At 41.1% G+C, this 144,179-nt stretch overlaps 4 protein-coding genes and 1 long non-coding RNA gene across 12 annotated transcripts in view; 1 reads left to right on the forward strand and 4 right to left on the reverse strand.

Moving 5' to 3' along the window:
• Positions 1-13,522: 13,522 nt before the first annotated feature.
• On the reverse strand, positions 13,523-54,682 carry LOC113139733 (leucine-rich repeat-containing protein 24). 2 transcript variants are annotated; one of them, XM_026323195.1, is made up of 8 exons: positions 54,553-54,682; positions 40,987-41,166; positions 40,701-40,787; positions 21,644-21,835; positions 21,347-21,515; positions 19,302-19,564; positions 16,330-16,905; positions 13,523-14,281 (listed from the first exon to the last, which is right to left on the reverse strand). In XM_026323195.1, the coding sequence occupies exons 1-8, from the start codon at positions 54,574-54,576 to the stop codon at positions 13,889-13,891; spliced, it is 1,884 nt and encodes a 627-aa protein (XP_026178980.1). In that variant the 5' UTR covers positions 54,577-54,682; the 3' UTR covers positions 13,523-13,888. The 2 variants fall into 2 exon arrangements, with proteins under 2 accessions (XP_026178980.1, XP_026178981.1); XM_026323196.1 differs by lacking the exon at positions 54,553-54,682 and adding an exon at positions 53,288-53,445.
• lonp1 (lon peptidase 1, mitochondrial) lies at positions 54,368-79,919 on the reverse strand. Of its 5 annotated transcripts, none has more exons than XM_026323191.1 (21): positions 79,895-79,919; positions 78,266-78,354; positions 77,805-77,924; positions 77,502-77,667; positions 72,526-72,639; positions 72,310-72,371; positions 70,739-70,868; positions 64,275-64,358; positions 64,117-64,185; positions 61,666-61,817; positions 60,903-61,041; positions 60,641-60,819; positions 60,253-60,340; positions 58,356-58,478; positions 58,150-58,266; positions 57,854-57,994; positions 57,430-57,595; positions 57,252-57,338; positions 56,992-57,119; positions 56,607-56,771; positions 54,368-55,077 (listed from the first exon to the last, which is right to left on the reverse strand). In XM_026323191.1, exons 1-21 carry the CDS (start codon positions 79,895-79,897, stop codon positions 54,922-54,924), a joined length of 2,478 nt encoding a protein of 825 aa, XP_026178976.1. In that variant the 5' UTR covers positions 79,898-79,919; the 3' UTR covers positions 54,368-54,921. The 5 variants fall into 5 exon arrangements, with proteins under 5 accessions (XP_026178976.1, XP_026178973.1, XP_026178979.1 ...); XM_026323188.1 differs by lacking the exon at positions 79,895-79,919 and adding an exon at positions 78,840-79,660; XM_026323194.1 differs by lacking the exon at positions 79,895-79,919 and adding an exon at positions 78,680-78,831.
• Positions 79,920-87,778: 7,859 nt separating this feature from the next.
• On the forward strand, positions 87,779-88,941 carry LOC113140012 (uncharacterized). The gene is made up of 3 exons (XR_003296610.1): positions 87,779-88,063; positions 88,344-88,439; positions 88,853-88,941. It is a non-coding gene; the product is annotated as an uncharacterized LOC113140012 (long non-coding RNA).
• Positions 88,942-91,505: 2,564 nt separating this feature from the next.
• Positions 91,506-123,931, reverse strand: rsph4a (radial spoke head component 4A). Of its 2 annotated transcripts, none has more exons than XM_026323758.1 (7): positions 123,629-123,931; positions 114,115-114,337; positions 109,742-110,023; positions 103,287-103,736; positions 103,080-103,200; positions 92,081-92,198; positions 91,506-91,995 (listed from the first exon to the last, which is right to left on the reverse strand). In XM_026323758.1, exons 1-7 carry the CDS (start codon positions 123,733-123,735, stop codon positions 91,767-91,769), a joined length of 1,530 nt encoding a protein of 509 aa, XP_026179543.1. In that variant the 5' UTR covers positions 123,736-123,931; the 3' UTR covers positions 91,506-91,766. The 2 variants fall into 2 exon arrangements, with proteins under 2 accessions (XP_026179543.1, XP_026179544.1); XM_026323759.1 differs by having other exon boundaries at positions 91,817-91,991.
• A 746-nt stretch (positions 123,932-124,677) lies between these two features.
• The window catches only part of dohh (deoxyhypusine hydroxylase/monooxygenase), a 33,220-nt gene continuing 13,718 nt past the window's right edge, over positions 124,678-144,179 (reverse strand). For both annotated transcript variants that reach the window (XM_026323618.1, XM_026323617.1), the window contains exons 4-6: positions 140,463-140,539; positions 127,013-127,268; positions 124,678-126,815 (exon numbers count right to left, since the gene is read on the reverse strand). In XM_026323618.1, coding sequence (XP_026179403.1) covers positions 126,505-126,815; positions 127,013-127,268; positions 140,463-140,539 — 644 coding nt within the window. In that variant the 3' untranslated portion in view covers positions 124,678-126,504. The remainder of the gene's footprint in view (positions 126,816-127,012; positions 127,269-140,462; positions 140,540-144,179) is intronic.

A 144,179-nucleotide genomic window follows, 5' to 3' on the forward strand; every position in this document is an offset into this window, starting at 1 on the left:
AATATTCATTCTTTCTTACATTTGTTTGCTTTATTTAACTGTCCTAACTTGACATCCTGTGTAATGTATCATTTTTACAACTTATAAGCAAGCCTAGTGCTGGCCTTTATTTGCCCCTGAAACACTTATGAAAAAAGACCTATGCACACATTTTTAAAGTAAGAAATAGTTTTTGGACAACAGTGGAGGTCTACAATACAGATCAGTAAAGGTTCTGGGTTCACAGACGTTAGTAATAGACATAGCTTAGAAAATATGTCCAAAGGGGTCACATACTTTTTCTTGCCACAAGCATGTGGCTCCACTGTCTTCAACAAGTGCCCCAAAGCTGACCCATCTCTCAGCTGCTTCAGGCCCAGTTTACACAGATAAAAATGCACCATCCCAGTTTTATTAGCTAACTATCCAGAGTGTGCTGAAAACACAACTCAAACAAACTAAAACACTATTATGTCAAGAGGATCAGAGGTGTAGTTGAGTTTCTGTGTGTGAATGATATAGGGCTCTGGAACAACAAAAAGCTTAATGGGTGATCACAAGTATGTTGATACTGATGACATTGCTGCAGGTCTTGAAACTGTTTGAATACACCTTAGAGCAGTGGTTCCCAACACTGGTCCTCAAGGACCCCTGCCCTGCTTGTTTTCCAGTTATCCCTGCAGTACCCACAGCTGATTACCTACATCAGGTGTGCTCAGCCAACACTTTGACACAAGAATATCTACAATGAAATAATTGAAACACTAGCAAACATCATTCTTGACTCTGGAGAGTTTTGGCTGAAGAGTGACGGTAGTAGGGACAGGTGAACTGTTGAGAATTTGTCTATTATGATTAGGTTCGCATGTAATTCCATGTCAGAGGAGCATCTGATTAGGCTGCTTGACTACATGTACATGTCCTCGGAAATACTGAGACATCTTTCTGATGCTAGCTATGGGGTTGACAACATAGTTACCCAGTGTTGTGATGGTGTGTCAGTAAGGAATGGAGTAAGAAATGGAATGCAAGCATTACTTTAAACAAAGCTTGCAAGATATACACCATATATCCACAGTAATAACTATCAGTTGCACTTGTCTGTTCATGCCATGCAGGGTTAGCCATTTGCCAAAAATGTTTTGACCTCTCTACTTCCCTGCATAATTTCTTCCATCACCACTGTGTTGGAGAAGTTTAGTGTTGGGGAAGTTACTTGTAATACATTACATATTACTAGTTATTGTTATTTTTAAATAATTACATACAATATTACTGTGAATTGTAATGCATTATGATATTTTAGCATTACTTTTCAAGTTACTTTCACCAAAATCACCAAAGAAATATGACTATGTCACGTTTGTGTAATAATACACTGGACCAGAGTGAGTAGATTCAGAGGTTCTTGATTTTATTCAGATAGATATATAGATAGCACTTCACTATTATGTTCTTAAGAGACATAATTTCTTTAAGATCAGCAAATTTCTAGTATGGGAGCTTGGTATCTTGAAATCAGCAAATGTGATTTTACAGTCAATAACCCAACCGGCAGATGTCCGCCCAAACTGAACTTGGTTTTGCTGGTTTCTTCCGTTCAAGGGAGTTTTTCCTCTCCACTGTCACTAAGTGCTGCTCATAAGGGATTTGTTGGGTTTTGTTTTTTGAAAAGTGCCTTGAGATTGCCTTGAGTGACTGTATTGTGATTTGGCACTATATAAATAAAATAAATTGAACTGAATTGAAATTGATATGTCCACTGCATGTGAGGTTGGTGGTGGAGCATCACTTGAAAGAAAGAAAACTGCAAAGACGGGCTTTGTACCAAAATTTGGTGCATTCCTGTTGCACACTCTGCATATACTTGCTGGCTCTGCAGCAGATGAAGTGAATCTGAACAATTATTAGGCCCGAGCCCCCACTGAAGGTGAGGGCAAGGGACTTTTATAATTCCTCAATGGGCCAGGAGTGAAGAAGCAGGGTGGTGGCTTCAGACAGCGCAGGGCATTGACCCACACCCCACCATGGCGTGGGGATGCACGAAACCTTTCGGAAAATGTATATGATGTGGTTGCAATGGTGTGGTGGGCCTGGAAATTGTTAAGAAAGATTTTTTTTTTCCTTCTTCTGCCACAACCTCAAATTTGACCCCCTGAGCATATGTGAGAATTCACCAAAATTTATCCCAAATTCAGAATCACGTGAAAATTTTGTTTTTCAAAGATTTCAAAAACAACCTCCAAAGAATGGCTCAGTGGCACACCCGAAAAAAGTGAAAATACATTGCGCCAATGGGAGCCCAACTGACATTTTTGTCATTGCACAGTCACCAAGCTCTGCATGCTTATTCTTCATGTCGGGCCAAGAAAAAAGGCTTATCGAGGTCGTATGACCACCTGTTCCTTACTCAGAGTTTTTAACTGAATTCCCTGACTTCCTGTCTGATTTAGTGCTTAGATCAGATAAAGTCATTATAGTGGGAGATTTTAACATTCATGTAGATGTTGAAAATAACAGCCTCAGCATTGCATTTAATTCTATATTAGATTCAATTGGTTTCATTCAAAACGTTAATAAACCCACCCACTGTTTTAATCACACCCTTGATCTTGTTCTGACCTATGGCATCGAAATTGAACATCTAATAATTTTTCCCCCCAAATCCTGTTTTGTCAGATCATTCTTTAATAACTTTCGAATTTAAAATGATGGATCATGCAGCGTCTGGAAGAAAATTCCACTACAGCAGATGTTTATCCGACAACGCTGTTAATAAACTTAAGAAAATGATTCCATCTTTATTTGCATCTATGCCAAGTATAAACATAGTGGAGGGCAGCTGCCTTAATCCTACTCCCTACCAAATTGATCATGTTGACAGCGCTGTAACCTCACTGCGTGAAACGCTTGATTCTGTAGCCCCTCTGAAAAAGAAGTTAGTGATTCAGAGAAGACTAGCCCCATGGTATAATTTACATGTTCGTACCTTAAAGCAGGCATCACGAAGGCTGGAAAGGAAGTGGCGTTCCACAAACTTAGAGGAAATTTTTCTAGCCTGGAAAAACAGTCTACTAACATATAAAAAAGCTCTCCGTAAAGCCAGAACTGCATACTATTCATCACTAATAGAGGAAAATAAGAACAATCCCAGGTTTCTTTTCAGCACTGTAGCCAGGCTGACAAAAAGTCACAGCTCCGTTGAGCCCAGTGTTCCCTTAGCTCTCAGCAGTGATGAATTTATGAGTTTCTTTACAAATAAAATCACAACTATTAGAGATAAAATTCAGCAGATGCTTCCTATACCTGCAATAAATGAATCTTTTACTAGCCTTAAAAGTACAGAGAGTGTCTGCCTCCTGAACCCAGGCTGAGAGCTGGTTCCACAGGAGAGGAGCTTGATAGCTAAAGGCTCTGCCTCCCATTCTGCTTTTGAGAACTCTGGGAACCACAAGTAGGCCAGCACTCTGAGAGCGAAGTGGTCTATTGGGATAATATGGTACTATGAGGTCTTTAAGGTATGAAGGAGCTTGATTATGAAGGGATTTGTATGTGAGAAGAAGGATTTTAAATTCTATTCTATATTTTACAGGGAGCCAATGAAGAGAAGCCAATATAGGAGAAATATGATCTCTCTTGCTAGTTCCTGTCAGGACTCTGGCTGCGGCATTCTGGATTAATTGGAGGCTTTTTATTAAGATATTAGGACATCCAGATAGTAATGAGTTACAGTAATCTAGCCTTGAGGAAACAAACGCATGGACTAGTTTTTCTGCATCATTTTGAGACAGGATGTTCCTAATTTTGGAAATGTTGCGCAGGTGAAAGAATGCAGTTCTAGAAATTTGTTTTATGTGTGAGTTAAAGGACACGTCCTGGTCAAAAATAACTCCAAGGTTTTTTACAGTAGTGCTGGAGGCCAGGGCTATGCCATCTAGAGTACCTATAATTTTAGAAAAGTTATTTCTGAGATTTTTAGGCCCAAATATAATGACTTCTGTTTTCTCCGAGTTTAAAAGTAAAAAGTTACTGGTCATCCAAGCCTTTATGTCAGTTAGACAGGCTTGAAGTCTGGTTAACTGGTTTGTGTTAACAGGTTTAATAGATAGATATAACTGAGTGTCATCCGCATAGCAGTGGTAATTAATAGAGTGCTTCCTAATGATATATCCTAAAGGAAGCATGTACAGGGTGAACAGAATCGGTCCTAGCACAGAACCTTGTGGAACTCCATAACTAACTTTTGTTCGTGTGGAAGGTTCATCATGGACATGAACAAACTGGAATCTGTCCGATAAATAGGATTGGAACCACTTTAACGCTGTTCCTCTGATACCAATCACATGCTCCAGTCTCTGTAATAAGATGTTGTGGTCAATGGTGTCGAATGCTGCACTAAGGTCTAGGAGGACAAGTATCGAAACAAGTCCATTATCTGAGGCTAAGAGAAGATCGTTGGTAACTTTCAACAGTGCTGTTTCTGTACTATGATGTGCTCTAAATCCTGATTGGAAATCTTCAAATAGTTCATTCCTGTGTAAGTGGTCTGATAGCTGCTTAGCAACAGCTTTTTCTAGGATTTTAGAAATAAATGGCAGGTTGGATATTGGTCTATAATTAGCCAACACACCTGGATCAAGACTAGGCTTTTTGAGTAAAGGTTTGATTACTGCAGTCTTAAAGGCCTGTGGTACGTAGCCTGATACTAGAGATAAATTTACCAAGTCCAATAAAGATGAGTTCATTAATGGCAGGGTGCCTTTAAGCAGTCTAGTCGGGATGGGGTCCAAGAGACACGTTGATGATTTCGATGAAGCAACTACTGATGTAAATTCAGAGAGATCTATAGGAGAGAAGCAGTCTAAACATAACTGAGGTCCTACAGATGATTCAAGAGCTACTGTAGTAAAAGATTCATTTATTGCAGGTATAGGAAGCATCTGCTGAATTTTATCTCTAATAGTTGTGATTTTATTTGTAAAGAAACTCATAAATTCATCACTGCTGAGAGCTAAGGGAACACTGGGCTCAACGGAGCTGTGACTTTTTGTCAGCCTGGCTACAGTGCTGAAAAGAAACCTGGGATTGTTCTTATTTTCCTCTATTAGTGATGAATAGTATGCAGTTCTGGCTTTACGGAGAGCTTTTTTATATGTTAGTAGACTGTTTTTCCAGGCTAGAAAAATTTCCTCTAAGTTTGTGGAACGCCACTTCCTTTCCAGCCTTCGTGATGCCTGCTTTAAGGTATGAACATGTAAATTATACCATGGGGCTAGTCTTCTCTGAATCACTAACTTCTTTTTCAGAGGGGCTACAGAATCAAGCGTTTCACGCAGTGAGGTTACAGCGCTGTCAACAACATGATCAATTTGGTAGGGAGTAGGATTAAGGCAGCTGCCCTCCATTATGTTTATACTTGGCATAGATGCAAATAAAGATGGAATCATTTTCTTAAATTTATTAACAGCGTTGTCGGATAAACATCTGCTGTAGTGGAATTTTCTTCCAGACGCTGCATGATCCATCATTTTAAATTCGAAAGTTATTAAAGAATGATCTGACAAAACAGGATTTGGGGGGAAAAGTATTAGATGTTCAATTTCGATGCCATAGGTCAGAACAAGATCAAGGGTGTGATTGAAACAGTGGGTGGGTTTATTAACGTTTTGAATGAAACCAATTGAATCTAATATAGAATTAAATGCAATGCTGAGGCTGTTATTTTCAACATCTACATGAATGTTAAAATCTCCCACTATAATGACTTTATCTGATCTAAGCACTAAATCAGACAGGAAGTCAGGGAATTCAGTTAAAAACTCTGAGTAAGGAACAGGTGGACGGTACAAAATGACAAGTAGAACTGGTTTTTGTGTTTTCCAGTTTGTATGTGAGAGACTAAGAGTGAGGCTCTCAAATGAGTTATAACTGTTCTGAGGATGAAAGTTTAATAATAAGTTTGACTTGAAGATTGCAGCTACTCCTCCACCTCGACCTGTGCTTCGAGGAACATGATAATTTTTATGACTGAGGGGGGTTGATTCATTCAGACTGACATATTCATCCTGCTGTAACCAGGTTTCAGTAAAATAAAGTAGGTCAATTTGGTGATCAGTTATCAAATCATTTACTAACAGAGATTTAGAAGAAAGGGACCTAATATTTAATAATCCACATTTGACAGTTCTGTTTTTCTGTTCAATAAAAGGAGTGGTCTTAATTTTTATTAAGTTTTTATGAATAACTCCTCTTCTGTTAACTTCTGATTTGTTTGATTTATGCTGCTATAGGCCTAGACTGCCCGAGGACCATCGGTGCACTGAGCTCCCCTACCCTACCCCCCCCCCTTCTCTCCCACCTCATGTATATTCCACCATTGAATGTTACTAACCTTGTGCTCTCTCTCTCCCCTAGTTTGTGCTCTCTCCCTCCCTCTCTCTCTCTCTCTCTCTGTACCTTCTGCAGGTGTCCCTGGTCCTGGAGCTGTTTATCGCTGATGTGCAGTTACTGGCCCCACCAACTTGCAGTGTCTATTTGTTGTTTATTTTTGCTGTTCTTTTCTCTCTGCTCTATCCACTCACCCCAACCGGTCGAGGCAGATGGCCGCCCAAACTGAGCCCGGTTCTGCTGGAGGTTTTTTTCTTCCGTTAAAGGGAGTTTTTTTCCTCTCCACTGTCGCCAAGTGCTTGCTCATAAGGGAATTGTTGGGTTTTTAGTTTTAGTTTTTGTAAAGTGCCTTGAGATGATTTGTATTGTGATTTGGCGCTATACAAATAAAATTGAATTGAATTGAATTGAATAGAGTAGCTCTTGAATCATCTGTAGGACCTCAGTTATGTTTAGACTGCTTCTCTCCTATAGATCTCTCTGAATTTACATCAGTAGTTGCTTCATCGAAATCATCAACGTGTCTCTTGGACCCCATCCCGACTAGACTGCTTAAAGGCACCCTGCCATTAATGAACTCATCTTTATTGGACTTGGTAAATTTATCTCTAGTATCAGGCTACGTACCACAGGCCTTTAAGACTGCAGTAATCAAACCTTTACTCAAAAAGCCTAGTCTTGATCCAGGAGTCTTGGCTAATTATAGACCAATATCCAACCTGCCATTTATTTCTAAAATCCTAGAAAAAGCTGTTGCTAAGCAGCTATCAGACCACTTACACAGGAATGAACTATTTGAAGATTTCCAATCAGGATTTAGAGCACATCATAGTACAGAAACAGCACTGTTGAAAGTTACCAACGATCTTCTCTTAGCCTCAGATAATGGACTTGTTTTGATACTTGTCCTCCTAGACCTTAGTGCAGCATTCGACACCATTGACCAAAACATCTTATTACAGAGACTGGAGCATGTGATTGGTATCAGAGGAACAGCGTTAAAGTGGTTCCAATCCTATTTATCGGACAGATTCCAGTTTGTTCATGTCCATGATGAACCTTCCACACGAACAAAAGTTAGTTATGGAGTTCCACAAGGTTCTGTGCTAGGACCGATTCTGTTCACCCTGTACATGCTTCCTTTAGGATATATCATTAGGAAGCACTCTATTAATTACCACTGCTATGCGGATGACACTCAGTTATATCTATCTATTAAACCTGTTAACACAAACCAGTTAACCAGACTTCAAGCCTGTCTAACTGACATAAAGGCCTGGATGACCAGTAACTTTTTACTTTTAAACTCGGAGAAAACAGAAGTCATTATATTTGGGCCTAAAAATCTCAGAAATAACTTTTCTAAAATTATAGCTACTCTAGGTGGCATAGCCCTGGCCTCCAGCACTACTGTAAAAAACCTTGGAGTTATTTTTGACCAGGACATGTCCTTTAACTCACACATAAAACAAATTTCTAGAACTGTATTCTTTTACCTGCGCAACATTTCCAAAATTAGGAACATCCTGTCTCAAAATGATGCAGAAAAACTAGTCCATGCATTTGTTACCTCAAGGCTAGATTACTGTAACTCATTACTATCTGGATGTCCCAATATCTCCATAAAAAGCCTCCAATTAATCCAGAATGCCGCAGCCAGAGTCCTGACAGGAACTAGCAAGAGAGATCATATTTCTCCTATATTGGCTTCTCTTCATTGGATCCCTGTAAAATATAGAATAGAATTTAAAATCCTTCTTCTCACATACAAATCCCTTCATAATCAAGCTCCTTCATACCTTAAAGACCTCATAGTACCATATTATCCCAATAGACCACTTCGCTCTCAGAGTGCAGGCCTACTTGTGGTTCCCAGAGTTCTCAAAAGCAGAATGGGAGGCAGAGCCTTTAGCTATCAAGCTCCTCTCCTGTGGAACCAGCTCTCAGCCTGGGTTCAGGAGGCAGACACTCTCTGTACTTTTAAGGCTAGACTTAAAACCTTCCTCTTTGACAAAGCATATAGTTAGGGCTGGCTTCAGGCAACCCTGAACCATCCCTTAGTTAGTTATGCTGCTATAGGCCTAGACTGCCCGAGGACCATCGGTGCACTGAGCCCCCCCCCCCCCCCCCCCCTTCTCTCCCACCTCATGTATATTCCACCATTGAATGTTACTAACCTTGTGCTCTCTCTCTCTCCGAGTTTGTGCTCTCTCCCTCCCTCTCTCTCTCTCTCTCTCTCTCTCTGTACCTTCTGCAGGTGTCCCTGGTCCTGGAGCTGTTTATCGCTGATGTGCAGTTACTGGCCCCACCAACTTGCAGTGTCTATTTGTTGTTTATTGTTGCTGTTCTTTTCTCTCTGCTCTATCCACTCACCCCAACCGGTCGAGGCAGATGGCCGCCCAAACTGAGCCCGGTTCTGCTGGAGGTTTTTTTCTTCCGTTAAAGGGAGTTTTTTCCTCTCCACTGTCGCCAAGTGCTTGCTCATAAGGGAATTGTTGGGTTTTTAGTTTTAGTTTTTGTAAAGTGCCTTGAGATGATTTGTATTGTGATTTGGCGCTATACAAATAAAATTGAATTGAATTGAATTGAATTGAACAGGAAGTGCGCCAGTTTGAAGTTTTACCTGAGGTCACTGAGTTTGCCATTTTTGCTCACCTCGCACTTTAATGAACTCATTCTAGGTCATTTGACCAAATGATCTCATTCTTGGTCAGCATCATTTACACGAGTGGGGCTGCAAAAGTTATCCAAATTTTGTAATTAATTTTTATGGTTTTCCCTTGGCGGACCCAATAGCTGATGTATGTTTTTGGCACCTTCAAGTTCTAATAAATCGCACACGCATTGTCGGATTTGAATCTGACCAACTGATGAATTCTAGTCCCCAGGGGCCTGAACCCATGGGATTGAACAAAATCACAATAGGCGCAATAGCGCCCCCTGTATAACAATTTGAAAATTTGCATGGAGAGCCAAACATTTACTTTGTCACAACTGTACCAAAGTTGGCATAAAAATCCTTTAGGGCATCCCGATCAAAAAAGCCAATTTGACCCATGCCCTATTTTCCACGCTGTTGCCATGGCGATGACCTAAACCCACCATTGTTTTTCAATGGGAGTTCTACAATTCAATTCAATTCAATTCAATTTTATTTATATAGCGCCAAATCACAATACAAATCATCTCAAGACACTTTACAAAAACTAAAGACTAAAAACCCAACAAATCCCTTATGAGCAAGCACTTGATGCGACATCCATCCATCCATCTTCTTCCGCTTATCCGGGACTGGGTCGTGGGGGCAGTAGCCTAATCAGGGATACCCAGACTTCCTTCTCCCTGGACACTTCCTCCAGCTCTTCCGGGGGGACACCGAGGCGTTCCCAGGCCAGCTGGGAGACATAGTCCCTCCAGCGTGTCCTGGGTCTTACCCGGGGCCTCCTCCCGGTGGGACATGCCCAGAACACCTCCCCAGGGAGGCGCCCAGGAGGCATCTGAAACAGATGCCCGAACCACCTCAACTGAGTCCTCTTGATGTGGAGGAGCAGCGGCTCTACTCCGAGCTCCTCCCGGGTGATCGAGCTCCTCACCCTATCTCTAAGGGAGCGCCTGGCCACCTTGCAGAGGAAGCTCATTTCAGCCGCTTGTATCCGCAATCTTGTCCTTTCAGTCATGACACAGAGCTTATGACCATAGGTGAGAGTAGGAACGTAGATTGACCGGTAAATCGAGAGCTTCGCCTTCCGGCTTAGCTCCTTCTTCACCACAATGGACTGGTACACTGACCGCATTACTGCTGCCGATGCCCCGATCCGTCTGTCAATCTCACGTTCCATCCTTCCCTCACTCGTGAACAAAGCCCCGAGATACTTAAACTCCTCCACCTAAGGCAGGATCTCTCCCCTGGCCTGGAGATGGCAAGCCTGTTTTTCCTGTTGAGTACCATGGCCTCGGACTTGGAGGTGCTGATTCTCATCCCAGCCGCTTCACACTCAAACCGCCCCAGCACATGCTGGAGATCCTGGCTCGATGGAGCCAACAAGACAACATCATCTGCAAAAAGCAGAGATGAGATCCTGTGGTCCCCGAGCTGGACTCCCATGTTTATGTATTTGTGGTAGTGTAATGTTGTGAGTCAATATGGATGAGAAGGTATAGCCTATATCTAATGTTAAGTTGTGGAAACATGTTTAAGTCTATTTTATCCGATTACTCGATTATACTCGACTAAAAATAATCGATAGCTGCAGCCCAAGATGATTGTATTGTGATTTGGTGCTATCCAAATAAAATTGAATTGAATTGAATTAAAGTTGAAACATATAATATGGCACTTAAATTAACTTTATGGATCTTGACGTTAACTTAACTTGTACCACACATTTTTTTTCTATTTGAAAGATGTTTGTTTTGTTTAGCTAACAGTTTCCCATAACAAACCTTCTTTCTTTTAACAGTTCAGTCTCTTTTAGTCTCTTTGACCTTCTCAGCCTTGCAATAGAGTTCACAATTTCATGAGCAAGCTGGTCCCCTGTGGCCAGGTTTGGGGCAAGGGCAGAGGCAGGTTAAGCAGTTTGCTCCACTGGTGGCACGGACAGACCATCACTGAGGTTCAGGGCTGCTGGCACCTCCACCAAGTCCCCAGGGCCGGTCACACAATTTTTGTTGAAACACTGTGAGGCCCCTTCCTGTCTCCATCAGTACAGGCTTGCACATGATCCTGACACCTGCAAACCCATCCCCCAAGTCCACAAGAAAAGACACTGAACCAGTACAGCGATGAACAATGTTAATGTTCAGTGCTGCACAGAGGCTGATGGACACGCTTTCCAACAAAGACTACCGCTAAACCCTCCTTCTCTAACTGTGAATAGCCCTTTTCTGCTGCTGTGAGGGTGCGTGACACATACCCTACAGGCTTCTCTGTTCCATCCTCCATGCGGTGTGAAAGAACAGCTCCTATGTCATATGGGGAGACATTGCCGGACAGGATGATATCCTTCTCTGGATATCACTCAACTCACATTATGTGCCAAAGTTCCATCATCCAGGTAGACATTGGGAGGCCAAGCTGTGAGGAAGACGTTCAGTTAAATGCCCCCACTGTTCTGAAACATTCCCCCAACCAAAGTGTTCATATAAATATGACAAGGTGCAAAGCATTATGGTACAGTTTTGACCTAGTTGGAATAATCAGCTCCATAACAAATATTTTCTTCCATGTTGTACAATATGCTTTCTCACGTCTTTCACATACAGAATTTTCTTTCCAAAAGAGCACATTATACACTTTTAATACAAAATGTAATCTTGTGCAGAATTCAAACACAGCTTTCTTGTATTGAAGCTCTGGCTGTCTCAGCACTCACTGTGAGCAGTAATATCCCTCTATTGTCCATGCTATACAGAGACAGTGTGAAAAAACCATGCTCCATCCAGTTTGTACTGATACATAAGGTGATTTCCTAATGTAACCCAAGTGAAAATGCAGCACAAAGGAAAGAGCTATACTGCAGACTAGCTGCAAGTAAGACAGATGAATTAATTCTGCAATGTTCTCCTGCTTGATGTTATGTTCTCCTGCTTGATGTTATGTTATTCAGCCTAGTACAAGACTGAAGTGAATTGTATATGTTTTTCTGTTCAACAAGACTGTTTTTTGCTAAAAGCAACTAATATTCTGGTTTGACTAGTAGCCCAGAAAACACGTCATTTCCTCTGTCACAGTTTGGCCAGGCTAAATTTCAAACTGAGGAAAATGAGGAAGCATTTATTAGCATCAAACAAATAAATGTGTCTTGATAAGTGGTAAATTTAGTAAATGTGAATTTGTATTACATTACATAAAATGGTATAGTAATCCTAAAGCAACATTTAAATTCAGATTTAGTTTTCTCAAACATGTAGTTTTCTCTCATTACATTTATAGTATGAACTGATAGAAAACGCAGAAAGTACAGGTTGAATCAGTAAACTCCTTTTAATCCATCCTAGACAGCTGTCTGAAAGTAAAGGGATATTACATGGAGCTGATGCCTGGTTTCCCATTCTTTCTGAATCCTTTCAATGTTCCTATATTGTATGCTTTGGAACATAGCACAACTGGTACATTTCAGTTGTTTAACTTTCTGACAGAGTGGACTTACTTCGAGGGTCTGTAATAATCAAATGTTTGAGAATGTGTTTATCAGCTATCTTTTGTTAACATAGGTGTTCTGATAACATGAAGTTGGCTCAACTGGGGTAGATCCCGATGATAACTGGGTTATTTTCTGTTTACTGTGGCGAGAAAAAGTATGTGACCCCTTTGGACATATTTTCTAAGCTATGTCTATTACTAATGTCTGTGAACCCAGAACCTTTACTGGTCTGTAGTGTAGGCCTCCACTGTTGTCCAAAAACTATTTCTTCCTTTAAAAATGTGTGGTGTAGGTCTTTTTTCAAAAGTGTTTCAGGGGCTAATAAAGGCCATCAATTTTATAGTCTGCTGTCATAAAGAGTCAACTGAACATGCATCTTATGTCAGTGAGCTTCTTGCACTGTTGTGTGTAGCACTGTTATGCACCCCACTACCTTGTGCAGTTGACTCTAGCTTACTTGGCAGACTGCAGTAGAACATTACCTATGCCTTAAGATACTTTGTGTTAAATAATGTTCTTCTGCATCCATCCATCAACTATACCACTTATGAGTTGCAGGTGGCTAGAGCCAATCCTAGCTGATGCGAGAGAGAGGTGGGGTAGACCTGGAAAGAGTATCACAGGGTTGACACATACAGGCAGATAAATTGCGTGAGAAAGCTGGAGGAAGCTGGGGAAAACCCAAGCAGTGGTGAACATGCAACCTCCAAACAGAATAAGGTTTAAACCAAGACACTTCTTGCGAAGTGACAGTTTCACTGCTCCACTGTGCCACCCCACATTCCCACTTGAAAATAAGTAGTTCAAAAGAATTGTAGAACCATTACCGTGTTGCCTTCAACTGCCTGCGCAGGGACTAAATTAAAACTTGTCCAGATATTAACAAAATTATCTCATAAACTGTAAGATTCCATGACTTTTCCCCTTTATTATACACACTGCAAATAACGAATGAACTTTGTTTAAGTTCTTGACAGTACAGATATGTCTTTTACAGTAAAGGTAGTGAAAGGTTCTTGGTATGAAAGTAGTCCTGATCAACTCTGACCTAAGATGCTCACATAATGGGCAGTTTAGTTGTATGTGTCTCAGTAGCTCAATACACTTAACATTGTCTTTGTGTTGTCTAGGGCCTCTGAATTGTCCATTACCATTACCAATTGGCCTGACCAGGCTGTGAGCTCTGCCAGGTATGTAAACTTCCTTAACAAGAGTTCATCCCTGATGAGTCTTTAAAAAGTAAAGCCTTCCACAGAGCGAAGTATTTCTGTCAGGAAAATTTCAGCAGTGGTACCTTGACTTTTTTCAGATAATGTGACAAGCTTTGCTGGAAATCACACACACAAACTCTCTGTGCTATAATGGATTTTCTGCCCCATTCAACAGTGGATCTCGTAGGCAATCTGAGAGTCAATGAACAGGCCAGTGTGGTTAAGAAACATTGCTTCAGCCTCTGATGTGATCACAGGCTCAGCTTCCCCTCCCTCCCCTGCCATTCTCCTCATGGTCCGTATGTCGCCCTCCTGCTGCTGCTGTTGTTTGGTGGGGGCCAGCTTGGGACTCATGGTCTGGCCAAGCCCTGAGGAGAGGGTGTGGCTGGAGGTGTCAGATTGAGCAGGGCAACCCAAGTTAGTGGGTGGAGCAGGGGGCAGCACTGGTTTTGCCCTGTTGAGGACATACATCTCATGGCCACGCTCGTCCCGGTACTCCTCCAGCTGGGCGAAGGTGGTGGGACCATCAGAGTAGTCATTAACATACAGGATGTTCTCTTCCTGCAGGTGAAATTCACCATCACTTTCACAATACAATATACAGTATAATGCAATTTTTTTTTTTTTTTGGTTTTAAAATTTTACATCTGTATTCCATTACAAGCAGCATGATGTTGGAAAAATATTTTCCCACCAGGGAAGAATGTAAACAGGCCTGCTGTATGTCTCATGCCTGGGAAAAGGTAATCTCCAAGGCCCCTCCCCCAACCACTGTGTGACTGACCATAATGCACACATTTGCACAAAGCAAAGAGCTTTTGTCTTCCACACACTAATTAAAACTTAGCCCCACCAGCAAAATTTAATCATAAAGATATTGGAAATTTCTAACAAACCTATTTAAAGAATGTTTTACCTCAATTGACATGGAAACAATTTACTGGGAAGCCCCCACACACACAACTATCACATATATTATTAAGCTGTATATTCATTGCTGTTATTAACTGTTTTTTTCCATCAATCCTTCAAATTTAATTGTGTAAAACAGGTAGGCTATTGTATATGTCCATACACACGCCCTTTTATGGTTGAGCAAAGTAGGCATGAGATTAATGAATTAATGAAACTAACTGAGCTAACTTGGACCAAAGAAAAAAAAAAGTCCAATTAATTTCTTTAATTCCACAGTTTGTGCAGTGTTGAAGTCCAAATGTCAAGCACCAAATTTTCCTTGTAGCAAACCATGCACAGACTCAGCTGCTTCTGTCAGACGACACAATAATACCTATGTTAGCCAGATATTTAAGCTAATTTTAGCTACATGGATACTTACCATGCTCTTGTTAATAATATGGGGTTTAGTATTTGAAACTTCATCTTTCACTTGAGTATATTTTTTGATAGTTCCTTAGACCTTTGCTGACCTTTTCACCTTTTCATATTTCTATTCTTTTGTAAACACTGGACTTTGGACAGGCTATTTTTACTGGAGGTGTAGATATGAGCTGGGTAGATGTCAAATTCTGACCTTACAGTCCAAACCTTTTTTTGCATTAAAAGGCAGGCATAGTAAAATAGCTTTCAACAAAGAAAAATTACAAAGATAAAAATAACAAGCTTTTTTGTGACTCTCAAGTAGTAGGCTATTATATAAAGTTTTCATTTTTAAAAAGCAGATTATTTAAAAGTTAGAGGGCCATTTTGGGGCCTTCCAGTGGCCCTACAGGCAATACATGTATATATTACGTACATAAAATAAGTTAAACTACAGTACATGAAGCAGCAAAATCACAAGATATTAGTTTTTGCATTGGCTGGTCCTTATTGCTGATTTTCTTTCATTTTTGCAGATTATCGTCAGATAACTATTACTAGACATTAGTAATGTCTGTGAAGATTCTCAGTCGTCCAGGGGAAGTTATCTAAAGGATGGCAACTGGACTTTCAGTTTTAAGGCCATAATGTTTCACCACCCCCATCCAGGTGGTTTCATCAGTCTAGACTGAAAAAAAGCTGGACTGGAACCTCCAATTTATCTCACAGGTTGGTTTCACTCCACCCCTAGACCCATAGGCTCACTAGGGGAGGGAGCAGGGGAGTGCTCCTAACAACCCTCACCTGCTCACTCCTTTGTTCATCTAACAAACCTATTCAGACCAGGTGTGAAGTGAGTGTAACGACTCTCACCTGATTTACATAGCTCACCTAGTGAGCCTATGTGTCTAGGGGTGGAGTGAAACCAACCTGTGACATAAATTGGAGGTTCCAGTCCAGCTTTTTCTTAGACTGATGAAGCCACCTGGATGGGTGGAGAAATGTTTCGGCCTTAAAAATGAAAGTTCAGTTGCCATGACTCAACCTTTAGAAGACTTTAATAATGGAAACAGAGATGAATGTTAATGAGGCGATGCAAACTGTGACACAAGTGCTTAATGTGTCAACTGGCAATGCTTAATGTGTCAATGTGTCAATTAAACAATTGGCTGTCAATTTTATTTGCTACAAAATTCTGTATTCCTAACCCAAGCCAATTCTGCTCATTTCTTGTTTTTTTTTTAATTTTAAAAATTTTCCATTTAATCATGTACAGATTAACAGACACACACCTTGTCAGCTCCATTAGCCTCCTTATCTTGTTGCTGATGTCGGCTGTAGATCATAGCGACTAATAGCAGAGCTGTCAGAGCCAGAAGGGAGATGCCCACAGCAATGGCGGTCTGAGTGGCAGCTCCCAGAGCACCGAAGGCCATGCTGCCTAGAGCGTATAGGGGCTCCCGACTCACATCTGACCCCAATGCAGGGCCACTGTTCTTTAGTCGAGGCCAGGCAGGAGAGTATGGTGAAGACACCTGAGACCATGATGTCCAGATGGAGGAGGAAGATGAAGAGGAAGAAGTTGATGAGTTAATGGCAAGCTGAAAGGTCACCCTGGCCACACCCCCTGCATTCCAGGCTTCACATTCATAGAAGCCTGCATGAGCCACAGTCACATTACTGAGAAACAGCATGCCACTGCCGGTGTCAGGGTCAAAGCGCTCGCCATCAGTCTTCTGCAGACTGACTCTGTCTTCCTCTGAGGGCTCCTCTGCTCCACGCACTCCACCTCCTCCAGTGCCAAGCTCTTGAACAAGACCTCTGGGTGACAGTACCACTTTACCCTGGGATGCCTTCCTCCAGGTCACCTGCAAAGGTATTCAGTGTTTCTTGAACATGGGTCTGGCTAAGGTTAAAGAAATTGATCATCACATGGCCAGACACCATCAGATGTCCTTGAGACTATACTACAGAGGCAGATGCTAAAAAGATAAATGGCCTGTTGCACAGAGAAGCATTTGGCATTCCACAAATTTAGAAGAATTTTATCAAACCTGGAAAAATAGTCTATTAACATATTAAAAAAATATCTCTGTAAAGCCAGAACTGCATACTATTCATCACTAATAGAGGAAAATAAGAACAATCCCAGGTTCTTTTCAGCACTGTAGCCAGGCTGACAAAGTGTCACAGCTCTGTTGAGCCCAATGTTCCCTTAACTCTCAGCAATGATGACTTTATGAGTTTCTTTACAAATAAAATCACAACTATTAGAGATAAAATTCATCAGATGTTTCCTCTAGCTGCCATAAATGAATCTTCTACTACAGTAGCTCTTGAATCATCTGTAAGACTTCAATTATGTTTAGACTGCTTATTTCCCATAGATCTCTCTGAATTCACATCAGTAGTTGCTTCATCTAGATCAGGGGTCTCAAACTCAATTTACCTGGGGGCCGCTAGAGGCAGAGTCTGGGTGAGGCTGGGCCGCATCAGGTTTTTGTTAAAAAAATTCCAATCTTCTTAAATCTCTTTATTTTTATTTTTTAACACAAAATAAGATAAAAAATAAACAAATTAAGAATTAATAAGAAAATAAATAAATCAATCAGTAAGAAATAAATAAAATAATAATAATAATAAGCTGATAATCTAGCTGAGTTTTGAACGTTAATCAGTTAAAAGAATTGGTGGTATGATCTGTTAAGTCTGTTATTGTTTTGTTGCATCTGTTGTCTAGGCAACTACATTGTAAAAGCTAACGTTAGCTAGCCAGCCTAAATGAAAACGTAACCAAACACCTTGTAAAGTTTTTTTTGTATTTTAATTAAACAGATGTACTATTCTATTTTAGTTTCGGTTTCAGTTTATAATATCTATTTTTTATATTTAACATTTTTATGGTAATGAAGAATATGCACAATGCATAATGCGCAGTGTATATGCAAAATAATGATCTGATCTGATGAAAATAAAGAAAATAATCCTGAATTTTAGATAATAAGATTAAAAGGACTATGTTTATTATACATTTAATTATGAGTTTACATTTTTGAAAACCAATGCAAGTAGCTAGTATTTTGCAGCAGTGGTGTCTTTGTATAATGTATTAACGACGATTTGAGAGAAATATGATGTTATTTAATATAAAACCATGCAGAAGGCGCTCTGTGGCGCGGCAGGAATTTGAACAGCGTCCTGAGTCGTAGCTAGGCGCCACGGACAGACGCCGAACGGCACCGCCGGTGTGCGTACACTAATAATTTTAAAGACGTGGCGCGACGCGACGCTGCGTTTCTCGTTCGGTGTGCGACCCCCTTAAAGTGCCATACATATCAAACTTGCAGGCTGCACTAACATTAAACTTTCATATTAAGGCGGGGGCCACAAACTATCGTCCTGCGGGCCGCAAATGGCCCGCGGGCCGCAAGTTTGAGACCCCTGATCTAGATCTAACAAATCTCTTCCCCTTGCCCAATATTGTAAAAATTTGGAACATCCTGTCTCAAAATGATGCAGAAAGGTTTATGCATTTGTTATGTCAAGGCTAGATTACTGTAACTCATTACTATCTGGATGTCCCAGTAACTCCATAAAAAGCCTCCAGTTAATCCACAATGCTGCAGCCAGAGTTGTGGGCTCAACAGTAACTGACTTTACTTGGCCATTTAGCTGATGTTTTAAAGTTCAGAAAGAATGGTACGCATGTCTGTAAAATATTCAAGAGGTTAGTCTTGCGAAGACCGAGAAAAGTGGGACAAAAATGACTGACGATAGTGACAGTTACTGGAATGTGCCAAAGAATGTGGAAGCCCCATATCTAGATTGTTATCATGTGGCCCCAAAGAGGGGTATGAGGCTAGAACTTCATTAATCTTCAGCGCCCCATGACAGGACCACTTTCCAACCCTAGTAATGTCTGTGAAGATTCTCAGTCGTCGTTTCCAACCCTAGCCTAGCCAGTCGTCGTTTCCAACCCTAGCCTATGATAAAGTGCAGATCCAACAGTTTCATAGGCACCACTACAGAATGTGAGCAAAATGCAGCATTTTGTTTTTCGCTTAAATCTTTCTCCTTTGATGTTTTTTTTCTTGTGCTATGTGAAGCACTCTAAAATTCCTTGCCTTGTTTTGCCTAGATAGTACTCTCAATCACCATCATCAAAACATTTAAAGGTGAAATATGTTTTGGAAGAATACTGTTTGTCCCTACAGCAGAGTTGACATGTCTGGAGGGTGTACCTATTCACTTTAAGTATTCCTACCTGTGGTCGAGGGTAACCAGAGGCATGGCAGGACACCCTGAGGCTATCACCCAGGTGCACAGCTAGCCTCTTGGACTCTAACTGCACCAGTGGGGGTATGCACACCAAACTGTTGAGGGGAACCTCCACCAGGCTGAGGTGGGAGAGGCGTGGGGGCTCTGTGCAGACCATCCGACGTTCTGCAGAACTGAGCAGCCGCTGGCCTGCCTCATCAATCCAGCTCCTTAGCCAGTGGAGAGCACAGTCACAGCGCCACGGGTTGTCTACAGCAAAGCAGGCAATGGGAGATTAGTCTGAAAGCTCATGTTAATTAAACAGTTGAGGTCATGTTGGTTGTGCCAAGAGGATTAAGACATTTCAGATATATTAAAGTTTATAAGTTTATATTATGTTTTGTGAAGAGTACAAATGATCTATATGTGTTTATCAGATGGGTTATGAGTGGTTTTGTGATGGATGCATGATTGAATATTTTTACTGCTACATTCCCTAGAAGTGGGTGCCTACCTAATATGACTGTAAAAACATAAAACAAAAAATCTGATGTTAGAAAGTGAAGCCAAAAATAGATTTACAATATGGACAATCAGGATAACCCATTAGGGACTCCAAACATATGAAGAACATGATGCTGAAAGTCACTGTGAAATTTTCAGTTGCTGCCAACCACAGTTACATGACATCGTGTGTGCACGAATACCAGGAAAGAGGACAAAACTACACAAACAGACAAGTCAAAAGGACTGATGGTCCACAGAGCCTGTGTGAAGAGAGAGAAGAGAGAGCGAGAAAGACAGGCACACATTTTGGATGCTTGGATGTTTAAAGGAACAAACAGAAGGGTTAGAGAGATGCAGTGGCCTTCAAAAGGATACAGTAAACATGTTGACAGGACTACATGGACTATAATGAATGTCCCAGGTTTAATACATTCACTCTTACTGAGACAGTAGAGAAGGGTAACTAAAGTACAGTAATAAAAGAGTAATCAACCAAATGTTTGGCATGAAGATACGTTCTAAATTTGGATTTCAGTGCCTCAACAAGTGAGATGAGATGTCAGGCAGTAGCATATTTCAGAGGAAGGGAGCACCATAGGAAAAGACCCTGCAGCCTGTAGCCTTTTTTAACTCTGGGTACAGACAGGAGCCCTGCATTCTGAAAGCAGAAAGCATTGAATGGAATGTAGAATTTAATGAGTTAAGACAGCTATGAAGGATTTTGTGTGTTTTTAAAAATATTATGACCTGATGTGGTAGACAGCGCCTGAACAAGAGCAGGAGAACAGGTGTAATGTGGTGAAAATTTTTGGACTTGCAACTGCAGCGTTGTCAACCATTTAAAGACTTTGCAGTTAGTTAACAATTGTGTTCATGAATGAAACATAATCAAATCATGCTGCAAAATTACATGTTGTACAGAGTCTTTGGAAAGATGACAATAAACTTTAAAGTAAATGCACTACAGAATGGTATCAAACTTGTAGTTGCTTGAAGCCAAGACCGCAACCCGATAGAGATGCTGTGGAAAGAGCTTCAGAAAGCCATAAACACCTGACATTCCAACAACATGGCTGAGCTGAAGCAGTTCTAGAAGGAGGAATGGTCTAAAGTTGAAAACTGTGCAAGTTTGATCCACTTGTTAGAGGTTACTGCCAAATGAGGTTGAAACAGTTAAAACCAAGAGCTCACTTACTTTTTTGGTACTTTCAGTCAAACATAAATTTTAATTTCAAAAAGAAATTTGTTTTATTTCATAAATAAGTCAAGAGAGATCCATCAGGATAGTTCAGTCAATATGGACCATATGGCATTAATTTAACCCTTAAGTAGAGTAGGGTAGAACGCAGTGGTTAACATGATAATTAGCTTCTTCACAAATAGCTGTCTTATAACTGAGTTCATATGATTTTAGTTTTCCATCCATTATCTATACCCGCTTATTCCTTAACCAGGGTCACGGGAGATTGTAGTTTTTAAGAAAAGTAAAAAGACCAATGTAAGTGTCAGATGTTTTAATGTTCACATATACAGTAGTGGTCTCACCTGTAATGCGCAGCACCTGTAGGCTGACCAGAGGTTGCAGGGATGCAGGGCCAATGGTGTGAAGATTATTCCTGCTCAGGTCCAACAGGGCCAGAGATGTCAAGCCAACTAAAGCTTGATCTCCTAAAATCTCTATACTGTTGTGCTGCAAATGGAGCTCCTGCAGACGCTGTGTCATTGGAGAATGGTTAAATGGTTTTACACTATTCACTTATTCATGCACTGAGAATGCATTGAGCACAGCTATACAATGAGTTTATTGTTGTTTGTAAAAATGTATGCTCTAATAAGCCCTACCTGTAAACCACGAAAGGTGTAGTCCAGCAGGCGTGTGATGTCATTCCCTGCCAGGTAAAGAATGCGGAGATGTTCAAGTCCTTGAAACATGTCAGCTGTCACCAGGTGGATCCTGTTCCCATTCAAGGCCAGCTCCAACAACTGACCCTGGTTCTGGAAAGAGTGAGGCTCCACTGCTGAGATGGTATTGTTCTGGAGAAAGAGGACCATCAGAAGGTGACCCAATAAAAATTTGTGATGCTGCAGGCATTCATCTCTCCGTTTCACATTATATAGCCTACTGTGGATATATGATATATGATCTTTCTGAATTAACATCAACAGCTGCTTCATCTAAATCCTAGGTCACTAATAGGCGGACCGCGGTCCGGGTGCGGACCCAAAAGCTGTCCCATACAGACCCGTACCTACAGCCAAAATAGAAGGTTATGATTTAAAACCTAACGGGGCGCTTTTATTTTCACCGGCTTTTGTAGACTTTACGGTAGTGGAAACGCATAGACCTGCATGCGAGTTGAGCCATCCCACGTGATACCACTCAGCCAATCAAGTCTGTGCATTCCAGGCGGTAAACATTACGACTCTACAGTGTAAACAGAGCTAGAGGCAAGTTACACATGAAAAGACGGTTACAAAGAAAAAGAAAAAAGGCGATACATTTAGAAAACAAAGGAAGAGAAACAGGCGAGTGAGACGGAGAAAGGGAGAGAAAAATAAGGAACAAATGGCGCCCTTCAAAAAAAGAAAAGTGGACAGCGAAAATAGAGCATTTAATCCGGAATGGACAGACTCATTTCCGTTCATACTTTCCACTGGGAACACTAAACCAGTGTGTCTCATATGTTCACTTACTAAAAGTGCCAATGTGAAACACCATTATGAGACAACATAAAGATTATGAATTCATTTGATTTGACAGTCAGGTATTGATTACATGCAGATGTTGATAAAACTACTAGGCTACTTAAATATATATCACACTAACTAGTTAGACATTATGATCTTCTGGACCTTTGGTTCAAGAAATTTTCTCTAACTGGACCTCTTTAAATTTTAGTTGAATACCCCTGATCTAAATCATCAATAGGTCTCTTAGACTCCATCCTGACTAGACTACTCAAAAACGTCCAATACTGGGCTCATCGTTATTAGACTTGGTAAATTTATCTCTAGTAACAGGCTACATACCTCAGGCTTTTAAGATTGCAGTAATCAAACTGTTACTCAAAAAGCCTAATCTTGGTCCTGGAGTCAACATTATCCAACCTACCCTTTATTTCTAAAATCCTTGAAAAAGCTGTTGCAACAGTCACCAAAGAGCTTCACTTACCCTCAGACATTGGACTCATTACTCTACTTGTCCTGCTTGACACCAGTGACCACAGCATCTTATTACAGAGACTGGAATGTGTGACTGAGATTACAGGAGCAGTGTTAAATTGATTTAAATCTTCTTTATCAGACAGATTCTAATTTGTTCATGTTCATGATGAACCTTCCACACACAGAAAAGTTAGCTGTGGAATTCCACAAGGTTCCATACCAGTACCAATTCTCTTCACTTCATACATGCTTCCCTTAGGCAATGTTAGTAGGAAGCATTGCTATGCAGATGACATGCTGCTGTATCCATGAAACCTGATGAAACAAACCAGTTAGCTACGGCATGTCTTAAGGACATAAAGGCCTGGATGACCAGTAACCTTCTACTTTTAAATTCAGAGAAAACAGAAGTTATTGTATTGTGGCCTAAAAACCTCAGAAATAGCTTATCTAAAATATAGCTACTTTAGATGGCATAGCTTTGGCCTTCAGCACTACTGTGAAAAACTGTGGAGTTATTCAACTCCTCGCTACAGCCGGCCCCAAATTAGTCCACTAAATTTGCTAATCTAAGGACAGGTAGTGTCCATGTCTGGTATGGCAGGCAACATGACAACGCAGGGGGCAGGCCTGGTATAAGTCCTAAACCAGACAGGATATCTAAGTGTACGGCGTGAGTCGTCAGACATTTAAACAAAATGACCCATGTCTTTTCATGGCAGTAACACTGAAAAGGCCAAAACAGGCAAGCATCCTGTATAGAGGGCAGACATTGTTGGCAGTTATCCACATAGAATGATCTTTCTATGGATACTCTCTTCATCTTCTTCTGGCTAACTGTGGTCAAATATATGTTTCTGTAATTCAATTCAATTCAATTCAATTTTATTTGTATAGCGCCAAATCACAATACAAATCATCTCAAGGCACTTTACAAAAACTAAAACTAAAAACCCAACAATTCCCTTATGAGCAAGCACTTGGCGACATTGGAGAGGAAAAACTCCCTTTAACGGAAGAAAAAAACCTCCAGCAGAACCGGGCTCAGTTTGGGCGGCCATCTGCCTCGACCGGTTGGGGTGAGTGGATAGAGCAGAGAGAAAAGAACAGCAACAATAAACAACAAATAGACACTGCAAGTTGGTGGGGCCAGTAACTGCACATCAGCGATAAACAGCTCCAGGACCAGGGACACCTGCAGAAGGTACAGAGAGAGAGAGAGAGAGAGAGAGAGGGAGGGAGAGAGCACAAACTAGGGGAGAGAGAGAGCACAAGGTTAGTAACATTCAATGGTGGAATATACATGAGGTGGGAGAGAGGGGGGGGGGGGGGGGGGGGGCTCAGTGCACCGATGGTCCTCGGGCAGTCTAGGCCTATAGCAGCATAACTAACTAAGGGATGGTTCAGGGTTGCCTGAAGCCAGCCCTAACTATATGCTTTGTCAAAGAGGAAGGTTTTAAGTCTAGCCTTAAAAGTACAGAGAGTGTCTGCCTCCTGAACCCAGGCTGAGAGCTGGTTCCACAGGAGAGGAGCTTGATAGCTAAAGGCTCTGCCTCCCATTCTGCTTTTGAGAACTCTGGGAACCACAAGTAGGCCTGCACTCTGAGAGCGAAGTGGTCTACTGGGATAATATGGTACTATGAGGTCTTTAAGGTATGAAGGAGCTTGATTATGAAGGGATTTGTATGTGAGAAGAAGGATTTTAAATTCTATTCTATATTTTACAGGGAGCCAATGAAGAGAAGCCAATATAGGAGAAATATGATCTCTCTTGCTAGTTCCTGTCAGGACTCTGGCTGCGGCATTCTGGATTAATTGGAGGCTTTTTATTAAGATATTAGGACATCCAATGCAAAGTAATGCAAAGTTAGCATTACTACATATAATGCCAAAGGGAAGGACCTGCCATGTGTAGACACTAGGTGGAAGAAAAGCAAGGGCCTATCCTTAAGGAGCAACCTCACCTGATGGAACATGCCTTTAATATCACTACTAATAGCAACTGAGTGCTCTCTAAAACACAAGAGAACACAGATCAAATTGGCAACAAGAGTTGGTCCTGGCAACAACAACTCATTGAGATTATCACCTCTGTATGTAACAGTTAAAGACTATCCTGGGTTTCCCATTATGACTCACCATGTGGTTTGAGATGAACCAGGACTCATTGGCATTACTCAGTTTCTCTTCTGACACCTTCAAGATCAAGATAGCGCCACGGGATCAAGATGGCCTTGGTCTGGAGCTCTCCAGTGGTTTTGTTATTTTTGTTAGTTTGTCCTGCACTTTGTTTCTGTAACGTATTAAGTTTCACTCGGGCTGAACTGCTAAGCATTCGGCAGCACTCCCAGGATATTTTTCCTCCAATTTTTGCACACTCGGACATTTTGTTGAGCGTTTTAGTTGGCGGAGCGGGAAGCGCGCTGGTGCACTGGTGAAACTTCGTCAGCGCGGCCTCAGGACAGCGCTGCCCAGCATACACCTGGCGAACCTCCGATCTCTACCCAACAAGATGGACGAAATACACCTGCTTACCCGGATAAACAAGGACTTTTCGAACTCTGCTGCTCTGTGTTTCACGGAGACCATGGAGCCATACCGGACAGCGCGCTCCATCTACCCGGATTCCAGCTGATCAGAGCGGACCGCAACTCAGACGCAAAGGGGAAATCGCGCGGTGGTAGGACATGATTTTACATCAATGAGAGGTGGTGTACAGATGTAACAGTGTTGAGGAAGATCTGCTGTTCTGACCTGGAAGCGCTTTTCATTAACTGTAAACCCTTCTACTCGCCGCGGGAGTTTTCCTCATGCGTTCTGGTCAGTGTTTACATTCCCCCGAAAGCGCGCGTGTGCGACGCGCTGCATCTGCTGGCTGAGGAGATCGCGAACACGGAGCAGCAACACCCGGACTCTGTTTTTATCATCCTCTGAGACTTTAATAAGGCACACTTGAGCCACGAACTGCCCAAATTCAAGCAGCACATCAAGTGCCCCACCAGGGAGGGCAATATTCTGGACCACTGCTACACCACAATAAAGGATGCATATCACGCCGTCCCCAGAGCAGCTTTAGGACTCTCTGACCACTATCTGGTCCACCTCATACCAACATACAGGCAAAAGCTCAAATCTGCTAAGCCTGTAGTGAGAACTGTCAAGAGATGGACCAGGGAAACAGAGCAGGAGCTACAGGCCTGCTTTGAATGCACTGACTGGAGTGTTTTTGAAGCTGCTGCCACAAACCTGGACGAACTCACGGACTCTGTTACATCTTACATCAGTTTCTGTGAGTACATATGCATTCCCACCCGGACCTTCTTAACATACAACAACGACAAACCGTGGTTCTCTGGAAAACTCAGACAGCTTCGTAAAGCCAAAGGAGATGCCTACAGAAGTGGTGATCGGGTCTTGTATAATCAGGCCAGGAACACACTGAACAAGGAGATCAGAGCAGTTAAGAGGAGCTACTCCAAAAAGCTGGAAAACTAGTTTACAGCTAACGACTCTGCTTCAGTGTGGAGAGGCCTGAGGACAATAACCAACTATAGGACTCCATCCCCCTCCTCAATAGGCAATCAAACCCTGGTGAACGATCTGAACGAGTTCTATTGCAGATTTGCTCTGATTGTCCTCCAGAGCAACCATTAACACCTCCAACCATCAACCCCCTCTCCCCCGCTCCGACACTTCTTCAGACCAGTGTGGACGATGTGTGTCGGCTCTTCAGGAAGCAGAAGAGAAGGAAAGCACCAGGACCAGATGGGGTTTCACCATCATGCCTCAGAACCTGTGCTGACCAGCTGGCTCCCATCTTCTCTCTGATCTTCAACAGATCACTGGAGCTGTGTGAAGTCCCTGCATGCTTCAAACGCTCCACCATCATTCCCATCCCCAAGAAGCCAAAAATCACGGGACTCAATGACTACAGACCAGTGGCTCTGACATCTGTGGTCATGAAGTCCTTTGAAAGACTGGTGTTGGCCCACCTGAAGAACGTCACTGGACCCTTCCTGGACCCCCTGCAGTTTGCCTACCGATCCAATCGGTCCGTGGATGATGCAGTCAATATGGGGCTGCACTACATCCTGCAACATCTGGACAAACCAGGGACTTATGTAAGGATTCTGTTTGTGGACTTCAGCTCAGCATTCAACACCATCATCCCATCACTCCTCCAGAATAAACTCTCCCAGCTCTCCGTTCCTGACTCTACCTGTCAGTGGATTACAAGCTTCCTGATGGATAGGCAACAGCTAGTGAGGATGGGGAAATTTACTTCTGGCTCCCGCATCACCAGCACCGGCGCCCCCCAGGGGTGTGTTCTGTCCCCACTGCTCTTCTCCCTCTACACAAACGACTGCACCTCCCGTGACTCCTCTGTGAAACTCCTGAAGTTTGCAGATGACACCACTGTCATTGGTCTCATCCAGGACGGTGAAGAGTCTGCATACAGACAGAAGGTGGAGCAGCTGGCTTGCTGGTGCAGTCACAACAACTTGGAGCTAAACACGCTCAAGACAGTGGAGATGGCTGTGGACTTCAGGAGAAATGCCCCCACCCACCCCCCTCTCACCATTATGAACAGCACTGTGGCACTAGTGGAGTCATTCAGGTTCCTGGGCACCACCATCTCTCAGGACCTGAAGTGGAACTTCCACATCGACTCCATCATGAAGAAGGCCCAGCAGAGGTTGTACTTCCTGCGCCAGCTGAAGAAGTTCAACCTTCCACAGACGCTGCTGACCCAGTTCTACTCAGCAGTCATCGAGTCTGTCCTGTGCTCCTCCATCACTGTCTGGTTTAGTTCCGCCTCTAAATCAGACATCCGAAGACTTCAGAGAACAGTTCGGACTGCTGAGAAGATCATCGGTGTTCCCCTACCCACCCTCCAAGACCTGTTCACCTCCAGAGTGAGAAAAAGAGCTCAGAAAATCACTCTGGATGCCACCCACCCGAGCCACCACCTCTTCCAGCTCTTACCCTCTGGACGGCGCTTCAGAGCTCCAAACATCAAGACAGCCCGGCACAAAGGAAGCTTCTTCCCTCAGGCCATCCAACTCTTAAACTCATAGCTCTTGACCATCCCCTCCTACCACCTGCACTATGCACTATGTCACTGGCACCTTTTGCTCTTTGCACACCACCTAGTTCCCCTTACATTCTGTCTTCAGGTTATCTGTGCATTTTTCTTTAGTTTTTTATAGCATTTGTTTCTGTAGCATTTATGTTTACTGTTTTTACCCCTTGTAGAAGGGGTAGAAGAAAAAAATATAAGAAATTATTTAAAAAAGATAGAGGAATGTAGAAATTATATACAAAAAACAATATACACTAAGTGAGCAGAATATACAATAAGTGGGCAGACTATAAAATACAATAATATACAATAAGACAGTTTTAAGACAGTCAATCCAGGGTGTTATCTGACACAGTGAAGAGTTATGGCATGAGGCAGGAAGGATTTCCTGTAGCGATCCTTAAGACAACGAAGTTGTCTGAGCCTTTTGGAGAAGGCGCTCCGTTGTCTGTCCAGTACAGGATGGAGAGAGGGTGGTCAGGGTTGTCCATGATTGATAAAAGTTTGTGTAGTGTCCTCCTCTCCATCACAATTCAAAGGTCTCCAGTCTGCAGCCAATGACAGAGCCAGCCTTCCTTATCAGCTTATTCAGTTTGTTAGAGTCACTGGCTGCAATGCTGCCCCCCCCCCAGCAGACAACAGAGGAGAAAAAAGTACTGGCCACAACAGACTGGTAAAAGATTTCCAGCATTTTGCTGCACACGTTGAAGGACCTCAGCTTCCTCAGGAAGTATAGTCTACTGCAGGCCTTCTTGTACACAGCTGTGCTATTGGCCTTCCAGTTAAGACTGCTGTCCATGGTCACTCCCAGGTATTTGTACTCCTCCAACACCTCCACATCCCTCTCTAGGATGCAGAGGGGCTTCGAAGCACTTCCCTTCCTCCTGAAGTCAATCACCATTTCTTTGGTCTTGTCCAGGTTAAGCAGCAGGTGATTCCCTCCAGCCCACTCCACAAATCTGTCCACCAGCCCCTTCAATAGGACTCCATGGAAAAAAATGGCGGCGATATTTCTGGCCAGATTCCGGGTTATGGAGACTCTCGATAGTTCCAAACATTACCCAACGCAGCACTAAATCATGTTCATTTCTATTGCTGCTTATGGTGCAATTACAACGGTGAGTTGATTACATGACTGAGTTTTTCGAATTATCAAATATATATTCTATATAAGATGCCCCTTTATACAATAGATACTGTTATTTTTTTGCATGTGCTCAGCGTAGTGATTAATCCTTATTTTAATTTTTATAACTGCAGGGCAGAGCAAGAGCCTGAAAACTTCGATGTCTTTGCCAACTGCGAAGGTCAACTTAGCGTGAAATATTTGTTAGCTACTTCAATAATGAATTCTGGCATTTGGTTATTTAGAGTAGGCTCGGTTATTTAATCAGGGTAATGTGGCAGGTCGTTTAACAATGGGGTTTGATTTATATATTTGTTGAGCCCGAATGCGTTAGCAAGGTCAGCTCACACATTTGCTAAGGAAGAGAGTACATGTCATCAAATATTAAATATATTAAATACATCCCGTCAAATATTAAATACATCTCATATATTTTAAATATAAATACAGCTCATATATTTAAGTCAGTAATCTAACCTAACTTCTATTATTATGTGATGGGTATCAGTGGGTTTGTGATCTGTTTGCAGCACATTTTGCCTGAAGGAAATGTATTTTTATGCATTCATGAAGTGCGGCTGAGCTCGTCAGTTATGTCTGTGAGATTTCAGTGAATTTTGGCAGATCTTAGAAAGCCAATAATAACTAATGACTAGTAAGCCCAAAAGCAACGGAATATTACAATTTCCAAATTATATTGCTGGATAAGTACATGCAGAGTAAGGTATAGGATGCCAACATATATTTAGCCTGCATATGCCACCATGACCTAGACTTCCCTTACAAAAATAAAAACTAATAGAACTGTACTGTTGTCATTCCGCCACTCCAGATCCAATATATGAATGTAGAATCATAGTTAAAGTGCAAAAATGATTTGGTTTATTTTAATATTTACCTTCCAATAACGCAGACGCTGTTGTGGTCTAAAAAATACAAGATCAGTTTGAACCAGGAAAACATTTATCTTAGAAAGATGAACACTGAATGATGAACACAGAGAGAGAGACAGAGAAGAGAGAGCATATGTATCTTATCTGGGTGTGAGTCCAAATCAGGTGGAGCAGAGGCTGCAAATGAACAGACTGTGGCCCTTGCATGTGAACTTCCCACATTTGCAGCAACTCTTCTTTCTGTCCGTGCAAAAGTTGCACTGCCTCCTGCCTACCCTTTACTGATAAGAGAGGGCCCTGCAGCAGCAGCACCCTGCATATTTGCAAGTATTCCTGCAGTAGCTGAATCTTTAGATAAGTCAACCAGCTAGTCAAGTCAGCTGGTCTGTTCTGTTTCTGTGTCAGCCTCAGAGTCGTCGGAGGAGGATGAGTAGCCATCCACACACTCAGAGTGCATGATCATGCAACTCCAACCACACTCGACTCATTGCTGTGGAGAAACTTGTACACTGTCTCTTGAATCTTCAACTCATAATCAAGCCAATCAGCAAAGTGCCAAAGACTCAGGATGGTGACACGCACGGGGTACAAAAATCTGTTAAACTCTGCTAGCAAATCCTGAGGTAACTTGAACAGCATTCATGTAGCATGTGACCCACAGTGGAGCTCAGTCTGACCACTGTCACTGAGCTGGTGTTGCATGCCCACTAACACCCTTACTCTTAAGGCAAATGTCTTGAAACCATGGTTTTTATTGTGCTCAATGTTTGGTGCTTCCATTAAGTCAGCAATTTTCCTGAGGGCCAACTGGTGTGGCTGACTATAGTGCTCAGTGAGACTGGCCATAGTGTCACTGTAGGGCTGTAGTGAATTAGTGTAGTAGACACTCCTCATATTTCAAATGGTCCACCAAAATCTGGTACTTGAAGCGCTCTGTAGCATCCTCAGGTAACAAGTTATCCAGAACAATCTTCAATCTGGCAAACTCTCTTAGGTCACCCCTAGTGAAAATAGGGATGGTGGGCTTTGGTCCACGATATACTATTTCCTGCTGGTGGAAGTGAGGTGGCTTAACAAACTTGCAAACCTGCAAACTTGTGTTTGCAGGTTTGACTGTGTTAACTGGGTATGATACTCCTGGTCATCTTGCTTTATATTAGGCTGACGCTGGAGTGTCTCAGGCATCTGTTGTAGAAAAAAGACACGCTGCAGAGGTGGCGGGTTAGGGAATGCCGCCCTGGAATTGAGCTTCCACTGCATGTCCATGATCTGCATCCTCTGATTATCTTCTACCAGCCTATGAAGCAATCCAAATACCTTAAGCGATGTATCTGATACAGCTGGCCGTGGGAAGATGGTAGCTGTACTCTGAGCACCAGCGTATGATGACTCACTCAAAGTTGGGAGTACAGTTCCTCTCATTGTATTTCCACTCATACAGCTGAGGGGGAGTGAGAGGCGTCATCATGGCAGATCTCTCAATTGTTCTGCCTTTGCTGTGGAAAGAACCGTAGTTCTGACTGTTGTCTTGCATCACAGGGATCATGAGAAGACTGACACTGAGCTGGTCAAGCAAAATCGAAGTCCCCCATCTAGGCTGTTGGCTGTGCTAGGATACAGCTTAAATGATCAACAAACATTCTATGGGTTTCTATGTAAAGTGCTTTGAGATTGTTACTGTGATTTTGCACTAAACTGCACAAATAAAATTGAATTAAACTGAATTGAACTGAACTGAATTAAAATGAACTGAACTGGGGCAGCATGGTGGATGAATGGTTATTACTGTTGCCTCATAGCAGAAAGGTTTCTGTATCGAAACCCAGCAGGGGCCTTTCTGTGTGGAGTTTGCATGTTCTCCCTGTGCTCACATGGGTTTACTCCAGTTTCCTCCCACAGTCCAGTTCTGCTGGAGGTTTTTTCTTCCGTTAAAGGGAGTTTTTCCTCTCCACTGTCGCCAAGTGCTTGCTCATAAGGGAATTGTTGGGTTTTTAGTTTTAGTTTTTGTAAAGTGCCTTGAGATGATTTGTATTGTGATTTGGCGCTATACAAATAAAATTGAATTGAATTGAATTGAATTAAGCAGAAAATGCTTTATACTTTTGTTGGTGATATCAGGGAATATCCAACCCAATCTTGGCCTAGACTACTGCTCACTCACAAATAACTTTAAAAACATTAAACGTCATGATGAACATTTGTTAACTTTATGTAACAGCAAAAGCCATGGTTTATGCAGCCTTCTCCCAAAAGCTGATGAACTGACTGCGTATGTTCGCACTGCAAATCCTGACATTTTAGTGACATCTGAGTCTTGGCTTGACTCTGCTGTTTCCATCCCTGGGTATAATATTTTCCAGCAGGACAGAAGTTCCAAGGGTGGTGGTGTGACCTCTAAATCTTCTGCCAAACAGTTTAAGTTGAACTCCTCAAAATCAGTTTATCCAAGAACTTTTCCCTCACTGTTGCTGGTTGTTATAGACCACCCTCTGCTCCTGCCTGTGCCTTGCCTGCTCTAAGTGTACTAATTGCCTCTCATACCTCCTCTGTGTTTATTCTGCTAGGGACTTGAATTGGGAATTGTATATGTTTCACTCTCCATCTTCTGTACAAATGCAACTGGATGCATTAAACCTGTCTCAGATTGTGTGGGCCCCTACCATAAATACTGAGACCACGGAATCTGACGTTATTCTTACCAACAGGCCAGATAGGTACAGTGGGGCAAAAAAGTATTTAGTCAGCCACCAATTGTGCAAGTTCTCCCACTTAAAAACATGAGAGAGGCATGTAATTATAATCATAGGTATACCTCAACTATGAGAGAAAAAATGAGAAAAGAAATCCAGAAAATCACATTGTTTGATTTTTAAAGAATCTCCTGCTTCCCTGGCTCCTGTTTTCCTTAATAACTGAGTTGAGCTTTGTCTTTTGCTTCTAAATAAAATCCTTTTGTCTGCAACCTTGGGTCCAGCACTAACTTTAATCAAAACCATGACATTCTTCCTTTAAAAGGAGTTTTTCCTCTCCACTGTTGCCAAGTGCTTGCTCATAAGGGGTTTGTTGGGTTTTAATTTCTGTAAAGTGCCTTGAGATGATTGTATTATGATTTGGTGCTATACAAATAAAATTAACTGATTGAACAACCACTCACCTCATTACTCAATCTAAAACAACTGTGTGCTAAACTTCATTCCCACTCACCTTCTCAAAGAACTCTCTGGTGTTTCTTACACCCGAGAGATGCCAGTCTTCAATCTTTCTCTTCACACTGGCTCTGTCTTTTCATCTGTATCAGCAACAAACTGCCGAAGGATTAGAATAACAACGCACGATTTTTGCACACACCCAATGTCCAGTCTTCAAGTTGATTCCAGTTTGGAGTTACTTTATTGAACATAATGAAAATACATACTTGCAATGATGAATGGTGGACACCTTAGCTTCCCGAAGTGTGGTAAAAACTATGCATTCCCTTCACCAAGCCTGCTCACTCTACGTGAATAAAACAGACTTAAAAACCCTATGTGCACATACTGCCCCCAAGTGGTGACAGCCCAAAATACATTAACATCAACACATTGGCTCCTACACACCGGTCCGTACAGAAGGACAAATCCATTTTTGTCTGGATATGTCTGAGTGATTTTGCCTAATGACCAGGAACCACGTAGAGCAGTTGGATCCATGATGACCACTATATCACCAACATTGAAGTTTCTATGTGGCTTCCTCCATTTTTGTCATTCCTGTAACAGTGGAAGTTATTCCCTTATCCAGCGTTTCCAAAACAGATCAGACAAATATTGGACTTATCACCATCTACGTCTAATATACAAATTGCTTTTTTAAAAAAGTCCTGGAGGAAGTGGAATAGAACTATGAATCTACAAGACTATAAGTATGTACAATATGTGCCTATGGGTATGTACTGTCATGAGTCCCTCTGGGGACTTCCTGCCAGAGGAGTCGTATTTTGTATTGACTTCCTGTTTTCTCCCCGTTCTAGTCTCTGGCAGTCTCTGGCAGCTTCATGTGTAATTAGGTTCATGAGTTGCACCTGTCCCCGTTATGTTCACCTGTGTTTTGATTACCTTTTGTGTTCCCCCTATTTATACCTCCCTTGTTCCTTTGTTCCCTGCTGGATCATTGCATTGAATGCACCTAATGAGTTGAGTGAGTTACTTGTTGTGTTTAGTAGTAAGTGTGTTTTCGTAGTGACCGTTTCACCCGGTCTTTGAGTTTACCGTTTCATCCGGTTTCCTAGTTTTATGTTTTGTGTTTGCCCTGGAAATCCCAGGAAAGAATAAACGCCTCTGTTGTCCTGCATTTGGGTCCTCACCTCTCCTCCTTCACACCACACCCTCGTTCCGTGACAATGTACAGTATATGGACATCACTGGATATATAAATAAATACCAGGTAAAGTGACTACAGTATATTGCACTGATGTGATTTACATTATACTACACCATTGTACATGATTACAGCAGATGGATGACAAATGTACAGTTAGCAGTGATCATTGTAGAGTCTGACAGCAGCAGGAAAGAAAGACCTGCGGAATCTCTCCTTCACACAGCGAGGGTGAATCAGTCTATCACTGAAGCTGCTCTCCAGGGAAGACAGGACATCCTGCAGTGGGTGAGACTCATGGTCCAGCATAGATGTCAGCTTAGCCAGGACCCGTCTGTCCCCCACCTCCCTCACTGAGTCCAGAGGACAGCCTAGGACAGAGCTGGACTTCTTGATGACCCTGTCCAGCTTCTTCCTTTCTCTCTCCGTGATGCTGCTGCTCCAGCAGACCACACCGTACAGGATGTTTTTTTTGTCTCCTCGATCAAGCTTGCAGATGTTACTACACATTTTAACTCCAGATGTTCCACTTTGCAAGTAAGGCATTTCTTGTTTGAATGCTTCATATTGAGAAAATCCAATAATTGCTGATTCTGCTTGAGGAAGATCATCTGGTGTAAGACTTTGACCACAGAATCTAGTTCGAAACCTTCTCATTTCCTCATTAACTCTGTCCTGCTCTACTGTAGAATTGCTTGTTCCAGAAGTAAATAAGGACTGAATGTGTTTTCTGTGTTGCTTGAGCTTCAAAAGAACATCTTTGAACTTTAGAATCCTGCCACTGCAGTTTTCAGTTTTGTCCAATCAGAAAAATAGTTCAAGAGTTGATGAGTAGCACTGTCAGAACATTTTGAAGTGGCAGCACTTATCACTGTATCCTTTTTTACCTCGGGATCATCCATCAAGGCTCGGTCAAAAGAGTATTGTGCTCATTCCTCTGAAGATTCTTCAGCCAAATCTGAAAATCTGTATCCATCTGCTGGATTTCAAGACGTTTTCAATAGACATGCCTCTAAAGGCCTCATCAGCAGGATTCAATTTTGTACCAATATGTCTCCACTGCACATCTGTTGCATCCCTGATGAACAACACTCTATTCGCTACAAATGTATGAAACCTTTTGGCATCATTGCCAATATACTTCAGTACAGTTTGGCTGTCTGTCCAAAACACTAATTTATCTAGATCCAGTTCCTTCTTAAGCATCTTGTCAATTCTTACTGCTAAAACAGCAGCAGCAAGTTCAAGTCTTGGTATAGTTATTTGTTTCAAAGGAGCAACTCTAGATTTTCCAAACATGAAGGAAAGTCCTACCATTTTATTTTCATCTTCCAGACGCAAGAAACAGTTCCATAACCACATTGACTTGCATCTGAAAAGTGATGCAATTGAGCTGTCCTGATCATTCCAAAATCCTTTGGCCTGATACATCTGTCAACTTTCACCATAGCTACCTTGTTGAGATCTTGCAGCCACTCAGGCCATTGGTGTAAAAGGGTTTGTGGCATTTCATTATCCCATCCGATGTTTCTTTTGCACAATTCCTGTAACAGCAACTTGGAAGGAAGTATTAGTGGGGAAAGAAATGCATAAATAGAACCAACAACTGACAAAACGCCTTGTCTTGTGTGTGGTCTTTCACTTACAACAATCTTGAACAGCAATGCATCAGATTCCACGTGCCAGTGCAACCCAAGCGCTCTTTCTACAGGCAAGTTGTCTTTATCCAGGTTGATGCCTTCTCTTTTGTCAGAACAGATATTAAACAATCATCTACATAAAGGTTATGCAGGATAGAATTCAAGACTTTGTGCAATCCTTGTGATCTTCGGCAAGTTTTCTCAAAGCAAAATTGCTGCAAGTTAGTGATGTCTGTCCTAACAGATGGACTTTCATTCTGTATTCTTTGAAGCTTTGTGTGGTATCACCATTGGGCCACCATAGAAAATGAAGAAAATCCACATTCTTTTTTGATACTTTTACTTGGTGGAACATGGCCTGAATGTCTGCCATCAAAGTCACATGTTCTTGCCTAAACCTGGTCAGGTGACTGGTAACATGCCTGGTGAGATTTAGGCCTTGTAGCAATTGTGAATTCAAGGACACTCCTTTGAAAACTGCACTGCAATCAAACACAATTCTAATGGTCTTCTTTTCAGGATGGTATACCCCATGATGTTGGGATATACCACACCTTACCATCATCTCGAAGCAACTGATCTTGTGGTACTGCTTCAGCATACCCCTTGTCGATAACATCGGCAAGAAAAGCGCTGTACTCTTCTTGAAACTTCTGGTTGCAACTGAACTTCCTTTTCAAGCTCTTTAAATGTTGTTCTGCAAGGCACTTATTATTAGGCATGATGACATCATTCTTTCTGAAGGGTAGGTCAATACAATAGTGACCATTTTCAATGCTAACTGACTGTTCCATTATCTCCATAAACCTCTAGACACCTCCATAAATCTTCTCTAGACATTTTGAAATCATCCTCTGAAGATTTCTCATCGAAATCATGATTGTACATTTTCGTGCCCCATTGTTCGAAACAATATGCACTTCTTTCTCAGTCATCTTCAGCTTCCGCATAAGCCCTTCAGTACAAAAAGTGGCATTGCTCCCTGGATCCAAAAAAGCATATGTTGTTACTGTAAAATCTCCAAGCTTAGATTTTACCTGAACTGGCATGATGGACAAAGAACAATCCTGTTCTCCGGCCCCAATATGAGCATTGGTCTGCAAAGTAGCAAGAGCATTACTCACGTGTTTCTCCTCAATGGATTTACCCTTAGCTGAAATATGCAGTATAGTAGGATGCTTCTGACTACACATACTACAAGTCTGATGATTCGTACAGTCTTTGCTAAGGTGTCCAAATTTCAAACAAGCAAAGCAAATTCCATGATTCTTCAATCAATCTTTTGTCTGTGAGCCATTTTCTGAATCTCAGGGCACTTTTCCAAAATATGAATTTCTTTGTATGCTGTGATGGGTGGACTCTAGACTGAAACCCTTCAACAGTGTTGACTACAGCCACTGTAGCTGAATTTCGCCCCCTACCACCACAAGGTACAGATTTGACTATGGCTTTGTGGGATATAGGTGCTTGTGTGTCTTTAATATCTCCAAAGAGAGGATCAGTGAGAATCTTAACCTGATGTTCAATGAAATCCACCATATCTGTAAACCTGAGCCTACAACCATTCCGTTCTTGTAATTCACAAGCTGTGGTTCTCCATTTCTCCCTGAGTCGGTAAGGCAATTTCATCATGACATTCTTAAGGTTCGATGAAACAATCTCTTCCATACACTGCAAGTTTACCATTACGTTGCAGTACCCTCTCAGAAACAGAGCATATGCTTGCAAACTACTGATGTCATCAGGTTTTATTGCAGGTCAGTTCAAAGCCTTTTCCATGTAGGCTACAGTGATTTTCAACTCGTGACTGAAGTGTTCCTTCAACAATTCTTGGCTTTACGGAATCCTTGTTCTGCTGACATATAATGGCAACTTCTGACCAACTCTCTTGGTTGTCCTCTAGTGTAGTGTTCAAAATAATACAAGAAATCCTGTGCATTCATGGTCTTTCTTTCAATTTCATGTTCAAAAGCTTTAATGAAGACAGCAAACTGTAAGAGATCTCCATCAAAGATTGGAATTACTCTAGGAGGTAATGAAGTCACGTCCCCCCTATGCACAAGTTGAGCTGTTATGTTTGCATGTTGCTGCATGATGTTATACAAAATACTTTGTCCTGTATCAGTTTGCGGATGAACATGAAATTGCAAAGAATGAGCTTGTACTTGGGAATGAGAGACTGGAATATTTTGAACAGTAACTGTCCCATCCTGTATGCCTGCAGCTTGATGTGTAGTTGTACAATGAATTGCAACTTGAGTAGAATTACCAGGAAGATGTACTTGTGAATCAGAATTCAATGAATGTGTTTTTTTATGCTTTGAGTCATTAGATGCTGTTTTACTGCTTCCAACATCACTGGTTTTTAAAACTGACAACTTTGTGGCTGCTATTTTTTCATTCATCATAAGTTGTTCCTTTTGTCTGTTGAGTCTTTCACTTTGAATGCAAAGTCTTTCTTCTTCTTCCTCTAAAGTATGTCTCTTCTCCATAGCAGCAGCATGTTGTAATAATGCAGTCCTTTCTGCCATCGCTTTTAACCATTCAGAAGAAGTTGAACTTGAAGTACTTGCTGAACCTTTTGACACTTTGCTACATTGGGATTGTTTTGTAAACACGTTTGAAATACTGTCATTAGGTCCTATTTCACTGCTTACTGCAGATGAAGCATCACAGGTTTTATCCACACTCAAGGATTTTCCAGCATCAGACAATCATTCTGTGATTTCCTTTTCAAAACACTGATTTCCAGCCATTTTAGAATCGAACCATTTGGTTTGCTTATCAAACTTTGTGTGTGTGTGTGCGTGCGTGCGTGCGTGCGTGCGTGCGTGCGAGATCTGGTGCGTCCCCCCAAGTGTGTGTGACCCAGATTCCTCCGGCCTTGTTCCCTCGTGTCCTTGTCCTGTTTTCATGTAGACCCTCGTGCCTTGCTTCCTTGTGTCCTGTTCGTGTTTCATGTCCATGAGTCTCCCTGTCTTGATCTATCCCTGCTTAGTTTGTTTCTGATCTCTTGTCTTATTTCGTTACATAAAGTCTTGAGTTGAACCTTAAGTACCAGAGTGGGCGCATCTTTGGTCCTAACTTTGAATAATAGTCTCCCGAAACCTGACACTTCTTCATTTGCTTTTCCACATTTGGTACAGTTTCACTTGTGATGTTAAGAGAAATTGTATCATTCACCTGTTGTTTGATTTTGTTTACTTGATTCAACTTCAGTTTTGTAGACAGTTTTGCAAATTTTCAAAGAGCAGAGCAACCCCCTTTACAGTCATTTTTCTCACTCTTTTTTGCACCACATTTTCATCAGCAGCACCATCATCATTTGCAACGTTTTCCGTAACAACCTTTCCACCATCAACATCAATAGCCATTTCACAACCAGATTCTTCCTTTCCATCCATGAACAGCAACACAGACAGCACCAACTATTAGCACAACATGATCCCGCTTCACATTCCATTACATGAAGCCCTTAAACAGCATATAGCAATACTATTGTATCACCAACAAACTGCCGAAGGATTGGAATAACAATGCATGATTTACGCACATATCCAATGTCCAGTCTTCAGGTCGATTCCAGTTTGGAGTTACTTTATTGAACCTAATGAAAATACATACTTGCAGTGATGAATGGTGGACACCTTAGCTTCCCAAAGTGTGGTAAAAACTGTATGCGGTCCCCAAAATACATTAATATCAACACATTGGCTCCTACATCATCCTTTAAAGTTGCTATTATCAGCCCCGTCTTAAAAAAACATCTTTGGACTTCCTTTTGTAAAGTGCCTTGAGATGATTTGTATTGTGATTTGGCACTATACAAATAAAATTGAATTGAATTGGACTATGAAACCGCTAGCAACCTACCTACTAGAAAAAATCATTTTTGTTTTTTTTTTCAATTCAATCTTTTTGAAATATTTCAACACCCCTTCCAATGTTTCTCTCCAATAATGGGAATATTATTAGGCAATATAATGTTGATTTTAATGACTATACAGATGATCTCCAAATCTATATTGCCAGAAAACAAAATGAACACCTCAAAATAGCTAATCTTGTCATGTTGCCAGGCCATTTAACAATGGATGACACTGAATTTTTTACTTATTTAGTCCCCCCACATTCACTCTGTTACCATAAACTTTAATTCCACAATTACCCAGACATCAACAGTCAAGATTCTTGGAATAATTTTGAGAACTCTCTATTGTTCAAATCTCATATCAAATCCATCACTAAATCAGCTTTATTTAACCTCTGTAACATTGCGCAAATTAAATCATTCTTGACTACATCCAATGCTGAAACCTTAATGCACACATCTATCACTTTGATTATTGTAATGCACTGTTTTCTGTTCTTCTTAAATCCTATCTAAAACCCCTCCAAATAGTTCAAAACACTGCAGCCAGAATACTTATAAAAGTACGATTATATTTCACCGCTTCTCACCTCCTTACATTGGTTCCATGTAATCTTTAAAGTTTACAAAATTTTTATCTAATTTTATTATTTCTATGAACAAGTCAGTATTGTAGAACTGATCATAGATAACACATTTCTGGTTCTAGTTCAGAACCAGTTATTTATAGTCAATACTGTAGATGTGTATGTGTGTGTTCGCTACCTGTAGGTACAAGTAGTGCAGGTGTGTTAGTAGAGTGAGGTCCTGGCGACGGATCTGGCCGATTACATTGTCTTGAAGGAAGATGGTCTACAAGAAGAGAAGACAAGATGAAGAGGAAGTATTAGTAAGCACTGGTGAATGTGTCAAAGAATTATGACATACATGACAAACTGTATTCCATATCTATGACCTTAGTTAGGTAGGAACCATTACTGGTATCAGTCAAGATATATGTGAAATCCATAGTAATGTCAGGGAGTATCATTAAATTAACATTCTGCTATACCTGTGTGGATGGAGGGACATGTCTTGGGATGTCCCTCAGGCCAGTGGAGCCACACTCCACAGTGAGGCTGTAGCAGCGACAGCTCACAGGGCAGGAAGGAGATGTTTGACTTGGAGTGTGAGTGCATAGGAGCAGCACAGAGAGAAGTACCAATAACACAGCCATCTCAGCAACACAGGACTGAGGATGAGGACAGGACAGTGAACACATAGGTCAGGCATCAACACTCTGCATCAACTGATCTCAACCTTTTTATTGCTACTGATTATCTTTTTTTAGTTTAATTTATTTCAATAAATTCTAAACAGTTTCTTCGACTAAACTGACATTTTGTTACGTAAAATTATGCACAATGATACAATAGTTTTTTTTTCACTGCACAAAATCTTATTTACATCTGTTAACCATATGTCAATACTATTTGCACTATATCTGCTAAATAATATGGCTCTCAAAACTCTGTTTCAGATGATTTTCAGTAGGAAACAACTGGTGAACTGGTTTCTTATTTGTTCAGGCAGTTCCTTACCATGTGGAATCATGTTGCATTGGACAAAACAAAGAGCAAAACTGGTTCTTTTACGACCTTATTTCATCCATTTAAACTTAACTGGAAATCACATATTCAGTTTTGTTACAGTGGTCACAAGTCAGTTGCAGGTAGGCTGACTTTCTGTGGCAGTGATCACCATGATAAGTTGCACAGAGGTGATTCCATTTTTTGTACACTGTATTCTGTTATATAATCTCATCTTTTCTGCATAGGCCCATTTGTGAAGGAAAATATTTATTACACCAGATGATCAAATCAGAATCAGAATCATCTTTATTGGACAAGTTTGTGCACAGAAACAAGGAATTGACTCTGGTTCACTAAGCTCTCTCTATGTACAAGAATTAAATAAAGTTTAAAACTTTAGGAGCATTGGAGGTTAAAAATAAAGAAAGCAAAATAAATAAAAAATAAAAAAGGTTAGAAAAAGAATTATATTTTTACATATACAATACAGTGGGTACAGAAAGTATTCAGACTCCTTTAAATTTTTCACACTTTGTGTCATTGCAGCCATTTGCCAAAATCAAAAAAGTTCATTTTATTTCTCATTAATGTACACTCAGCACCCCATCTTGACAGAAAAAAACAGAAATGTAGAAATTTTTGCAAATTTATTAAAAAAGAAAAACTGAAATATCACATGGTCATAAGTATTCAGACCCTTTGCAGTGACACTCATATTTAACTCACATGGTGTCCATTTCTTTTGATCCTCGTTGAGATGGTTCTGCTCTTTCATTGGAGTCCATCTGTGTTTAATTAAACTGATTGGACTTGATTAGGAAAGGCACACACCTGTCTATATAAGACCTTACAGCTCACAGTGCATGTCAGAGCAAATGAGAATCATGAGGTCGAAGGAACCGCCCAAGAAGCTCAGAGACAGAATTGTGGCAAGGCACAGATCTGGCCAAGGTTACAAAAGAATTTCTGCAGCACTCAAGGTTCCTAAGAGCACAGTGGCCTCCATAATCCTCAAATGGAAAAAGTTTGGGATGACCAGAACTCTTCCTAGACCTGGCCGTCCAGCCAAACTAAGCAATCATGGGAGAAGAGCCTTGGTGAGAGAGGTAAAGAAGAACCCAAAGATCACTGTGGCTGAGCTCCAGAGATGAAGTAGGGAGATGGGAGAAAGTTCCACAAAGTCAACTATCACTGCAGCCCTCCACCAGTCGGGGCTTTATGGCAGAGTGGCCCGACGGAAGCCTCTCCTCAGTGCAAGACACATGAAAGCCTTCATAGATTTTGCCAAAAAACACATGAAGGACTCCCAGACTATGAGAAATAAGATTCTCTGCTCTGATGAGACCAAGATTGAACTTTTTGGTGTTAATTCTAAGCGGTGTGTGTGGAGAAAACCAGGCACTGCTCATCACCTGCCCAATACAATCCCTACAGTGAAACATGGTGGTGGGAGCATCATGTTGTGGGGGTGTTTTTCAGCTGCAGGGACAGGACGACTGGTTACAATTGAAGGAAAGATGAATGCGGCCAAGTACAGAGATATCCTGGAAGAAAACCTCTTCCAGAGTGCTCAGGACCTCAGACTGGGCCAAAGGTTCACCTTTCAACAGGACAATGACCCTAAGCACACAGCTAAAATATCAAAGGAGTGGCTTCGGAACAACTCTGTGACCGTTCTTGACTGGCCCAGCCAGAGCCCTGACCTAAACCCAATTGAGCATCTCTGGAGAGACCTGAAAATGGCTGTCCACCAACGTTCACCATCCAACCTGACAGAACTGGAGAGGATCTGCAAGGAAGAATGGCAGAGGATCCCCAAATCCAGGTGTGAAAAACTTGTTGCATCATTCCCAAGAAGACTCATGGCTGTACTAGCTCAAAAGGGTGCTTCTACTCAATACTGAGCACAGGGTCTGAATACTTATGACCATGTGATATTTCAGTTTTTCTTTTTTAATAAACTTGCAAAAATTTCTACATTTCTGTTTTTTTTCTGTCAAGATGGGGTGCTGAGTGTACATTAATGAGAAATAAAATGAACTTTTTTGATTTTGGCAAATGGCTGCAATGACACAAAGAGTGAAACATTTAAAGTGGTCTGAATACTTTCCGTACCCACTGTATATACAATTTGTGAAATATTGCAGTAGGAGTGCAAGGATTTAACTATAGAGTGCAGATGAGCAAATATACATACGGTGATAATTATACAGTGGTTATTTCTGTGAATCTGACATTAAACGTCATGAGAGTGACAGCCGGGGGAAGACACTGTCTCTGTGCTAGGTGGTTTTGGTGTACCGTGCTCTGTAGCTCCAGAGAGGACAGCTCCCCACCAGAGGGGAGGAGTCTGAACAGTTTGTGTCCAGTGTGTGAGGAGTCCTTCAATGTTTCCTGACCGAGGACCGGTACAGGTCTTGGAGGGAGAGAAGATCGGCCCAGATGATGTAGACAGTATTGTCCGTTGCAATCTGTTCCTGTCTTGTTTGGTGGCTGATCTAAACCAGACATTGATTAAAGTGCAGAGGACAGACTGTATGATGGTGGTGTAGAAGCTGACAACCGCTCCTGTTAAACTCAGGTTAAACTTCCTGAGTTGCTGCAGGAAGTGCAATCTCTGTTGGGCCTTCTTCTGGATGTGGTCTATGTGGGAGGTCCATTTCAAGTCCTAGGAAATGGATCCCTAAAACCTGAAGATTTCCACAGTATATACAGTGATGTTAAGGCTGATGAGAAGGGAGGGACTTGGGGGGGGGGGGGTTACTGAAATCCACTATCATCTCCATAGTCTTGAGTGGGTTCAGCTCCAGATGGTTCTGACTGCACCAGCTGTTCAATTTTCCATCTGTATGCAGACTCATTACTGTCCTGAATCAGACCAATCACTGAACGTCTGCATACTTCAGGAGCTTTACTGAAGGGTCTCCTGATGTGCAGTCATTAGTGTAGAGGGATAAGAGCAGTGGTGAGAGAACACACATATCCGGGGCCACCAGTGCTGATGGTCCTGGATGTGATGCTCCCCAGCCTCACTTACTGCCTCTGGTCAGTCAGGAAGCTGGTGATCCACTGACAGGTGCTGACAATATGAGCTGGGTGAGCTTCTGATGGAGGATTTCAGGGATGATGGGGTTGAATGTTTCTGAAGTCCAGAAAAAGGATCCTTACATACTTTCCTGGGGAGTTCAGGTCACGCAGGATGTAGTGCAGTAGTACCATGTTGACAAGATCAACATGGTACTACTGCCCGGTAGGCAAACTGTAGGGGCTCCAGCAGGGAGCCTGTGATGTCCTTCAGGTGGCTCAACACCAGTCTTTCAAATGATTTCATGCACAGATCTTTAATGCAGGCAGGGGGTCTGGGTGGCAGTTGCAGGCAGTCCATTCACATGGGTGAGAGGTGTGATAGAACTCTTTTCAAACCTGCAATAGAAGCTGATCAGGTCGTTTGACAGTCTAACGTTTTTCTCATGGTGTGGGGGTGGTCTCCTGTTATTGGTAATGTTCTGCAGGCCACTCCAAACTTACACAGAGTCTCTGGCTGAGAGCCTGCTTTTTAGCTTTTCACTGAAGCGCTTCTTAGCTACCCCAATCTAGTCCTAAAGCATAGAATATATGTGCACAAATTGTCAAATTTAAATGGGGTGTCTTTGTATTTGTCTGGATTTCAGCAGTCTGTTTCCTCCTGTTTCAATTTTACATCCACATTTCAAATACTGTGCAGCCCGACTGCTTGAGAACACACTGTTTATGCTAAAACACTGTGCTGCGTTTAACCACAGAAATACAGTACAGCAACAGCTAATAAAACATATGACTTTAGAGAGGATATGACAATCTAGAGTGGGGACCGGCACAGACCCCGCCTCTCTGCAGTTTCCTTAGAGGCCCCCTCAAACCACATAGAGATTGTGTCTGCCTCTTGAACATATAAATCAAATAAATCAGATGTTAACAGAAGAGGAGTTATTCATAAAAACCTAATAAAAAAATAAAAAAGACCACTCCTCTTATTGAACAGAAAAACAGAACAGTCAGATGCAGATTATTAAATATTAGGTCTCCTTCATCTAAATCTCTGTTAGTAAATGAGTTGATAACTGATCACCAAATTGACTTACTCTGTCTTACTGAAACCTGGCTGCAGCAGGAGTAGCATGCACGTCAGTCTGAATGAATCAACCCCCCTCAGTCATAAAAACTGTCATGTTCCTCGAAGCACAGGTCGAGGTGGAGGAGTAGCTGCAATCTTCCACTCAAACTTATTAAACTTTCATCCTCAGAAAAGTTATGACTTATTTGAGAGCCTCACTCTTAGTCTCTCACATCCAAACTGGAAAACACAAAAACCAGTTCTACTTTCATTGTGTTGTACCATCCATCTTTTAACTGAATGTCCAGACTTCCTATCTGATTTAAGTTTAAGTTACCCTTATTAGGGTCCCACAAAAAAAAAAAACCACCCAAAGTGTACACACACAGCAGTGAAGACACTCTGTGAGCACACGCCCGGGGCAGTGGGCAGCCTGTGCTGCAGCGCCCGGGGGGCAGTTGGGGGTCCGGTGCCTTGCTCAAGAGTCTCATCTCAGTTGTGGTATTGAAGGTGAACATGGAGCTGGCTATTCAGTCCGTCCCACTGCCAATTCCTGCCAGATCTGAAACTCAAACCTGCAATTTTCAGGTTACAAGTCCAACTCCCTATCCTTTAGGCCACGACTGCCCCCATAGATTTTATTTAGTTTAGATAAAGTCATTATAGTGGGAGATTTTAACATTCATGTAGATATTGAAAATAATAGTCTCAGCAGTGCATTTAATTCTAAATTCTATTCTATTAGATTCAATTGGTTTCATTCAAAACGTTAATAAGCCCACCCACTGTTTCAATCACGCCCTTGATCTTGTTCTGACATATGGCATCGAACTTGAACATTTAATAGTTTTTCCTCGAAGTCCTATTTTGTCAGATCATTCCTTAATAACTTTTGAATTTAAGATCATGGATCATGCAGCATTTGGAAGAGAATTCCACTACAGCAGATGTTTATCTAACAACGCTGTTAATAAAGTTAAGAAAATGATTCCATCTTTATTTACATCTACAGTGGGTACGGAAAGTATTCAGACCCCTTTAAATTTTTCACTCTTTGTGTCATTGCAGCCATTTGCCAAAATCAAAAAAGTTCATTTTATGTCTCAAAGTACACTCAGCACCCCATCTTGACAGAAAAAAACAGAAATGTAGACATTTTTGCAAATTTATTAAAAAAGAAAAACTGAAATATCACATGGTCATAAGTATTCAGACCCTGTGCTCAGTATTGAGTAGAAGCACCCTTTTGAGCTAGTACAGCCATTAGTCTTCTTGGGAATGGTGTGAAAGTTTTTCACACCTGGATTTGGGGATCCTCTGCCATTCTTCCTGGGGATCCTCTCCAGTTCTGTCAGGTTGGATGGTGAACGCTGGTGGACAGCCATTTTCAGGTCTCTCCAGAGATGCTCAGTTGGGTTTAGGTCAGGGCTCTGGCTGGGCCAGTCAAGAACGGTCACAGAGTTGTTTCCGAAGCCACTCCTTTGTTATTTTAGCTGTGTGCTTAGGGTCATTGTCCTGTTGAAAGATGAACCTTCGACCTTCAGTCTGAGGTCTTGAGCAGAGGTTTTCTTCCAGGATATCTCTGTACTTGGCCGCATTCATCTTTCCTTCAATTGCAACCAGTTGTCCTGTCCCTGCAGCTGAAAAACACCCCCACAACATGATGCTCCCACCACCATGTTTCACTGTAGGGATTGTATTGGGCAGGTGATGAGCAGTGCCTGGTTTTCTCCACACATACCGCTTAGAATTAACGCCAAAAAGTTCAATCTTGGTCTCATCAGAGCAGAGAATCTTATTTCTCATAGTCTGGGAGTCCTTCATGTGTTTTTTGGCAAACTCTGTGCGGGTTTTCATGTGTCTTGCAACTGAGGAGAGGTCTCCGTCGGGCCACTCTGCCACAATGCCCCGACTGGTGGAGGGCTGCAGTGATAGTTGACTTTGTGGAACTTTCTCCCATCTCCCTACTGCATCTCTGGAGCTCAGCCACAGTTATCTTTGGGTTCTTCATTACCTCTCACCAAGGCTCTTCTCCCACGATTGCTCAGTTTGGCTGGACGGCCAGGTCTAGGAAGAGTTCTGGTCGTCTCAAACTTTTTCCATTTGAGGATTATGGAGGCCACTGTGCTCTTAGGAACCTTGAGTGCTGCAGAAATTCTTTTGTAACCTTGGCCAGATCTGTGCCTTGCCACAATTCTGTCTCTGAGCTCCTTGGGCAGTTCCTTCGACCTCATGATTCTCATTTGCTCTAACATGCACTGTGAGCTGTAAGGTCTTATATAGACAGGTGTGTGCCTTTCCTAATCAAGTCCAATCAGTTTAATTAAACACAGATGGACTCCAATGAAAGAGCAGAACCATCTCAACGAGGATCAAAAGAAATGGACACCATGTGAGTTAAATATGAGTGTCACTGCAAAGGGTCTGAATACTTATGACCATGTGATATTTCAGTTTTTCTTTTTTAATAAATTTGCAAAAATTTCTACATTTCTGTTTTTTCCTGTCAAGATGCGGTGCTGAGTGTACATTAATGAGAAATAAAATGAACTTTTTTGATTTTGGCAAATGGCTGCAATGACACAAAGAGTGAAAAATTTAAAAAGGTCTGAATACTTTCCGTACCCACTGTATGCTATGTGCCAACACAGTGGAGGGCAGCTGCCTCAATCATACTCCCTACCAAATTGATCATATTGTTGACAGTGCAGTAGCCTCACTGCGTGAAACGCTTGATACTGTGGCTCCTCTGAAAAAGAAGTTAGTGAATCAGAGGAGATTAGCCCCATGGTATAATTTACATATTCGTACCATAAAGCAGGCATCACAAAGGCTGGAAAGGAAGTGGCGTTCCACAAACTTAGAGGAAATTGTTCTAGCCTGGAAAAACAGTCTATTAAAATATAAAAAAGCTCTCTGTAAAGTCAGAACTGCATACTATTCATCACATCATAGTACAGAAACAGCACTGTTAAAAGTTACCAACGATCTTCTCTTAGTCTCAGATAATGGACTTGTTTCTACACTTGTCCTCCAAGACCTTAGTGCTGCATTCGACACCATTGACCACAACATCTGATTACAGAGACTGGAGCATGTGACTGGTATCATAGGAACAGCGTTAAAATGGTTCCAATCCTGTTTATCGGACAGATTCCAGTTTGTTCATGTCCATGATGAACCTTCCACACGAACAAAAGTTAGATATGGAGTTCCACAAGGCTCTGTGCTAGGACCGATTCTGTTCACCCTGTACATGCTTCCTTTAGGGTATGTCATTGGAAGCACTCTATTAATTGCCACTGCTATGCAGATGACACTCAGTTATATCTATCTATTAAACCTGTTAACACAAACCAGTTAACCAGACTTCAAGCCCGTCTAACTGACATAAAGGCCTGGATGAGCAGTAACTTTTTACTTTTAAACTCACAGAAAACAGAAGTCATTGTATTTGGGCCAAAAAATCTCAGAAATAAATTTTCTCAAATTATAGCTACTCTAGATGGCATAGCCCTGGCCTCCAGCACGACTATAAAAAACCTTGGAGTTATTTTTGACCAGGATATGTCCTTTAACTCACACATAAAACAAATCTCTAGAACTGCATTCTTTCACCTGCACAACATTTCCTGTCTCAACATCCTGTCTCAAAATGATGCAGAAAAACTAGTCCATGCATTTGTTACCTCAAGGCTAGATTACTGTAACTCATTACTATCTGGATGTCCCAATATCTCCATAAAAAGCCTCCAGTTAATCCAGAATGCCGCAGCCAGAGTCCTGACAGGAACTAGCAAGAGAGATCATATTTCTCCTATATTGGCTTCTCTTTATTGGCTCAGAATAGAATTTAAATCCTTCTTCTCACATACAAATCCCTTCATAATCAAGCTCCTTCATACCTTAAAGACCTCATAGTACCATATTATCCCAATAGATCACTTCGCTCCCAGAGTGCAGGTCTACTTGTGGTTCCCAGAGTTTCCAAAAGCAGAATGGGAGGCAGAGCCTTTAGTTATCAAGCTCCTCTCCTGTGGAACCAGCTCCCAGCCTGGGTTCAGGAGGCAGACACTCTCTGTACTTTTAAGGCTAGACTTAAAACTTTCCTCTTTGACAAAACATATAGTTAGGGCTGGCTTCAGGCTACCCTGAACCATCCCTTAGTTATGCTGCTATAGGCCTAGACTGCCTGAGGACCATCGGTGCACTGAGCTCCCCTACCCTAACCCCCCCCCTTTCCCTTCCACTCCCCTCTCTTCCTCTCCTCCCACCTCACATGTATATTCCACCATTGAATGTCACTAACCTTGTGCTCTCTCTCTCCCTCTCTCTTTGTTCTCTCTCTTTTCTTTTTTCATATGTCTGTCCTTTTTCTTATGCTGCTCACAAAGTCCTAAATACCATTGTATAATGTACAGTGTCCACATGCACATTCACACATAAACATGCAACACATAGACTATATAAGGAGACACACATGCACATAAACCACTAGGCAGAGTCAGGAACACAACATGCACGGACAAGGGGACACAGACACACTTGTGCACATACAGATACAAGCACATACGCATACACACATCACACCAATCACTCTTAGTCTACACTTAACCAGCTAAACATGAACATACAATTTTGTTACGTGGGAAGGTACATGGGGTTGGAGAGATTAAAAATTCTAAATCACCTGAACAATCTACAAGCAGACATTATATTTCTGTGGGAGACTCGTTTAGCAAAGACAGCAGAACAGGCACTCAATTCACCACAGTTACCTCAAAATAAAAAGCAGAGGCCCCATGACAGAGCACTGGGGCACACCACAGTTGTTATGAGTGGACTTTAATCTATGTGTATGTATTTGAACAAAATGTGAATGGCCAGAGAGGTATGAGGTGAACCAAGTGAGTGCTAAATCTAAACCTGATTTTTTCAGTATTTGAGGTAGTATTGCTGTTTTTAGGGTAGACAAAATAGAACCAGAAATAAAGGAAAAGTGTACAGTATTGGTGATGAGTGGGCAAAGAGGAGGCAGAGAAAGTTTAATAAGGTTGGTTGACAATGGATCAAGTAGATGGCTTTAATTTACTGGTACAAGTACAAGTACAAGTACAAGTTAGTTCATTGTATTGCAATGAGAGGGCAAGTTAATGAATGTTTAGAATTTTTGTGTGAAAAAAGTCCATATATTTGTTACAGAGTATAGCAGAATAAGAATTTCTGGTTAACGTGTGTAGAGGTTTAGCAATATTATAGAGTGTGAAAAACAAGGTATGTCTATTACCTTCGGCAGACTGAATGGGAAGAGTAGCAACTATAAAAATGATCCTCCCTAAAATCAATTATCAATCATTTCTACTCAAACCCTCACTAGACCAGGAGTCTCCAGTTCCAGTCCTCAAGGTCCACTGTACCACGCCTGCACTAGACCAAAGCATATCTTAATTCTTATGGAAAAACAAATCACTATGAATTGGTTTAAAAACCCCACAGAAGGCAAAGTATTGTGGTGGTCTAGAATTACCACATTTTTATCATTATTTCCTTGCAAATACATTACAATATATACTGGCATGAAAAAGTTTCGAAACACCAAGACATTATTGGATGTTCACACTTAAATGTATAAAAATGAATACCAAAACACAAAAAAATATGTTTTATCATTCATCTGTAACAATTTAATCATTAGATAAACCATCTAAAACTTCAAACTGCTTTGGTATGTAACCAGTTTGTTATGATGGGAAAGTTTGGTTTCGGTTATGGACTATTTGGTTTCTTGTTTCCTGTGTCGCCTAGGGAGGTCCTAGGTAGCTTTATGTTTCGTTATCTGAATTAAGTACACCTTACACCTGTTCCATTAGTCTTTCGTTTCTTGTGTATATATACCTCCTATCATCCTTTTTTCTGGGCTGGAGGATTAATGTGTGTTCATGTTCGTTATGTTTGCTTGATGGCAGTGTTTGTATGTCCTGTATGATGAGAGTGTTCTCAGCCGTGCCTGAGCCTGGTGTGTCTGGGAAAAAGAAATAAAGACCGTGTCCTACACTTGGGTCCAGCTCCAATCCTTCATACCCACCACATTAACACAGTGTTGAACTTGAAGGCTTTGCATCTCGCTATTTTCCAGAAACCCAAGTGTATATGCTTTTAAATTGATCATGCATGGCCTCCTAGTTAAAATATTTCTTAAAATAAGTTCATGACTAGTAAACCAAAAATTTGAGCTTATATTTGGCTTTTCCTCCACGGAGAGAGTGACCAGTCATTTTGTGTGAAATGTTAAAATGTGGCCACTGTTTGCCAAACAAAAAAATAAAAAAAATGTTAATATATATATATATAACGTGTTAACATATTAAGGAAGGTGTAATGAATTAAGGAAGGTTATTGACAGCGCTAAGAAAATTTCTTTAAAAGGTGTACACTATAATCTCCAGAGACATGCTACAACTGGATCCAATCAGGACAGAAGATGGAATGGAAGTTACAAGTGCACATCTGCCCAAGAAGACAACATTGCTGGAAGCCCCACTCCGGGGTGCCAGCGCCAGACCCCAGCCATCCATTGCTTGCGCTGCGTGACCTCACTTCCTGGGTGTGGGTGGGTCTGGGGGCTGCCTGCACTGGGGGCAACACTGTGCAGGGGAGCCAGCAGCCTAAGGAAAAGTGGCGGTCTCACACCCCTGCTGTCCCGTGCATCGCTGGCCAGTCCTCCCAGGACTGCAGGAATCCCTGGGGATTGAACTGGGGGCCTACTGTGACCTGGCCCCTGTACTGAGACCTATGGATCTGCTCACCCCTGCACTGGCCACTGCCACATGATGATTGGTGCTTGCTGGAGCCATAGCCTGTTGTCTGGGCCCACGAGGCCTTGAAGCCAGGCTCTGGCTGGGCTGGGGTCTGCGTGTGCGGTCTTCTGGGGGTCTCAGTCCACTGTCCGCTTTGGGGACATGTGGCCTTTGGCTTTCATCCTGTGTGAGGATGGGGGTGCCCAGCTGTTGAGGCATGCACCTGTCTATACCTGGGGTGGGGGCGGAGGTGTGGTGGCCTCCTGATCTTGCTGTGTCAAACATTCAGTAACAAACCCGCACCCACACGCAGATATACTCATGCAGATATTCACACATTCACATATTTTATGGTAGTTGTAATTTCTGTGTATTATTGTTGACACTGTAAATTGTCTTATATATATTATAGTTATTATTAACATTATTGCATTGCACTGTTCTCACGGACAATAATAATGCATTGACTTTGTTTCACATTGTATTCCTGACATAGTATAAACAATATTATTTATATTGTATATGCATCACTGCAGTTGTCTGTTGACCGTCTTTTTCTGTCCTTTCTATGTGTTCCCTATTTCTGCTCCTGTCCCATTTTTGTTTACAGTTTATATTGTGGTATTCATTTGCAGTCTCTTCAAGTATTTAAAAATCCAGTTTGGGTTTGGTGATTTTAAAGGCATTACTAGCAACCACTCCCAGCCACTCTGGTATGGACATAGAGCACAATAAATCCATTTGTATTTTAATCTGAGTGTAAAAATGTTTTTTACAGCAGTGACGGCGAATTTAATCCTAAAAGCTCAAGTGGCTGAATATCACGTTGCAGGCCATCAAACAGGCTGAGCCCACGATACCCAGTAACAGTAAACAATAAACGTTTCATACCTGGCTGAGGAAGGATGGACGGAGACTCCCACAGTGGTATCTGCCCTGCACAACGCCTTCTTATTTTTGCTTATTTGGTCCTAATTCAGACATGATTTCAATATTTCAGGTAAGAACAGAGCAGCAGCTAATGGGTACTTGCACAGCAGCCCGTCGCATCCTCTCAACAGAAGAGCCAATAAAACAGAAAGGGATCAAACGCAGCACAGCGGAACATCAGGTGGAGCGTAAAAAACAACGGCAGGCCGGACGGCACATTCTGCAGCACCGAGTGCAAACTGCTGTGTGAAACGGGTTTGGGTTTCTTTGTTAAATCACAGCATCCAGCTGTTCAGTCAGTCTTCTCTCCTCTTCATCTGCCGAGGATCACCGTAAACCGCACTGTAAACACTGTGAATTATTCGGAACATTCAGCTTAATGTTATCATAATGAATATCTTCGAGATGGCAGCTGATTTACAGCCAGCGTTGGGAAAATGGAAGAAATTCAATCAAAAATCGCCCCTTAGCGTGCTGAACAGACTACAGCCTGCCTTGCACGAATCCGGTGTACTTCATGTTCCATTTTTATTAGCACTCAACATCAAAATGTGATCTCATCGTGATGAAAGTAGCTCCACTGCCCGCTAGGCTCCAAAAACAGCATTCCCTCGTGTTTGCGCTATACTGAGAGATCTTTCTTTTCTATTTGTCCAGCCAGTTTGGATCAGAATAAATAACCGCAGCCCCGGAAAGTGATAAGTTGAACCTTATCACTTTGACTGAGAATTTACTGCAGGACTAGGCAGGTTTTCCTCTGTACTCTGTACATTTGTCTTCACTTTAATAATATAGTATTTAAAATGTTTTAATTTCTTTAATTTGATGACTCAGGTCTTCCAAGGGGAAACGTTTTCACAAATCAATTCTAATCTCTATGTTTCAGGTGTAAATGCAAAACACCTCACTTACACATTATACTGTAAACTAACTGGTTTTCTTTCAATATTCATGATCGACAGACTGATGTTTGTTAAAAAAGCACTTCTTAGATGTGTCAAACTGAATCTCTTCATAAGTTGAAAAGAACAGAACACAACACCAAGCTAAATTATGTTTAATTTCAACACTATCACATCACATTTTTTCAAAATAATATAAGAAATATATGACAATTCACCCACAGCCCTGTAAAATATGAGCTGTGGATAAAGAAGCTGCCTGACAGCAGTCACCATCTAACTTCTGTTCAATGGTCCAGGTCAGCATTAATCATTAACTTTTACCGTCACTTTTTTGTTCATGTCCATCGTTGCCACAATTCAGGTTTCAGGTCAGTGATGCTGTCCTCTACCATGTGACGGACCTCATACATTGGAGCGTTGTGCGGTGGCTAAAATAGAATTAGATGTGAAGGATCATCCAGTCAGCTTTCCCTCTTGGTAATTTTAGAATACATAAGGTAGTGCCATTCTCCACAGTAGGATGTTCAGAGTCCAAAGTGCATATTTAAAGTCAAAAAGTAACAGGATTGTACAAAGTACAACCAGTATGAAAGTGTTGGTGTGATAATATACAGGTTTGGTTTCTGAAATACCATGGAAAGAAGGCCTGGGCCATCTTGACTTGGTTTTAAGGCTATAGTTGAACACAGCTTATGACTGGTTCTGTGGGAACACAATGGGGTAGATTTGGCTGTAGTGATCCACAAAGTGAACCTCCAGACCCTGAGTGATATAATCTGGCAGGTCAGAGTAGTCCTTCCTGTTCTCAGCTGGTAGGATGATGCAGGTTACTCCAGCACGACGGGCCTGACAGATAGGACAATTATGTTAGTATTCTGAAGAAAGTACACAAATTAAATTAATATTCGTTAAAAATTACTTCTATAAAAGCATGTTGCTGTTAAACAACTGCTGATCACATTGTCAGTAAACTACATCACTCAATTCACAAAACAGAGCCTGGAAGTAGCCTTTGCAGGGCACAGTGTGCTCAGGTCTCTCCCACCTGGGGGCCTCATTTATAAACACTGCATACGCATGAATAAGGGCTTCAAAGGGGTGTAGATCATGTTGTGACCTATAAAAAACAAACTTGACAGGAGGATGTGTGCACCTGTATGTAAACTCTGACCCATGTGTATGTACACAGTGGAGACGGAATTTGGTGACATGGATGGTAAGGTGGTGAACTGAAGTCAGCGTGTAATTTTACGATGGTAACCGTGACCACTCTATGGAGGCACCATTGAGCATACTATGTTCATTTCATGTCAAGGTACATTAAAACTAAATAATAATCTAATTTTAATTTAAAAATTTGATTGAAAATATTTTTTGTTATTCTTTTCAGACTGGAAAAGCCTATGAAACAGCATTATTTTATTGGGTTGTCAAACATACAGGACAAAGACAGCTATATTGATTTCTGTGTAGAGCATCTGGATGGACAGATCTTTTGCTTCTTTGTTGAAAGCCAAATTCCACGGTCCAAGGGATCTTATCAGTGCTGTAGGAGTTAATGTTGATTTGGTCATACTTGTTAGGGCTAGGTCTTGAACATGAACACCACAAAACAGTACTGTGATTGATGGATGCTTTTAACAGCAGTTTTGTATGCTCCCATGCAACTTCAGCTTCGAGCTTAATGGTAGCAGGTTTGGCTGCTACTGCTGCAGTTTTGGAGCGGACTTTGTCTTGCTGTATACTTTGTAGGTACTGTTACCTTTTCAAATTGTGGAAAAGCTTTATTGTTTCCCATCTCTGTCAGTCCAGGTCAAAGCAGATGTCACTCTATTCATCCAACTTTAAAAATGAGTGCTGTATAACTTTTCTTATTCACAGTTTCACTGTAGATAATTTTTCCATTTGAATGCATGTATGTTTTCCTTGTTTTGTCGCTAGTTAAGTGTCAGCTACGTAACTCTGTTGCTGTGGTCTAATATGATGATTGTGTAGCAAGTTACACAGATGTAAAAACAAATATTTATCAACAGCTATTTACACATAAGTTTATTATCGTTAGAGATGGTACTACTTTGTTGCTTCAAAATTTTCCCAGAAACACATAAAATTTAGATATTACAGAAATAACAACTCCCCTTTTTCAGCTCCTTATTACCCTATCTTTAATTCTACAGTGCTCACCTCAGTTATCAGCCCTTACCAACTTACATCATGGTTTGTCGCTAGGATAAACCTGCAGTCATTAGTGAATGACTGCAGCAACTTGTGATGCATGATTGAGATACATTGAAAAAATAAGGTATTTCGGGGATGAAAAAGCTGAGACATTTCTTTGTTTGAGACCCTGGTTTGACTGTGTGTCTTGTACTTACAGCGATAGTTTTCTCTTTGATTCCTCCCACTGGCAATATTTTGCCAGTCAGTGACACCTCACCAGTCATTGCTACATTCTGACGCACTGGTCGGTTTGTTGCAAGGGACAACAGTGCTGTGACAATGGTGCAGCCAGCACTTGGTCCATCCTTAGGAGTTGCCCCCTAGAAACAAGTGACCAACAGAATGAGCATTGTTGGCAGCCAGTAATTCTTTTGATACTTTCACATGGGTTTTCAAATTTACACATAATGGAAATTCAGTTCTGAAAATGTTACACAAATAAAATCTACTTAGTAATTATTAAGGAACAGTTAAAATGAATAAAAAGAATCAATTAGTTCTGTAGGTCATTTATCTCGAGTTTTGTATCACCATGGTTACCTCAGGGACATGCAGGTGCAGGTGGGAGTTGACAAGAAACTGATTTTGCGGTTCCTGGCCCATCAGGAAGGCTCTAGCAAAGGTTGAGGCAATCTTTGCACTTTCTTTCATAATATCACCCAGCTGACCTGTACAGGATCACCAGTACCTTTAGCAGGGTCTCTATTCAGCATCTGGTCAAGATATCACACTGGTGCTTGGCATTGTTTGATTAATCTCCACCTTGCATACTGACTCAGACTGTGATCTTCTTTACTGACCTGTAACCTCCAGTGACCCCTCTCCTTTAGGGTCTGCTCCTCCAACGGGACGGCGTAGTGAAGTCTCAATGAACATTGTTGATCCTCCTAGCAAAGCACAAAATGTAGACGGTCTTTCAGTGCATTAACATTTTGGTTGGTCTGTGCGTGAACATGTCTGCATGTGTGGTTTTCTCACCCAGTGCAGTCCATGCCAACCCCATAACCACTCCTGGTGGGGTGACATCGTACATGCGATCCACTGTAAAAACAGGTTTACCCACATACTCTTGCAGGTTGTCAGGCGTAACAGTCACGGTGGTTTGCTTACCACTGACAATACGGTACGCCACTTTACGGAAAACCTGGCAGACATGAAAAATCCATTTTAAAAAAACTGATGGGAGTACTGCTTGGAGACAGAATGACAGAATGTCACTTTCTGGTGTGATTGTGCAGATAAATTTCTTCCATCATACAAACTTAATGGTTTTCAAATGAATAGAAGTTTCTTTAACACTTTAACTTTGTTCTGCTGATTAGATCCCAAACTCTTGTTCTAAGTAGCCTTGTATGTTAGCTCTTGTTTACTAATAACAGAGCAAAGCTTTAAAGCATTTTACCTTTTCCACTTGTTTCTGCAGGTTCCTGACTCCAGATTCCCTGCAGTACTGCCTTATGAGCACACTGAGGGCGTCAGATGAGATGGAGGCTTTCACCTCTGTCAGACCGCAGAGAGAGCGAAGCTGAGGGACCAGGTAACGCTAGAGAGAAATGAAAATTAAAGACATGATGTACTAGAAAGGTATATTTAAAAATAATTCTAAGTGATAACACAAAATTAAAAATTATATACTGTATTTATGTTTAAATTAAAATGTATTTATTTTCACTAAGCAGAGGTAGAATTTGGTGTTACCTCAGCGATAGCCAGCTTCTCTTGGGCCACATATCCAGACACATTAATCATCTCCATCCTGTCTCTCAGGGGCTCTGGGATAGTGTCAACCACATTGGCCGTGCAGATAAACAAAACCTTTATTTGGGCAGAAAGAAATGGGAAGATCTTACCTATAACAGCATTTATGTGTTTCACTAGAACAGTGGAACAGCACAGAGCCTTACTTTTGACAGGTCTACAGGGACATCCAGGTAGTGGTCAAGGAAGTTGGCATTCTGTTCAGGATCCAAAAGCTCCAGCAGTGCAGAGGATGGATCACCCTGGTAACCACGACCCATTTTATCCACCTGGTAATAACAGGTTTGAGAAAGACACATTAGAATTAGCTCTGAGTGACAACATAACACCATAATAACAAGCTTCAGATTACTCTCCATAGTTGGAGATGGTCCTCTGAAGCGTCATCACTTTGACCAACATTATATCTGATCCATTGTTAATATAAAAATATTGATTACAGCTTCTGCAAAACTGCTGTAAAACTCTTAAAGTAAGTACTGTATAACAGGAGTTTGCTTTGTTAAATGTAAGCTTTTATCCAAGTGTAGCGGGTCAGTATACAAAGAAGTCAAAGAATCCAAATATAATGTTTTGACTAAGAAAAGCTTGAAAACATTACTGAAATAATGAAGTGATTGTGACATTTCCAGCAAGGAACATTCATGGTTCCCAGATGAGGGATTCTTTTGACTTTGGCAATCTTCTGACTTGTCCTGTAGCGCCAGCATCAGGCCAAAGTTTTCACTCAGCCTCTTATTCTCAGCATCTACTACGAGATGGATTGCCACCAAATTCAGTACAGTTATTTATTCCCAAATTATGTATTCTACTAATTTTGCTGACCCCTGACCTTCATATGTTTGCCAGTTTTGCACTTTACCGAACTATCCATATTTTGGTTTATGACCAAATGTCTATAAACTGTCCTATCAGCTTTAGTTATATTTTCTGTTAATAATAAGGAAATGTTAAAATGCTAACACGCTAATAAAGTCAACATGGTAACATTGAGGTTAGCAACTTTCTTCTGCAAGGAAGACATGACAAGACAGAAGAATTACAGCTTTCAAAGAAGACAATACATTATCACATACACAAATAAACAAACCCAAAAATGAGTAGCAATCTAATAAGACAGAAACGGCAATCTAAAAAAATCTCATAAAAAGTAAAATGAGGTGAAACCCAACGTAATCAGGAATTACCACAATTTACAACTGCACCTTTTAACAAAGTGTAATGAAAGCTGTGTTAGCTCTGTTAGTAGAGCATGAGAGTCTTAATCTCAGTTTTGTGGGTTTGAGCCTAGCATTGGGCACAAACTACACTACTGCTGGTCCAAAGCACAGATGAAAAAAGAGGGCTACCAAGCCAACTCCATAAAAAAAAAAAAAAAAGCATTGCTACAAAAACACAACTATGTCATCCCCTGCCACTAAGTGTAAGTCAGCAGAACTACTTCTGCTTTAACTACTGTTGAGAGGTGAAAAAACATAATCATAAATATAGCCACAAGCGGCGATGAACGGCCCTCGCCCCGAGCGAACCTTACACTGCAGATGGAGTGAGTGGTGGTAAAATCTAAGATGATTTTCTATTGGGAGCATAATTTGATAGGGTAAATTGGTCTATCGAAATACACTACCCTTGTAATATTAAGTAAATGAAGTATCAAAACATGCTCCCCAAATTCTTACAATTCAGATGGAGTGAGTGTTAGTAAAATATAATTAATTGCTGTTGTTCTTTTTCAATCGCTATTCTTCTTCTACTTGTTTTATTGGCGGGTGCCGTTTCAGTGAGTTCTGTAGATGTTACAGCTAATGCTCTGTATACTGCCACGTGCTTTAACAGAAGCGAATGTAGCAAACATATCAATTACACCCAGTGGGATTTTTTATTATAGAAAGATTAAAAATAGAGGGCAAATATGGGAAAATATTTAAACGGAATGATAGCGGGATAGAAAGGGTTGACATATCAGTTAATGTTAATCTGACATGGATTTCTATCTTACTCAAGTGACACGATTACAGATTAGGATTACATCATAAAACTGACCTCATCTATTAGCACCAGAGGGTTCTCTGTCTTGGTTTTCTTTAGGCACTGGATAATTTTCCCTGGCATTGCTCCAACATATGTCCTCCTGAAAACACGAACAAAAAATGCATTTTAGAAATCATTTCTCTGTGGATTGATTCCAGACCCTCATGTCCCTCTGCAGAATAAGTAAAGATAAGTAAAGATAATAGATGGATGGATGTCAGAATCAACCACAACAATCTCCCACGAAATATCCTATTATCAACAGTTGGAGGTGCAGTGAATTGATATTAGCTGTCCTTAGCTTCTACCACACCTGCCCAAGACTCATTCTGCAAATAGCACTGACGATGTCAACTATCATAATGTGCCTCACTAATAATGGCAGGATAGGCTTGCAAACCTGTGCCCTTTAATCTCAGCCACATCAGTCATGCCTCCCACGCTGAACCTGAAGTACTGTCTGTTGAGTGCTCTGGCTATGGAGCGCGCAATGGAAGTCTTTCCTACACCTGGAGGACCATAGAAGCACAGGATCTTCCCCTGAGTGGAGCCACGCAGCTGGCTCACTGCTATGAATTCCTGCACAAACAAAAAAATGAAGTTCATTTTTTTTTCAAGAAAAGGCTCCAGTTATTGACAGGTAGATATGCACATTTGCTGACCAATATACGTTTCTTAACATCATCCATTCCATAATGGTCTTCTTCCAGAACCTCTTTGGCTCTCTCCAGTGATAAATTCTCCTCACTGTTGGTACCCCATGGCATGCTGGTCAGCCAGTCCAGGTAGTTACGTGTTACACTGAAATACACAGCGGTTTATTTGTTGTGTTTGTTGCTGTTTAAAATAGAACAGAAATGTCCATTTATCAACAGAACTATCCGTGTATACATAAAATAGTGCTACATAAATTGTCAATTATTACTAATTACTATTATTAGAGTTTCTACTTGGATTTTTTCCCAAAACACACTGTATGTATGGCTTGAGTTCTAGTTTATTATTTATTTAGTTTAGTGCCTTCCTCAAACAAAACCCCACTATGCTTAATAATGGCCAACAACTGCACAAGGTATCTAATCAAGTACAGGTAGGTCAATTATCCAGAATTTAACTTCACCAGGTTTAATGGGAATGGGAACATCGTCTTAGTTTCTCCTAAGGGGCTAGAGAAAATCTCATGAAGTATCCAAAATATAAAGGATTCATTTTTGGTGGCAGCATGAGTGTCAAATTGTGGTACATTACAATCAGATTCTTTGCATACTCTAGGTGGAAATAAGTGAGCCTAAATATAGAACTAAAAGGAAAATGCCAGGGTGTTATCATGAAATTAGGAAACAGTTCCTAGAATTCATGATCAAGTAACGTCATTATAGAAAGGCCCTCACAAACTAGTGTAACAAAAAAATAGATAAGACCAACTTGAACTCTGACGAGTGGTTGTCCAGAAGTCCTAGTTTGTTGAGTTCTTCACTGATAACGTCCATTATGTGCTGAGGGACAGCCCTGTCTTTGAGTCTCTCTCTAAACTTCTCCTCAATTGCTTCTTTGTCCTCTTTTTCCAGACCCAGTTCCTGAAAACAGCGACACACACAATGTTTTCATGGGTCCAAGTTTATAGAGGCCCTGGAGTGTTTTTGCTACCTGTGCAAAAACAACTATACTTAGTATAGTACATTTCCCAAGTATACTAAATTGATATTAGCTGTCCTTAGCCTCTACCACACCTGCCCAAGACTCATTCTGCAAATAGCACGGACGATGTCAACTATCATAATGTGCCTCACTAATAATGGCAGGATAGGCTTGCAAAACCTGTGCCCTTTAATCTCAGCCACTTCAGTCATGCCTCCCACGCTGAACCTGAAGTACTGTCTGTTGAGTGCTCTGGCTATGGAGAGCGCAATGGAAGTCTAAGTATACTAATATCAATGTAATGTACTATTTCAAGGTTTGTTACAATTGGCTCAGTTTTTAGTTTCTAAAAGTATATTTTAGGTGTAAGTGTGTAGTGCCTGTACACTTTGAACTCAATTCACATCTTTTATATATATATTTCTTTAGGTATAAAACTGTTAAACTAATTTATCTCAAAAATGTATAACTATAGTGTGGCAAGTACTGAGCTTGACAGGAAGCTATGGCAACTTTGGGCTTTTAACAGCTTCCTTTTTTCCCCAAGAAGGCCATAGAAAGCTCAGTGTAATCAGAAAAACAACTCCCCTACAACAGCAGTTACACTTAGGGTACAGGTAAAAATAAGTGGACAAGATTAATTAAATACAAGACAAGATAAAATAAAGTACACTGCTACAAACGCGGAAACTAAAAGGAACATAATCAAACAATGTGAACCCAACACAGTGGTATGCTGTGTAGTATACTGTAATTGAACTTCGAGGCACAAGTAAGACTTTTACCAAATTGATAAGAATGGGACAAAAGGGCAGTCACAGGTCATATCACAAGTCCAGTGTTGGAATGATTTATGTATTAGCACTGATTTATGTTTTAGCAGACTTGCTCCTTTTGATACTAATGGTTCAGTTCCACCCATGTACTATTTACTTTAAGCTATGCAAGCTGAAACTACACAACAAATACTTAAATGTTATTACGACTGCAGCTATCGATTATGTTTGGAGTTGAGTATTCTACAGAATACTTCAGCAATTACTTGAGTAATCAGATAAAATTGGACTTTTGCATTTTAAAAAAATAACACTATAGTGTAATGCATGACAGAAATGACAGGTTATCTTGAAATAACGTTACCTTGTGTTGGCTCCACGGGGTGAGCCGGTCTGATTCACAACCAGATGCTTTCTGTTCAGATGTTGAAGCACTGACAAAGTACTGTTGTGGTTCTCCACTTCTACTTTACAATACACGTATTGCACCATGTTGTCATCTTTTTTAAGTTTGAAATGATCCCAAACTTTGGACATTTTCTGCCTTTTATGGACAGTTTCGCCATAACGCCAACTTTTGGTACAGTGATTACGGTCCATGTGGAACAATAATCCCTAGGCAGAGCAGGTCAGATAATGCAAATGATAGTAATTAAACAAATTCTTGAGGCAAAGAATTTGCTTTGAGGATTTTTTGTAATCGAATTCTTCTATTTCCTTGAGGATTCGCTGTAGCCCTAAATGTTATATATAAGGCAAGAGTGCTTAATTATACTAAGTATAGCTCAATTTAAAAATTATATATAAGTATAGACCAAATACACTTAAACACTTTTGCATTCTTATCAATTTAAGCCAAGTATACTTTAGTACAGTAAACCCCTGAAATTCACGGGTGTTACGTTCCTAGAGCACCCGCAAATTGTGAAAAACTGCAAATTTTGGATGTGGTTTATAGTTTAAACCCTAAATATGCCACCAAATATGCTCCTAAAACATTTCATCATTTCAAACTCATCTTAATATGTTATTAGTAAATAAATTAGTGACCTAAATTATGAAATTATATTGTTCTTAATAATTTAGTGCTAAAATGCATGAAAATTGTCTACTGCCACCAAAAAAAGCCCTAAAAAATTACAGAGGATATTTATATATATTATCCGCGAAATTACATGGGTTTCTGCAAACAATTATTAGTTAGGTTCTAAGGAAGAAAATCAGCTAACGACTGAGGCCGCAAACTCTGAACCGCAACTTCACAGGGGTATGCTGTATAACTACAAGTACAGGCCAAATATACTTAAATAAAATCTTCAGTATATCTTTGATAAGGACATACAAAGTGAACTGAAAGTATACTATTTTAACTTTAAGAAGTATACACATACCACACTGGATTAAATTTTTTTTTGTGAAGTGACACCACAGATGGACTGACACCGCAGTCAGTCTATTCTACCTTTTTAATAATCTTGAGTTGTTCCTGTAGCAAGTACTTCCTGTGAGTCTGTTTGATCTTCTCTTCTACCTGTGAGCAAAGGAGCAAACACATCAGTGATTAAGCGTGATGAAACACTGGGTGGTAAAGTTTATGCATGTCTGGTGAAGAACTCTGACCTCTCGGCCCAGCCGCTGCTGCAGTTTACTCAGCTCATACTCCTTTTTAAGCAAAGACAGAGCCTTGTAGAGGCGCTTCGGAATCTGCAAAAACACAGCAGCAGGTACAGTGAGGTAAAAAATTATTTCTTCCCCTACTGATTTTGTACATTTTCCCACTGACAAAGAAATGATCAGTCTGTAATTTTAATCGTAGGTTTATTTGAACAGTGAGAGACAGAATAACAAAGAAATTCAGAAAAATGCATTTCAAAAAAAAGTTATAAATTGATTGCAATCAGCAAGATTTCTGGCTCCCAGGTAATACAGGTTATACAGGTAGCGAGCTGAGATTAGGAGCACTCTCTTAAAGGGACTGCTCCTAATCTTAGTTTGTTACCTGTATAAAAGACATGTCTACGGAAGCAATCAATCAGATTCCAAACTCTCCACCATGGCCAAGAGCTGTCCAAGGATGTCAGGGACAAGATTGTAGACCTACACAAGGCTGGAATGGGCTACAAGGACACTGCAAAGCAGCTTGGTGAGAAAGTGACAACAGTTGGTGTTATTATTCACAAATAGAAACACAAAATAACTGTCAATCTCCCTTGGTCTGGGGCTCCATGCAAGATCTCATCTCATGGAGTTTCAATGATCATGAGAATGATGAAGATTGGTAACGCACTACGGCGTGAAGGACTGAAATCCTGCAGCACCAGAAAGGTCCCCCTGCTCAAAAAAGCACATGTAAAGGCCCGTCTGAAGTTTGCCAGTGAACATCTGAATGATTCAGAGAATTGGGTGAAAGTGTTGTGTTGAGATGAGACCAAAATCGAACTTAGCATCAACTCAACTCGCCGTGTTTGGAGGAGGAGGAATGCTGCTTATGACACCAAAAACACCATCCCCACCGTCAAACATGGAGGTGGAAGCATGCTTTGGGGGTGTTTTTCTGTTAAGGGGACAGAACAACTGCACCGCATCAAAGGGACGATGGACAGAGCCATGTACTGTCAAATTTAGGAGTGTGGACCTCCTTCCCTCAGCCAGAGCATTAATAATAGGCCGTGGATGGGTATTCCAGCATGACAATGACCTAAAACACATGGCCAAGGCAACAAAGGAGTGACTCAAGAAGAAGCAAATAATTTAATTTAATTTAATTAATTTTACGTCGTGTCGTCATCCGCGGAGGTTGAAAACGTAATGAGCCTGTTTGATAATGTAAGGAGTAGAAAGTACAGATATTTATGTTTAAATGTAGGGAGTTAAAGTAAAAACTCATCAGAAAAATAAATACTCAAGTAAAGTACGGATACCTGAAAAATCTACTTAATTACAATAACGAAGTATTTGTACTTTGTTACTTTCCACCACTGGTGGTTAATGGGTGAAATACTTATTTAATTTTATTTTTGAACATTCACATTTTTTTGTTGTTATTCTGTCTCTCACCGTTCAAATAAACCTACCATTAAAATCATAGACTGATCATTTCTTTGTCAGTGGGCAAATGTACAAAATCAGCAGGGGATGAAAATTTTTTCCCCTCACTGTATTAAATGCCCATGTACTTTGAACTCAATTCACATGCTATTGCTTTAATGAAATATTCAAAAGATATAAACATATATACTGAAAAGCTTAAGGAAGCAGCAGTGTGCTGCTTCCCACCTCTCATCGGAGGTGAATGTTAACCAGAAGTGAAGTCAAGCATTTGAGTTGTTATCTTTTAAATCTTTTCTCTTGAAACCATACATACTGTCTATGATTCTAAATGGGAAAATGCTTTTTTCTGGCCTGTGTGCATCATATGATGAGCACAGAAGTTGTAGTAACATGGTTAACCCACTATGCCAAAAAAAAAATGCTTTGCTTTACTCACACACACACTATTCTGAACTGATTTGTTGTGAGATGGATTTGCTGCCTTTTTGTATTTGCTTTCTGTGTATTGCAAAAGTAGGTGAAATACATTGATTTCCATGAAGAAAAATTAATGGAAGTGTTTGAGCCAAGCAAATGAATAAATTAAGAAGCTCATGTGCTTAACTAATGTCATGTGTTTCTATTTTAAATTAAATCTACACCACAATTAAGTGTTCAGAAAGTGAACTTTCTGTTGAGACGGAGTATACATTTTCTGACGTGTTTCTGAATTGTTGCAGTTTAAGGACATAAAGGATGAGGACAAACTAATTTGCAAATATGATGAGGACAGTCTAATAGACAGTAATTCATTTAGATTTGATACATTGTTTATTATGTTTCGGCAGTTTCCGTTCTCACAACTGATAGTAGGAAAATGTCAGCTTAGTCTCTAGCTCAGTTTGTCACACAAACAGGCACTATTACATTCATTTTCCTACCACCAAATAACAGAGATGCAGCAGGCCTAAAGAAGGCTTATTGAGAACCAGGAATTTTACCAAGAATAAAAAGACTATATGAACAATCAGATAAAACAAGGTTATGCAGCCAAGGTTCCAGAAGCACAGCTAGCTTGTCAGGATGGAAGTGTGTGGTAGATCCCATCATGGTGTATACCACCCGCAGAAAAAGACACTAAATGTAGTGTTCTACTGTACTTCTACCTAAAAAGGAAGTTCTCTAAACCAAGAGCTTCTTCAAGGACTTTACAAATCCTCTCATAGGAGTATTTACAACATTCAGGCAGGACTACATTGCAATGAGGGCAGACACAGATGCAATTGCAACCAAGTAAATGATGTGACACAGCAAGTAGCAGAATACAAAATAGCGATGCATCTTTTTGGTGGTACTTCATCTGCCAGCTGTGCCAACTTTGCTTTGAGGAGGACTGCTGAAGACAACATCATAGTACAGAAACAGCACTGTTGAAAGTTACCAACGATCTTCTCTTAGCCTCAGATAATGGACTTGTTTCAATACTTGTCCTCCTAGACCTTAGTGCAGCATTCGACACCATTGACCACAACATCTTATTACAGAGACTGGAGCATGTGATTGGTATCAGAGGAACAGCGTTAAAGTGGTTCCAATCCTATTTATCGGACAGATTCCAGTTTGTTCATGTCCATGATGAACCTTCCACACGAACAAAAGTTAGTTATGGAGTTCCACAAGGCTCCGTGCTAGGACCGATTCTGTTCACCCTGTACATGCTTCCTTTAGGATATGTCATTAGGAAGCACTCTATTAATTACCACTGCTATGTAGATGACACTGTTATATCTATCTATTAAACCTGTTAACACAAACCAGTTAACCAGACTTCAAGCCTGTCTAACTGACATAAAGGCCTGGATGACCAGTAACTTTTTACTTTTAAACTCGGAGAAAACAGAAGTCATATTTGGGCCAAAAAATCTCAGAAATAACTGTTCTCAAATTATAGCTACTCTAAATGGCATAACCCTGGCCTCTAGCACTACTGTAAAAAACCTTGGAGTTATTTTTGACCAGGACGTGTCCTTTAACTCACACATAAAACAAATCTCTAGAACTGCATTCTTTCACCTGCGCAACATTTCCAAAATTAGGAACATCCTGTCTCAAAATGATGCAGAAAAACTAGTCCATGCATTTGTTACCTCAAGGCTAGATTACTGTAACTCATTACTATCTGGATGTCCCAATATCTCCATAAAAAGCCTCCAATTAATCCAGAATGCCGCAGCCAGAGTCCTGACAGGAACTAGCAAGAGAGATCATATTTCTCCTATATTGGCTTCTCTTCATTGGATCCCTGTAAAATATAGAATAGAATTTAAAATCCTTCTTCTCACATACAAATCCCTTCATAATCAAGCTCCTTCATACCTTAAAGACCTCATAGTACCATATTATCCCAATAGACCACTTTGCTCTCAGAGTGCAGGTCTACTTGTGGTTCCCAGAGTTTCCAAAAGCAGAATGGGAGGCAGAGCCTTTAGTTATCAAGCTCCTCTCCTATGGAACCAGCTCCCAGCCTGGGTTCAGGAGGCAGACACTCTCTATACTTTTAAGGCTAGACTTAAAACCTTCCTCTTTGACAAAGCATATAGTTAGGGCTGGCTTCAGGCAACCCTGAACCATCCCTTAGTTATGCTGCTATCGGCCTAGAGGACCATCGGTGCACTGAGCTCCCCTACCCTAACCCCCCCCTTCCCTTCCCTTCCCTTCCCTTCCCCTCTCTTCCCCTCTCTTCCCCTCTCTTCCCCTCTCTTCCCCTCTCTTCTCTCCTCCCACCTCATGTATATTCCACCATTGAATGTTACTAACCTTGTGCTCTCTCTCTCCCCTAGTTTGTGCTCTCTCCCTCTCTCTCTGTTCTCTCTGTACCTTCTGCAGGTGTCCCTGGTCCTGGAGCTGTATATCGCTGATGTGCAGTTACTGGTCCCACCAACCTGCAGTGTCTATTTGTTGTTTATTGTTGCTGTTCTATTCTCTCTGCTCTATCCACTCACCCCAACCGGTCGAGGCAGATGGCCGCCCAAACTGAGCCCGGTTCTGCTGGAGGTTTTTTCTTCCGTTAAAGGGAGATTTTCCTCTCCACTGTCGTCAAGTGCTTGCTCATAAGGGAATTGTTGGGTTTTTAGTTTTAGTTTTTGTAAAGTGCCTTGAGATGATTTGTATTGTGATTTGGCGCTATACAAATAAAATTGAATTGAATTGAATTGAACTGCATCATCACCCGAAGCTGTTGACACAGTTCTCAGGAATTTTTAAATTGACTGTTTAAAGTCATAAAGTAATGACAGATGCTATCACTGTGAGCAGAGATCTTACATCCTTGCGTGCCTCAGGTGGCTTCCATCTTACTAAATCGACAAGCAACAGCAGGACTTTCTTAAAGGTTGTTTCAGAACGTGAGGGAGCCAAAGAAGTTAGAAACCTAGAAATAGCCAAAGAAGCTCTCCCTGTTGAAAGAGAACCAAGTGTACTCTGGTGGGTTGAGACAGATTGCTTCAAATTCAGAGTTAATGTCAGCAGAAAGGCAAACACAAGGAGAGGAGTTTTGTCAGTTATGAACTCCATATATGACCTGTTGGAATTCTTGGCTCCAGTGGTGCTCCCAGTAAGATCTTGCTCCAGCAGATGTGTAAGGTCAATCTTACATGGGACGAGAAAATCCCTGACAAGCTTGCACAGCATTGAAACATGTGAATGGCCCAGCTGCCTCAGCTTTGCAGCTTTCAAGTACCATTCCCTCTGCCCAGTTGCATCACTTCTCAGATGCTAGTGAGAGAGGGTATGGAATGGTGTCATTTCCACGATTGTGGTCAGGTGTATTGTGCTTTCATGACAGGAAAGGTGAGGGTAGCAAATCACTATGCTGTGCATGGAATTGACTGCAGCTGTAGTAGCTGTTAATATAGACAAAATGTTGTAGCATGGATTGTGACCTGTCCAGGGTATGCCCCTGCCTTTCGCTCAAAGAGAGCTGGGATGGCCTCCAGCAGATCCCTGTGACCCTGTGAATAGGAATGAGTGGGTATAGATAATGAATGAATGTTATGGAAGAAGCTCCAGCTTGACTGCATTTTTTTTTGACAGATAGCACCACAGTACTGAAATGTATGGCAAATGAGGCACTGTGTGTAAACCTTTGTGGCCAACAGAATACCTATCATGAAAGAAGCAATTAGACCTAGAGGGAGCCAAAGAATTAGAACAAGCAAAGGAGCGTAGAGACACTATCACAAAGAAAATTTACTACTCTTGCATAAAAGACATTATTACATAAAAGAATTAGAAGCAGCAACTTGCCCTGCAGCAGCCAGAAGGAAAGCAAGATATGGCATCGAACGCACTCCAGCCCTGCAGCTAAAGACTTCGTGGAACGCCTACATCTCTCTTGGAAACCTGCCGGCTGGACTGTAATAAAAAACTAGATGGTTTAATTCATTAAAACATCTAGTTTCTATTTTAAATTTTCCCTCTGTGTCCCCTACCATCCTGCATTGCTCATTAATTGACTGGTTGATCCGCCATCAAAGAATGTGGTGCCCTGAAATTATGAAGATGGTCTATGAAATTAATTATTCATAAGCTTGACATAATAAGCTTACTCCGGGTACTCCGTTTTCCTCCCACAGTCCAAAAACATGTATGTCAGGTTATTTGGTGACTCTAAATTGCCCTTAGGAGTGAATGTGAGTGGTTGCTCGTCTCTATGTGGCCCTGTGATGGACCGGTGACCTATCCATAACAGGATTAAAAAGATAAGATTAAAGGACTGTAGACCACGGATCGGAATACATTTTTGATCATGAAATGTATAACCATAACCATGCAGAGATTGAGCAGGTAGTGGACTGAGCGTGTTACATTTGGAACTGTATGTTTAGCCAAAATAAAATCTTGTTCAAGTGTTATCCACGGCAAGTACTCTTCGGATTTACATCATGATATATTGTGTGTCAAAAGATCCTTCTATCCTGAGTGGACTTCAAAATAGTTTTTATGGTGAATGTCAACTACATACATATAAGGCAGTCCTGAAGAGAACTACTTACACTGGTCTCCTCCAGGACATCCTGCAGTTCATGTGACTCTGCTCCTGTCAGAGCTGCTCCCATGTCGCTGAGGTAGATAGGATTATCAACTACTCTCTGACCAGCTTGCATCATCTGAAGGACACTCTCTCTGATGTGCCCGCAGACACAAACAAACAAACACACAGACATCAATGAGCAAATTTCAGAAGACATAAAAAAAACAGTCACAGTTAAAACAAAAAAAAAAATGAGTACAACTGACAGTAGTCCCACCTTGAATCAATAATTTAATCCTTTCTACAGCCACCATGGTGAAATATATATGCTCATTAGCCTCACGTAAGACTGCAGCTAGACTACATGTCAGAAATGGTGGCAAAGTCTAAAGCTGCTCTTCCATTTTTTCCTTCCATTCCTCCCCTGTGCTCTGCATAGAGTTGAAAAAGGGGGGGCATATTCATAAACATTCTTAGCACAAAGAATAGCCCCTAGTGACAAAATTTTAAGAAAATTCTTAGCACTGTGGGTATGTTCCGTTAATTTCGCTTAAAATTTAAACATATTTTAGTAAAGATCAAAACGTATTCCTAAAGCACCTTAAGCCTCAAAAGAGCTACCAGTGTGGAAAACTGTTAGGGATAGGGACTTTTAAGAGGCTTAGGAGTTTGTTAAGCAGAGCTGAAAATGCCAGAAAGAGGGAAAAGAAATGTGCTTGAAACTCTGAATGACAGTGAGTGAATCAAATGTTACAAATTAGAATGTGCAGAAATAACGTTTGCGGGTGATCTTATTAGAGATGCACTTATCTATTATTGACCACTTTTATTACTTACTACGTATTACTCTCAGTACAACACTATATGAATTTCCCTTCAGAGATTAATAAGTTTATTTCATTGGGAACTATGAAAAGCAGGGGTATTTTTCTCTAACAGATTAGGCTTGTGTGTGTGATTAAGGTGAAATATACACAAATAGGACTGTTTTTTAAGGAAAGGGTTATAATATATCAGTCTTCACAAGGATACATCATACCTAGCAACAGGGTCAGCCCTGTCTCCTCACTGAGACAAGTGTTTTTGTCTTTTTGCTCAGAGTTGCTCTAAGATTGGTCCTAAATCACTCTTTAGTTAAGACTCCTGGCTAAACGTTTTTAAGCGAAGAATCTTTATGAACCATTTCCAAGTCACTGATGTTATGTAACATATCTTTTTCAGTTTGTCATTGCCAGTTTGTGTACAATCGCTCATCTTTACAATTGTGTTTTAGCCCAATAGGTGGCCCTATAAGTGACTGTAGACATGAGAGCAGACCCAAATGCAAAACACATACATGAGTCAAATATTTCTCATTGATTTTTGTTCATAAGGGATTTGTTGGGTTTTTTGTTTTTTGTAAAGTGCCTTGAGATTGTATTGTGATTTGGCACTATACAAATAAAATTGATTTGAAATGAATTATTGACTTTAATGCAGGCCTGCAAGTTAAGTGAGACCTGCAACTGGCATAATGTAATTAAGAAACAAAACAAATATAGAATGATTCACAGACTATAACAAATGACCAACTAAATAACTGTAAGAACAGACCTGTAGAGAGGGTTGAGTGCAATGATGTCCCTGATGGTCTTCACTATCTCTGATGTCAGTGCCTGCAGGACAGACAAGTCATATTTTAGTTTACCAGTATTTCTTCTAAGACCATTTGCTTTTATGACATCTGCCACAAAATCAGAATCATAATGAAATCATAATATTAATGACCAGTCTTACCACTTCAGATAGGGTACATTATGTGCTTTATACCTTGACCTCTTCCGTGACAGTAAACTGTTCATGTTGAACATTGGCCACTTCAACCATCAGAATGTTGGAGGAAGGCAAAGTTTGAAGCTCTGGACCCAGGTCTGCTTCTGAAATCTGACCAGTAAAGACAGTGACACCCAGTTATTAATATAAGCTACAAATACATCTACCATCACCACTGATGATCTAATGCTGATAGTTGTAAGAACAACATAAAATGGAGAGGGATAGAAGAAAATGTAAGCAAGACAAATATACTAAGGGGAAAAACGAAAAATACTATAGGTGGACTGGACAAAGAGATGTGGAATAGAAGAACAGGGAGTGAGCAGCGGCAACTGGAAGTAAGAATAAAGTGTCAGGAAACACCCATGAGGGGACAGAAATGATAAAGCACAAACAGGAACAAGCACAGAGGTGAGCTGTGCTCATAGTACTATGGATCAGCTGGACAGCTGTGCCGTCATGTTCCACAAAGGGTTTATGATATAACAGCATGTAAAGTTCTTATCACTAGGGTGATATATATATATATATTGGCTTCTCTTCATTGGCTCCCTGTAAAATATAGAATAGAATTTAAAATCCTTCTTCTCACATACAAATCCCTTCATAATCAAGCTCCTTCATACCTTAAAGACCTCATAGTACCATATTATCCCAATAGACCACTTCGCTCTCAGAGTGCAGGCCTACTTGTGGTTCCCAGAGTTCTCAAAAGCAGAATGGGAGGCAGAGCCTTTAGCTATCAAGCTCCTCTCCTGTGGAACCAGCTCTCAGCCTGGGTTCAGGAGGCAGACACTCTCTATACTTTTAAGGCTAGACTTAAAACCTTCCTCTTTGACAAAGCATATAGTTAGGGCTGGCTTCAGGCAACCCTGAACCATCCCTTAGTTAGTTATGCTGCTATAGGCCTAGACTGCCCGAGGACCATCGGTGCACTGAGCTCCCCTACCCCCCACCCCCTTCTCTCCCACCTCATGTATATTCCACCATTGAATGTTACTAACCTTGTGCTCTCTCTCTCCCCTAGTTTGTGCTCTCTCCCTCCCTCTCTCTCTCTCTCTCTCTGTACCTTCTGCAGGTGTCCCTGGTCCTGGAGCTGTTTATCGCTGATGTGCAGTTACTGGCCCCACCAACTTGCAGTGTCTATTTGTTGTTTATTGTTGCTGTTCTTTTCTCTCTGCTCTATCCACTCACCCCAACCGGTCGAGGCAGATGGCCGCCCAAACTGAGCCCGGTTCTGCTGGAGGTTTTTTTCTTCCGTTAAAGGGAGTTTTTTCCTCTCCACTGTCGCCAAGTGCTTGCTCATAAGGGAATTGTTGGGTTTTTAGTTTTAGTTTTTGTAAAGTGCCTTGAGATGATTTGTATTGTGATTTGGCGCTATACAAATAAAATTGAATTGAATTGAATAGGGTCAACAACAATAGCCAGATTGAGTGAACTGAGGGAAGTGAAAGAAACTGAAGAAGAAAGCAAGTGAGCAGTACACAAACCCAACAGTAACCTGATCTTTTTAACTGCTAGAAAAACTGCTGGTAATGATATTTGCATACTTACAGTATGACTGAATCAGAAACACAAATACAAATACCATGAAAAAAAAAAGCAGCTAAAATATGCCATGGGGCTGGAGGCCCTCAAAATGGTGATTCATTCTTTCTGGCATTTTTTGTTACATTTCTTAAATTTCTCTTTTCATTCTGATGGCAAAGAATTAATTAAAAGCACTGTGCTGGTGAGAGATAACATAAAGATAACAATTTGTAATCTGTGGCAGCCGCAGAGCTGAAAATAGCCTGACCAATTTTTCTGTCTAGAACAATACTTTTTTCTGAAAGCTGTAATTTTAGTCAATGTATAATATAAGCCCAGCGCTAACATTACATTAGTTCAGTGGCAGACAGACACATATACAGCGGGTACGGAAAGTATTCAGACCCTTTCCTAAGAGCACAGTGGCCTCCATAATCCTCAAATGGAAAAAGTTTGGGACGACCAGAACTCTTCCTAGACCTGGCCGTCCAGCCAAACTGAGCAATAGTGGGAGAAGAGCCTTGGTGAGAGAGGTAAAGAAGAACCCAAAGATCACTGTGGCTGAGCTCCAGAGATGCAGTAGGGAGATGGGAGAAAGTTCCACAAAGTCAACTATCACTGCAGCCCTCCACCAGTCGGGGCTTTATGGCAGAGGGGCCCGATGGAAGCCTCTCCTCAGTGCAAGACACATGAAAGCCCGCAGAGAATTTGCCAAAAACCACATGAAGGACTCCCAGACTATGAGAAATAAGATTCTCTGGTCTGATGAGACCAAGATTGAACTTTTTGGCGTTAATTCTAAGCGGTGTGTGTGGAGAAAACCAGGCACTGCTCATCACCTGCCCAATACAATCCCTACAGTGAAACATGGTGAGCATGGGAGCATCATGTTGTGGGGGTGTTTTTCAGCTGCAGGGACAGGACGACTGGTTGCAATTGAAGGAAAGATGAATGCGGCCAAGTACAGAGATATCCTGCACTCTATTAATTACCACTGCTATGCGGATGACACTCAGTTATATCTATCTATTAAACCTGTTAACACAAACCAGTTAACCAGACTTCAAGCCTGTCTAACTGACATAAAGGCTTGGATGACCAGTAACTTTTTACTTTTAAACTCGGAGAAAACAGAAGTCATTATATTTGGGCCTAAAAATCTCAGAAATAACTTTTCTAAAATTATAGCTACTCTAGATGGCATAGCCCTGGCCTCCAGCACTACTGTAAAAAACCTTGGAGTTATTTTTGACCAGGACATGTCCTTTAACTCACACATAAAACAAATTTCTAGAACTGCATTCTTTCACCTGCGCAACATTTCCAAAATTAGGAACATCCTGTCTCAAAATGATGCAGAAAAACTAGTCCATGCATTTGTTTCCTCAAGGCTAGATTACTGTAACTCATTACTATCTGGATGTCCTAATATCTTAATAAAAAGCCTCCAATTAATCCAGAATGCCGCAGCCAGAGTCCTGACAGGAACTAGCAAGAGAGATCATATTTCTCCTATATTGGCTTCTCTTCATTGGCTCCCTGTAAAATATAGAATAGAATTTAAAATCCTTCTTCTCACATACAAATCCCTTCATAATCAAGCTCCTTCATACCTTAAAGACCTCATAGTACCATATTATCCTAATAGACCACTTCGCTCTCAGAGTGCAGGCCTACTTGTGGTTCCCAGAGTTCTCAAAAGCAGAATGGGAGGCAGAGCCTTTAGCTATCAAGCTCCTCTCCTGTGGAACCAGCTCTCAGCCTGGGTTCAGGAGGCAGACACTCTCTGTACTTTTAAGGCTAGACTTAAAACCTTCCTCTTTGACAAAGCATATAGTTAGGGCTGGCTTCAGGCAACCCTGAACCATCCCTTAGTTAGTTATGCTGCTTATAGGCCTAGACTGCCCGAGGACCATCGGTGCACTGAGCTCCGCTCCCCTACCCTACCCCCCCCCCCCCTTCTCTCCCACCTCATGTATATTCCACCATTGAATGTTACTAACCTTGTGCTCTCTCTCCCCTAGTTTGTGCTCTCTCCCTCCCTCTCTCTCTCTCTCTGTACCTTCTGCAGGTGTCCCTGGTCCTGGAGCTGTTTATCGCTGATGTGCAGTTACTGGCCCCACCAACTTGCAGTGTCTATTTGTTGTTTATTGTTGCTGTTCTTTTCTCTCTGCTCTATCCACTCACCCCAACCGGTCGAGGCAGATGGCCGCCCAAACTAAGCCCGGTTCTGCTGGAGGTTTTTTTCTTCCGTTAAAGGGAGTTTTTTCCTCTCCACTGTCGCCAAGTGCTTGCTCATAAGGGAATTGTTGGGTTTTTAGTTTTAGTTTTTGTAAAGTGCCTTGAGATGATTTGTATTGTGATTTGGCGCTATACAAATAAAATTGAATTGAATTGAATTGAATTGAATATCCTGGAAGAAAACCTCTTCCAGAGTGCTCAGGACCTCAGACTTGGCCAAAGGTTCATCTTTCAACAGGACAATGACCCTAAGCATACAGCTAAAATATCAAAGGAGTGGCTTCGGAACAACTCTGTGACCGTTCTTGACTGGACCAGCCAGAGCCCTGACCTAAACCCAATTGAGCATCTCTGGAGAGACCTGAAAATGGCTGTCCACCAACGTTCACCATCCAACCTGACAGAACTGGAGAGGATCTGCAAGGAAGAATGGCAGAGGATCCCCAAATCCAGCTGTGAAAAACTTGTTGCATCATTCCCAAGAAGACTCATGGCTGTACTAGCTCAAAAGAGTGCTTTCTACTCAATACTGAGCACAGGGTCTGAATACTTATGACCATGTGATATTTTGGTATTTCTTTTTTAATAAATTTGCAAAAATTTCTACATTTCTGTTTTTTTTCTGTCAAGATGGGGTGCTGAGTGTACATTAATGAGAAATAAAATTAACTTTTGATTTTCGCAAATGGCTGCAATGACACAAAGAGTGAAAAATTTAAAGGGGTCTGAATACTTTCCGTACCCACTGTACATACACTGAGAACTTAATATTCACATAGACTACTTGTTGGTCATTACAAAACACAAATATTTGGCAATCTAAATAATTTTCCTCTCAGATGAACATAGCGGCCAAATCCAAAACTAGTCGGCTACCTGTTAGATCAGCACATATTACCAGCCTGTTGGTTTGCATTTACAGAGTGGCCATGGATGGAGTCAAATTCCAAGCCTGAATTAATGTCAAAACAATGGCATTACATCTGAATGAGAAATGAGAAATGCTGTGTTTTCTCTCCTCATTAGTCAGGCAGCGTGCATTGATATGTTCTGACGAAGTGGTTTTGGTGAGAAATCCAAACCAAGGAGTGTGATTTCTTCAGTTGCCTACTTTCTACAGTGTACTTCCTCTTGCTGGTTTTTCCAGGATCACCGTTTGTCTGAGCACTGCTTAAGAGCTCCTGGGTCATGTTACACACCTTGTCCTCTGTCTGCTCCGTCAAAGAACTTGGTTGGTCCTTATGACTGAATTTAGCTTTGCGTCTAGGTGGAGGCTTGGACTGAGATTCTGACTCAGACTCTGACCAGACAGTGGAAGTCGTGACCTCCTTAGGCTCAGCCTCCAGCTGTCTTGTGATTTGGATCCTGATAGACCAGAATACAAAAATTATACAAATCAGAGGCCTGCAACAGTTGCAGGCAACAGTGGGATCTGTAAAGCTAGACATTTTTATTCCAACCAACCACTGTGCATTTTACCCATCACCAATAGTGTTTCTAACCTGCGGTGCCCCATGACAATCATCCTCAGCTTGTCTCCCAGATCCTGCATCTCATGAATCTGAACAAACGACCCTATAGAGTAGATGGAGTCTAAAGACTCCACCACATCTGACTCATTACTGCAAAAGACAGGGACATTCATTAGTACACAAACAGGCATGGACAGGAAACAGGATATCAAGTTCCTATAGTACTGCAGTGATTGTGCTACTAAAGACCAACTAATCTCAGTGACAAATACATTCTTCACTAGAAAGCTTTGACTGTGAACACCAATAAATGTTGACTAAACATTACATTAAAGGTTATCAGCTATCCCATTAAAATGAAGTTTTGCAATCAGGTAAAAGCCTGTGACTATGAGATGAGTGAAGAGCATTTAATCACACAGAGAAAGAAAGCTTGCCTTGACAGGCTCTACCTACCTGATTTTAACAGAGAAGTATTTTACCAGACTTACTTATCATCTTTCTTCAGGAAGACTCCAGCATATGGCTGAGCCAGACGAACCTTCCTCCTCAACAGCTCCATCAATGCTTCGTTCTTTACCTGTAAGGAAGCCAAACATATCAAACACACACCCCTGAGCTGAGACAACCATAATGACATCTCAGATCACACCAAGCTGAACCAGAGCAACAGAGATACAACTATTTTTATTTTAATGTCTTTAACCAGTGAAATGCCTGCTTAGCTTTATACAGTTCTATTGACCAAGGTGTTTGAGTTTTTATCCGTTTTAAGTTATATTGTGGCACTTCAGGGCTTGTTTTCCTGCATGTTGAACAAGCAAAATTGGGACAGTATAAAATCATATCCCGAAATTCAGACAAACCACATCAATTTTTTCCATGGCAAGGCCAGGCAGTCTTACTTTGAGGAGCAGTCTAATCCTCTAAACCTGTGTAGATTCAGTCTCTACATCCCAGAGTTTTGAAGAGTTTCCGAAGAGTATGAATGGCACTGCTCAGAGATTGCATCATCACTGCATCTTTAAAATCTGCAAAAGTAACGTTAGGTTACAACATTCTTGCCTCTATGATCTTGATGAAGCGGGGGAACACTGGGTTCCTGCTCACAGCGATTAATGGCACATTGGGAAACACCTCCGGAACCATCATGGGAGTGAGAGCCGTTATCTGAGATCCGTTGTACGGCGCTCCCCCATCTCCTGCAGACTCTTCCCCCCCAGAGCCTGCCGTATCCCCGCCGTCCTCCCCAGGGAAATCGGCACCGCTGGATCGATTCCCGAACGTCCTGTCTTGAAGCTTGTATGGTCGATAGGTCGGGGTTAACAGTTCGGTTTGGCCGTGGAAAACGGCTACGACCCGCATCCACCGGTGATGTCTGGCTGTCACCCGGTAGCTAGCTGTTATTCTTGTTTTGAGGGCAGTGTCTGAGAACCAGCCGGTGTTGATGTGGTAGAACCGAGGATGCTTCAGTCGGTTCAGGACTGATGTGTCGGTCAATATGGAGCGGTTAGGCCAGTTTAGTTTTACATGAGCCGCATTTCTGTGCAGCTGTCTCGCTGCACTGAGTATCTTCACGCAGACAGCCATGTTGATCTGGAGCTTTCTACAGCATGTGATCGACTTTCTTCCGTCAATGTTTAATGACGTAATAGTCCTTGCATAACCTTTTAAAGCAAATGTTGCTTTTTGCTTCAATTTCAGTGGTTTTTCTATAGAAAACGTCCCATTCATGGTATCAAATCTATTTGTTTCATTATAATGGGTATTTAGGCTACAAACTATTCCATAACATATTTAAAAAGAACTATATAAAGATCGTTCCAGAAAGCAGCTCTTCTAATCAGTTAACATCAGAGGTGGCAAAAGTACTCACATTCTATACTTAAGTAGAAGTACAGATACTTGTGTGAAAAAAGACTGTGGTAAAAGTAGAAGTACTGACTCAACTCCTTTACTCCAGTAAAAGTAATAAAGTACTGGGTCTGAAATGTACTTAAGTAAAAAAAGTAAAAAATTTTTTTTTTTTTTTTTTTTTTGCTGTTAGTGAAACACAATATAATTCTTCTTTTATGAACAACCTGCACAGTGCTGGTACAGGGAACAAACAATGCATTCACCATGAATCATTCTTGAAGCCGACAACATCGAACAGTTCTTGCCTCCATGTCTCACTACAGCTTTTCTCTCCATCATACCCTGTACACTCACGCGATTTCCCTCTAGTTAGTTACGTCTTTTACGTCGTGCCGTCATCCGCGGAGGTTGAAAACGTAATGAGCCTGTTTGATAATGTAAGGAGTAGAAAGTACTGATATTTATGTTTAAATGTAGGGAGTTAAAGTAAAAGTCGTCAGAAAAATAAATACTCAAGTAAAGTACGGATACCACGTCGTGTCATCATCCGCGGAGTTTGAAAAAGTAACGAGCCTGTTTTGATAATGAGCAGAAAGTAGGGAGTAAAGTACAGATACCTGAAAAATCTACTTAAGTGCAGTAACGAAGTACAGATCCCACCTCAGGTTAACTGAGAGTGTTAACTGGAGTAAAACTTAGTCATTAACAAATATTTTACTGTTACTGAATATTCAGTAGGCCTAAGACTAGGCAAATGCATTTAAAAATCTTAACTTTACGACTAAAGTTACTACTAATATTTTGGTTTATCATCCTTTGCTGACGGTGATAAAACTGGATCACTAATTCAATTCTTTTTCAGCCTTAACTTCATTGTTTAAATTTTCGTTTCATTTTTGCTGATATCTAGAAGCTGAGTCATGGCAACTTGACTTCTACTTTTTAGGTCAAAACGTTTAACTACTCATCCAAGTAGCTTTGTTGGTCTGAGGGGAAGCTGGTAGAAAACTCACATTTATCTTTCAGATTGGTTTCGCTCCACTCCTAGCCTGAATAGGCTCATTAGGTACATCCTAGTCTTCAAATGAGTGTCCTGTTTCCTTTAAATGGAGGTGCACAGCTGACTGTGGTCCTGTGGAGCTGCTCCTCCTGTGCTGGGCTGTCCTCCTGTTGAGTGGTTGTTTGGTTTCTCTGACGTAGAGTTCTGAGCAATCTTCCTTAAACTGGATGGTATATACTACATTGGTCCTCTTTTGTTTTGGTGTCTGGTCTCATCTCTGTCTCAGTGTGTTGGTGGGTTGGAAGTGAACTGATATGTGATGTTTCCCAAAAATCCTTTTAAGCCCAGCTACATAGGGAATGACCAGGTTTTTCCTCTGTGGATCTTAAGTCTCAGCTTTGTCTCTTGTTTTTCTGCCTGAGGTGGATGCTGCCTTATTGAAAACCCACTTAGGGTAGCAACAGGTTTTGAGGGCTGTCCTCAATTGTTAGTCCTCCTTCCTCTTAGCCTCCATAGAGGTAGGGTTGTTGTTTGCTCTGTGGCGCAAGGTTTGTGTTGCAGTCGGTGATGGGAGTCAAATCATACGTATTGGTCTGTGTGTGTGGGTTTCATGTAGACTTCTGTTTCTAGGTTACCAGGCTACTGATGATGACCTCACAGTCCAAAATGGCTGGCCGATTCTCTTTGGTGTCATCTCTGGTGAATTTGGTGTCTACTGCATTAATGCAGCACATTGCAGACCACTCATTTGAAGACAGTGATGTTGTGGGCAGAGAAGATAGATGGTTTCAGAGAGGCATCAGAGAACCCATACATATCCAAGTAGAAAAACCCTCCCTTGACAGTGGTGTGGGACATAATTTAGGCTATCTTGATATAACCAGGGAGTTAAGGAACACTTCACATCCTTCACATGTCCTCTATACCCAGTTTGTGGATCAAAGGGGTCACAAGAATCGGCCATTAGATCCTAACAACCCTCACCTTTGCTCACGTCCATTGTTTACTTAATGAGCCTATTCAGGCCAGGTATACGGTGGCCAACAAGGGCAAATGTAAAAGATTATGGTCAACTGTTTTAAAAAAAATGAACAGAAACTGAACCTTCAGACATCCCACCCTGCAAAAACTCATTTCAGGGAGTAGCACCACCCCCCATGTCTCCCAACGTTGTATGACACTTTTGATCAAGTAAACAAATGTATTAGAATATTTTTAGCACATATTAGTGCTTATGAGACCAATCATCAGAGGATACTCATTCTGTTGCAATTCAAAACCATAGCCGCCAAAATGAGATGCGGTTTATAACACTATGTTTCTCTCTCGCCTCTCTAAAAGTTAGCCAAACTTTGTTCATAGCATCTCTCAGTTCAGGGGGTCCACCTACAGGCCTGGTGCACTTCCGTTGCAGCGTTTCTCTTTTGCATGTGTTTTAGTTGTTGCTGCATTTCTCTTTTGTATGTATTTTAGCTGTTGCGGCGTTTCTCTTTTGCATGTGTTTTAGCTGTTGCAGCTTTTCTCTTTTGCATGTGTTTTGGCTGTTGCAGCGTTTCTCTCTTGTATGTATTTTAGCTGTTGCGGTGTTTCTCTTTTGCATGTGTTTTGGCTGTTGCGGCGTTTCTCTTTTATATGTATTTTAGCTGTTGCGGTGTTTCTCTTTTGCATGTGTTTTGGCTGTTGCGGCGCGTTTGCCCTCGTCGGCCCCGTACAGGTTTTTGTCTTTTTGTTTTTCTTGTTTTTTTGGGGGGGGGGGTTTGTTTGTTTTGTGTTTGTTTGTTTTTGTAAAGTGCCTTGAGATGATTTGTATTGTGATTTGGCGCTATACAAATAAAATTGAGTTGAATTGAACTGACATTGAAGTAAAACCAAACCAGGAGTGTATGTCTAACTACTCTCGCCCCATTTACATAGTTTACCTAATAAGCCTACTCAGGCCGAGGTTCCAAGTGAGCTGAGCCAGTACTAAAATGTGACGTTAACAGACTATGGGTCACTGATTGGTCAGGGAGTGACATCACTAGAGGAGTCCTGAGAAGAATCAAACCCGCCATTTTTCAAAACCAACAACAGCGATCATTTGTTTTTCCATTCTTATAGTCTTTAGCGAGGCAAATGGCTAACGTGATTCACAAAACAGCAACGTGGTTCTGCAAGGAGGTGAGGACGTTTCTGTGCTTGGTGGTGTCACGGCAGTTTCGCGCCACCCACCTTAAGGTGGTACTCAATTGTAGTGGAAAATTACCAAAACTTTGCATCGAGTACAGGAGAACCAAATAGTACTAAAACTGCATAATGGAAAAGGGGAATTAGAGGAATAGTGAAAAAATGTTTTAGCCTTTAGATAACTTCACCTGGACGACTGGGAATCTTCACAGACATTGTTGCTATTTCCAACATGAATGTATAACCATTTAACCCTTGTGCGCTGTTAGAATACACTACCCTTTCATTATGTTCGTGATGAAAACATTAAAATAAACTGCTGAAAAAATATATTTCAACTTTTTTTTGCATAAATCTGTTAATCAACTTCAGTTCTGATCAAAACTACTAAATGTTTAAAACAATTTCCAGGATTTTAACTCTTTAAATGCTAATTTTATAAGTGATGTCATGTATATGGGGGAAAAATAAAATTACTTATTTTCAACATAAACAGTAATTGGGGACTGGATATTTTTTTACCTTTTATCATACACTGTAAGACCAAACAGTAAAACATGGTTAAAGAAACTGTGTTTTGTTAACTCAGAAAAATAAAACAGTTGATTACCTCTAATATTCTGAGTCATTTGTGCTCATTTTTAGTTTTAAGTTTACAGAGCTCAGCTCTTCTAAGTCGTTTTTGTCCTTGTACTCAGAAATGTGGATACTCAGTGTCTGACGTCATGCACTTCGCCCGCGAATCGGTGGAAACTTCCGCCATGTTTGCTCTGCTCGCATCGGATGAAATATGCGGAGAAAAGTTTGCAGCCTGTGAATAACTTGGATATTTTTCGCAACTGAAGCTGGAAATAGGCAGTGGAATTATCAGTGAGAACATTTGCGGCGAAACGTGTTGTGGCATGCAGCCGTTATCTCAGCCTGATGAGCTAACTGTCTCCACTGTGCTAACTGCGTTTACCGCAATTACACTTAACTTAACTTTTGTGTTTTATTATTTTCTACATCAAGTGTCTCAGCAATATGCATGATTGGTGAAGTGGATGAGATTTGAGGTCCGGTATAAATGTAAACGGGAAAATTGAAAGACGGTGTATCTAGCTAGTTTTTTTTTTCAGGGCTTAAAGTGGAAAATTGGTGGTATTGCATCAACTGCTTATAATGTCTTAATTTTTTGTTAACTTTGGACTTAAAATTGTGCCTGTCTGACAGATGTTTAATGTTCATGCATGTTTGGACATATTTTGGTAATGTTAGAACTTAACTTAAAGGTTTGCATCGAGGTTTTACAATAATTTGATGCAAAAACATATTGTGCTATGGTATGTTAGTTAACCTTTGGTTTTAGTAATCAGTGCTGTATAATTTATATAACCTGTCACAGTAAGTAACTTAAGTTTTACTAGAAAAAAATGTGGTTGTTGCTTAAAAAAATGATGGACCCTTTCTGAGTATCTCAGTTCAAATTCAGAAAGGGTAGATTTAACCTCTTTTTTTTTATTGTTTTGTTTACTGATACATGGAGTGTATTATATTTGTTGCTACACATTAATAGCTAATAAAATGTATTAAAAAGGGTTAAACAACTGAACATTTAAGTCATCCTGACATTCCAGTCTCTTTTTTCAGGCTGAAGCTGAAGCAACTGGCTGATGTACAGAACTTTCAATCTGGTATGTTCATGTTGAGCAATTAACATTAATAGACATACATTTCTTATTGTTAATAAAATGTCAATTAATATTTAGTGCACTACATTGAAATTAATCTGAAAGTTGTCTTATAATTAGTTTTAACTCTGCATGCTTACATTGTGGGTAAATATTGTACAGTTTTTAGATGGCTTGGAGGTGCAAACTTTGTACTGCTGCCTTTGATAAAAGGGCACAGTTGCTTGATCATTATCGTTTGCATTATAGCAATTTTTCTACAGTCAGTCCATTGCCTTGTCTCTATGATGATTGTGTCTGCACGTTTCAGTCAGTAAATGCTTTGAAAATTCACTTAACATGGTTGCATTCTGAAACAGTTTTGCAGAGCAAAAATCAGGTGGAATGTTTGTCATTCATCTGTCCAGTGTGTGGATTCAAGCAACCATTTAATGATAAACCCTTTTCAGTAATTTAAGAACACATTTAAAACAACACGAAACGGTCAACTGTCCATTTAAAAGTTGTCACTACAGCACTAATGTTTATTCCTCTTTTAATGGAACTTACTTCACAGAAAATCAGTTATTATCAGCAGCTGGTGAGCTGAAATTGTCAATCATTTTGTATGTTGATGACATTGAACTAGCTAATCCTTTAGGCACAGCTAGAAAGATCCATAAGCTTTGTGCAGTATATTGGTTGCTTGCCAATATACCCAGTCAGTATAGGTCCAGCCTTCACGTCATACAGCTAGCACTGCTATGCAAAGTCCCTGACCTGCAGAAGTGTGGTTATGAGTGTTCTGTCACCTTTGTTGAAAGACATGCACACTCTTGAGCAAGATGGTGTTTTCATTGAAGCTCTCAGCCAGTGTGTCAGAGGAACTGTTTTGTGTGTTGCAGCCGATAATTTGGCTGCACACGGTCTTGCAGGTTTCGTGCAGTGTTTCCGTGGACTGTACATCTGCAGATTCTGTTGCTGTTCTGCAGACCATATACAGACCAGTGAAGTTTCTGAAGGTGATTTTGGCATGAGAACAAGAGCCTGTCATGATCTTCATGTTCAGAATGTTGTGCAAGGAGAAAATGCAACTCATTTTGGAGTCCGAGGTGAGTGTGTTCTCAGGAAAACACTACAACATTTTCATCCCATTACAGGTTTCCCACCTGATATACTTCACGACCTATTTGAAGGTATTGTGCCAGTTGAGTTGGCACTATGCATCGGTGACATGATTCGACTTAAGTATTTCACTCTTGAAATGTCTCCAGATATTTCCATATCAGCATTCTGATAGGCTTGATAAACCACAACAAATCCCAAAGAACTTTTCAGCCAAACTAAGTATTGGTGGAAATGGGCATGAAAATTCCACTTTGCTGAGGTTATTACCACTCATGGTAGGAAGTAAAGTTCCTGAAGGTGATCCAGCATGGGCTGTACTAATGGATCTGAAAGAAATTGTGCAGCTGGTGTTGTCGCCATCTTTCACAGAAGAATCTATCCAGTACATGCAGACTAAAATAAGTGAACATAGGCAGGGCCTCCAAACTGTGTTTCCTGACTTTAGGCTCAGACCCAAACATCATTATATTGAGCACTACCCAGAACTAACAAAGTGTTTTGGGCCTTTGGTTCACCTGTGGACCATGCGGTTTGAAGGAAAACATCGCTTTTTCAAAAGGGTCATACATGACACACAAAATTTCAAGAATGTCTTGAAAACTCTTGCTACCAGACATCAGCACATGATGGCATATCATCTTAGTGCTCCATTATTTTTTAGACCCCACACACAGGCCTCAAGTTTCACTTCTGTCCAAGTTTCCACTTTGCCGGAAGTAGCGAAAAACTTCATAGAGACAAAGACAGATAGCCAGAACATATATAGTACGTCGAAAGTCATCATAAATGGTACAGACTATACTAATGGAATGTTTGTTTCTGCAGGTCAGGCGGGAGGACTTCCAAACTTCAGCAGGATTGAAAATATACTGCTTGTGAACAACTCTGCATTTTTTCTTTGCAGGAACTACGAGTGCTGGTACATTGAGCATCTAAGGTCATTTGAGTTAAAATCATCAGACAACTTCTCTGTACATCAGCTGTCAGAGCTAAATGATACAGTAAGTCTCACAGCCTACAGTATTGATGGACATTTGATATTAACACAGAAACGATATGTGTTGATCAGAAACTTGCAAAATTAAAATGTTTCTTGAAGTGTGGATCTATACAGTCTGGATAATTGTGTAGAAAGAAATCTCAGAAATTTTACTGTATCACTGTCCAACGCTGATTGTATGTTGCCAGTATAATGACACTTATTCACCAGTCTCTCTTTTCCTCTTTTAATAGAAAATGGCAGCTCAAAACTTCCTTCTTCATGTCCATACCTCAACAGACATTGTCAGGAAGATGACTTTATCTTCACAACCAGCATCTGTGGATGAGCTAAAAACAATGATAAAAGAAAGATTTAAGCTAGATTTTGACTTTAGCTTATCATACCAAGATCCTGACTTTGACGGGCAGCTGTGTTCCCTTGTAGATATTGAGGAGCTTCCACAGAAAGCTGTACTAAAAGTTATAAGATCTGAGAGTGATGCCAGTTCAATAGCGCCAGACGACACAATAATATTGCCCCATGCCATGACTCCAGACAGAACTGAGAGATGGCCTGATGTTTTTCCAGTCCCCACATTTTCCTATGAGGTAGAACTCATACTAGGTTGAGGGAAATGTTACATATGAGAGACTGGGGAAAACTCTCAAATTATCTAGGGGACAAAAACATGACATTCTTGAGACCCTTGCAGCCAAAATGCACTGCTTCAAAGCATACCCCAATGATAGAGAAGTTTCAAAGGTGGCAGAAGCACTTGTCACTCAGCATCCTTGCCTAACAGAGCCAGGATCTCAGACAGGATGGTATGGTTGGAAAAATAGTCTGAAGTTTAAGATGGGAAACTACCGTGCAAAGTTAAGTCGGGCTGGATTTCACGAAGTAGCTGTCAATTCTGGGAAGAGGAGTAGAAACAACCCAGACGAACAAGCTCCCCACACTAACATAAAAAGACCAAAGAAGGCAGAAGTGAATTTTCTCCCTAATTTCCCAAGAGGTCAAGATGCTGCAAGTCTTGAACAATTCAGAGTACAAATTGCAGATGAAGTTAAGATGAGTGAGAAAAATCTTCCATGGATCACAAAGTTAATGCAGATGACCTTTGCCCTGCGGCGGAAATAGATCGTCAGTGTTGACCTACCTGTTGAGGAGATTCTTGAACGTTGACCTGCCCTAAAATTGGAGTCACAGGTGAAAATATTTTTCTTAGTACATGTGCATGCCCTGAGACTTTGTTTTTTCATTAACACTGGTGTTACACCATTTGTAGATATTAGATTTTAGTTTTTCTACAGGGCCACACTTACATATACTTTGTTTGTGCAGATCTGTGCTGAATTTCACAGAATCACAAACATGAATCTGAAGAACCACTTCTATGCTGTGTTGGATCAACATTCCCCTCGCCTTCAGAGCTTGTTCAGGAAGAAAGCTGCTCGCTCAGGGAAAGTAGCTGAAGCTTTGAATCATCAGGATTTATGACCTCCAGGTACTGTAAGTTAGTTACACTCATTGGTGTATGACCAAGATGTTTGTGTTTTAGTTTACCATCTCTGAAGACATGGAAGGGCTCTTTCTTGTGATACATAGTATTGTAAACCGATCAGTCACATCATTTTGGGCACTTGTACAATCTAATGCAGAAATCAAGACAGAGCTATTGTATTGGATTGCATTAGATTGTACAGGTGGTCATAATGTTGTGTATCAGTGTATGGTTGTGGTTTTCAGCATCTGTACTGAAGCTAAAATATCTTTTTACACTCAAGGAACAAGTTGACATCCATCTGAGACGTGCTGCTGTCGTCCGTGCTCTGCCTGCATATCTGCATGAGGATGACTTGAGATTTCTGAGGCTGTGGGATGTAAGTCAGCACATTTATCGTTGCAAATTTGTTTGCCATTCACCAGTTTTTTGTGTTCTTTGTGTGATCCACCTGTGGATCCTAGGGTGAGGGTTACAGTTATTGATTTTATAATAGTGTTACTGACTACGGTGTCAGTCATTAAAAGTCTCCATAGCATTACGCAGGATGTACAGGATTGGAATAATATGATGCATATCTGGACAAGATCAGTAATTGTAATTTTTATGATTAGTGCTCTCCACTGCAATCATTGCTGTAGAGGCCAAGGATTTGACCTCTACAGCTACACCTGTTTTTCCTTGAATTTTTGTCACCTGTCTGTCACAGGTGCATCTTTTTAGCAAACAGCCTTTGGTTATAGCTTAGTCAAGCTGGACTAAGAGGTAACACTTCTCTGTTATTGTGTTCAGATGGTGGAGACTGATGAACCGAACACTGATGACATACCAGTGGGGCTTCTGTCAATCAGTACCACCACCAGTGCAACAGATGTCGCATTTTTTGTCCCAGAGAGAACTGCAGTTGTGCTTGAGGGTAACACAGTTATTGAATGCACCACTCTTTCTGATGCATTTGTCACACTTTTTGCTCTTATTTATGCTCTCCATCTAAGTTACCCAAAAGACCTGGCCAACACATTAAACTTCATCCAGAAAGTTGTGATGGGCCTGGATGATGGGAAGTTGAGACCCAGGGTGTTGAGTCTTAAAAATGAACTTTTGGCAGTGGAGTAATCTCACTGTAAGTTGCTGCTTTACTTGAAGACATTACATGCACAAGAGTACTGTCACTTTTGTCGTACTATAGAGCAATGAACGTTGCACTTTTCTGCATTTCATCTGCTGTTGTTGTATGTATTGTTCAGTTAAGAGTTTGAAAGTGTTTACTGTTACTTGGCAGTAAACAGTTTTTGTACTGGATGTGTACTGAATGTGTAAAATAGTATGGCAAACTTGGCAAAATTAGCCATACTGTATATACTGCAGTAGCTATTTCTTTGATCTCTGCACGTTAATTAGGTCCATGTGGTTCATCATTTAGCTAGACTGTTTATGGTATTATTGTATTGTACCATAGAACTGTGGTTTTGTAAAATAATGTTTGTTAAATTGACCAAGCACAGACTTTACAATTGTTATCAAATCCATAAACAGTTTAAATTATTTTCTACAAAAATGACTATAGGATGAATCATGCATTGATAAACATATAGACATATAAACTGTTACACATTCATACACATATCAGAGCGATAACCTTCTTAAGGCAAATGTCCTTAAGCCCTTGTGATTGGTGAAACACTTATTTCAGTTTCTGATGTTACTGTTTAACGTAAGTTTTGATTAATGCATCTATTCAAAAGAAGTTTGGGTGAAATAATGTATAACCTACTCTTTTCAGATATTTTGCCATGCTGCCTAAGGTGAGACGGACGCTTTTAAATTGCTGCATTTATTAGGCAATTTTTATGAAGTTTGATAAAGCAATGAACAGAATGGCTTTTCGGGAATATTGAGTTTTATTGTTTTTATTTTGAAATGCCTAATAAACGACAAATTAGTGGACGTGACGTAAAAAAAGTCAATATATCAAGTGAAGAGTTACATATTCTCTGATTGAGGATTTTATTAATATTGTCAATTTATAGAAGTGAATGTTCAAAAAATGACAAGGCAAATTTTACTTTTTGTAAATGTATTTCCATTAGCCAAACATAGTTTATAGTTTGTTTGGTTAATGCTTTGTGGTTACTTAATTAAAGAGTAACTTTCATGGAAATGGTCTGTGTTAGCCTTTTAATGGTGAACCATAATGTGTGTATTTAGAGATTTTGAGTTTAAACTACTTAAAACAATTTATGTAATCAGTTTCAAAAGAAATTTTAAGTACTCTAATTTGCAATTATGAGTTGGAAGTAAGCAGTGTTTTAAGTTACAGCAAAGTTTGTACAGCTTTAAAACTTTAAGTAAACATGACGCAAACAATATATTACTAGGCAACTAAATATTTTTGTTAGATGTAATAAATATTTACAAGTTACATATCCTTAATTTTGATTTGTACTGCAGAAACAAAATAACTAGTAAAAAGTACTTAATACAGAAAGCTTCTGTAACTTACAAAGTCTAGTTACTGTCAATTAAAAATACCCAGTAAAAGCTACCTCATAAGGAGTGTTTTTGTAACTTACAAAACTGAGTTATCATCACTCAAAGATTTTTATGTAATCAGTTTCACCAATTTTTTTGAGTTAAATTAACTTATCGGGTTTTACAGTGTAGTCTTGGATATGCTATGACTTGCTGGATATCACCTCCTGCTCTTTGCAAGTGTGTCTACCACAACAGTTGAAAGTGCTGGCTGTTCTTTTTTTTTTTGTCCTTTGCACAACGTGTATGTTCTCCTCTTTACTCCTGAGTTGTTCGTGTCTGCTGGTATCTGCTGGTGTCTGTGGCTTTGTTTCTGGAGGCACAGCTGCAGAAGACTGCATCCCTTTGACCAATGCAGCAGCAACTAGTGCGTGAGGGAGGTGCTCAACAATATTGATGTAGAGACCAGAGAATTTCCCAGTTCTTCTAGGAAAAGCTATGCTGATATGTCCACCAAAATAAAAATAATATCTGTGGCCAATGATTGGTCCTCCTTCTACAGCTATAGGTGCCGACAACCTAAAAAGATAAAAGCTCTGGTTTATTTTTCCTGATTGTCCCAACCAAGGATACTTTCTTCTGCAGAAGCTCCTGAGCAAGTGAGTAGGAGGTAAAAGTTGTCACAAGTGACAGTGAGGTGCCTGAGTCTTTCTGTCATCTCCATGACAGAAGGCCCTCCTGGCCCACATCATGATAACAAAGGAACACAAAGGACCCATACTCATTACAAATACTCTCAAATCCCAAAACAATCTTAAACAAAGAAAACAAAATCATATAAATATTTCAACATTGACTGAGCAACATTCATTCAGTTGGAGCGATCAGTTGTGGCTACTTGCCCTGGCACAAATGAATCTTGCACAGACTGTAATTAATCACTTTATTTCAAATTGCTTTTTCTTTTTTTTTTAACAGTCTAAATATTACACAGTGGAACTGTAACATAGAAGCTCTGATTTAAGACAATCTTTAAGACTAAACTATAACTAGACACTGTAATAACCTATACATATTAGGATAGCTATCTGAGGCACTGCTGAGCAGAATTATGGCATATATAGTATCAGTGTAGTAGTAAAATAATTCCATTATAATCAGAAAATGTTACATGGGCTGGCCTAATTTTTTATAAATACTTTAAAGATCAATTTTAAAATGTGTAACTATTTTTTCAGTCATTATCTTCCTCTTCTTCATCTGTTTCCTCAATCTCATCCTGGGCAGCTTGCTGCTCCTCTAAAGCTTCTTTTAATGCCTGCTCCTCCTCCAGTGATGGGTCTAGGTCCTCTGTGATTTCTGGACCACTGGGATACTCTTTTTGTGGTAGTGGTGGGACAGGTGGGCTGTATGCTTCCCCTGCATACTTCAGACCCCAGCCAACATATATGTTCTCAAACTTCCTTAATTAAGAGACAGCACATGAAAAAACACTGCTTTCAGGATTCTGTTAGGAACACACAAAGTCAGTCTGTTCTGATCACTTACTTTCCACAAGCAAATGCATATGACCCTGGCCAGAGATTGGAGCACAAGACTGCTATAGCATGCTGAGAGGTGAGAGTCGTGGATATCTTGGAGGTCCACGGGGGGGTAGTGAACATTTCTGAGAAACACAAACAAAAAAAAATAGCTTCTTTGAACATATATTTTTGAAGTGGTAGCAAAATTAAGGCATGCATTCATTAACATATAAACTGCAGACAACAGTTCATACTTTAATTCACGCCTACAGACAATCAACATATAACCTAATTTTCCTGTCTTTGGACTATGGGAGTAAAGTGGTGCAGAAAATATATGCAGGTGCAGAGATAACATGCAAACTCTATGCAGACAGGCCCCAACAGGCTAGTTCAACACTATAGTCCCTCCCATTATTTTTTTCACATTTATAAATTTATAACAATTAAAATTGGTTATCAGGTTTTCCAAAACAGTAGTTAAGAGAAGTGGAGATTGGCCACTGCTGAGCTATGTGAACATGGTAACCACAGAAACAACACAAAAAACACACAGGTCCACGAATCAACTATTGTTAAAATGAGCTCCTCATTTTAACAAGAGTTGATTTAACCACCAAAAAAATTATCTTCCAGCTGCATTTAATTTAAAGTGTGATCCTCCTGGGGTCAGTTATTCAAAAATTGTACTCTGGATCAGAATAATCCAGATTTGTTAATCCCATGTTTTCCCATCCTTGGTCAGGTAATCCATATTGCTTTTTTGCCAGTTTTTCAAATCAAAATCTAGATGAACTTTAAGACTACCAAATCCAGATTAGTAGTGCTCTGAACTGAACTACATATTTCAATGGAGGCAACTAGTTATGTAAAGAAAAGGAAAAACAGTCAGAGTTCGGTTGATTTGATCAGAAAACAGCATAATATAAAATACAAATTTTTATTTTCAGAGCCCTTACAACACATAAACACATAACTATATATCACAAATTTGTGGATTTTTATAACGTTTATTTTAAATTACAAAAAGGGTTAAAAAAGGTTAACAACCAAAAAAAATCAAAACAAAAAAAAACGTAGAGGTCTTCATTTGTGGCAAAACCTGTTCTTCGATGTTCAGCACTGAGGAGGTGGCTGTCTAGTCCGCTTCTGCTGTGGTTCATTGTAGTTGGGGTGATTTGTTCCTCTGTCAGACATAGGCATCATCATCAGCCTTAGCTACTTGTGAGGGTAAACCCACGGAGCATGCAACATAACACTGCCTGTATTGTCCTGTAATGCATGGAAGAGATTGAACTGAAATTGAAACCAAGATGGCACTACTGCTTGTGGCTTGCCGTCAGCCTTTCCTGCGTGTGTTACTATCTCCCCTGTTTCTGTTGACTGTGACTCGAATGTATCAGCTTTACTGGTGTATGATTGCACAGGCCTTAGTATTCGCTAATCTGTTAAAAACTGCCCCAGTGTAAGCAGCTCAAATAAATCAAATAAATCAGGTGTTAACAGATGAGGAGTTATTCATAAAAACCTAATAAAAATTAAGACCACTCCTCCTCTTATTGAACAGAAAAACAGAACAGTCATGTGGATTATTAAATATTAGGTCTCTTTCATCTAAATTTCTATTAGTAAATGATACAATAACTGATCACCAAATTGACTTACTGTGTCTCTGAAACGTGGCTGCAGCAGGATGAATACGTCTGTCTGAATGAATCAACCCCCCTCAGTAATGAAAATTGTCATGTTCCTCAAAGCACAGGTTGAGGTGGAGGAGTAGCTGCAATCTTCCACTCAAACGTTTTATTAAACTTTAATCCTCAGAACAGTTATGACTCATTGGAGAGCCTCACTCTTACTTTCTCACTTCCAAACTGGAAAACACAAAAACCAGTTCTACTTGTCATTGTGTACCGTCCACCTGTCCCTTAGTCAGAGTTTTTAACTGAATTTCCAGACTTCCTATCTGATTTAGTGCTTAGTTCAGATAAAGTCATTATAGTGGGAGATTTTAACATTCACATAGATGTTGATAATAGTCTCAGCATTGCATTTAATTCACTGCATTTAATTCAATATTAGATTCAATTGGTTTCACTCAAAATGTTAATAAGCCCACCCACCGTTTCAAACACACCCTTGATCTTGTTCTGACCTGTGGCATCAAAATTGAACATTTAATAGTTTTTCCCCGAAATCCTATTTTGTCAGATCATTATTTAATAACTTTTGAATTGAAACTGATGGATCATGCAGCATTTGGAAGAGAATTCCACTACAGCAGATGTTTATCTTACCACACTGTTAATAAATTTAAGAAAATGATTCCATCTTTATTTACATCTATGCTACGTGCCAACATAGTGTCAGGATCCATGTTTTTTGACTTCCTGTTTCTTTTATTTTGTAGGATCCTGACAGGAACTGCTTTTTGTTTTATTTTGTTCACTTTACTTTGACCTAATTAGTTACTGTTTTCACCTGTTCCTTGTTTGTTCCTTTTCCTTAGTGGTGGGCAATTGAAGCCTCATGAAGCACTGAGGTTTTCCTGACAATTGTGCTGAAAAAGATTCAAAGCTTCGAGACTTCAGTGACGGTGACATCTGGTGGACAACTGAAGCCATGGCAACCTCTGAAGAGCATGACTGAAGCACTGGCACTGTTTCAATCCCATGACAGCAATAAAAGTTCAGACCTCTTGAGATCAAAATGATCCCAAACTTTAGAACGTCACTTATTGGTGGGACTCGCCGTGAAACTTGCCAAAATACTCTCACTCTCACTCTCCAAATCCTGAAGCAGAATGCCTTGTGGACTATTAAATATTAGGTCCCTTTCATCTAAATCTTTGTTAGTAAATGATTTGATAACTGATCACCAAATTGACCTACTTTATCTTACTGAAACCTGGTTACAGCAGGATGAATATGTCAGTCTGAATGAATCAACCCCCCTCAGTCATAAAAATTATCATGTTCCTCGAAGCACAGGTCGAGGTGGAGGAGTAGCTGCAATCTTCCACTCAAACGTTTTATTAAACTTTCATCCTCAAAACAGTTATAACTCATTTGAGAGCCTCACTCTTAGTCTCTCACATCCAAACTGGAAAACACAAAAACCAGTTCTACTTGTCATTGTGTACCGTCCACCTGTCCCTTACTCAGAGTTTTTAACTGAATTCCCTGACTTTCTGTCTGATTTAGTGCTTAGATCAGATAAAGTCATTATAGTGGGAGATTTTAACATTCATGTAGATGCTGAAAATAACGGCCTCAGCATTGCATTTAATTCTATATTAGATTCAATTGGTTTCATTCAAAATGTTAATAAACCCACCCACTGTTTCAATCACACCCTTGATCTTGTTCTGACCTATGGCATCGAAATTGAACATCTAATAGTTTTTCCCCCAAATCCTGTTTTGTCAGATCATTCTTTAATAACTTTTGAATTTAAAATGATGGATCATGCAGCGTTTGGAAGAAAATTCCACTACAGCAGATGTTTATCCGACAACGCTGTTAATAAATTTAAGAAAATGATTCCATCTTTATTCACATCTATGCCAAGTATAAACATAGTGGAGGGCAGTTGCTTCAATCCCACTCCCTACCAAATTGATCATGTTGTTGACAGCGCTGTAACCTCACTGCGTGAAATGCTTGATTCTGTAACCCCTCTGAAAAAGAAGTTAGTGAATCAGAGAAGACTAGCCCCATGGTATAATTTACATATTCGTACCTTAAAGCAGGCATCACGAAGGCTGGAAAGGAAGTGGCGTTCCACAAACTTAGAGGAAATGTTTCTAGCCTGGAAAAACAGTCTACTAACATATAAAAAAGCTCTCCGTAAAGCCAGAACTGCATACTATTCATCACTAATAGAGGAAAATAAGAACAATCCCAGGTTTCTTTTCAGCACTGTAGCCAGGCTGACAAAAAGTCACAGCTCTGTTGAGCCCAGTGTTCCCTTAGCTCTCAGCAGTGATGACTTTATGAGTTTCTTTACAAATAAATCACAACTATTAGAGATCAAATTCAGCAGATGCTTCCTATACCTGCAATAAATTAATCTTCTACTACAGTAGCTCTTGAATCATCTGTAGGACCTCAGTTATGTTTAGACTTATCTCCCATAGATCTCTCTGAATTTACATCACTAGTTGCTTCATCTGAATCATCTACGTGTTTCTTAAACCCCATCAAGACTAGACTGCTTAAAGACACTCTGCCATTAATTAACTCATCATTATTAGACTTAGTGAATTTATCTCTGCTATTGCTTTATGAGCTGTTGCTATGGTGACCTAAGCCCAGAGTGGGAGGGGGAGTACATTTAAAACAGCCACAGAGTCACTTGCTCAAAACAGCTGAGAATGGTCACCATGTGTAACAGCAGTGGACATTAGGCAGACAGTCATTCTTAATTACCCAGCACAGACAGCTGTTGTTCTGCTATTGTTTTGTGAGCTGGTGTTATGGTGACCTAAGCCCAGAGTGGGAGGGGCAGTGACACAGCATTTTACACACGCAGATTGGAGAAGCTGAGAAAACTTCACCTCACAAAATTGAAGACTATAGAAAAACTATAAGTCCTATCAATATAATTCTTTCACTAACAGTGCCAGGAGGCTTGAACAAAGAGACTGATCCACTTTTTGTGAAGATATTCCAAAAAATTAAGGATTGGTGGCGAGTTAGAAACAGCCTTCATTTGTGTTTTTCACCAGAACTCATGGGCCTCTTTTATAATGGGAGTGTATGAGAGATTGAGCAGTCACTCTCTGTGGGTTTGGCCACCTGGTAACAAAACCGTAGGTCCTATCAAAATAAGAACAGCATTACCTGAAAGAAGACAAAAATCTCTACTACTTTTGAGAAAATGGTGTATCAAGGCAAAATTGCAGCCGTGACGGTGAGTTAGAAAATTTTTCAATAAACTTAACAGCTTCTCCCTCTCTAGCTGATGATGTCACCGCTCTGAATATTCCGCTCCCATAGAAACCAATGTAAAATTCAGAAAATGCCTAAAAACACCATAAAACGTAAACTGCGATTAATCAAAAACCATAACAGATATCAAAGAGCTGAATACGAGACTAATAGCTTAATGCCTGTAGATCCGTTTAAAAGTCGAATGCTGTTTCTAGTTGAAAGTATGCTGACACACTTAAAGCTGAAAGAGGACAAAGTTGATGATCTGAAGAGGATTTGAGCAGTCTCTTCATTCATCTCTATGGGAAAAAAGTTTTGAAAAAAGCTGAATGTCTTAAGTAAGAAAGATATCAAAAAGCTGAATACAAGCAGAAATATCCTTAAAATGCTGAACATTTTGACATTTGAACAGTCTTTCTAGCACTAAGGATGCCGAACAACAAAGAAGGGGGGGGGGGGGGGGCAATAAAGATTTGATGCTGAATCAGCACTAATAATAATGAGAAGATAAATGCGTCCGAGATTAGAAATTTCTGTCAAAACTGGACCTCCCCTCCATAGGCAGGAACCAAAATAAGGCTTTAACCTCCCCAATAACAAAAGAAGAACCGGATAAAGGATTAGTAAATTGAGGGCTCTCCAAGTGTTGTGCGAGTGATGGCTTTCCAACAAGTGGTATAAAGTCTTCAGGGAAGAACTCTCCTCCCCCCTGCTAGAGTCTTTCAATTGGACACTTAAAAATGCTTGGATTCCTCCCTCTTGGAATGAAGCAGTGATATCTGTAATCCCAAAGGAAGGCAAAAACAAAGAATACTGTGAGTCATGTCGGTCAATCTCTGTCGATATCTGTCGATCTCTGTCCTCATTTACATCAATAATTGCTAAAAGAATAGAGCATCTATTACCCAAATAGACGAAGGTCAGATAGGATTCATAAAAGAATGTCAAACTCAGGACAGTATTAGAAGGACAATACGTATAATAGATAAAATGAACAAACAACAAACATGCATCCCTTTTCAACCTGGATGTGGAAAAGGCATATGACAGGGTCGTATGGCCTTTTCTTTTCTTGGTCATGGAGAGGATGGGTTTCATTGGTCTGTTTATCAGGTGTATTCAGTCAATTTATAGCAAACCAACTGCCCGAATAAAGATCAATGTCACCTTACATTGTCACAGATTTAGACTATAGAGGGACCCGCCAGGGGTGTTGTCTCAGTCCCTTTCTTTTTGCTCTGTTCATTGAGCCGTTGGCTCAGGAAATAAGAGAAAATTATGGTCTTAGAAGGATTACAGTAGCACAGGAAGAACAGTACTATTTGCCAACAATATTATCACATACACACAAAATCCTGACTTAACACTCCCCAAACTCATGACTTTACTGGATGACTTTGATCAAATTTCAGGTTATAAACTTAACATTTCCAAAACACAGGTCCTCTGCATGAATTACATTCCCTATCAGACAGAAGTATAAATTAAAATGTGACGTGGGCATCATAAAATACCTAAGAATATTGATTACGCAAGATCTGAGAAAGCTTTTCGAGCAAACCATAGTCAGAGATATGTTGAAATGGTTAAAGGTAACTCTATATCTCAGATCAAGAATAGAGGAAATAAAAATGAATGTATTGCTGAGACTGCTGTATTTGTTCCTCTCTCTGCCTGTTCGTATTTCAGACTCAAAATTTAGAGCATGGAACAAGCAGATATCTAAGTTTATCTGGAAAAGCAAGAAACGTAGAATCAAACTCAAAATGATTCACCTAGAAAAACTGATGTCTTGCAATGCCCAATTTAAGAGAATAGTTCTATGCTGCCCAAGTGAAACAGTGTATTTGTGCGCTCCAGACTACTTTACCGAATGGAAGCAAATAGAGCTCTCCTAGAGTAATGGTTTACCTTAGACCACCCTGGGTGATAAACAATGGAGACATCAGGAAGACGATAGTTTTATGGTTACTAAAACTTGGACAAGATACAGTTAGAAAATACAAGCTTGAAGGAGACTGTAGGTTGCTGTTGTAGCCCTCGCAGACAATTCAGTTCAGACCAGGTCATTTTTTAAAAAATAGATAGATAAAAGAATCACAGCTATTTGCAAATTGACAGACGGTGTCATGATCCGCATCTTCTGACTTCCTGTTTTGGCTCTTGTTTTGAAGGATCATGACAGGAACTGGTTTTTGTTTTATTCTGTTCTTTTTACCTTGCCCCAATTAGTTATTGTGTTCACCTGTGTCTCGCTTTGTTCCTTTGGTTTATGTACTCCCGTAGTAGCCACAGTCTTTGCCGGGTTGTCTGCCCTCAACTGCCGACAACTGCTCTGTACTGCAAAAACCTGTTTAGAGAGTTTTTGTTTGCCACACCTGCCTTGCTTTTCCCTGTTGGATTTATGTTCATGGATACCTCGTTTTGTTAAGTAGTCTTTTCCTTGTGTCTTTGTGAGTTCTCCTCTCCGTGTCTTGTGTTGTGTTCCGAGTCTGTGTCTATTCTATCTGTGTGGCCCCCGTCTGTGTGAGTGACCCAGGCTGTGTTCCTTGTTCCGTGTCTGTATGTTCTGTCTGCCTGCAGTGTCCCCAGTGTGTGCATGACCCAGGCAGTTCTGAGTGTGTGTGTGTTACCGTCCCCTGCTGTGTCCCCGAATGAGCGTGCGACCCAGGGTGGATGCCCCATTTCTGTGTTCCCTGTATGAGTCTGTGTTGCCGTGTGAGTGTGTAACCAGACCGTTCCTGAGTTCCCCGTGTGAGTCTGAATTGGGTGGGCTTTGAATTTCAGATCAAGGTTTCAGATTGTAACTGGCATCTGATGTGCAACGTACAACATAGCTCCACAAGCTCCAGACGCTGGAGAGAATTTGGCTGAAAAAATCTTTCTTTGTGACACCTCAAATTAAAAGCAAGCAAATTGGCATACAGCAACAATGTTGGAGACAGTACAGGTGCAGTAATGCCAATCATTCTCACATTTTCTGTTCGTGTGCCAGAATACAACCTTTATGGGATGAAGTTGTCAGCCTTCCTGAGGTTATTTTAAATTATAAGGTTTCCAGGGATATACACTGAAATAACTGAAATATCACATGGTCATAAGTATTCAGACCCTGTGCTCAGTATTGAGTAGAAGCACCCTTTTGAGCTAGTACAGCCATGAGTCTTCTTGGGAATGATGCAACAAGTTTTTCACACCTGGATTTGGGGATCCTCTGCCATTCTTCCTTGCAGATCCTCTCCAGTTCTGTCAGATTGGATGGTCAACGTTGGTGGACAGCCATTTTCAGGTCTCTCCAGAGATGCTCAATTGGGTTTAGGTCAGGGCTCTGGCTGGGCCAGTCAAGAACGGTCACAGAGTTGTTCCAAAGCCACTCCTTTGTTATTTTAGCTGTGTGCTTAGGGTCATTGTCCTGTTGAAAGGTGAACCTTTGGCCCAGTCTGAGGTCCTGAGCACTCTGGAAGAGGTTTTCTTCCAGGATATCTCTGTACTTGGCCGCATTCATCTTTCCTTCAATTGCAACCAGTCGTCCTGTCCCTGCAGCTGAAAAACACCACCACAACAGATGCTCCCACCACCATGTTTCACTGTAGGGATTGTATTGGGCAGGTGATGAGCAGTGCCTGGTTTTCTTCACACATACCGCTTAGAATTAACACCAAAAAGTTCAATCTTGGTCTCATCAGACCAGAGAATCGTATTTCTCATAGTCTGGGAGTCCTTCATGTGTTTTTTGGCAAATTCTCTGCGGGCTTTCATGTGTCTTGCACTGAGGAGAGGCTTCCGTCGGACCACTCTACCATAAAGCCCTGACTGGTGGAGGGCTGCAGTGATAATTGACTTTGTGGAACTTTCTCCCATCTCCCTACTGCATCTCTGGAGCTCAGCCACAGTGATCTTTGGGTTCTTCTTTACCTCTCTCACCAAGGCTCTTCTCCCACGATTGCTCAGTTTGGCTGGACGGCCAGGTCTAGGAAGAGTTCTGGTCGTCCCAAATTTTTTCCTTTGAGGATTATGGAAGCCACTGTGCTCTTAGCACCTTGAGTGCTGCAAAAATTCTTTTGTAACCTTTCCCAGATCTGTGCCTTGCCACAATTCTGTCTCTGAGCTTCTTGGGCAGTTCCTTCGACCTCATGATTCTCATTTGCTCTGACATGCACTGTGAGCTGTAAGGTCTTATATAGACAGGTGTGTGCCTTTCCTAATCAAGTCCAATCAGTTTAATTAAACAATAATTATACTAATTATAGTCTAAATTAGCCTATAAAGAATGTAGCCCAAGCAGAAGTGCATTACAAAATTCGTTCATTCGTGTCAAGTAACGTTAAAACAACTGCGCCAAAATCGGAGTGGGGGATGATTAAGTGCATCCACCTCCTCCTCATTGGACTCCCCCTGGTCACCTCCTGCCATAAATACCTTAAGACTACTCCCTTTTCAGGTAAGACCTGAAAGTTATACAATGACTTATAAATCAGTCTTAATATCCTGTTCTTACATTTGTGCTTTGAGTGCTAAATATGTAAGGTATGACCAGACTTCTACACAGCATCATTGTCAGACTTACGGTGTGATATAGAGGTGGTGCTATTGTTTATCTGTTATTCCTTCAGTTAATCTCTATATAACTATGAAGTTTTATTGATCTTCATTTATGTTGTTGCTGAACTATTGACTCTGGTTAGTTACTAAGTTTGTCATGTGTTTAAGCAATCCTGGGTGGACAAAGAAATAATTGTTCCCATCTTAGAAAAACATTCTTAAAACTTACAACACAATAAGTTACTCTTTGATTCACACATGACCAGTGAGATTTAAACCACTCACCAGCAAAGATGCAGCACTTCCTGGACCAATCACATCGTGCCAAGCACAGTTATGGGACGAACCAGATGGATCCCCCCGCCCAGCGCGGCAACACACAAAAGACATTACACAGATAGACACATTCCCGACCTTGAAGCAGGCTTGAAAGAGAACTCTGAAAGAATGGATAAGATTTGAGAACACACCCTGAACCCTGAACTCTGAAGGAGAATAACTCTCTGAAGAGAACTCGGAAAGAATGAACACTTGGAACTGAACTCCCCGAAGAGAACAGAAATAGACAGTGTTCCAGACAGATTCAAAGAAAGTTAAGAGATTTCCAGACTCATCGAGACCCTCTCTCTTCCTGAGGAGAAGATGAGGTAGAGGGTGCTTTACTACTCAGCAGAGGAGAAAAAAAGACATATTCTCCCTGCGTGTGGCTGTCCTCCAGCTGGCCATCTCACATCAACCAACTCCATGAGACGACCCTTCAGCAGTCAGACGAAGCGTGAGAAAAGGATACGAATGGACCCAGGACCGAAGCCCAAGACTCCGGGGAACGTCTACTCTCTCTTACTCCCGCCAGCAGACTGCAGTCGGACCAGCACACAGAAGAACGAACCGAGCCTCAGTAAACTAGAGGACTAGCAAGTAACCTGTGGCTGTGCTGGTTGTCTCACACTAATCTCAGTTGGTCTCCATAATTACTAGAGCTTCCTCCTAGACTGCGTTTAGATCTCAGACCCAAACACAGAACATAAAATAATTTCAAGATTTATTTTCTACCACTGCAAACAACCTACTATTAAACTGTTATAGAGTTTTATTCTGACCAGTTCTCCCTCCATTTACCCCTATGTAAATAGCATGTACATATATTGTAAATAGCTGAATAAATCCTAAAAAGACTGTGAGCATCATTATTTCAAAAAGTACATACGTCACTGAATCGGGAGAATTCTCCCTCAGATTGCAGACTGATATCCTGTATTACTCATTAATTGACTGGTTGATCTGCCAAAACAGGATCTGGTGCCCCAAATTATTTAGATGGTTTATGATATTCATAATTCATAAACCAGACATAATAAACCTTCATGTTCAATACATGTATATATTTAAATTTGCTACCTAGTTTAGTGTAAATTAATGCTATATTAATTGTATGACAACGCTGAAAATTGCCTTCACTTTAAGCTACAACCTGTTCTATCTATGTGAATAAACCAAATCAGATTTTTTTCAAATCAGATCAGGATCACTTCCTATCCAATGGCTGACCTGCATCTTGGGAAAGGGGACTAAGTAGAGGGGGTCCAACTTCTGGCTCTGGCTCATCAGGCTCCTCTTCCATCTCCTCAACTTCTGGTTTCACAGCCAAGTTCACCCAAGTGCAACGCCCCTAAAACAGTCCATATTTTCACATTAAATAAACACATGGGTCAGCTGATAAAATGGTCCATGTAACTTCCTTGACTAGACTTGTACCTGTGGCAGGATGTGCTGAACATGATGCACCCAAGTAGACAAAGACTCAGCCATCTCAGCAACTGGAATGCCCTCAAAGTCTGGATTCACGTCAAAGCAGTCTCGGGGTGCCTCATATTCCTCATCACCGTCTTCCTCCCCAGCCTGGAAGAAACCCTGTGGGCTGACTTGTGTGCCAGCAGAGATCCGAGCAATCTGTGCTCTCAAATAGTTTGCTTCATTCCCAGGAAAAGGCGGATAGCTGGCAACTGGGGAGTCCAGCTTGCCAGTGAAGAATTTGCGAATCTGGCGAGCAATATTGATCTGTGCTGGGCTAACTGAAGGTAACCTTACCCAAGGAAGACCAGGCTCTTTGCACACATAGTAAACAAACTTGTTAGCACCTGCTCCTATGGCCTCCTTTGGCACCACTGGTGCGGGTTTGTAGGTTGACTGAGGAGGTAGATCTATCTGAAAATACAGCCCCCATAATACCAGAAAAAAAATATTTTAACTTCTTTAAAAACACTTAATTCACAAAAAAATCCCTTAAATAAAAAAAAGCAATGACACAGAATCACATCAGAAATAATGGTAATGGTATAATAAAATACTACAAAGAGTATTACAAATCAGAGCAGAAGCATAATTAATCAGAAAAGTTACATTGTCAAAACTTTAATTATAGTTCATACAATAATTATTTTGAGTGGGGGTCCTTCTCAGATTCAAGGGTCTAAAGACAGATGATGTCATATGCTGTATAAATTGAAAAGGTCTTGGGGCAAATGTATAATTGGTTTTTAACTTGTGCCTGTAAAGATTATATCTTGAAATGTAGTGAAATACAACAAATTTCTAGTAACACTCAAACATTTACAAGGACAGAAGCCCTGACTTTTATTTGTAAGAATAAATACAGTTATACATTCTTCGTTCTCTAGGCTCATGCCCCTTGTATATTCAATTAGAAATAAAAGTAATGGATACTATATCTCCTCCTTGAACCGCCACCTTATCGTGGTGGAGGGGTTTGAGTCCCGGAATGACTCTAGGAGCTATATTGTTGGGGGCTAAATGCCTTTGGCAGGGTCTCCCGAGAGAACCAGATCCTAGGTGACAGGCCAGACCAAGAATGGTTCAGAACCCCCTCATGGAAAAAGGTAAATCCAGGGCCACAATGTCGCCCGGTATGGCATAGCCGGGATCCCGATCTGAGCCAGGCCCAAATGCGAGTGCCTGGTGGTCAGGTCTCTCCCCATGGGGCCCGAAAGAGTGATGTGGGCCTGTCCTCCACCACCTGCAGGAGCAGCCGTAGGGGGCCGGTGCATTGTGGATTGGGTGATGGTTGAAGGCTGGGACCTTGAAGGCTTGGTCTTTGTCCGTAACGAACACCATGTTTAAGCATAAGAACCTAGGTTGGAGGTCAATAATCAACTTTATGGCCGTGTCATTTGACCTTTGGCCGTATGTCTTGGACACTCAGGTGAAAGCGGGGCTGAGATATCAACTGATCACCACCTGGTGGCGAGTTGGTTGAGGGAGGAAGCTAGACAGACTCAGTAGACCTAAATATATTTTGAGGGTCTGTTGGGAACGTTTGGGTGAACCCTCTGTCAGAGGGGTCTTCAACTCCCATCACCGGTAGAGATCTGACCAGACCCCGATGGAGTCTGGGGACATTGAGTCTGAATGGGCCAAGTTCTCCACCTCCACTGTTAACACGGCCGCTTGGAGCTGTGGTCATAAGGTCTCTGGTGCCTGTCATGGTGGCAACCCCTGAATCCGGTTATGGATGCCAGAGATAAGGGATGTCGTTAAGCTGAAGAAGGAGTCCTATTGAGCCTGGCTGGCTTGTACTAAAAAAGTACCTGCTACCAGCCGTAGTACCAGCCGTAAACCGCTTCGTTTTACGGCTGTTTTGTCCGTTTATTCAATAAAGTTTGACATAGCAACCTTCTGTGAATCACATGAGGCCTCAATCAAACGTGTTTGTATGTTTCGCAGCGTCAGTAACGGTAAAACCAATAGAATTTACATCCTCAGAGAAAATCCCAGTCAGGGGGCATATTTTAACTTCGATTGACAGGAGAATTAGCCAGTCAAATTGTTCGTAAATGGTGACTGACGCATCTTGTAGCCAATGATGAGACCTATCCAACAACATATGGGAAGTCGTGCCAGATGATGCAACAGTGGGCTTTAAATGGCCCCTCCTTACTGTAAATGTAGCCTTGACAACACTGGGCAAGCAGCGCTCGACGCTAGAGGGGGAAGGGAGTCATGTTTCACATTTTACAGCGCGCCGATAGAAAACTGGGACGCTTTTGCTTCAAACGGCACCGAGGTCGTCAATATAACTCTTAAAATGTAAGAACAACAGCTAGTTTAATTTAGCTACGTGTTGTCGGCCATTTGCAAAAAAGGGGGCGGGGTGACTAAGAGGTTTTAAAGAAAGCCGACAGGGTGCGCTCTCGGCCTTTTCTGTCTCTGCCATTTCTCTTCACAGACGCGTAAATAAAACAACCAGAATCTCAGCGAATACTTGCCTCATAAAAATAAGAATTATATGGCTAGAAAGCTTGAAATCATCACTTTTGATTTAATCCGTATGAACGTAAGGAGAAGTCTGTTTTTTCCTGTCTCACCTCATTACAGGTAATGCGGTTCTGCCTTGTACACTGTCCACTGTTCACATGTAAATAATCTCAGGTGAACCAGGTAAATATGTGCACACCCCCGAGAAATGACATAAAACGTCAAACTTCATCATAGAATTTACTCACTTTTTCTGCGCGTTTGGATGATGGCGCGTCACGGATGTGAAGAAGCGCTTCTTGTATTCCACACAGAGACAAATAGTTTAGCTTATAAAAACACTGATTTTAACTCAAATGAGGATCGTTTGGCTCCTCATTGTTTTGTATTGTGCTGCACTAATCCGTCCCATCTACATTGACTGAAAGGCTCATTATGCGCGTCTTTTGTCTTCTCAGGTAAATCACATGACTATTCATCCTCAGACACACCCTCTTGCATATTGCCTTTCTGGACAAAAAGTGTCTTAGAAAATTTAAATCAGTGTATTGTTTACACTTTAGCCTACAACATGCAGGTCTCCAAAGTCTTTTGAACCAATGTTCTGTTTGTGTTTTATGGTCTTATTTCAGTGAGTAAAAAATTGTAGTTTTTCACTAACCATGCGTAAACACTTTTTTCTCAAAAACACAATCACGTATAAACTTGCTGCTCACATATTATTCTAGCCAATTTTGTGCTGATTACAGTGTTATTAAACTTTAGACATTAATATGTTTAAAAGACACTGAAAAAAGCACAAATGTCAGGACATGTCAAAATTTGTCCAGGCCCCCAAAACCCCCTCAGACCCCAGAGGGTTAAAACTCATTTTTATTCCCTGGCCTTTGACCGAGCATGAGACACTGATATTATTTGTTGATAGTTGATCTTGTGCTGCTACTGTACTTTTTATTCTGTTCTAATGCCTCATCTTATTCTTTTATTACCTGCTCTCAGCCTGGGTTCAGGAGGCAGACACTCTCTGTACTTTTAAGGCTAGACTTAAAACCTTCCTCTTTGACAAAGCATGTAGTTAGGGCTGGCTTCAGGCAACCCTGAACCATCCCTTAGTTAGTTATGCTGCTATAGGCCTAGACTGCCTGAGGACCATCGGTGCACTGAGCTCCCCTACCCTAACCCCCCCCCCCCCCCCCCCCCCCCTTCTCTCCCACCTCATGTATATTCCACCATTGAATGTTACTAACCTTGTGCTCTCTCTCTACCCTAGTTTGTGCTCTCTCCCTCCCTCTCTCTCTCTCTCTCTCTCTCTCTCTGTACCTTCTGCAGGTGTCCCTGGTCCTGGAGCTGTTTATCGCTGATGTGCAGTTACTGGCCCCACCAACTTGCAGTGTCTATTTGTTGTTTATTGTTGCTGTTCTTTTCTCTCTGCTCTATCCACTCACCCCAACCGGTCGAGGCAGATGGCCGCCCAAACTGAGCCCGGTTCTGCTGGAGGTTTTTTTTTCTTCCGTTAAAGGGAGTTTTTTCCTCTCCACTGTCGCCAAGTGCTTGCTCATAAGGGAATTGTTGGGTTTTTAGTTTTAGTTTTTGTAAAGTGCCTTGAGATGATTTGTATTGTGATTTGGCGCTATACAAATAAAATTGAATTGAATTGAATTGAATTGTTATATATCCTATGGCTTTTTATTATTTATTTATTTTATTTATTTTTGGTGTAAAACACTTTATGTCAGCTGTAGCTATTTTAAAAGGTTTTATAAATAAAGTTGTACTGTATTGTATTATTTTTATGGACAGAATTTCAGGGTGCAGTCAGGGGCCGGAGGGAGTCCATTTCTCATTTCATCTCTGCTTTTTCCAGAGGAGATCTCGTATACAAGCGGCCAAAATGAGTTTCCTCTGCAGGGTGGCTGGGCCCAACCTTAGTGATAGGGTGAAGAACTCGGTCACCCAGGAGGAGCTCGGAGTAGAGCCACTGCTCTGTTTCAAATGCTCCCTGGATGCCGCTCTGGCGAGGTGTTCTGTGCATGTCCCACCAGTAGTAGGCCCTCTGGGAAGGACATGCTGGAGGAGCTGTTTGTCTCGGCAAGCCTGGGAATACCTCAGCATTCCTTTGGAAGAAGTGGAAGAAGTTGCCTGGGGAGAGGGAAGTCTGTGGGCATCTGTGCTTGGGCAACTGCCCCCGTAACCCGGCTCCAGATAAAGTGGAAGAAAATGGATGGATACTACATTAAAATACCAACTCAGAAATAACTTTGTCTATTAATCCTCTGGGATCTAAGGGTGTTTTGGGGCCCTGGACAAGTTTTGACATGTCCTGACATTTGTGCTTTTTTCAATTGATTTTAAACATATTGGCTAAACTCTGATAACACTGTAATCAGCACACACTGGGCTACAATAATATGTGAGCAAGTTTATACATGATTTTGTTTTTGAGAAAACAGAGTTTATGCATGGTTAATGAAAAACTAAAATTTTTAAGTCTTTAAATTTTTAAGTTTTAAGGCCATAAAACACAAACAGAACATTGGTTCTCAAGACTTTTAAGAAATACATCTTGTACCCAAAAGTGTTTGCTTCAAAATGATGTGAAAGTGATCTTGTTCACTCATTCACAGAACACAATACACTGATTTAAATTTTCCAAGACACTTTTTTTGTTTAGAAAAGACATATGCAGGAAGGTGTGCCTGATCATGAATAATCACGTGATTAACCTGACAAGACAAAGACCCGGACAAAGACCCGCATAATGAGCCTTTCAGTCAGGAATGTGGCTGAGAGGGAATTAGTGCAATGCAATGCAGATGCAAACGTTCATCATCTGAGTCGCGTTTTTCCTCTGAGGACAAAGTAAACTATTCATCACTGTCTGGAACATATGAAGTGCTTCTTCACTCTCGTACCGTGCCATCATCCAAACACTGAAAAAGTGAGTAAATTCTATGATGAAGTTTGACATTTTATGCCATTTCTAGGGGCGTGTACAGAACTACCTGGCTCCTCAGATCATTTCCATATGAACAGTGCGCTCAGTACAAGGTGGGATCACATTAGTTATAATGAGGTGAGACAGGAGAAACTTCTTCTTACGTTCATACGGATTAAATAAAAAGTGATGATTTGTTTTCGACTTGAATTGTTTCATTTCAAAGAAAACATTTAAAGCTTTCTATCCATATATTTCTTATTTTTATGAGGCAAGTATTCACTGAGATTCTGGTTGTGTCTATGTAGAGAGATGACAGACAGAGAAGACAGGGAGCACACCCTGTCTGCTTTCTTAATTGTACAAAAGCACAGCGTTTTATTGTTATTAAGAGTGTATACAAATAAAACTAGACCCTTTACAGATTCTAATGATATATTGCTCTTATCTGTACAATCAAAACTGACGGAGTAATTTAAGTTGGTTTCAGCGTTATCAGGAGAAGATGCCACAAAACGCGCCACTGCATCCGTCAACCCCTGGGGGTTAACACAGAGTGCCCAAATTGCAAGGGTTCAAGTACAACTGGACACTTGGCTACAAAATATTATTTGTGTGATTTCAACCTTAGGTCACGCATAAATTAGTTCACATGTGGCTGAGAGCTGATTAAGGGTGGAAAATTGACATAATATGTCAATTGATCTAGCAGTATGGTTTTGTGGGCTGAAACACTCACAGAAAGTGGTTTTATTGACGGCACAGTAATGTAGATTCAACTGGAGATACTCAATAAAAGGGAATAATGTTAGTGTTAGAAAATAATACTATGTAAATAATACTGAATTTTTAAAAAATGGTAACAGGTAAACATGGAAAAGATGATTAAGTGTTGAGTTGGTATTACCAGCTAAATAAAAGACAAAAAATATGATCAAATATACTTTTAAAACATTAAATAGTAATGCACATGATTCTACATTGATTCTTCACACTTCCTCACCTCATTGTCCTGAGCCTTCACTTCTCTCTCCTCTTCCTCAGCTGCTTCCTCTGTGATCTGCTCTTCTTCTCCCTCCCCCTCTCTGTACTCAGCTTCAGCAACAATATAGCTGCTCTCTGTTCCAAGAATCTTCCCCCACAATCGGCAGCGGAGGAGAGCCTGTGACTCAACAAGTTGCTTCAGCGCAAGGAAGACCCGCTGCATCTCCTCTCTGCCCAGGCCTACTCCAGCTTGCTCCAGATAGAAGCCTATCTCATTCACATTAGGAAGAGGTGATTCTACCTGATGAGGATGTGTAGTGTCACATTATGAAAATTTAGCTCCATATATGAATTATACCTAGAAAATATTGTTTTCATGTATTTTCAGGTGAAAAGGCATGTAGGCAGCATAGTTATTTTTCCATTTGTGACAGGTTTTATAGCATCCTGGCCGGTACAAACAACAACAAATTGCTCTCTGTAAACACCAGGCCAAAGCCAATCACAGCATCCACTAGGAAGAGGTTGAAAGTCAGGAGTCAGTAAACAGCTGGAAAACGATCACATTCAGAAGACACTAGAAGCCATCTTTGAAAAGAAACAAGCATAATCATCTCACTTGATTTATTATCCATCCATCCATCTTCTTCCGCTTATCCGGGGCCGGGTTGCAGGGGCAGTAGCCGAATCAGGGATACCCAGACTTCCTTCTTCCTGGACACTTCCTCCAGCCCTCCGGAGGGACACCGAGGAGTTCCCAGGCCAGTCGGGAGAAATAGTCCCTCCAGCGTGTCCTGGGTCTTCCCCGGGGCCTCCTCCTGGTGGGACATGCCCGGAACACCTCCCCAGGGAGGCGCCCAGGAGGCATCCGGAACAGATGCCCGAGCCACCTCAACTGACTCCTCTCGATGTGGAGGAGCAGCGGCTCTACTCCGAGCCCCTCCCGGGTGACCGAGCTCCTCACCCTATCTCTAAGGGAGCGCCCGGCCATCATGCGGAGGAAACTCATTTCAGCCGCTTGTATCCGCGATCTTGTCCTTTCGGTCATGACCCAAAGCTCATGACCATAGGTGAGAGTAGGAACGTAGATTGACCGGTAAATTAAGAGCTTCGCCTTCCAGCTTAGCTCCTTCTTCACCACAATGGACCGGTACACTGACCGCATTACTGCTGCCGATGCCCCGATCCGTCTGTCAATCTCACATTCCGTCCTTCCCGTGAACAAGACCCCGAGATACTTAAACTCCTCCACCTGAGGCAGGATCTCTCCCCTGGCCTGGAGATTGCAAGCCACCTTTTTCCAGTTGAGTACCATGGCCTCAGACTTGGAGGTGCTGATTCTCATCCCAGTCGCTTCACACTCGGTTGCAAACCGCCCCAGCGCACGCTGGAGATCCTGGCTCGATGGAGCCAACAGGACAACATCATCCGCAAAAAGCAGAGATGAAATCCTGTGGTCCCCAAACTGGACTCCCTCCGGCCTCTGGCTGCGCCTAGAAATTCTATCCATAAAAGTAATGAACAGAACCGGTGACAAAGGGCAGCCCTGCCGGAGTCCAACGCGCACTGGGAACAAGTCTGACTTACTACCGGCAATGTGAACCAAGCTCCTGCTCCGCTTGTACAGAGACCGGATAGCCCTCAGCAAAGGGCCCCGGACCCCATAGTCCCGGAGCACCTCCCACAGGATGTCACGAGGGACCCAGTCAAATGCATTCTCCATGTGGACTGGTTGTTCAAACTCCCATGAACCCTCGAACACCCTCGAGAGGGTGTAGAGCTGGTCCAGTGTTCCACGGCCGGGACGTAAACCGCATTGTTCCTCCTGGATCCGAGGTTCGACCACCGGCCAGATCCTCCTCCCCAGCACCCTGGCATAGACCTTCCCCGGAAGGCTGAGGAGTGTGATCCCTCTGTAGTTGGAACACCCACTTCTTAAAAAGAGGAACCACCACCCCGGTCTGCCAATCCAGGGGTACTGTCCCCGAACACCACGCAATGTTGCACAGGCGTGTCAGCCATGACAGCCCAACAACATCCAGAGACTTGAGGTACTCAGGGCGGATCTCATCCAGCCCCAGTGCTTTGCCACCGAGGAGCTGCTGAACTACCTCAGTGACTTCGGCTTGGGTGATGGATGGATCAACCTCCGAATCCTCAGCCCCTGCTTCCTTTATGGAAGACGTGATGACGGGATTGAGGAGATCCTCGAAGTATTCCTTCCACCATTCCTTCCACCCAGTCGAGGTCAGTAGCTCCCCACTTCCACTGTAACAGTGTTGGTAGAGCACTGTTTCCCCCTCCTGAGGCGCCGGACGGTTTGCCAGAATCTCTTCGAGGCCGACAGGTAGTCCTTCTCCATGGCCTCACCAAACTCCTCCCATACCCGGGTTTATGCCGCCGTCACCGCCTGGGCTGCAGCACGCTTGGCCCTGCGGTACCTGTCAGCTGCTTCAGGAGTCCCACAAGCCAACCAAGCTCGATGGGACTCCTTCTTCAGCTTGACGGCATCCCTTACCTCCGGTGTCCACCACCAGGTTCAGGGATTGCCACCACGACAGGCACCCGAAACCTTACGGGCACAGCTCCTAGCCGCCACGTCGACAATGAAGGTGGAAAACATGGTCCATTCGGACTCAATGTTCCCAGCCTCCCCCAGTATCTGGTAGAAGCTGTCTCGGAGGTGTGAGTTAAAGACCCCTCTGACAGTGGGTTCGGCCAAACATTCCTAACAGACCCTCACAGTACGTTTGGGCCTGCCAAGTCTGTCCTGCTTCCTCCTCTGCCAGTGGATCAAACTCACCACCAGGTGGTGATCAGTTGACAGCTCTGCCCCTCTCTTCACCTGAGTGTCCAAGACATACTGCCGAAGGTCAGACGACACGACTACAAAGTCGATCATTGACACCGGCCTAGGGTGTCCTGGTGCCATGTGCACTGATGGACACCCTTATGCTTGAACATGGTGTTCGTTATGGACAGACTGTGACTAGCACAGAAGTCCAGCAACCAAACACCACTAGGGTTCGTATCGGGGAGACGATTTCAGCGTTGGTCCCAGGCCACAGAAGCGTTGCCCATGTGAGTGTTGAAGTCCCCCAACAGAATTATGGAGTTCCCAGTAGGAGCACCTTTCAGCACCCCTCCGAGAGACTCCAAAAAGGCCAGGTACTCTGCACTGTTGTTCGGCCCATAGGCCTAGGTCGTTTAATTACTATCACTTGCATTATCGGACCTTCTCCACCTAGGGATCATTGTTTCACACGGACCGTAGTCACTATCACACAACGCATTTCACTATCAAAAGTTGGCACTATGGCAGAGAGTGAAATGTCCAAAGTTTCAGATCATTTCAAGCTTAAAAAAGATGATGACATGGTGCAATGCATGTATTGCAAAGTACCACAACAGCACTTTGTCAATGCTTAAACATCTGAACAGAAAGCATCCAGTGGGAAACATTTAAGGAGTGAACCAATTTAAGAATTAATGTAAAACTGCAAGTAAACAATGCACCAAATAAGCAAACTCCTAAAGCATCCAGTTATGAACCAGACCGGCTCACCTAGAGGAGCCCCGACACAAGATAACATCATTGCCCGTGTTCTACTCGACATTCTCTGGTAATGTCATTGATGTTAGCATGATAGCTAATTAAGATAAACACAGCAGCACTAGTTAGAATGCATGTATTTGTGGTAGTGTAATGTTGCAAGTCAATATGGATGAGTAGGTATAGCCTAGGTCTAATGTTAAGTTCTGGAAACATACTTAAGAATGCAAAAGTCTATGTCATCCGATTTCTTAATTAATCGCTGAAATATTCAGTAGAATACTCAACTCCAAAAATAATAGATAGCTGTAGCCTACACAGTCTACACAGAAACAGCTATGAATAGATCATCAAATGTGCCTATTGGCTCAGGCCAAGTGAGTCAATAGTACAAGACCCTGAGTATATGTGGCTGCACCCGAGAGTACTTTTAATATACATTTAATATTTCCATTTTGACCTACATAATACTGCTGCACTGCGCACATTTGGACAAATGGAACCTATAGTACAGTAAATTAGTAATTCATTCAAAAACACAACCAGTAGTAGTGTGGGAGTTCTTTTTCTACATGTGTGGTAGGCCTTGTATGTGTCTGTAACCAGGAGATCTTTGTGTTTGTTCAAAAGCACCTGTTCAAGAATCAGATATTCAATAATAGCTGCCGTACTGATGTTTACAGTTTTTGACACCTGTCACACATGAAAATAATCAATAAAATGCTGTTAACACTGACATGTAATCTGCCTTTATCAGATGTTAAAAAAAAAATCAAAATACCCCTTCCCTCTACAAAACAGCAAGACAAATGTATAGTGTAACTGTATGTAGCAAATACCAATTCATCCTCTTGGTCAGCATCTTCGGTCCGAGAAAACAGCAGACGCTGCTGCTCAGCCAGTAGCTCAGCAGCTGTAGTCTGTGGAAGGTCTCGCAGGGAGCTCTGTTGGTCTTCATATAAACACCGCTTCACATCAAGGCTCAAGTCCTCAATCACATCCACCACATTCTGTGGCTGGTTGTCCATTACCTTTATCAGCAACTGGGTGAGGTGGTCATAGCTGGAATATTAAAGACGCTTGTTGTAAAACCCAATAAACAAAGGCATGAAAAATGAAATTGAATGCTTACTAGCCATGACAGAACCTGGGTCCATACAGTGAGACTGTTGGTCTACATTGACCTCATTGTAGAAAATCAAAAGCTCAATATAGACTTCAAAGCAGCGCAGGGGGCATGGCTACCCAGCAACATGTCAAAGTGACTGTGAATAGTTATGCTCAGTTAGATGTATTCATTTGAAGTTGTTGTTCTTACATGAGTTGTTAGTGGAGACCCAGGCAACAATCATCTACTACAGAGGAGCTGTGAGGACTTGAATGAAGACCAGCAAAAGCAACTACGAGAACTGCTTGGGGAGTTCCTGGACATTTTTGCTGCTCATGATGAGAACTGCATCCACACCGACCTGGCCCACCATGAGAATGCCCACTAAAATTTTTCATCCCCTCCGACCAGGACAACTTCCACTGGCAAAACAAGTGGTGGCTGAACAGAAAGTGAAGGAGATGGCAGCGGTACGTATCACTGAGCCAACTAACAATCCCCAGCAGCATTTGTCTTAGTGCAGAAGGATTGCAACTGGCAGTTGTGTTTGGACTACAAAAAGCTGGACAAGGTGATCTGGAAAGACTCGTACCCTCTCCCTCACACTGATGATGCACTGGACTGCATTGGACTCCCTTGATCTACGGAGTGGCTACTGGCCATTGGAACTATTGCTAGAGGCGAGACTCAAGACAAGTCTTTTTTATTGGGAAGGGGTTATGGCAGTTCATGGTGATACCATTTGGACTTTTTAATCCACCAACTGGTTTTGAGAGACTGATGGAGCAAGTGCTGGGGTGCATTTCCCCCACCCAATGTGTTGTGTTAATGGATGACCAGCTAGTGCATGCAATGGATGTGGCAGCTTCAGCCAATCCAAGGAATGTTTTCCAAGCCATCTGCCAAGTCTGGCTGAAACTGCACCAAAAAAAGGGCAGTCTGCTCCGACAGGAGACTGCTGTTAAACTATGGACTATGCAGTGAGATTAATCTCCCACTGCAGCTGCTACTCTGTTTAGTCAGTACATTGTGTAAGAGGTGTTTATTATTAATATACCAACCAGCTTCCTCCACATCTGCTGCTCCACCAAAGTTCTGAGAGGGTCCAGCCCCCTGCCTAGCACAGAACCGGCCTGTCCGTAATGCCATTCCTCCAACAGACAGCAGCACAGAACAGTGTACCTGCCATGACTGTGGTAGAACGCGCACAGCATGTCACTGCAGACATTGTACAAAACGAGCCGTCTCAAGAAAAAGACTTGCCCTTTTCTGTACACTGCATCCACATTGGCAGACCACTCCAGTTTTTCGTCCCCAGGTACTTGAAGGTCTGTACAGTCTCTATCTCCTGTCCATCAATGCAGACTGACTGGCATGGTGCTTTTGATCTCCTAAAATCCACCACCAGCTCCTTAGTCTTGGTGGTATTCAGGAGAAGATAGTTCTTTTTGCTCCTGTCAGTGGAGGTCTCCACTAGGTTCTTGTACTCCCCCTACTGTCCACCGCGCACACATGCCACAACAGCCGTATCATCAGAATACTTCTGAATATGGCAAGACTCTGAGTCTGGGGAGATGTGTTTCTGGGACACTGGAATGCAGCACTGGAGCTCCACAGGGGACTGGTGGAGTCCCCTGTGGAGGACTTGCTCCTTTTCTGTTCACGGTCTCGTGACGGTCTTGTGACTCTAAAGTCCGATGTGTAGACTGTGAACAGAAAAGGAGCAAGACCAGTCCCCTGTCTAGCTCCAGTGCTGCATTACAGTATCCCAGAAACACATTTCCCCAGCCTGATATACACATCCTGACGTCTGGGAGGGGCCCACCCCCATACATAGAAGCTTGTCTCTCAGTATGGGAGGCCATATAGTGTCATAAAGCACTGGAGAAGTCGAAGAACATAATCCTCATATACGAACTAGGCACATCCAGATAGGCATATGCCTGGTGCAGCATGTAAAGCACCGTGTCTTCCACTCCCATGTGTTTCTGATAGGCAAGATCAAGATCCTCCTCAACTGCAGCCTCATGTGACGGACAAGGAGCCACTCCAAGGTCTTCATGATATAGGATATCAAAGCCACCAGTCTATAGTCATTCAGCCCCACTAGCCGCCCTGTTTTGGGCACCGGTATTAGACAAGAAGTCTTCCACAGCACCAAGACTTTTTCCAGCCGAGGGCTCAAATTAAAGACCCTCTGAAGAGGGACAGCTAGTTGGCCTGCACAATCCTTCAGAAGCCTTGGGCATACTCCATCTGGTCCTGCTGCCTTCCCTGGCTGAAGTCTCCTGTTCTCAGCTCCAACCTCTTCTGTTGTTAGAGACAGGAGGAGTTGTTCAGATTGTAACAGAGGGATGGTGAAGGTAGAGGGAGCAGCTGTAGAGGTGGAGAAGGAAGTAGCAGTCATAGAGGATGAGGTATATCAAGGAGCTGCTGGGGTGGAGGTGGAAGGAGCAACCTCAGAGATGGAGATTGAGGGATTGAGGTTGAGGGTACATGTGTACCTTTCATTTATGTTCCGGGCTCACCATGTGTCCTAGCATAGGATCCAGGATGCAGAGGACCACAGTATGCGGTGGTTTTTCACACACATTTTTAAACACAATTGCTCTTTTATTTATTCAGAATTCCTTCACACAATTTTCTGCTGTTGTAGCCCTCAATAATGCCTTGTTCTTGTTCCACAGATGGAAAATTTAATAAAATATTATTGCCTAACTTTGCATCAGTTATCCTTGTTATGTTGGAGTCTCTCTAGTCGGCTTTAACATGAACATAACTATTTTCTTGAAGCTGCTGTGTCCTGCTTTGAACAATTGACCAAGCTTACAGTTTAAATTTTAATTAAGTTGTTATTAAAACCCTTTAAAACCCAAAGTCCACCAGAGCATATTTTTACATTTTTAGATGTTGTAGTGCCACTTTTTGGAGCATATTAATTTGCCATAAACCAATACAATCCATATGTCCCAAATGTTAATAATAAATCCATAATAAGTCCATACTAACTAAATAAATTGCTAAAAAGTGCAATAAACCACAAAAAAATGAAAATCGTTTTTTACACATATTTTTCTAAATACAGAAATGTCATAGCTGTATCTCTCAAAACTGTAAATATGAAAAAGTTGTACAAAGTCATTTTACACCACAGAAATTTTATCTGCAGTGTGTCCATAACTTAGTTTTTGAGATACACTCATTTTTCTAAACTGTCATAAAAACGAAAATAAAATGCACATTGTGTACAATGCGCAAAAAGACATCTACATCAAAGTACAGCACAGGAATAACTATATACAGAAAGGCATAATTTGCAAAATAACAACATGTACATGTCTGGTGTGTGTGGGCTGTTTGAAAAAAGTGTTTTTGTGAAATAGAAAAATTTTGAGCGACTGCGAGGGTATCAGGTCAAAGTATGCGAAAGACGTGTTTTCCGCCAAAAAAACTACAATTCCCGGGAAAAGAAGGCACTTCCTGTTGTCGCGGGTGGTGACCACATGATCGTTCATGCTCACAACGTGATCACGTATTCCAAGTAGGAAGTGCTTTGACAAGACCCGCGGTCTGGATTATAATGATTTTATAGTATGCGCTTTTTACTGGATTTCTGCAAGCCCATTACTCGGAATAAACAGTGCTCTGGGACATGATGAATGTGTGATTATATAAGTGTACATCATCTGGTTTTATATGCAAAAAGAATTATTGCTCTATCTTATTTGGTTGCAATTCTACAGGCATTTAAAAATAGATATGCAAATGGGAACATGGGCACTCCCGTGGTTTTTAACTATTACTTGATATATATTTGATACATGGTTATGAATTAGCATTAAAATAATACAAAGGATGTCTGGTGGGCCTGGGATGACTACCTTTGCATCATTGAAAGAACTGGGCAGGACAGACTGCTAACACACAATACAAAAGGTTGACAGATCTTCGACAATGCTGGTAAGGAATTTAGGCAAATCTTAGAAAGCCAATAATAACTAATGCCTAGTAAAGCCAAAAAGCAATGGTGTATTACAATTCCCAAACAATACTGCTGGAGAAGTACATATTGGGTAATGGGGGTAAGGGATGCTAACTTATATTTAGCCTGCATATGCCACCATAACCTAGACTTCCCTCGAAAAAATACAAACTTATACCTGAACTACTGTTACTGTTGTCACTCCGCCACTCCAGTTGCAATATATGAATGTAGAATCATAGTTAAAGCGTAAAAATTATTTGGTTCATTTTAATGTTTACCTTACAATAACGCAATTGCTGCTGTTCTCTCCCATAAAACAACGCAGAGCGATAGAGCGGAAGGTTTGTCTGGAACTATTGAAGCCTATATGAACCATGTGACCGCGCGGTGGTGAGATAAAAGAGTGTCGCCACTCCGTTTTCTTTACCACCCTGATCCGACCCTGCCTGGATGGGCACAAGTTCACACTAATGACTGCTCCATGGGGCCCCATAGAATGGGTGCAGGGAATCGCTATGACATGAGTTGTTAGTGCTTTTCAAATGGATTTGTGTTGTGTGTTAAAATAAAATTGCACTCTTTGCAGCGAGTGCTCACCTAATGAACCTATGGGACCAGAGGTGGGAGTATTTTTTATTTATTTTTTTTTTACTTTTACTCCCTACATTTAAACACAAATATCTGTACTTTCTACTCCTTACATTATCAAAACAGGCTCATTATTTTTTCAACCTTCGCGGATGACAACACGACGTAAAAGACATAACTAGAAAGGAAAATCGAGTGTACAAGTTATGACAGAAAACTTGCAGTGCGACATGGGGGAAGAAAGGAATCCAAGGGGTACTGCTGAGTACGACGACGATGTAGCAGATTTGGAAAAACAAGACAGTCCCCATCCATGGCAATACTTAAAATAACTGTTCGAAGTTGTCGGCTCCAAGAATGATTCATGATGAATGCGTTGTGTTTTTTTACTGTACCAGCAACTGTGCAGGTTGTTAATAAAAGAATTTCCTTTTTTGTGTCAAACTTTTTCAGCTTTGTGGAGTTATCAAAAAGATCTATTGTGTATCACTGATGATAAAAAAAAAACATTTTTACTTTTTTACTTAAGTATATTTCAGACACTGTACTTTCTTACTTTTACTTGAGTAAAGGAGTTGAGTCAGTACTTCTACTTTTACCAGTGTTTGTTCACACAAGTATCTGTACTTCTACTTAAGTATAGAATGTGAGTACTTTAACCACCCCTGTATGGGATTAGGGATGGAGTGAAACCAACCTGAAAAATAAACTGAAGGTTCCATACCAGCTTTCTCTCAGACTGATGAAGCTACTCAGTAGAGTGATGAAACATTTTGACCTAAAAACTAGAACTCCAGTTGCTATGACTCAACCTCTAGCTAGATAGCGAGTGCAAGGGTTACACGGGAGTTAACGTTAGCTAGTAAACCTGCTTCTTAGGACAGGCTAAGGTAACGATATAAAACCTAGTCTTTGAATTAAGTGATTATGTGATTGGAGTAACTAACATGAGCTTTTAATGTTGTATTTTCAACATTGCTAATTCACTACGGATCGCCCCTGGCTGCTATTGTGATCACATCTGGTTTGATGCATTTTCCGATGTTTTTGCGGGCATTGATTTGAACAATTACAATGAACTGGTAAGTGGGATAATTTACACATATTAAACTATTTCTATGCCAAATTAAATGTTTTATGGATATTTAGGTATCTAAATTTTATATGAAAGTGACTTTGATGAGTGAAAGCCGTCAGAACACTTATATCGCGCTTGGGCTCTGTTATATAGTGTATTGGCTGTTGCTGGTTGTAGTCACTAGAGGGCTATCTAGTGTTGGTACTCAGACAGTTATGAGGAAATCATCCCTGGACGTTCAGGAGTTACAAAGTGAGTTGTTTGTTCTTGGCAATAAAAACTAGTTGAATGAAGACAAACCTTCCCGGCCTCTTTCGTAGGTTTTATGACGATATCACAGGCTCTTTCACCGGCTAAAGTGTGCCTTTATTTTTGCTATACTCGGAAGATCTGCCCTCATACGAGTGCATTTTGTAGCTAGCTTGACGCCATTTTGTCTAATTAATTAAAGCGTAGGATCACATAAACTTGCTTAGAAACAAGAAGATAAGTAGGATGACTGGAGGAAATGTTTTTATTTTTTACTGATCATTGAAACATAAAGCCCTACCGAACAAATATCTAATCTTAAATAATCTAGCTGGTATTAGTAGCCAATACAATTTGTTGTTCTTGTTAATAATGCTCAAATAAAGCTTTTTTTTAATGGTATTTGAATTGAAATAATAAGCTATGTATCTGTGTGGGTGGGTAGGCGAGAGTGAGAACTGTGTTCACAGTGAACATTTGAAACACTATAACAATATATATATCAGGCTGTATAAATTTAGATACATTACGTTTCTAGTTATTGGTTTATGTTTCTAACTAAATAGACACTAAAGAGAAAGAGAACAGGGACAGGAGAAGCCAGGACAGATCAGACAGACACAGATCAAAGAAAAGAAACGTACAAATAAAAAATAAAAAAAGAGAGAAAAGTAGGTGTGTGTTTGTCTGTGTTCACAAAAGCATCAAGAAAAAAACTGCATGTAGAAATTGTACTTTAAGGTAAATATACAGCAATTTATGTGGTAAATATGGGTGGCTGTGTTTGGTACTATTTAAAATTTTATTTGTCCATAGAGAAAAAATGAATTTTGTCTTTTCACCAAAGTTTGTATTGTTAATTTATAGATGCCAAACATCCGCCAGCTTAAAAAGAGGAGGAGGAAGACAAAGAAGTGGACCCTGTAGGCCATGGAACTTGCGTTACAGGACGTGGAAGCAGGCAGGATCAGTGCGAGTCAGGCAGCCAAACAGTCTGGCATCCCCAAGACCACGCTGAGAAACAGAGTCAGTGGAAGGGTGTCCTCTGATTGTGCACCGGGTCAGAGGACACTACTCACTCCTGAAGATAAGAATTCCGTGATGGAGTACTGTTTGTATTCTGCCAGTCATGGGTTTCTGACAAAGCCTCAGAAGGTGGCCAACACTCTGGCCATTTACAACCTCCGCCACTCAGAGGCACCAAAAAATGGCGCTTGGCCAGACATGGTGGATTCATTTCATGGAGCGGCATCACCATCTTCTGACATCACGGACCCCAGACATCACTGACCGTGCTACCCACCCACATACTGTTTCCCTCTTAGTGTTGCCCCACCCTCAAGCCCATCTTCACCCCACCCTCATCCTCCTGCTGCAATGAGTTCAGTCTGTGTCCCCACCCCCCACAGCACCCCCCCTCCTCCTCCACCTCCCTCTTCTAATCCCTACCTGGCCCATCCCTTGGCAGCATCAGGCTGGATTTCAGCAGACTTGGCCCACCTCCTGGCTGAAATCAATTATGCCCGCAACACCGGCAGAGTCAGGAGGAACACCAGCAAGGCCCGGGTGCTGACAGCTCAGGAGATGTCTGGCGTCATTGAGGAGGCGGAGGACCATGCTGTGAGGACAGAGGCCCAAGCTCTGGCCAGAAGAGACCGGGAGCTGCAGCGGGCTGAAGACATCAGCCTGGCAGCCACATCGTGTACCCTGCCTGGCTCCCGCCAGCTGCAAAAGACGAGTGCCCTTCAGGAAAGCACCAGCTGCCAGCTCCGGCCTTTCCATCGCCAGTCCCTCAGCCCACACGGCCCCCTCTGTTACCTCTCACAGTCCCTGGCTGCCTGCCCCCAGCAGCACACCATCAGCCATGAGCCTGCCTGCAGGAGATCATGTCCCCCCCTCCATGTTTTCCAAAGACCATAAGTTATATCTGTTTTACGCTTTGGAGTATCTGATTATTCAAATATAATAATTATAGCAGTGGATAGCAATTTGCTACATATTATTTTGAGTATTTATTTCTATGTTAAAATTACTTTTTTTTTTAGAGCCATCAACATCAGTGCAAATATGTGGCCTCCAAGGGTCCCTAACGTCTTCCTCTCCCTCCCGCCAAAAATATTCTCACATGTTGGTAGTATTATCCCTGAAGAAGAGTAAGCAAGATGTGTCTAAAGTCTTTCAAAGTCTTTCTCTTATTTATATAGCTATTCAGCTTCCAACGGCCCAACCTTTGTCCAGCTCCTTCTCTTCGTCCACTGGACCCACGACATCCACCAGTAGTAAAAATTAACATAACATAACAGATTGTATTTCAGCCCATAATAGTTGAGTTATCTAACTTATGCTTCTTTCTGTGAGTAGGTCACACCGCTCAGAAAAGAAGACAGGAGCCAAATGTCTGGCGGTGTGGCCGGTGCAGGAAGCCTGAACCTCCAGACTGTTCAGAGGGATTGATGTCGTGGGTTCAGTGTGACAACTGCCACAAATGGTTCCACACCATTTGTGTGGGCTGGGAGGAGGGGGAGATGGAACAAGATTATTGGTGCTACTGGAGCCAGGACATTTAAACTTTTTTATTTTTTTTTATTTTTATTTATCTAAATAAATCATATCATCCACATTTGCTTATCATGTGACTTGGTTTGTTAACACATTTTAATACAGTCCATATATTTACAGCAACACTGCAAATATTGCTCTGCTACTTGTGATTGCTGTTTCTTGCCCCTCTCTAGTAAGTGTGTGATCATATAAACTTTATATTTTATATGTTGTATAAATTATTTAAGAAGAGGTTGAAATAAGAAAAAAATTAAAAGACCAGACAGCAAGTATGAGACAGGAAGATTAATATCAGCAAGCTTTCATTGCTCAATCTGTAATTATCAGAGTATGCAATCTTATTTTGAAGAGCAGTATTTTGCACCCGGATGTGTTGATAGTATTGTGGTAAACTCAATCGGGTGAGGAACAAGCTAATAACCCCAAAAAATCAGCAGGACAAGTGGATGCAGAGAACAGACGTGAGCGGTCACAATTAGACAACAGTAGTGCACGGCTAAAACAACCGCGAGAGGGCACTTTTCTCATCTCCGGTAACAACAAATGTTGAGTAAATGAATAAAACTATATAACGTTATGGTTAGAAAGGCAACAACCTATACTTTAATTGTATGCTACTAACTCAGCTGGAAACTTTATTTGATCAAATATATTAGTATTTAAAGAAAAATTTTAATAGAATGTTAGCTAAAAAGCGATCCGAATTGGACACAGTTCCGCTAAACACCCTGCAGCCATACACTAATATCAAAGCACTGACATACACCCACTAACGTTACTTACAGATTCAGGTTGCTTTTGGTGCTGGTTTTCAACATGAAAGCCTTGAACGAAGCAGCGGAGTCTAGTCTCGTTTGACTGATATCTTGGTTTTCATCTATGGCCTCCATTGTTACTCAACTCTGTATATTTCCTTTGATGCTGCTTATTGCTTTATCTTGTAACACACTGACTGTCAGACGTCAAACGTTTAGTTAAAGTTAGGTAGCTAGCGTTAGCAGTAACAAAATATTAACCGTCTCACTCAAAAACACGCAATCGCAAACTTCAGCCGTTGCTATGGTTACTGTAACAGAATGGTTGCTAAGCTCACGAGGGCGCTGCAAGGTCCATGGTGACTTAAAAAAAATAAAAAATATTAAAATAAAATATACTCTGATCTTATCTAATTGCATGCGAATAATCACTTTGATCACGTGAAAATGTAATATTTTTCGAGTCGAAGAAATATATAAAAGGATATGACGGCACCTTTTTGTTATAGGAGTTACTGGCAACTTGATGTAAATTGAAAGCAAATAATTCATGGGAAATAAAAGTCTCCCAACCGCACCTTCATGATCCAGTGCAACAGATTACCAGCCCAGTGTCCTGCTTCATAGTATTGTCCCTTTCAGGATTACTGCTCATCTTGCTTATTTCTCCAATTTCGTTTGATTCCTTCTCCCACTGACAGTGTCTAACAGCCAGCAAAATATAGGGTACTCAGTCCACACAGAAACAGGCTTGTTATAGTTAAAACCACTTGTTCTGCTCCATTTGCTGAAATGACTCTTTTCTAATACAAGAACCCTTGTAAATAAGTAAATATAATGTAGCTACGGTTTTATTCACAAATTTTCAGACCGTTCAAACTTTAAGTTCAGTATGACAGAGATCTTATTGACTTTAATATCCATTTATTGCCGTTCTTCAGATTTTAATCACTTTTACACTCTCTATAATTAGCTCATCTCACTCTCGTCAATTCACCTGTGCCCCCATAAATGCACATTTTCTGTGCCCATAAATTGTGTAGACATGTCAGTATCTATGATAGCTTCTGACTGATATCAAAAGCAAAAATCTTTTTTATTAGAGTTAAAGGAAGTACTAAATCATTTAAAACAATGTAGAAAGCCAAAACAGATACATAAAGATGAACATTGGGATTCCCTTGCTTACATGTATCTTAATAATAAGCATGAAATTTCTCAGCTAATTGCCAAACAGGGTATAATTGCACAATTCTCTTTAAAATGACCGCTGCTCAATTAGCCACTTTAGTCCTCCACAATGAAATGTGAAGAATTTATCCACCATTTCTACTGGATAGTGGTGATTCTCCAGCAGATTAATAATTTAAAAGTAAAACAAAAAAAAAAAAAAACAAGGAGCTTGATGATGACTCCTGCATTCTTCAGCACTTCCACTACCAATCTGCCATGCCTGGAACAAACTACTGCACTTTAAACATCATCCACCTGCTCCCTAGTGCATTCCCACATGCGTTTTAAAAACTGTATTTGAAACAACTGGTCCAGATATTTCCTTGCCAAAACATATTTATGGTGGCATGTTCATGCCAATAATTACAAAAATCAATCAAATCACTGTCCACCATTGTGCTACAGTTACACTAGGATGGTGATAATATTCACTCCATTTTTCATACTTCTCAAACCATATAGTGAGCCCTCATGTGCTCTACAAAAGTATTGAAAGTACTGTCATAAGATCACAAATATGTTTACAGCATAATTTTTGTTTTACATACAGTATACCAGTAAACACATGGTTGTAAAGATCTTTTGCTTGTCTTACTTCATTACAGCAGAATGAAATAGTACTCCATATAGTATGGTCTCACTTGCGTTTTACTGGACTATATGATATAGTGTATATTTTGACATACAGCTCAGAAAAACCCTACATTTGAAAGTAATTGTAATGAGTCCTTCAACATTCAGTCCAAAGCTGATAAATCTGTAAAAAAAAAAAAGAAAGAAAGAAATACTTTTGTTCAGTTCAGTAATCAGCCATGAGTTATACACAACACAAAAATACAAATGAAGTGCTGATATTATGTATATTACTGCTTACTGTGCTTTATATGTTGGAATAACACTACATACAATTGCAGCAAATTTGCTGTATGTGAATGCTGTGGTATCTATACAGCAACACTCATACATTCCATAGCTACAAGCTAGATTCTTGTAGCTCAGTTGCTGTGTTGGAACAAATCAATCTTGTTATGTGCCATATCTCTTTCATACTATAAGTTTTAATCATAGCTTACTGCAAACCAACTGTTATGTTGGATACTAACACAATGAAAAGAATTCACTCTGCTTAGAATAATTAAAAACGCAGATTAATTAAAACTTTTCTCCACTATTAAGTCCCACAGGACCACTATTAGCCCCTACTTGTCCCATTTTTTTCTCCTCCCCTAGTGTCTCCATCTGGTAACTGAGTGCACATTCTAGCTTCTTTTTAATGTGGCTGGTCAAAATAACACCTGAAACTTCTCAATGTACAGTGTAGGTAGATGAGTTGTGGCTCTCACTAACATGAAATGAAAGAGATTGATTGAGTTACATTTTACAGTGATATTTCCCAATTTGTTTTAAAAATCCAATTTATTTGTGAGTCACGCAAATTATTATGTTAATGTTGTAATATAAGTATCACAACGTAAAGATTAGGCAACCATTACATTATCAGATTGTCAGCATTCATTTTTAACTGTGTTGAAGGGACTGCATTGAATTTAAATATTACAAAGAAACAAATACAGCATAAAACAGAAAAAATGTTTTATCCAAAGGAACCCAATAGTACTGAGCTGTCCAGCTGTTTGGAGAGTTTAAGGGGGGGGGGGATTTGAGTGCCCTCTAACCCTGTAATCTGACCAGTCCATCAGCATACTGGAATTGGTCACTGTTTTCATACTCCAGCATATCTAGAGCTACTTCACAGCTCTCTTTAACGACACGTTCTCTGTCCCCACAATGACGCTGCAGCACAGCCACACACTCTTCTCTGCCAATGGAGCCAAGAGCTTCTGCTGCCTCGTGTCGAACCATGGGGTTTTCATTACAACAGTCCAGAGCTGCACGCAGAGCTGGGACTGCTGCTGGGTGCTGCATCTGACCCAGGACATAGCCAATCTCATGACGGAACAGAGCACTGGAGCACTGTAAGCCTGAAGAAAAAAAAGTTGTCAAAAAAAAGAATTTTAGGCACTGGTCCAATCCAAGCACTACCATTATCATCACAAAGCTCTGTCACTAAGAAGCAGAGAGACACCATAGGATATAGGTTACAAGTTACAGTTCTGTAGTTTTGTAATTACTGGAGTAATACATAGATTTAACAGTAACCCATAGTGTTGTATCTTACCGTCTCCCAGTACCAGCACAGCCTCCTCGTTGCCCAAGTTACGCAGGGCAAACATGGCACGATAGCGTTCAAAGAGTGGTAGAGTCTCATCCAACAGGATGACACGCAGCTCCGCCACGCTCTTCCTCGTTGCTGGAGGGGCTGGATCTACTGAGTTGTATGGGTTCTTATCTGTACTTCCATCCTCCAACTGTCTCTCTCCCCCACCTAGCAGCCACTCCAATCGACGAACAGCCAACTGACATGTTTCTGCAACCTGCAGAAAGTAAAGAGGAACAGGATATTCACAATACATTTTAGACATAACTCTGTTGGTATGAAGACTGAAGTGAGATGTTAATAGGGGTGGGGTGGTTTAAAAAAAAAATTGATTCACGATTCAAAAATCTCAATTCAAATCTTCATAATTCTGAATCGTTTCACAAATGTAAAAATGGATTTTTGTAATATTGCTGATGGAACAAAAAGACTTAGAACTCAAATGCATCAAAAAACTTTAGTCCAAACAGACTATGTACCATATTTTCCAAACTAAATGCGAGGATATTGGAGAACACGCAGTGGATATGTAACTAGTATGGTTGCTATGCGCGTCGCCGAGAGATCCTATGACCCTCCTTGTGGCACCACGAAGAGAGTGAAAGTCACGCTAGATATTATATTTACATATATTTCAGCAATTAATCGGATAAAATAGACTTTCGTATTCTTATTTCTTAAACGTGAACATGTTAACATTAGACCAAGGCTATACCTAGTCATCCATATTGACTCGCGACATTACACGTACGTTCTAACTAGAGCTGCCGTGTTTATCTTAATTAGCAACTAGACGATGCAATTTCTGAAGAAATTGCGTTGGGATTGCTGATCGGCGCGAAAAGCTCGAGGCAAACCGCGTCGCCAAGCACGTTTTGAATCGACCGATTGCGATAATTGAGAAATACCGACTGTAGTGAGGGTGCTTTTATTTTGAGAAAATGCTATAAACAGGCTTTTATTTTGAAAGGACAAAGAGCTACAGGAGACTCATGGGAAATCACAAAAGAATCTGGACTTTATTTTTTTATATTTCTCATACTTTACAAACATGTGATATCTTCCTATAAATAATTGTAGACTTTTATTGTGAAAGTCTGACCATGTCAAAAACCATGGCTGACATGGAAAATGGCCTCACCTGGTGCCTGAAGCTGTATGCCAATAACCAACGTCCGTTTCAATATTGAGTTGCTGTTTCAGGGCTTTTCTATTGAGAAAATGCTATTTCGGGGCTGTTATTTTGAAAGGACAAAGTGCTGCAGGAGACTCTTGGGACCTTGTACAAGAATTTAGACTTTATTTTGAATATTCCTTACAATTTACAAAAATGTATTGTCTTCCTATAAATAACTGTAGACTTTTATTGTGAAAGTCTGACCATGTCAGAAACCATGGCTGACATGGAAAATGGCCTCACTTGGTACCTGAAGCTGTATGCCAATAGGTAACGTCCATTTTAATATTGAGTTGCTGTTTCAGGGCTTTTTTAATTGAGAAAATGCTATTTCGGGGCTTTTTTTTTGAAAGGGCAAAGTGCTGCAGGAGACTCTTGGAACCTTATACAAGAATCTGGACTTAGGCATTGGGTCCTGGAAGTGTGCAGCGGAGGTGTGGGAGAGAGCATGGGAGAGCAGCTAGCCTCCAGATGGAAGCTGTGGGCTCCGGAGGATCCTGGAAGAGTAGAGTGTGGCCTGGGGCAGGGAGCTGCAGGCCTCCAGGGGGAAGCAGTGGGCCCTGGAGGGTCCTGGAAGTGTGCAGCACAGGTGTGGGAGAGAGCATGGGAGAGGAGCTAGCCTCCAGAGGGAAGCTGTGGGCTCCGGAGGGTCCTGGAAGAGTAGAGTGGGGCCTGGGGCAGTGAGCTGCGGGCCTCCAGGGGGAAGCTGTGGGCCCTGGAGGGCCCTGGAAGTGTGCAGCGGAGGTGTGGGAGAGAGCATGGGAGAGCACCTAGCCTCCAGGGGGAAGCTGTGGGCCCTGGAGGGCCCTGGAAGTGTGCAGCGGAGGTGTGGGAGAGAGCATGGGAGAGCAGCTACCCTCCAGGGGGAAGCAGTGGGCCCTGGAGGGTCCTGGAAGTGTGCAGCGGAGGTGTGGGAGAGAGCATGGGAGAGCAGCTACCCTCCAGGGGGAAGCAGTGGGCCCTGGAGGGTCCTGGAAGTGTGCACGGGGGGTGTGGGAGAGAGCAGGGGAGAGGGGCAGGCATTCAGGGGGAAGCAGGGCTCTCTGGAGGGTCCTGGAAGTGTTCACGGGGGGTGTGGGAGAGAGCACGGGAGAGCGGCAGGCATCCAGGGGGAATGGTTCAGTTAACACTAGTTAACAGTGTGAGCATCCCTAGTTTGTGTGAAGATAACATACCAGAAGGGATTGGAATTATCATTTGTCATTAACAAATAAAAGAAAATTCAGTTTTATGTTTACATTAAAGATAGATTTTTTTTTTTAAAGAAAACAACTAGGTTCAGGTGAGAAAGTGAGGTCAAAATGACACTACCTGACTGCATTACCCAGTTGTTATGTGTAATGCAGTCAGGTAGTGTCACTTTGACCTCACTTTCTCACCTGAACCTGGTTGTTTTCTTTGAAAAAAACAGATATTTCTTGTATCTGTTAATGACAAATGATAATTCCAATCCCTTCTGGTATGTTATCTTCACACAAACCAAAATAATAAGGTGCATATAGTCTAAATTTGTCCCTGCAGCAATCGCTAGCTCTCTCGCTCTCGGGCAGGAAGCAAGTGCTGCAAGCTAGCGCTGGCAATACGGGATGAGATTAAATGAAATATAACGTTTCTTAATCGCCTAATGAAAATTCACAATGCACGAGTCAATGTCCTCTCCGATGTTCACGTCAAGTATCTGTGAACACACACACACACACACACACGTAACGAGCTGCCAATGAAGCAAGAAGGGCTGTTCCTTGCTAGCAGATCGTCAACTATAATATGACTTCACTGAAAACTGAGCAAAGCTCCTCACTTAACGTTACCATGATTGTTACACACATTTTGGTTAGTATTAAGGAATATACGTAATTTCATAGCCATGTGTATTCCAAATAAAATCAATACGAGTAATGTACGTCCACAGGTACGAAGCACAGAGCGGTGCTACGCAGTTTTGTTTTGAGCTGTTACTATGGTGACCTAAGCCCAGAGTGGGAGGGGGACTGACGCGGCTGTTAGCACACGCTGAGTGAAGCAGAAGCTAACAAAACGTCACCTCACAAAACGGACTACTACAGAAAAACTATAAGACCGAATCGAAATAATTCTTTCACTAACAGAACCAGGAGGCTTCAACGAAGAGAGTGATCCGCTTTTTGTGAAGATATTCCAAAAAATGAAGGATTCGTAGCGAGTTAGAAACAGCCTTCATTTGCATTTATCCCAAAAACGCTACGGCTGTTTTAGAATGGGAGTGAATGAGAGATTGAGCCGTCACTCTCTGCCTATTTGGCCACGTTTCGGAAAAACCGTAGGTCCTATGAAAATAAGAAAAACATTGCCTGAAAGAAGACAAAAATCTCTACTACTTTTGAGAAAATGGTGTATGAAGAGTCAAAATTGTGGCCGTGACGGCGAGTTAGAGAGAATAATTTTCAATAAACTTAACAGCTTCTCCCGCTCTAGCGGTGACGTCACGCGCTCTAGCACTCTCCCATAGACACCAATGCAAAATTCAGAAATTTCCTAAAAAAAAACATAACTTAAACTGCCATTAAAGAAAAACCATAACAGATATTAAAAAGCTGAATACAAGACTAATAGATTAATGCCTTCTGACCCGTTTAAAGGTCGAATGGTGTTTCTAGCTGAAAGTATGCTGACACAGTTAAAGCTGAAAGAGGACAAAGTTGAAGGGGATTTTAACGTTCTCTCCATTCATTCCTATGGGAAAAAATTCCAACAAAACCTGGAATATTTCAGAAATTATGAAAGATATCGCTGAAAAAAGTAGAAGCATCAATCTCCTCATCGAGCTGAACGCGACGGTGTTTGAATGACGTTTCTATGTCGAACGGTGTAGGACTAGATAGCGACCGAAAAACGGCGGAATAATAATAAAGAGAAAAAAAACGAAGAACATATCTTGGGATTGCTGCTTTGCACAGCAATCCCAACAATTATGCTAACATCAACGTTGACGTTACCAGAGAATGTGGAGTAGAACACGGGCAGTGTCGTTACCTTGTGTCAGGCTCCGTTGGGCGAGCCGGTCTGGTTCACAACTGGATGCTTTAGGAGTTAGCTTATTTGGTGCATTGCTTACTTGCAGTTTAACATGAACTCTTAACCCTCCTGTTGCATTTCTACACCCCTTTCCCACACCTCAACACACAAATGTCTTTGGGCACACACACACACCTTAAGCCCCATTTTGGTTCCATGGCAACCTCCACAATATACAACCTTCTCGCACCTCTGGTAAACAAAGCTGAGCCTTTCAGTCAATGTGGTTGAGAAGAGATTACTGCAATACAAAACAATACAATGCGGATCCAATTGTTTGTCATTTGAGTCGTGTTTTTACTCTGAAGAGAAAGTAAGCTATCCATCTCTGGAACAAACGAAACACTACTTCACCCGCGTAACGTGCCATAATCCAAACGCACTGAAAAAGTGAGTAAATTCTATGATGAGGTTTGACATTTTGTGTCATTTCTCGGGGGTGTGCACATAATTACCTGGTTCACCTCAGATTATTTCCATATGAACAGTGCGCTCAGTGCCAGGCCGGATCAAATTAGTTGTAATGAGGTGAGACAGGAGAAAAGGTACTTCTCCTTACGTTCATGCGAATTAAATAAAAAGTGATGATTTGTTTTTGGCTTGTTTCATTTCAAAGAAATCATTTCAAGCTTTCTAGCCATATATGTATTTTTATGAGGCAAGTATTTGCTGAGATTCTGGTTTTATTTACGTGTCTGTGAAGAGATGACAGAGACAGACGCACCCTGTCTTCTTTCTTTATTTTACAAAAGCACAGCGTTTTGTTGTTATTATTACAGTTTCGAATGATATATTGCTTTTACCTGTGCGATCAAAATTGATTTGATTATTCGCATGCAGTTATTTAAGTTTGGTTCGGCGTTATCACCGTTATTGCCCAACACACTCATGAGAAGACAAAACTATTAGGATGACCCTATGACGCTGTCTTTTCAGAGCTACATGAGAAAATTGTAAATGTATTCAGTGTATGGTTCAAGCATTAGTTTTGTAATATAGTTAAGTTTTTCCTGTGTACATTTGGGCTTTTGTTTTCAATAAATAAATCATACTGGTCAATTTTGACAGGGAACAAAAGTTATTGCTATGCCAAAGTTTAGAAAATTTAACTGATTTCAAAAATGTCACGATGGTAAACATTTCAGTGAGGTACTCTGTGTGAGATAGTACAATAGGTTTCATCTGAATACTGGTTATAGTCAAAATAGCTATATATAATGTTTTATCTTTTAAAAAAAATGTGTTATGAGCTCAGATAAATGAGGACTGCAGGATGTACATAGCAAATACAAATTCAAAACTAGTAATGCTCACAAGAGCTGACTGATAAAAACTTCTATTCAGTTCAATTCAATTTTATTTGTACAGCGCCAAATCACAACACAAATCATCTCAAGGCACTTTACAAAAACAAAAAACCCAACAAATCCCTTAGGAGCAAGCACTTGGCGACAGTGGAGAGAAAAAACTCCCTTTAACGGAAGAAAAAAACCTCCAGCAGAACCGTACTCTGCCTTGACCGGTTGGGGTGAGTCGATACAGGAGAGAGAAAAGAACAGCAACAATAAACAACAAATAGACACTGCAGGTTGGTGGGGCCAGTAACTGCACATCAGCAATATACAGTTCCAGGACCAGGGACACTTTCAGAAGGTACAGAGAGATTACAGAGTTAGAGAGACGGAGAGAACACAAACTAAGAGAGACAGAGAGCACAAGGTTAGTGACATTCAAAAGTGGAATATACATGTGAGAGGGGAAGAGAGGAGGGGGAAGGGAGGGGAGGGTTAGGGTATGGGAGCTCAGTGCACCAATGGTCCTTGGGCAGTCTAGGCCTATAGCAGCATAACTAAGGGACGGTTCAGGGTTACCTGACGCCAACCCTAACTATACGCTTTGTCAAAAAGGAAGGTTTTAAGTCTAGCCTTAAAAGTACAGAGAGTGTCTGCCTCCTGAATCCAGACTGGGAGCTGGTTAACGGGAGAGGAGCTTGATAGCTAAAGGCTCTGCCTCCCATTCTGCTTTTGCAAACTCTGGGAACCACAAGTAGACCTGCACTCTGAGGGCGAAGTGGTCTATCGGGATAATATGGTACTATGAGGTCTTTAAGGTATGAAGGAGCTTGATCATGAAGGGATTTGTACGTGAGAAGAAGGATTTTTAAATTATATTCTGTATTTTACAGGGAACCAATGAAGAGAAGTTAATATAGGAGAAATATGATCTCTCATGCTAGTTCCTGTCAGGACTCTGGCTGCAGCATTCTGGATTAACTGGAGGCTTTTTATGGAGATACTGGGACATTCCAGATAGTAATGAGTTACAGTAATCTAGCCTTGAGGTAACAAATGCATGGACTAGTTTTTCAGCGTCATTTTGAGACAGGATGTTCCTAATTTTGGCAATGTTGCACAGGTGAAAGAATTCAGTTCTAGAGATTTGTTTTATGTGTGAGTTAAAGGACAAAAATAACTCCAAGGTTTTTCACAGTAGTGCTGGAGGCCAGGGCTGGAGGCCAGGACTATAATTTTAGAAAAGTTATTTCTGAGGTTTTTAGGGCCAAATACAATAACTTCTGTTTTCTCTGAATTTAAAAGTAAAAAGTTACTGGTCATCCAGGCCTTTATGTCAGTTAGACATGCTTGAAGTCTGGTTAACTGGTTTGTGTTAACAGGTTTCATAGATAGATACAGCTGAGAGTCATCTGCATAACAGTGGTAATTAACCCTCTGGGGTCTGAGGGGGTTTTGGGGGCCTGGACAAATTTTGACGTCCTGACATTTGTGCTTTTTTCAGTGTCTTTTAAACATATTAATGTCTAAAGTCTAATAACACTGTAATCAGCACAAAATTGGCTACAATAATATGTGAGCAGCAAGTTTATACATGATTGTGTTTTTGAGAAAAATGTTTATGCATGGTTAGTGAAAGACTACAATTTTTTAGTCACTGAAATAAGACCATAAAACACAAACAGAACTGGTTCACAAGACTTTGGAAACCTGCATGTTGTAGGCTAAAGTGTTTACTTCACAGTGTTGTGAATGTCATCTTGTTCACACATTCACAGTAAACAATACACTGATTTAAATTTTCTAAGACACTTTTTGTCCAGAAAGGCCATATGCAAGAGGGTGTGTGTCTGAGGATGAATAGTATGATTTACCTGAGAAGACAAAAGCCGCACTGAACGACCAGACAAAGGCGCGCATAATGAGCCTTTCAGTCAATGTAGATGGGACGGATTAGTGCAGCACAATACAAAACAATGAGGAGCCAAACGATCCTCATTTGAGTTAAAATCAGTGTTTTTACTCTGAGGACAAACTAAACTATTTGTCTCTGTGTGGAATATAAGAAGCGAGAAAAAAAGTGAGTAAATTCTATGATGAAGTTTGATGTTTTATGTCATTTCTCGGGGGTGTGCACATATTTACATGGTTCATCTGAGATTATTTACATGTGAACAGAGTACAAGGCGGGACCGCATTACCTGTAATGAGACAGGAAAAAACGGACTTCTCCTTACGTTCCATACAGATTAAATAAAAAGTGATGATTTGTTTTCGACTTGAATTGTTTCATTTAAAAGAAAACATTTCGAGCTTTCTAGGCATATAATTCTTATTTTTATGAGGCAAGTATTCGCTGAGATTCTGGTTGTTTTATTTACGCGTCTGTGAAGAGAAATGGCAGAGACAGAAAAGGCCGAGAGCGCACCCTGTCGGCTTTCTTTATTTAAAAAAAGCACAACGTTTTGTTTTTATTATGATATACAACTAAAGTAGACCCTTTACAGATTTGAATGATATATTTCTTTTATCTGTACGATCAGAATTGATGGAGTAATTTAAGTTTGTTTCGGCCTTATCAGGAAAAGATGCGTCAAAAGGCGCCGACGCGTGCATCGACCCCAGAGGGTTAATAGAGTGCTTCCTAATGATATAGTCTAAAGGAAGCATGTACAGGGTGAACAGAATCGGTCCTAGCACAGAGCCTTGTGGAACTCCATAACTAACTTTTGTGCATGTGGAGGTTCATCATGAACATGAACAGTCCAATTTTGTCCAATAAATAGGATTGGAAACATTTTAATACTGTTCCTCTGATACCATTCACATGCTCCAAATCTCTGTAATAAGATGTTGTGGTCAATAGTGTTGAATGCAACACTAAGGTCTAGGAGGGCAAGTATAGAAACAAGTCCAAGAGAAGATCGTTGGTGACGTTTAACAGTGCTGTTTCTGTACTATGATGTGCTCTAAATCCTGACTTGAAAATCTTCAAATCGTTTATTCCTGTGTAAGTGGTCTGATAGCTGCTTAGCAACAGCTTTTTCAAGGATTTGAGAAATAAATGGTGGTTGGCTATTGGTCTATAATTAGCCAAGACTCCTGGATCAGGACTAGGCTTTTTGAGTAAGGGTTTGATTACTGCAGTCTTAAAGGCCTGTGGTACGTAGCCTGATACTAGAGATAAATTTACTAAGCCTAATAAAGATGAGTTAATTAATGGCAGGGTGTCTGGATGGGATGGATTTTATCTCTAATAGTTGTGATTTTATTTGTAAAGAAAGTCATCACTGCTGAGAGCTAAGGGAACACTGGGCTCAACAGAGCTGTGACTTTTTGTCAGCCTGGCTACAGTGCTGAAAAGAAACCTGGGATTGTTCTTATTTATAATTTTATTTATTTATTTTATTTATTTAATATTATTTATTATTTATTTATATAGACTGTTTTTCCAGGGTAGATAGAATTCCTCTAAATTTGTGGAATGCCACTTCCTTTCCAGCCTTTGTGATGACTGCTTTAAGGTACGAATATGTAAATTATACCATGGGACTAATCTCCTCTGATTTACTAACTTTTTTTTCGAGAGGGGCCACAGTATCAAGCGTTTCACACAGTGATGAACAATATGATCAATTTGGTAGGGAGTGGGATTGAGGCAGCTGCCCTCCACTGTGTTGGCACATGGCATAGATGTAAATAAAGATGGAATCATTTTCTTAAATTTATTAACAGCGTGGTCAGATAAACATCTGCTGTAGTGGAGTTTTCTTCCAAATGATGCATGATCCATCATCTTAAATTCAAAGAATGATCAAAGAATGATCTGACAAAATAGGATTTTGGGGGGAAACTTAAATGTTCAATTTCAATGCCATAGGTCAGAACAAGATCAAGGATGTAATTGAAACAGTGGGTGGGTTTATTAACATTTTGAGTGAAACCAACTGAACCTAATATAGAATTAAATGCAGTGCTGAGTATTATTTTCAACATCTACATGAATGTTAAATTCTCCTACTATAATGACTTTATCTGAACTATGCACTAAATCTGAGAGGAAGTCTGGAAATTCAGTTAAAGTCTCTGAGTACGAGACAGGTGGACGGTACACAATGACAAGTAGAACTGGTTTTTGTGTTTTCCAGTTTGGATGTGAGAGACTAAGAGTGAGGCTCTCAAATGAGTCATAGCAGTCATACAGTTCTGAGGATGAAAGTTTAATAAGTTTGAGTGGAAGATTGCAGCTACTCCTCCACCTCGACCTGTGCTTCGAGGAACATGACAATTTTTACGACTGAGTGGGGTTGATTCATTCAGACTGACAATCATCTTGTTGTAACCAGGTTTCAGTAAGAGAGAGAGTCAATTTGGTGATCAGTTATCAAATAATTTACTAATAAAGATTTAGATGAAAGAGACCTAATATTTAATAATCCACATCTGACTTCTGTTTTTCTGTTCAATAAGAGGCGTGGTCTTAATTTTTTATTAGGTTTTAATGAATAACTCCTCTTCTGTTAACATCTGATCTATTTGATTTATATATTCGAGGGGCAGACACAATCTCTATGGGGTTTTTTAGGGGGGTGACGGCTCTCAGGAAACTGCAGAGATGCGTTTTAGACTGAGTCTCTGCGTCCCGGTCCCCACTCTGGATTGTCAAACTTTAGGTTGGCTAATAAACTCAGCCAAAGTTCTAGAGATGAAAGCTGTACCATTTAAAGTGGGATGGATGACGTCCCTCGCTACCAGACCAGGTTTTCCCCAGAAAGTGACCCAAATGTCTATGAGGCTCACATCGTTTGCTGGACACCACCTAGACACCCGACAGAACAACGACATGCGGCTAAACATGTCATCACTGGTCAGATTGGGGAGGGGTCCAGAGAAAACTATGGAGTCCGACATTAATTTGGCAAAGTTACACACCGACTCAACATTAATTTTAGTGACCTCCAATTGGTGTAATCCGGTGTCATTGCTGCCGACGTGAATAACAATATTTCCATATTTACGATTAGCCTTAGCCAGCAGCTTCAGATTTGACTCGATGTCGCCCACTCTGGCCCCAGAAATACATTTGACTATAGTGTGTCGCTGAGTGGGGAAAATCTACTAGAAACGTGAACAGGCAGGTGATGAGCCATGGGCTTCTGCTTAGGAGTATGTTTCCATCGGACCATCACCGAGGCTAATTCTCCGGGCTGCTCCGGAGCTGCCCTTGGACCGCTAACAGACCCTGAGCCTGAGCTCAGTGGCTCCACACCTGCTAACAGGGCTGGGCTAACTGGCTTTTGTTCAAAGGTGCAGAGCCACGCTTCCAAATCAGTGATCCTCGCCTCCAAAGCTACCAGAACCTTGCACTTATTACAAGTACCATTATCACTAAAAGAGGCAGAGGAATATCTAAACATGTGGCACACCGAGTAGGAGAGAGAAAGAGCTAAGCTAACTGGTAGGCTAACGAACGCAAAGTTTGGCAATAGCAATAAATACCGGTCAAAATAGAAAGGTACTTGACTAGTACCGGAATGTGTAGCGGTTAATGAATTGTTTAGACAGTTTAGGTAGTTTTTAGGTGTGTTAGACTATAGCCAGTCTGTTGCTAATCTGTAGACGAACTATACAGCACACACAGCACGACACTCTTGCAATAGGAAGTGATTTACGTACCCGGAAACAGTTCCTCTGTCCACATCTAGTACAACATTGTACACATACAACACTATAAGTGTAACACTAAAACAACAGGAGGGATATTTTAGTTCACTAGTTAATGTTTTCCACTAGATGTTTTCTGTTCAGATGTTGAAGCATTGATGAAGTGCTGTTGTGGTATGCCAGTCCTACTTTACAATATATGTACTGCACCGTGTTGTTCTCTTTAAGTTTGAAATGATCCCAAACTTTGGACATTCTCTGCCTTTTACGGACAGTTTCGCTCTTTGCCATAGCGTCAACTTTTGATACTGAAATGTGTTGTACGACAGTGATTACGGTCAGTGTGGAACTATGATTCCTAGGCGGAGCAGGTCCGATAACGCAAGTGATAGTAATTAAACAAAGGCAAAGAATTTCGATTTCCTCGAAGATTCGCTGAGGCTCAAGCAGACATCGTTTCACACATTGAAAATGTTTCAGGTGGGTGATGCGGTGGTTGGCACTGACACCTCACAGTAACAAAGTTCTGGGTTCAAATCCTTTTCGAACCTGGGGCCTGCATGGAGGCTGCATGCTCTGGGTGTTACAGCATTTTCCCCAGTCCAAAGGCACAGTTTAGTGTTAGGCTAATGAGTGGCTCTAAATTGTCTGTAGTTGTGAATGTGAATGTGAGTGCTTGTGTCTCAGTGTGTCAGCCCAGTGATAGTCTGGTGATCAGTACACGGTGTACCCCGTTTCTCATCCAGTGTCACCTGGGATTGGCTCCAGTTCATCATGACCTTGAATTGTACTAAGTGGTTTAGAAAATGGATGGATGCATTTGCATCTATCAAGGCTGCTAACTCCAGTTGATGTTTAGTGATATCTGAAACCTAGTGTCATTACTTTCTCCACCATCACTCTGTATGTTAATATGTTGGTGTGTTGAATAAAGACATGAAAAATCATGTTTTATCAGTTTTGAAATGTGTTTGTTGATATTTGTGATTTTGGTGTAGATCAGGTCAGATTTCATTATGAATTTATGCAGACAACCAGGTAATGGCAAACAGTGCTAATATTTTTTCTTGGTAGTAAAGAGCTCAATGGCAAACTGGCTGGTGTCACTACTTGACCAGAACATGGAACTTTGCTCACATGATAATACAACATTAAGTGTGATGGTTATGCTTGTTTCTGTTTAAACATGGTTTCTAGTATCTACTGAATGTGATCGTTTTCCAGCCGTTTACTAACTCCTGACTTTCGACCTCTTCCTAGTGGATGCTGTGATTGGTTTTGGTCAGGTGTTTACAGAGAGCAATTTGATTACAGATTTGCTGTAGCTCTAAAGTATATAAGTTCAATATATGACATGTGACATGATACAGGATAGATATGTATAGGATAGTATTTGCAGTATGATGTGCAGTTACAGGCCCCACCAATCTGCACAATGTTTATTGTTGTTCTTTTCTCTCTCCTCTAACCACTGTGACGATTTTCCAAGATGTCAAGGGGTGACTTGAATGTTTGCTTGACCCTTTGATGGTATGTGGTTCTGTTTGTTTTATTGGGTTAGTGTTTTATGGTTATAGAGGGTTGTAAATAACTGCCAACAATTTGGTTAGTTGGTAGAGGCCTGGGGATAGAGGACACCTGAACAAACATTGTAGGGTGGCTTCAGTTTAGTCCACAGTACTGTATATAAACCTGGTGTTGTAACACAGAGTCAGAGGATTTCTGCAAGGACGTCTTCTCCGGGCCCGTGATTAAACCTGAGATGATTCATCACACTTGTGGTTGTTTCTGAGAATTAGCAACTCTAAAACTTAAAGAAATTTCCACAACACCACTCACCCCAACCGGTCAAGGCAGATGGCTGCCCAAACTGAGCCCGGTTCTGCTGGAGGTTTCTTCTATTAAAGGCAGTTTTTCCTCACCACTATCGCTAAGTGCTGCTGCTCATAAGGGATTTGTTGGGTTTCTATGTAAAGTGCCTTGAGATGAGTTTATTGTGATTTTTACTTTTACTTTCAATTAATTGTCAAACTACCGAAAGAACACAGGTTTAGCTGAAACAAAATTAAACAGTATCCCTTTTAATGACTTAAGCAAAAAATCCTAGCCCAGACTAGTCTTCCTATGGATGTTTAATTTATGCAAATGAAGTTCTCTGTCCCTAATGGCTTGACACCACTTGGTGATAGTAGTTACAGACATGATTTGTGTATTATGTTCCTACCTCTTTGACAGGATCCTGACTGTACTCTTTCAGTAGGTCCACAACCACAGGATCACCAATTGCTCCCAGAGCCTCCCCTACAGACAGGTACACAATCAGAGTGACATACCAGCACATCAGCATTGTTGCTATGTGATGATGAAACAACACGATGATGTGGTTCATTCTGTGTAATGAGAAATAAATGATGTATGTTATGTAATAATGTGCATTACACATAATTAACCCTCTGGGGTCTGAGGGTGTTTTGGGGTCCTGGACAAGTTTTGACATGCCCTGACATTTGTGCTTTTTTCAGTTGCTTTTAAACATATTAATGGCTAAACTCTGATAACACTGTAATCAGCACAAACTGGGCTACATTAATATGTGAGCAGCAAGTTTATACATGATTTTTTTAAGAAAACAGTGTTTATGCATTGTTCGTGAAAAGCTAAAATTTTTAGGTCACTAACCATAAAACACATACAGAACATTGGTTCACAAGACTTTTGAGAAATGTACATCTTGTAGTGTAAAGTGTTTGCTTCAAAATGATGTGAAAGTCATCTTGTTCACTCATTCACAGAAAGCAATACAATGATTTTTATTTTTATTCTTGCTTATGTACTTTTAACTTGTCTTTTATTTCTGTAAAGCACTTTGAATTACTCTGTGTATGAATTGTGCTATATAAATAAACTTGCCTTGCCTTGATTTCAGTTTTCTAAGACATTTTTTGTTTAGGAAAGACATATGCAAGAAGGTGTGTCTGATCATGAATTTACTTCAGAAGACAAAGATGCACTCAAAGACCCGCACAAAGAATCGCGTAATGAGCCTTTCAGGCAATGTGGCTGAAAGGGGATTACTGCAATACAATACAATACAATGCGGATCCAAACATTCGTCATCTGAGTCGTGTTTTTCCTCTGAGGAGAAAGTAAACTATTCGTCGCTGTCTGGAACATACTAAGCGCTTCTTAACCCGCATAACGTTCCACCATCCAAACACACAAAAAAAGTGAGTAAATTCTATGATGAGGTTTGATGTTTTATGTCATTTCTCGGGGGCATGCATATAACAGTGCGGTCAGCGCGAGGCGGGATCAAATTAGCTGTAATGAGGTGAGACGGGAGAAAACGTACTTCTTACGGATTCAACAAAAAGTGATTATTTGTTTTCGACTTGAAAACATTTCAAGCTTTCTAGCCATATATTTCTTATTTTTATGAGGGAAATATTCGCTGAGATTCTGGTTTTATTTACATGTCTGTGAAGAGATGACAGACACAGAAGACAGAGAGTGCACCCTGTCTGCTTTCTTTATTTAAGCAGCGTTTTGCTGTTATTATGAGTGTTTACAACTAAAACTAGACCATTTACAGATTCGAATGATATATTGCTTTTATCTGTACGATCAAAATTGACAGAGTAATTTCAGTTTGTTTCGGCGTTATCGGGAGGAGAACATGCCACTTAAACGTGCCGGCGCATTCGTCGACCCCTGAGGGTTAGCACATTAACATTTTTTGCTGCTAATAAAAGATGTATATCTGAGAAACTAGCTGAATTAACGACTAAAACACAGTCTAACAGTAGGTTGTTTGTAGTGGTGGAAAAGAAATCTTGAAATTAATTTATGTTCCGTGCTTGCGCCTGAGGTCTAAACACAGTTTAAGCTCTATTAATTATGGAAACCAACTGATTAGTGTGAGACAACCAGCACAGCCACAGGTTACTTGCTTGTCCGCGGGGTTTACTGAGGTTCGGTCCGTTCCGTTGTGGGCTGGTCCATCTGCAGTCTGCCAGCAGGTTTCCAGGAGAGACCTAGGTGTTTCCCAAAGTCCTGGGCTGCAGGCCTGGAGTCCGGTCGTCACCTTTCCTTGCTCTCTGTCTGGCCGCTGCAGGGTTGTCTCATGAAGTTTGGTTGATGTGAGATGGTCATCTGGAGTTAAGTGTTTACTGCAGGACAGCCACAAGAAGGGAGGATGGTCTTTGTTCCTACTATGCGTGGGCCGTAAAAGCAGTCTCTACTTCATGGTTCTTCAGGGCGGTGCTCTTTTTCTGAGTCTTTATCCTCAGAGCGAGAGGATCTTGAGTCTGGAAATCTCTTAACCTTCTTTGAATCTGTCTGGAACTCTATCCATTTCTGTATGGTGGTGGCTCAGTGATGCTGTGGGGCTGCTTCACTTCCTCTGGCACTGGAATCAGGTGACTGTGATGGCCACTCCATTGAAAATCTCTGGTGGAAAGGTGGTTGCAGCACGCAAACCCAAGAATATTAGTGAACTGGAGGCCTTTGCCCATGAAGAATGGGCTGAGATTCCTCAGGAGCGCTGCCAGAAGGTGTCTGGCTATGCATCATGTTTGCAGCAGGTCATGAAAGCAAAAGGGTGCTTTACTAAATACTGCTTGTTATGATGGGGTTAAATAATTGAGACTACAGTAGTCATTAAAAGTGGCATATTGTGTTGAATTTGGAGAAACCATTTGTAATAATAGTTGTGTTGAGCTATTTCTGTCGACCCGTCTGGGGTCTAATGGTGTTTTGGAACAAATGAACAAATTTTGACATGCCCTGACATTTGTGCTTTTTTCAGTTGCTTTTAAACATATTAATGGCTTTAACTCTGATAACACTGTAATCAGCACAAACTGAGCTACAATAATATGTGAACAGCAAGTTTATACAATTGTGTTTTTAATTTTATTAACTCTCAATTAACTCATTTCCACGCATTGCATGTTTGACCTGTGCCTAGCCCATAGTAGGAGAAATCGAAAAATGCCGATACTTAGCAACACTTGCCACATCCATACCTTGTTAAAGACTGTTTTCACTGTCAGGGCATGCACCAGAAAAAGTGAGCTGCTCTGTCATCTGCAAAAGTAAACAGGCTTGTCTGTTTGAGTAACTGTCTCAGTGCAAAGAAAGAAAAATAATGGGAACTTGTGTTTTTTCTGTTCTTTTTTTCCATGTGTTTGATAGACATGAACAAGTTCAGGGAGACCAAATGGTCGGGGGTTCGAATCCCGACCAGGGCATCACCAGTGTGGGCCCTTAGGCAAGGTCCTTAACGCTACTAGCCTACCTCATTACAAATGAGTGATAGAAATACTGGAGTCACAGTTCAACAACTAGTCATACTGGCTCAGACGTCGCCCGGGTCAACAAGGTCCGCGTCAGGTGCTAGGGGACCAGGGCAACCTGATGAGAAATGGGCTACTGGAACAAGACACTCGTGGACGAGGGCTGATAACAGAGAACTGTTGGAGTGCTACTACATGAGTAACCCCAGCGATAGGGGCTACATGAAGAGGATGTAGGACCTATGGTAACTTCGAAACCCACCATATACAGTGGGTACGGAAAGTATTCAGACCCCTTTAAAATTTTCACTCTTTGTGTCATTGCAGCCATTTGCCAAAATCAAAAAAGTTCATTTTATTTCTCATTAATGTACACTCAGCACCCCATCTTGACAGAAAAAAAACAGAAATATAGAAATTTTTGCAAATTTATTAAAAAAGAAAAACTGAAATATCACATGGTCATAAGTATTCAGACCCTGTGCTCAGTATTGAGTAGAAGCACCCTTTTGAGCTAGTACAGCCATGAGTCTTCTTGGGAATGATGCAGCAAGTTTTTCACACCTGGATTTGGGGATCCTCTGTCATTCTTCCTTGCAGATCCTCTCTAGTTCTGTCAGGTTGGATGGTGAACGTTGGTGGAC

The sequence above is a fragment of the Mastacembelus armatus genome, chromosome 4 (genome assembly GCF_900324485.2).
Source record: "Mastacembelus armatus chromosome 4, fMasArm1.2, whole genome shotgun sequence".
In the NCBI taxonomy this organism is placed as follows: domain Eukaryota; kingdom Metazoa; phylum Chordata; class Actinopteri; order Synbranchiformes; family Mastacembelidae; genus Mastacembelus; species Mastacembelus armatus.

Bases quoted from the DNA above. Each gene is read 5' to 3' on its own strand.
- LOC113139733 (XM_026323195.1), bottom strand. From the start codon at position 54,576: ATGGACATGAACAAAAAAGTGACG. The intron at 21,836-40,700 runs GTAGCGAACACA...CTCTTTCTCCAG, and splicing joins TGCACTACTTGTACCTACAG to AACAATACCATCTCAGCAGT. The intron at 14,282-16,329 runs GTGTGTGTCTGT...TTTCACCTGCAG, and splicing joins AGGCTAATGGAGCTGACAAG to GAAGAGAACATCCTGTATGT.
- rsph4a (XM_026323758.1), bottom strand. From the start codon at position 123,735: ATGGAGGCCATAGATGAAAACCAAGATATCAGTCAAACGAGACTAGAC. The intron at 110,024-114,114 runs GTATTTGCTACA...CATCCTCATCAG, and splicing joins CTGACCAAGAGGATGAATTG to GTAGAATCACCTCTTCCTAA. The intron at 91,996-92,080 runs GTAAGTGATCAG...CTCTTAATTAAG, and splicing joins TATGCATTTGCTTGTGGAAA to GAAGTTTGAGAACATATATG.
- lonp1 (XM_026323188.1), bottom strand. From the start codon at position 79,508: ATGAATGGGACGTTTTCTATAGAAAAACCACTGAAATTGAAGCAAAAA. The intron at 58,267-58,355 runs GTAAGGCTCTGT...GCCCAAATAAAG, and splicing joins TCCCTGTAGACCTGTCAAAA to GTTTTGTTTATCTGCACGGC. The intron at 57,995-58,149 runs GTAACACCAAAT...ATTTCTCTCTAG, and splicing joins AGAAGCTGGCTATCGCTGAG to CGTTACCTGGTCCCTCAGCT.